The following is a 143,566-nucleotide window of genomic DNA, read 5'->3' on the forward strand; positions in this document are numbered from 1 at the left end:
TCTCTCTCTCTCTCTCTCTCTCTCTCTCTCTAATAAATAAATAAATAAATAGGGAGAAAAAAAAAAAACTAGCCAGGCATGGTGGCACATGCCTTTAATCCCAGCACTCATGAGGCAGAGGTAGGAGGATTGCTGTGAGTTCAAGGCCACCCTGAGACTACATAGTGAATTCCAGGTCAGCCTGGGCTAGAGTGAGATCCTAACTCAAAAAAAAAAAAACCCAAAAATAAACAAAAACCTAACCCTAGCAAGGCTTCCAAGAACTTGAAAATTATTGACAAAACAGTGAAACTGTTCTAAAGTCCTATTATCTGGTGAAGTCACGACTACCTCTTGCTTTACTCTCTCAGCTCCGGTGAGCACTCTTCCAAGGAGCTGCACACCCTAATGAATAAGCATACCCTTTTAAGAGGATAATGGTCTTTGGAGTCCGGATGTCCCAACTCTACCACTTAACTGCAGTGTAGAGGCTCTTAACAGATTTCTGGTAAACCGATTTCACTAACTTAACCAATGCCCCCAAACAGTCTAGTGGATGTCTATTGCATCCTTAGCACTCGGGAATGAAAAGTAAGTTATTGCTGGTGTTTCAAAGCACTTTACCTTCAGATACTTTTGCATACTGCAAGTCATGCCTTCTTAGACTGTCAAAAGGGCTCTTCAGGGAAGGCCATGGTGGCATCCACCTGCAGTCTCAGCTACTTGAAAGGCTGAGACAGGAGGATCACTTGAAAGCAGCTGAAGCAATATAGTGAGGGGAAAAACCAAAACCAAGGGCTGGAGAGATGCCTTAGCCATTAGACCCAGGTTCGATCACCCAGTACCCACGTAAGCCAGATACCAAGGTGGTGTATGCATCATCCTCTATTATCCGCAAGCCTCCCCCACATAAATAAATTAAATAAAATATTCTTTTAAAAATTGGTAGCCATACATACTGAATTTTGTTTTAAAATTTTTGTGAACATGTTTTTTAGCTTTGTAAGACTTTTAAAAACCATTCTGTGGTATGAGAAATTACAATTATTATTAGAGACAAAGGGAAGACAAAAAAAAAAAATTGGTAGCCACAGCTGGGCATGGTGGCACATGCATTTAATCCTAGCACTTGGGAGACAGAGGTAGGAGGATTGCTGCGAGTTTGAGGCCACCCTGAGACTACATAGTCAGCCTGGATCAGAGTAAGACCCTACCTTGAAAAAAAAACCAACAAACACACAAAAAATAGAAAAGTTGGTAGCCAGGTGTGGTGGTACATTCCTTGAATCCCAGCACTTGGGAGGTAGAGAGAGGATCGCAGTGAATTCGAGGTCACTCTGAGACTACATAGTGAGTTCCAGGTCAGCCTGAGCTAGAGTAACACCCTACCTTGGAAAGAACAAAAATAAATAAATAAATAAATAATAAATGCTCAGGATTTAAGGTACTTGTTGGTAAAGCCTAGCTACCCAGGTCCAATTCCCCAGTACCCACATAAAGCCAGATACACAAAGTGGCACATTCATCTGAAGTGTGTTTAAAGCAGTTAGAGGTCCTGGCATGCCATTCTTTCTCTCTTCTTCCTCCCCTCCTTGCAAATACATAAATAATTTAAAGGAAAAAAAAAAACACAGCCAGGAGTGGTGGCACACACCTTTAATCCCGATACTTGGGAGACTGACATAAAAGGATTACTGTGAATTTGAGTTCAGCCTGGGCTAGAGCAAGAGCCTGTTTTGAAATAATAAATCAATAAAGTGCATGTACATTCCTGAGTTTCAGTGTGTTCTGTGTTTCAACGATGTTTGACACATGACATAACCCTGAATTAGAATCACTGCTCTTGTTACTTTTTTCATTCTTTGCTACTCAATACTTCCTCTCTACTAACACACACACACACATCTCAAAACTATATAGAGTAACTACAATCTCTTAAAAATTCTCCTCAAAACACAGATGTAGGAAGATAGGAGGTAGCAGACAGCACTACTAACCACATATATCCTCAGGAAAGACTGAAAAATATGCTTGCTTATCTGCACAGGATGAAGGGATTCCCCAAGGGCAGGTTTAGGAGTGCACATTCTTCCCAAACAGAGGGACAGTAGCTTTGAAAAAGTCTCTTGGCGCTACCACCTAACCACCATGAGAATTACCGCTTTCAATTTTCCCAGGTGTAGTTCCAAATAGCAAATACATAATTGTGTGCTTCTTTGACAGCTGATATTTTTATGGCCTAAAGATAGATAGTTTCAAATATCACATGGATGAGCTGATGTTAGACCTTACAAAAGTCAAGACAGCTCTGCAGAGGGACACTTGAGGCTTGCTAACCTTCAGTCTCCATACGTCTCACCACATACCTTATGAGGGGAGTCCTGTCTCTGTGTGTAAAAGCGCCCACATCTGCCAAGGCTATCGATGGGGTGGGTGATGAGGTGTAGAAATCAAAATCAATACTTGGGCTGGAGAGATGGCTTAGTGATTAAGGCATTTGCCTGCGAAGCCTAAGGACTCAGGTTCAACTCCCAAGAACCCACATAAGCCAGACGCACAAGGTGACCCATTCATACAACGTTGCACATGCACACAAGGCGGCCCATGCTCTGAAGTCCCACTGCAGTGGCCAGAGGCCCTGGTGCTCTAACTCTCTCTCCCTCTTTCTTACTCTCACTCTCATTAAAAAAAAAAAATCGGGCTGGAGAGATGGCTTAGCGGTTAAGCGCTTGTCTGTGAAGCCTATGGACCCTGGTTCGAGGCTCGGTTCCCCAGGTCCCACGTTAGCCAGATGCACAAGGGGGCGCACGCGTCTGGAGTTCGTTTGCAGAGGCTGGAAGCCCTGGTGTGCCCACTCTCTCTCTCTTCCTCTATCTGTCTTTCTCTCTGTGTCTGTCGCTCTCAAATAAATAAATAAATAAAATTTAAAAAAAAATCAACTTTCATTTCCTCAGTGTAAGCAAAATTCTTTCACCCCCTCTGTGTAAAGAAATAATAATAGGGGTAGAGAGATGGCTTACAGTGAAGGCATTTGCCTGCAAAGCCAAAGGACCTAGGGTCAATTCCCCAGGACCCACATAAGCCAGATGCACAAGGTGGCATATGCATCTGGAGTTCATTTGCAGTGGCTGGAGGCCCTGGTGTGCCCATTTTCTCTTTCAAATAAATTAAGAAAAAAGGAAATAATAATAATGACAATAATAAACCTAATGATTGCATTTCTCTACGATCCAAATACACTGACAGGCAGTTTTTAAATCTCCCCTCCCGCCTCATGAGCCACATAGTTTGCTGTGTAGTGAACAACCACCCTTTGACAAGCCGTATTTCATTCCATTGCTACCATGTTAATTGTACTTTTCGTACGCAAGAGCCTACCCTGGCAAAAAATCACTACTTTCCCTGCCAACTTTAGAGTACCTAACAGCCACGATTCCCAACTTTAACAAAACAAAACAAAACAAAAACCTGTTACACAAACTGCTGAGTACTAATTTGTACAGTATGTTCATAGTTTACTTTGTTCCTGGAAGGCATGAGGATTTTTTTTTTTTTTTTTTTTTTTTACAAAGGGCGGTGGAGAAAGAAAAGAACCAAATCCAAACCCCCAAATTATTCTCTTCAGTGTCATTGCAAAAGCCAGATAAAAGCCATATGAAAAGTCTCAGGGGGGGGAGTGCATAAGTTCGCAGCTGGAAAAACACCCTCTGCTTCATTGTGGAGCTGGGAGGTCACAGCCAGGCATCACAATAGACTCTCCAAGCGGAATGCAGCCCGGTAAGTGTTCTGCTGTTTTTGTTTACCTCAAACTGACATAAATGCTGCCGACCAGAGGATTCCAGAATGATTTATTTACAAAACAGCCTTTGGACTAGCTCCCAGCTGGCCAAAAAAAAAAAAGAAAGAAAAAGAAAAAGGACTTTCTGATAGTTTACAAAATGCTCTGCCTGACGATTTGCATTTCTGGTCCTGTCAAGTGTTCATGATTGTCTGCCACTACCAATGCATGCTAAAAACTCCAAACAGATCACGTTGATTCTGGGGTGGGAGTGATAGTTAAAGAATGAGCAGTGATTTTCTCAGCTTTTACCTAGATAATAACTCATAAATTTGGATCTTAAGTAGCTGCAACCTCAAAAATGTCCACCCATTACTTGTGGAATGCTCCTTTGTAGAGAAAGTAGAAGTGGGACTCAGAGATTTAAAAAATTGTGTTTTTCACACCCCAAGGCAGGAAAAAACTTTTTGTAGTGACTTGTATTTTTCACACCCACAGTCCAACCCTAACAGTAATGAATAGCTTCTGCCTGGATTTTCTCTCCCATTTGTTCTTGGTGCATTTGGGAAAATTTGTTATCTATTGTCCTTCAGAATAATTGGCAGGGAGGAACTGAGATGGCTCAGCGATTAAAGGCACTTGCTTGCAAAGCCTTCCAGCCTGGGTTTGATTCCCCAGTACCCATGCAAGGTCAGATGCACAAAGTGGCACATACATCTAGAGTTTGTTTGCAGTGAGGGGAGTCTCTGGTACAACCATTCTCATTTTCTCTGCTTGCAAATAAATAAAAAATACATTTAGCCGGGCATGGTGGCACAGGCCTTTAATCCCAGCACTTGGGAGGCAGAGGTAGGAGGACTGCCATGAGTTTGAGGCCACCCTGAGGCTATATAGTGAATTCCAGGTCAGCCTGGACCACAGTGAGACCCTACCTTGAAAAACCAAAAAATAAAAATAAAAATAAAATACATTTAGTTTTGTTTGTTTGTTGTTTTCAAGGTAGGGTCTCTCTCTAGCCTGGCTGACCTGGAATTCACTATGTAGTCTCAGACTAACCTTAAACTCACATCTATCTATCCTCCTACCTTTGCCTCCTGAGTGCTGGGATTAAAGGTGCCTGCCACCGTGCCCAGCTAGTTTGCGTTTTTAAGGTAGCGTCCGTCTCACTGTAGTCTAAACTGAGCTGGACTCACTGTGTACCCCAGGCAAGCCTTGAACTCACAGAAATCCTCTTATCTTAGCTTCCTGAAGTGTTGAGATTAAAGGCATGTACCACCACGCCTGGCTAAAAATATTTAGAATAGTTGGTTCGGCCAGGCATAATGGCCCGCATACTTCTAAGGGCAGCCCTTGGGAGGTAGGGAGGCAGAGGTAGGAGGCTCGCTGTGAGTTGGAGGCCAGCCTGAGACCACGTAGTAAATTCCAGCTCAGCCTGGGCTACAGCGAGACCCCACTTCGAAAAACAAAAACAAACAACAAACAAAAGAAACTAGTCTCAAAACTCCAGGTGCTGATCTCATTCTCTGGGTCTCAATTCGGACTGCTGAGCTCCTGCTTGCGCTCTCTATGCCGCAGGGCCGTTGCCGCACTGGTCGCGGCACTGCGGCCACGTGCGCGGTTCTGCACGCAGCATGCCCGCGGGGATGTGCCTCGGCCCGCGGCAGGCCGTGTGCACGAGCACACCTGTGCACACCCCGTACCCCCAGGCTGTGCAGGCCTATACCTGCCCAGAGCAGCTCGGACAGACCCTTGGGAAACGAGCCAGTGCAGGGCTCAGTGACAGCCCCAGCATCAGCGGACGGTCATGTTCTGCGCATGCCCTGTCCAGTGCACCCTGTGCCATTCGTCCTGACCGTGTTCCAACCCCGGACCCTTCTGAACAAGCACAGTGACACAAACACGAAAATGGTTGCCGGGAGGCAGAACGCTTGATCGTACTTACTGTCCAAAACGCGGCAGGTGCAGTCCTGTGCCAGGCCACATCCGTAGGTGCCCACTGAGCCCGGTGGCCGGAGGGCGGGGGAACGCATCCATCTGGAGCCATCGCTTTCCGGAAGGAGGAACATAGGTCATCAGCAAGCCGGTCAAATTTAGGTTTGCTCCGTTCCTTTCTTTTTGCTTAAGTTTTTATTTGTTTATTTATGAGAGCAGAGAGAGAGAGGGGCAGAGATAGGAGAGAGAATAGGCGCGCCAGAGCCTCCAGCCACTGCCAACGATCTCCAGACGTGTGCGCCCCCTTGCGCATCTGCCTGACCTGTGCCCGCGGGAAACAAACTTGGGGACTTCGGCTTTGCCTGCAATCGCCTTAACTACCGAGCCAGCTCTCCGACCCCGCTCTGTTCCTTTTCTCTGACAAAATTTTTTTTAAAAGCTTGTAGTAAAAGCCCACAGTATTAAAGTGACCACATTTACTGGTTTTGAGTGGACAGTTGTATAGTGTGGGTCACATTCACAGTGTTGTGTACCTGATCCTCAGAACTTTTTTGGTTTTGGTTTTTGGAGGGAGAGGCTAACCCTAGCCCAGGCTGACTTCGAACTCGTGGCAATCCTCTTCCTCAGCCTTCAGAGTGCTGGTACTAAGGTTTTCTAGAGCTGTTTTCAACATGCACATAGGAACCTTCCTAACGAATAGTGATACTGACCCTCCTTTTCTGTTCTCCAGTCTTTATTTATTTATTTATTTTGGTTTTGCAAGGTAGGGTCTCACTCTAGCTCAGGCTGACCTGGACTTCACTATGTAGCCTCAGGGGGGCCTCGAACTCACTGGTGATCCTCCTCCCTCTGCCTCCCGAGTGCTGGGATTAAAGGCATGTGCCACCACGCCCGGCTCCTCCAGTCTACTTACCTCTTTGCTACTATGTCTGTGATGCTGACACGTGGAACCTTCCCCTCCTCAATTCAGCGGAGAGGGGACACCCAGGGTTTGTCCTGATGCGATGGGCCCTTTGTTTTGAGGGAGCTCTATGGGGTTTCCATGATGGCTGTTCTTACGCTCTCAGCACCAGCGCACATAGGTTCAACTTCTCCACTTCCTCACTCTCACACACTACTTTTTGTTCTTGTCTTGTACAGTTGATGTTTTATTGGTTATGCTTGTTTAAAAAAAAGGGGGGGCGGTGCTGGAGAGATGGCTTAGAGGTTAAGCGCTTGCCTGTGAAGCCTAAGGACCCCAGTTCGAGGCTCGATTCTCCAGGACCCATGTTAGCCAGATGCACAAGGGGGCGCATGCGTCTGGAGTTCATTTGCAGTGGCTGAAAGCCCTGGCGCGCCCATTCTCTCTCTCTCTATCTGCCTCTTTCTCTCTCTCTCTGTCCATCGCTTTCAAATAAATAAAAGTAAACAAACAAACAAAAAAGAAAAAAGCCCAGGGGACTGGAGAGATGGCTAAGTGGTTAAAGCTCTTGCCTATAAAGCCTGACTGACCAGGTTCAATTCCCCAGTGCCAGATGGACAAGGTGGCGCTGGATGCACAGGGTGGTGCAGGCACCTAGAGTTTGTTTGCAAAAGCAAGAGGTCCTGGTGAGCCAACTCTCTATCACTCTTCTCTCTCTGCTTGTAAATAATTATCTTTTCAAAAAAAAAAAAAAAGAATGAGCCGTGAGAGGAAAGGGCTGGAGACATGGCTTAGTGGTTAAGACACTTGCCTGCAAAGTCAAAGGACTCAGGTACAATTACCCAGGACCCACATAAGCCAGATGCACAAGGTGGCACATATGTCTGGAGTACATTTGCAGCAGCTGGAGGCCCTGCAATGCTCATTCTCTCTGTCTCTGTCTCTCTCTCAAATAAATAACTTGAAAAAGGAGAAGGAAAAAAGAGAGGCACCTCTCAATGCAGAGACAAGCTTTAATTGCAAAAGCCTGAGAAGGATTTTCACTGGCAGGTTAAGAGCAACTTTTCTTAGACTAAGGAGGTCTTTTCTGAAATATTTAATTTATTAAATTAATTTGAGAGAGTCAATGCTTATGAATATGAAAGGACCTCTTACCTACAAATGAATTCAAAACAGGCACTACCTGGCTTTACTTGGCTACTGGAGAATCGAACCTTGGCCAAGTAGGCTTTGTAAGCAAGCCCCTTATCCAGACTAGAGAGTTCTTAAAGGAGAGCTGGGTCACTGGCATGATTCTGTTGCAGGACATTCTACTTTGGACGCCTGGGCTACATCAGGGGCATGACAATTAGACAGGTGGTCTGGACCACTTCAGGGGAAAAGGCATTAGACAGGTGATTTGGGCCATTTCAAGGAAATGGCAGTTTATACATTGATTTGCAATTGAGAGAGGTGACCCGGGGCCACTTCGGGGAAACCGAAACTCATTCATTGTAAAATGGCATTCAGAGTTCAGAAATGGAGGCATTCTGGTTCTAGCGGACCCAGCTTGGTCATTTTGCAGAAATCCAGGGCAGGGGTCAAGGTGGACGTGTGGCTCTGTGGGAATGTAGCAGAAGTGGCCAAGGAAATTCCTGGACCACAATAATCTATTAACCATTATAATCTGATTTCTTTTTGTATGTGACATGACATTTATTAGAATTACATTGAAAGTTGTAACTAATATAGGCAGTACATAAGGAAATATGGAGTGCTGTCTCCAGAAGTAAGGAAGAAGGCATTCTTGAATAAGAAAAATTAATTGAAAGTTTTGTAAATGTGAAGACTTGGTTTAGGTAAGGTAGGGGGTATAAAAAACTAATATTATTTTCTTTGACAGCTTCATTATAATTAGGTTAGCCTTGCTTTATATATGAAGTAACATTTGAATATCTTGGACAAATTAAAATTATTTAAACATGAAAGTGTTTAAAAAATTAGCCAATTTAAAAACAATTTTTAAATTTTGTCGAGGTAGGGTCTTGCTCTAGCCCAGGCTGACCTAGAATTCACTATGTAGTCTCAGGCTGGCCTTGAACTCACGGTGATCCTCCTACCTCTGCCTCCCGAGTGCTGGGATTAAAGGCGTGATAATATTATTAACCATTTGAATTTTTTAGCTATTGGATTTAAAAGTTCCTCATAATAATTTTTAATACAAATGGCTCAAATTTTTTACCTACTGGATACAGAGATCAGGGATTTTAGATTTAAAAAAAAGAGATTTTAGATTAAAAAAAAGAGATTTTAGATTAAAAAAAAGAGATTTTAGAGTAAAAAAAAGAGATTTTAGAGTAAAAAAAAAATTTAGATTAAAAAATCTAATGAAAGTGTATCAGGGCTGGAAAGATAACTCAGCAGTTAAAGGCATTTTATGAGTGCACCAGGGCATCCTGCCATAGCAAAGGAACTCCAAGCACATGGCCACTTTGTGCATCTGGCTTTATATGGGTACTGGGGATTCCAACCCAGGCCATCAGATTTTCCTCCAACCTAGAATAAATTTTCTATTAGTCTGTCGTGGTGGTACAAGCCTTTAATCCCAGCACTAGGGAGGCAGAGGTAGGTGGATCACTGTGAGTTCAAGGCTACCCTGAGACTGCATAGTGAATTTCAGGTCAGCCCGGGTTAGAGGGCAAGATCCTACCTTGGAAAAAAAAAAAAAAATTCTTTTTCTATTAAATGAATAGAGGTTTTGCTCAATGTGAAAACATAAGAGCAGAGCAATATTTAAGCAACCTATTGTTCTAAACAGAGATTTGGGCATTTTGTAAACATTACTAAGTGTAGAACCATATTTAAGAATAACTTGAGGCTGGGCATGGTGGCGCATGTCTGTAATCCCAGCACTCAGGAGACAGAGGAAGGAGGATCACCATGAGTTCAAGGCCACCCTGAGACTACATAGTGAATTGCAGGTCACCCTGGGCCAAAGTGAGACCCTACCCCTACCCTAACCCCCCCAAAAAGAATAACTTGAAGCTGGACAGATACCCTGGTAGTTCAGGGGCTTGCCTGCTAAGCCTAAGGACTCAGGTTTGATTCCCCAGTATCTACATAACCAGATGCACAAGGTGGCGCATGTGTCTGGACTTTGTTTGCAGTGGCCAAAAGCCCTGGTGCACCCTTTCTCTCTTTCTCTCTCTCTGTCTCTTAAATAAATAAATAAATAAAATATTAAGAAAGAAAAAATAGCCAGGTGTGGTGGCACATGCCTTTAATCCCAGCACTCAGGCGGCAGAGGTAGGAGAGTTGCCGTAAATTTGAGGCCACCCTGAGACTCCATGGTGAATTCCAGGTCAGCCTGGGCTAGAGTGAGACCCTACCTCGAAAAACCAAAAAAAAGGCCAGGTGTGGTGGCGCACGCCTTTAATCCCAGCCCTGGGGAGGCAGAGGTAGGAGGATCGCCATGAGTTCAAGGCCACCCTGAGACTCCATAGTGAATTCCAGGTCAGCCTGAGCTAGAGTGAGAACCTACCTCGAAAAACCAAAAAAAAAAAAAAAGAAAAACCAAAAAATTTAAAAAGAAAACATAACAACTTGAATTTGGGGGCTGGGACATGGCTTAGCAGTTAAAAGTAGTTGCTTGCAAAGCCTCTTGGCTCAGGTCCAATTTCTTAGTACCCACATAAGTCCAAATAAACAAAGTGGCACATGATCTGGAGTTTGTCTGTAATGACAAGACTCTCAGGAGAACTCAAATTTATTCATTCTCTCTCTCCCTCTCTCTGCTTATAAATTAATAAATAAAAATATTTTTAAAAAGAATAATTTGGGGCTGAAGAGATGGCTTAGCAGTTAAGGCATTTGCCTACAAGGCCAAAGGACGCCAGTTTTATTCCCCAGGACCCAAGCCAGATGCACAAGGGGGCGTATGCATCTGGAGTTTGTTTGCAGTGGTTGGAGGCCCTGGCATGCCCATTCTCTCTCTCTCTGTGTCTCTCTCTTTCTCTCTTCTCTTCTGTCTCTCAAATAAATATTAATAAATGTTTTTTAAAAGAAGTATACATTGCTGGGCATGGTGGCATACACCTTTAACCTCAGCACTTGGGGGGCAGAGGTAGGAGGATCACCATGAGTTCGAGGACACCCTGAGACTACATAGTGAATTCCAGTTCAGCCTGGACTAGAGTGAGACCCTACCTCAAAAAGAAACCAAAAAAGAAAGTATACATAAGGCTGAGCATGGCAGTGCATGCTTTATGCCTTTAATCCCAGCATTGGGAAACAGAAATAGGAAGATCACTATGAGTTTGAGGCAAGATCACTATGAGTTTGAGGCCAGTCTGGGACTATAGAGTGAGGGTCATATTTGTAGATCTGAAAAGACTTTGAAAGGTTTAAAAAAAGTTCTGAATAGAAATAGAAGCTAGAAGGTTAAAGTATGGTATAAAAAAGTTATGAGGGCTGGAGAGATAGCTTAGCGGTTACGGCATTTGCCTGCGGTGCCAAAGGACCCAGGTTCAATTCACCAGGACCCATGTAAGCCAGATGCACAAGGTGGCTCATGTTTCTGGAGTTCACTTACAGTGGCTGAAGACCTTGGTGCACCCATTCTCTCCCTCTCCCTCTATCTGCCTCTTTGTACCTCTCTCTCAAATAAATAAAATAAAATAAAAACTTAAAAAAAAAGTTATGAGGTTTGATGTAAAAAGGTTATGTGACTTAAACTGAAAAAGGTATAAGGTGCCTGTGGTAAAAAGGGTTAACAGAGGCAGGTGTGGTGGCACATGTCTTTAATCCCAGTATTGAGGAGGCAGAGGAAGGAGAATTACCATGAGTTAGAGGCCACCCCGAGATAACGTAGTACATTCTAGATCAGCCTGGGCCCCATTCTCTGTATCTGTCCGTCCCTCCCTCTCCCTCCCTCCCTCTCTCTCTCTCTCTCTCTCTCTCTCTCTCTCTCTCTCTCTCTCTCTCTCTCTCTGTCTGTTTGCAAATAAATTAACAAAAGTTTTTAAAAACATGATTAAAATGTGGCATTTTCATTTACCCTTAAAAACATCTATTATTACAGTAAGCATGAACAAGTATTTTTCTTTTAAAGCCAAAGGTACAGATGTGACTATTTTAATATATTATTAACCTGTTTATAGCAATTCAGCATCACCTTAAAATACATCCATGTTCATGTGCACACTTAATGGCCACGCAATTTTGGGATACAAAACAAGGATGGAGGGCTGGAGAGATGGCTTAGCAGTTAAGCGTTTGCCTGTGAAGCCTAAGGACCCTGGTTCGAGGCTCAATTCCCCAGGACCCACATTAGCCAGATGCACAAGGGGGAGCACACACATCTGGAGTTCGTTTTCAGTGGCTGGAAGCCCTGGCATGCCCATTCTCTCTCTCTCCCTCTCCCTCTGCCTCTCCCTCTCTCTCCCTGTCTCTTTCTCTCTCTAAAAAAAAAAAAAAAGAAAAAAAAAGAAAGAAAGAAAAGAAAAAAAAACAAGGATGGAATACATGAAACACATGAATGCATCACAATGTCTGGTACTTGCCTGCAAAGCCTAACCAGCTGGGTTTGATTCCCCAGTGCTCATGTTAAGTCAGATGCACAAAGTGGCGCATTCATCTGGAGTTGGTTTACAGTGGCCAGAGGCCCTGGCATGCCCATTCTGTCTCTCTTTCAAATTAAAAAATTAATTAAGCCAGGCATGGTGGCACACGCCTTTAATCCCAGCACTCGGGAGGCAGAGGTAGGAGGATTGCCATGAGTTCAAGGCCACCCTGAGACTCCATAGTGAATTTCCAGGTCAGCCTGGGCTAGAGTGAGACCCTACCTCGAAAAACCAAAAAAAAAAAAAAAATTACAAAAAAAAGCAAGTAGGTCCTGGAGAGATGGCTCAGTGGCTAAAGCTGCTCACTTGCAAAGCTTGCTAACTTTGGTTTGATTCCCCAGAACCCACATAAGGCCAGATGACCACGTGTCACACACATCTGGAGTTCATTTGCAGCGGCAGAAGTCCTGGTGTACATATTCTTTATTCTTTCTCTCCCTTGATCTCTCTCTCTACCCTCAAGTACATAAACATCAAAAAGAAAAATGAAGTGCAATAAGATCTGGAGGGGAAAGCATGGGGTGGCTATGGTTACCACCTGGGGCTTGTGCAAAGTGGGTGGCTGATAATGGTGTGGCTGATATCTCAGAGTATAAGGTTAATTAGTGACTCATTCTGGGATGTGTGAAGTGAGTCAGGTGTGGGTGTCAATCTGACAAGGAAGGATGAATCAGAATGGTTGATTAGCCAGGAGAGATGGATGGTAGCCCCTAATTTGTGGAGAAAGTCCTATTCCAGTAGGGGAAGGGACAATTAGTAAGGACCAAAAAGGAGAGCTGGAGGGATGGCTTAGTGGTTAGGGCACTTGCCTGCAAAGCCAAAGGCCCCAGGTCCAATTCATGTTTTTGTTTTTCAAGGGCCGGGTTGGTGGCACACACCTTTAATCCCAGCACTTGGGAGGCAGCAGAAGAAGGATCACCATGAGTTCGTGGCCACCCTGAGACTACAAAATGAATTCCATGTCAGCCTGGGCTAGAGTGAGACCCTACCTTGAAAAAACAAAAACAAAAATTTGGAAATCAAATGTGCCCCTTTCAGGCCAATGGGAACCCTATTTATATTGTGGCCAGACCGTATTGCAATAAAAAATTGAGGCACTTGGTCTTTATGTCTCCTGTTAAGTCCAGGGTTGGCTAGGAGACAGCCCAGTGAGGAAGCTGGTGGAGTTTTGAAAAATTTGGGAACCCGTGAGGGGTGAGAAGGGTGGGGGTGTCCATGGTCTGAGTACAAATGCAAGGAGGGTTTCAGCACCAAGTGTTAGGAAAAAGCAGGGGAATGAGTAGAAAATGAAACAGGAGGAAAGACTCCTTTCAATAGCAGGGACAGCTTTATTCAGAAAGCCTGAGGAGGGCTGTGGCCCCACAGGTCAAGAGCAGCTTCTCTTACAGAATAGGGAGTTCTTTTAGGGGCAGCGGGGTCGCTAAAAATATTCTGTTGCAGGGCATTCTGCTTCGGGGGGCCCGGGGCCACTTCAGGGAATCTGCAATTAGATAGGTGGTCTGGTCCACTTCAGGGAAAAAGCAATTAGATAGGTTATTTGGGTCATTTCAGGGAAATAGCAATTCATACATTGTTTTGCAACTGAGATAGGTGGCCTGGACCACTTCTGGGAAACAGAAACACATGCGTTATAAAATGGCAAAGCAGAGTTCAAAACAAGGGGACATTCTGCTTACAACAGTGCAGAGGATTGGATCAGTACACACCCATTTCAATTTGTTTGCAATTTCTAACTCACTATACTGAAAATTTAAAGAACCATGAATTCGTGACTCTCTTCTAAATGATTACTATGGTAACTTTCAAGCCTAAAAGTTGGAGAGAGTTTCCTCAAGAGGATATCAAGTATCAGCATCTTAAAATGCCAGTAAGCTGTTAATTCACAATTTAATACCATATACAAGACATGCTTGAATTTTTACTTGTTCACAGCACATTACCATAAGCTTATTAGGAAAATTGGACGCCCACAACCAAAGATGTAGCAGAACATGAGGGATTATGACAGCGGGAGCCAAGAACAAGGAGCAGTTTTTCTTTTAGGAAAAAATTCTCCTAAGACAGTACGCAAGCACAGCTGATTTAAAGTGCTCAGGACATTTTCATTACAGGACTTTGGTTTCTAATTGCCATTTAAGTATGCTATGCCTTTGTAAATATAAGTTCTTTCAAATTTGGTTTTCTGGTCTTTTAACAGACAAGCCCCTCTGTCCCCTGCCCCAGTTTACATTCTGTTTTGTTTTAGGCTTTTATCTAAACACGGTCCTTAGAGTCCGTCTCTGGTCAGTAGGAGGAAATGGGAAATGGCAAGAGATCTGGCACCCAAAGCTGGTGGCTTCAGAGGCAGCTCCCATCTGCAAGATAATTGGCTGTCCCTTCCCCCGCCAACACCTTGTTTCGCTGTGTTAGGGATGAAACCCAAGACTTCCTGCATTTCTAGAGTATACACTGTCATTGAGACGCGGCCTCGGTCTCACACATTCTTTCTTGAAGTAAAATCTTCACAATGACTAGCATTTCCAGGTGGCTGACATTGTTCCTGGGCTGTCTGTGCTGTATTTCAGAACAGCTGACACGAAGTGGTCCCCGTTGTGAGCAGCGGCCTCCATTTTGAGTTCCTGATGTCTGTGTTTGCGGCCAGCTGCCTCCCTCTACCGGGTCCTCCTTACGCAGGGATCCAAGGAAGGCCCCAAACAGAGATCACACGGTTTAGCCCTGATCTCTCTAGATGATGACACTGATTTTTCAGTGAGAGATCATCAGGGTAGTCCTAGACAGGGATGGGGCTCAGTGGTAGAGTGCTTTCCTAGTGCACATGAGGCCCTTGGTTCGATCCCCCAGCACAGCAAAGAAAGCAGAGGGAATGGTCATTTATCCAAACAACCAGCCTGTAGTCCAGAAACACAGGAGGTGAGTTTGAGACCAGCCTGGGCTACCTAGGGAGACCTTTTCTCCAAACAAATAAAAGTATTCGTTCCAGTGGGACTCCCTGCTCAGTAGTTAGTCACAGTGGACAATATCACTTAGATCTCTTGCAATAAGAATTAATTTGGGGCTGCAGGGATGGCTTAGTGGTTAAGTCACTTGCCTATGAAGCCTAAGGTTCCAGGTTCAATTGCCCAGTACCCATGTAAACCAGCTGCACAAGGTGACACATGCATCTGGAGCTCTTTTTTTACAGGGATTAGTGGCCCTGGTACGCCCATTCTCCCTTCCCCCATCTGCCTCTCTCTCTCAATTAAATAAAATTTAAAAAAAAAAAAAAGAATTACCAGGCATGGTGGCACATGTCTTTAATCCCAACACTTGGGATATAGGAAGATTGCCATGAGTTCAAGGCTATCTTGAGACTACATAGTTAATTCCAGGGCTAGAGCATAACCCTACCTCAAAAACAAACAAATTAAAAAAAAAAAAAGAATATTCTGTATATTTCTTCATTTTTGGTGTAATAAGGATCTGGAACCCTAATCCAGGCCCAATGGTTTTCCTGGTGTGAGATGGAATGGCCTCTCTTTCCTTGACCAGTCTAGGGCCCCCACCTCCTTCCTGAGGTAGGTTCTCCCTCTAGCCCTGGAATTCACTCTGTAGTCTCAGGGTAGGCTTGAACTCAGAGTGATCCTCCTACCTCTGCCTCCCAAGGGCTGGGATTAAAGATGTGCACCATCACGCCTGGCTTAAGGCCCTGTTCTTGTTAGACCAGAGGTACAGGTCATTTTGCTCCCTTAGGAGGATGGCGACAGCAACATTTTGGGTTGCACAGGGCATGCAACAGGCAGCTGAGGTGCTTAGCTCTCAAAAGCGGAGCGTTGCTCCCTCGCCCTGCGGGGGAGCGTGTGGTCCATGGAGGGGCTGGTGGGGGAGGCCCACAGGGAGTCATGGCAGGATTTTGTGTTGCTCCTTGAAGTCACAACCACACACCATTTGCCGTGTTGGGACCCAGCTCCCGGGGAGGTGAACATGGGAGGTGAACATGGGAGGTGAGTGAGCTCTTTCCTCTGGCTGTTTCTGTGGCTAAATGTCCAACCTGTGACTAAAGTGTCCTTCGCTGAGAGAACTTGTTTTGATACAGGCGATCTTTGATTTCTGATGGGATTACACCTCAATAAACACATTGTACACTGAAAATATCTTAATTGAGAACAAATTGAATACACCTCACTGACTGAACACGGTTGCTTAGCAACAGGTTCTCTGCAGCATATGCTTTTTTTTTTTTTTTGCTTTTTTTTCTCCCGTTTTCTTCACCTCGTGATTGCTTGGCTGCGCGCCGCGGCTCCAAGCTCTGCCCAGCAACTCAAGTGTTTGCCACCGTGCGTCACCGGCCCCGACGAGAGAAGATTAAAAATTTGAAATATGAAATACTGTTACGCACATCGCCTCCTCCCCGACCTAAAGCCACCAATATAATTCTGAACTTGACCACCCACGTCTGGGTCTGTCCTGTCTGTACGGCCAGACACCCTGTGACCCTTGTCTGCGGGCCGGTTTATTTATCCCTAGTAAGACAGACAGTGTCTGCGAGCCCTGAGTGGGAGCAGAGTCGGGTTCAAGTGTGGGGTTCAGGTAGAACAAGCCCAACAACAAAAGCCCTGTAGGACTCACAGATCCCAGAGGAGAGGGGAGGGGTGCAGGTAGTGGGTGGGGGTGCCACTGAGAGAGGGGAGCCCGGACAGCCTGTAGATCGTGGGGTGTCCAGTGGGGTTGGGGAGGGGACAGTTCTTGTGGGTGACTTAGGGCAGGATGTGGAGATCCCCTTCACTGAGAGGTGGCCGCTGTGGGGTTCAGTGTTCCGTGGGTGACTCAAGAAGGCTGTGCCCCCCTGTCCCTTAGGGGGTTGGTCTTATACAACATGAAGCAGAAATACAGAAATCTCTGCTCATCACCTTAAGGGGACCTGGAAAACTAGCAAGTGTGTCCAAGGGCGGATGAATCCTGCTTTGGGTATGACAAGGCACAATTTAGACTGAAAATGGATGCTGAGGCAATATTAAAATTAATAATTCACAGGCCCCGGGGGAGATAGCTCAGTTGGTAAAAATGTTTATCTCATAAGCATAAGGTCCTGAGTTCGACCCCCCACCCAAGCCCACATAAATATGATGAGTATCGCCTGGCCACATGGCACCCATCTTTAATCCCAACACTAGGGAGGCAGAGGAAGGAGGGTCTCTGTGAGTTCAAGGCCACCCTGAAACTATATAGGAAATTCCAGGTCAGCCTGGAAACAAACAAAATCCAACAAATTGGGCTTGAGAGATGGCTTAGCAATTAAGGCACTTGCATGCAAGGCCTAACAACCCAGGTTCGATTCCCCAGTACCCACATAAAGCCAGATGAACAGCGGCATGTGGATCTGGAGTTTGTTTACAAAGGCTATAGGCCCTGCCCTGGTGTGTCCATTCTCTCACACTCCCTACCCCCACCGCTTGCAAATAAATAAATAAAAGTATAATTTTTTTTAAAAAATCCAGCAACTCAATATAACAGGGGTAGAAAATGTACCACCACGTCTATTTCCCAATGTACAGGCAGTGGTAAGTAAACAGACGTCCCCCCCCTCCAGCAAGGTACTAAAAAGCCTCCTATAATTCAATATCCTGCTATTTTCTGGTTATACTAAAAATAATAAGAAGAAACAGAAAGCAAAAAGCCCAAACCAAGAAATGATTATGCCTTTCCAAATAGGGTGAGGCCAGATTCCCTCTGTGTTAAATGTTTCCAGAGCTACTGGTTGTACATTTACACAATAGCAGATGCACATATGCCTTTGGTTGTATCAGAAGGGAGAGAAGGGAGACTGGAACCGCTGATAAGGAGGAGGACAGGGTGTGTGGTGTTAAAAAGACCTGGCCGCCTTCCTCCTGCTTCGTGAGAAATGGCCTCTCATTTTGAGTTTCTCCATTTGCTGTAAATAAGCCCTCATTTGCTCATTAGCTATTCAAGCCTGTTTTTCCCTTGCTTTCCTTTTCTCTCCTGCTTTCACGTTTTTGTTTGAAGATCTAGGCCCTTTTGCTGCCTTTTCTTTTCTTTTAGGTTTTGTAGGAGTACATTTAGCTAATATTCTTCCCGTCCCTTTAGCTAAACTGACCTTCCTCCAGAGCATGTTTGGCAAGGAAGGACTGTAAAGGACTTGAGTGTTCATAGTTTTTGATATCCACAGGGGCCTAGACTCAACCTCCCACAGATAAAGATGTGTTCTTACTTACCAAGGCGAAGCCATCCCCTATGTATCACTTATGCATTTATTTGTATGGTTTTTCCAGACGGCATAGTAAAGGGTCTTGTGCTGACACACACACACAAAAAAAAGGATGTTGTTTGTTTGTTTGTTTTAAAGAAAATTCTCAGGTGTGATGTATTTATTGGGCCAGCATATTGGCAATGGGAAATGTACCAGCCAGTGTGCATATGTTAGTGAATCTTAAGTAAAAACTCTAAATATATTCACTGTCACCACAGAAAATTGTAGGTTTATTTCTTTTTTATGTCATTTGTGTGTATATGAGTAGATCAGGCTCTCTTGTCACTGCAAACAAATGCTTGTCTGACTTTACATGGGTGCCTGGGGAATTAGAAGGCCAGCAAGCTTGGCAAGCAAGTGCCTTTAACTGCTGAGCCACTGTCTCAGCCCCGTTTGGATTTGTTTAGTTAGTTAGTTGAGAGAGAGAGAGAGAGAAAGAGGCAGATAGGGAGAGAGGCACTGCAGGGTACAGGGGAATTCAATGTGGGTCGTGAGGCACTGCAGCAAGCGTCTTAGTGGCTAAGCCATTCTCCAACCCACTTCTAGCTCCCTAGTGCTGGGCTTAGAGGTGGCCACTACCACATCAAGTTTCTGTGAGTCTGGGGGGCGAACCAAGAGCTGCCTGTGTGCTAGGTAAGCACTCTACCAACTAAGCCACATCCCACCCCAAAATTTAAAGTTTCAGAGAAAAAAAAGTATTCACAGGATTTTATGTTTTTCACTGTGCTTAGAAAAAAAAGAAAAAAAAAAAAAGCTGGGCATGCTGTGATGGCACAGACCTTCAATCCCAGCACTCCAGGGACAGAGGTAGGAGGATTGTGAGTTTGAGGCCGCCCTGAGACTATATTCCAACTCAGCCTGGGCTACAGCAAGACCCCACCTAGAAAAAACAAAAACAAAAACTAAAAAACAACAACAACAAATCTTTTAGAGGCTTCATGTAGCCCACATTGGCCTTGAACTTTCTATGTAGCGAAGGGAGAGCTAGAACTCCTGATCTTCCTGCCTCTACCTCCCAAGTGCCGGGATTACAAGAGTGCACCAACATGGCCGCCAGGCTATTCTTCACAACCCAGCTGAGTACTGCCCTCAAGGGAAGCCACATCTATGCAACTCTCCAGTACAGTGTCTTTCTTACATCCTTGAACCCTGTAATCTCAGCGTTGCTGCCTTCATGAGTACTTCAGAATTTAACTAAGCCAGGTAGTGGAACAGTGATGCACACCGAGCCAACGTAATAATACGAGCAGGCTGCTTTGAGTTTGAAAGTGAAGTCTGGAGTAGAGTCCGAAAGGATTCCAATCCCACCAATTGTGAGTGAGATAGGTATGCCTGGAACGCCCCAAACAAAAGGTAATTTCTAGGTGTCAAAGTTACAAGCCAGATGGAATGAAGAAAGCATCTATCTGGCAAAGTTGAACACAGGGGGACCTCAGTAAGGAGAGGCCACGGTGCTGCTGTGAAAACAAAGCATCTCCTGAGGGCTCACAGTGATGTCCAGGGTCACTCCCTGACCTGCTAATTTTCTGATTTTGTGTGTGTATGTGTGTGTGTGTTTGGTTTGTTTTTTTGTAAACACTGGGTTAAATATTTTATTTTATTTATTTGACAGAGAGAGAGAAGCCAAGCATGGTGGCACATGCCTTTAATCTCAGAATTTGGGAGGCAGAGGTAGGAGGATCGCCATGAATTCAAGGCCACCCTGAAACTAGGTAGTGAATTCCAGGTCAGCCTGGGGTACAATGAGACTCTAGCTCAAAAAAGAGAAATGAGAGAGAGAGAGGCAGAAAGGGGGGGGGGATGGGTGTGCCAAGGCCTCTAGCCAGTGCAAACAAACTCCAGATACATGTACCCCCTTATGCATCGGCCTTACACAGATCCTGGGAATCAAACCTGGGTCCTTTGGCTTTGCAGGCAAATATCTTAACCACTGAGCCATCCCTCCAGCCCCTCTTCATATACTTTTAAAATATTTTATTTAGTTATTTGTAAGCGGGGGCAGGGGGGGGGATAGAGAGAGAAGGAGAATGAGTGTGCCAGGGCCTTTTGCTGCTGCAAATTTCAGACACACGCACCACTTTTTGCATCTGGTTTTACATGGGTACTGACAAAGAAAACCTGGACCAGTAGGTTTTGCAAGCAATGCCTCTTTAACTGCTGAGCCATCTCTCCAACCCCCATGATATACTTCTTTTAAAATTTTTATTTACTTATTCGAAACAGAGAGAGCCGGGCATGGTAGTGTACGCCTTTAATCTTAGTACTTGGGAAGCAGAGGTAGGAGGATCACCATTGAGTTTGAGGCCACCCTGAGGCTACATAGTGAATTCTTGGGCTAGAGTGAGACCCTACCTCGAAAAAATCAAAAAATAAAAAACAGAGAGAAAAAAAATGGGTGCACAAAGACCTCTTGCCCCTCACTTTGTGCATCTGGCTTCACATGAGTACTGGGGAGTGGAACCCCGGATGGCAAGCTTTGCCGACAAGCACACACCTTTAACCACCAAGTCATCTCCCAGCCCCCCACGCTATATTTTTGATGTCCGAGAAAGTGTTTGCTGCTACATTTACTCAAAATTGACTGAGTGCCTATTAGTCTCCTGTTCAGTGCTGTAGCTCGGATGAGTAAAAGGAGTTCATTAGGCTTTCTCAGTCCAGTAATGGGGATAAACACCTTAACAGATGGTCGCTGCACGGAGCCTGTGTGGGTGAAAAAGACAGCTCTGAAATCACCGCCACCCAGACACTGAGCCAATTGCCCATCCTCACTTAGTCACACAGATAACAGAAACTCCTCCCAGCACTGCTGAGAGAATTAACTGAAAATGCACGTGAAGTTTTAGCACGGTATCATACTTAAGGACTCAGGATATTTGGACTATTACCAAATGTGTAGGCAGGAGAGCTAGGAGTTTGAGCCTACCTGGGCTACAGGAGCCTTATCTTAAAAAACACCCCCCCCCCCGCCAAAAAAAACCCCAAAACTGGTGTTTTTAGATTTCTCTATAAAATTATTATATCTCGGGCTGGAGAAATGGCTTAGCGGTTAAGCGCTTGCCTGTGAAGCCTAAGGACCCAGGTTCGAGGCTCCATTCTCCAGGACCCATGTTAGCCAGATGCACAAGGGGCCACATGCGTCTGGAGTTCGTTTGCAGTGGCTGGAGGCCCTGGCGCACCCAACTCTCCTCTCTCTTTCTCTCTCTCTCTGCCTCTTTCTGTCTCTGTCACTCTCAAATAAATAAAAATGAACAAAAATATTTAAAAAAAAATAAAATTATTATATCTCCCCAAAACAGGGAGAAAATAAAATGACTATATAGACTATCTAGCCATTTAACTTTTTTCTTAAAACGTTTACAAGAAGATTCACATTCATTTGTTTCATAATTAAGTAAAAGCTTGATCCCTGTATTTGGAATATGGCAGTAGCTTTTTCCCTTTTAACCCTCTTTAATCCTTATTCAATTCCGTGACTTAAGGTTTGAGAGCTAAACACTGGACTTCATGGCTAACAGACTGACAGTTTTGTTGTTACTAATTCTAATCGGCATTGTACATAGAAAGGGTATGGCTACCTTTTGTTAAGTCTGCACTTTCTAAATCTCAAAAAAGGGAAAAATGGAGTATAAATCAACTTTTGTATAATCTGTTTGAAACATGAGTTTTATTTGCTTAATATTAGGGCTTTGCCCCTCTTCTGTAAGTCTCTTGGGATCCTATGTAGAAGCTGTTCTCATTAAACACCAACAGTTAAGTCCATTCTCTGGTACTAGCTACAAATTCGGGTTCATATTCTACTTAACAATTTAAATAAACTGAACGATTTCTAAAAAAAAAAAAAAAGTAAAAGCTTGATTTTTGTTTTGTTTTGTTTTTGTTTTTGTTTTTTGAGGTAGGGTCTAGCTCTAGCCCAGGCTGACCTGGAATTCACTATGCAGTCTCAGGTTGAATTCAAACTCATGGTGAGCCTCCTATCTCTCTCTCCCGAGTGCTGGGATTAAAGGCGCACACCACTCCACCCTGCTAAAAACTTGATTTTAAAAAATTGTTTTGGGCCAGGCGTGGTGGCGCCTGCCTTTAATGCCAGCACTTGGGGAGGCAGAGGTAGGAGGATTGCAGTGAGTTCGAGGCCACCCGGAGACTCCATAGTGAATTCCAGGTCAGCCTGGGCTACAGTGAGACCCTTACCTCGAAAAAAAAAAAAAATTGTTTTGGGACTACAGATGGCTCAGCAGTAGAACTTGTTTGCAAAGCCTGCTGGCTTGGGTTCAATTCCCCAACACTCACATAAAGCTGGACCCAAAATGGCATATGTGGTCCTTTGCAGAAGGAAAAGACCCTGGTGTGCCTCCCCCCACACACACACACTAAATAATTTTAAAAGTAGAATGTGCTTTCTAGCTTTTTTGTTTGTTTTTAGTTTGTTTTTTAGTAAAATCTGCTCAGCTGGATTACGGTGGATCAGTGAAGCCATCAAAAGCTGCTAAGAGGGATAGAGAGATGGCTTAGCCGTTAAGGCACTTGCTGGCAAAGCCTAAGGACCTCAGTTCAATTCCCTAGGACCTCCGTAAGCTAGAATCACAAGGTGGCACACACATCTGCAGTTCGTTTGCAGTGGCTGGAGGCCCTGGCGCACCCATACTTTCTCTCTCTCTCTCTCTCTCTCTCTCTCTCTCAAATAAATAAATAAATAAAAACTATTATAAAAAGATGCTGTACTGATATGCATAACAAGAAATGAAGGCTGTAAAGATGGCTCATGGATTAAGGTGCTTACCCGCAAAGCCTTGGAATCCGGGTTTGATTCTTTAGTACCCTCGTAAAGCCAGAAACCGAATTCCTGTGATCCTGACTACCTGGAGATGGCCCAGATCCCACAGATTCAGGCCTCAGTCGCCCAAGACAGAGTGGTTACCCCTCGTGCGTGTGACCCCTTGTGGATCCGGGGTTCCCACGATAACCCCTCGGTTTCTAGAGGGCCGAAACGGGTAGTCAGCAGAAAAGTTTACTTACGGGATTCCGGGTCTCCGTACTAGGTGGGCTACATCGCGAGGTCGCGCTGCTGGAGAGGCCTTGGGAAGCAGTCGCCATTCTACGTCTGGACCTCCACGTGTCCCCAACCCGGAAGTTGGAGGATTGGTCTGGATGTGGACTAAGTCATTGGCCATCAGCCATTGGATCACTCCCTAGCCCGCCCCTCAGTTTTCGGGGTTAGCGATGAGTAGATCGTGGAGGGCAGCCCCGCGCGGTGGCGCGCACCTGCAGCCCCGGCTACTCCGAGGCTGAGGCAGGAGGATCGCGTGAGTCCACGAGTCCTGGATTTGTAGCGCGCTGTGCCCATCGGGTGACCTCACTAAGTTCAGCATCCATAGGGTGACCTCCAGTTGGCCTAAGGAGGGGTGAACCGGCCCAGGTAGGGGTGTGGAGACCCATGTCCTGACTGCAAAAAAGCAGAAACAGGTTGTGCCTAGATCTCCTGGAAGCCCCGGGCGTATAAATGTAATTCTAGTACTGGAGAAGTTATGACAGGAGGATGGCTGCCAGTTCGAGACTAGCCTGGACTACATAGAGACCTTGTCTCCGCTCCCCACGCTCCATCCCCCACCCCCCAAAAAAAGTTTAATTCAAAGGGTGAGTTGTGGAGGTGGCACTTGGCACAGTGGAACGTGGCGACCTAGCGCGCAGGTACCCTACTGGGTGCGGTGGGTGGGCTTGGGGCGGGGCCTTGGCAGCCGTGACCACGTGACCCGATGACAGGCTGAGACCAAGGTCTCGAGCCAAACGTGATTTTCTTTTTCTTTCTTTCTTTCTTTTTTTTTTTTTGGCGGTGGGTGAGGAGGGAGGTTTGAGGTAGGGTCTCTCTCTAGCTCAGGCTGACCTGGAATTGACTATGTAGTCTCAGGGTGACCTTGAACTCACAGTGATCCTGCTACCTCTGCCTCTGGAGCCAAACGTGATTTTCTTTCCTAATTGACTTCTGACTTGGGTGACCCAATGCCCTATCCCATACGGAAAAGCACCTCCATAAAATACTTCTGCCCAAACTCTCCCTTTCTTTTTATTTGTTTTTGTTTTTGTTTTTGTTTTTTTTCATTTATTTTTCTGAGGTAGGCTATCTCAGGCTGACCTGCAACTCACTCTATAGTCCCAGGCTGGTCTCGAACTCATGGTGATCCTCCTACCTCTGCCTTCCAAGAACTGGGGTTAAAGGTGTGGGCCACCACACCAAGCTTAATATTATTATTTATTTCCAAGGAGAGAGAGAGGGGGAAAGAAAGAGAATAGGCATCCCAGGGCCTTTTGCAGCTGCACTCCAGATGCACATGCCACTTTGTGCATCTGCCTTTATGTGGGTACTGAGGAACTCAACAGAAGCAATCAGGCTTTACAGACAAGCACCTTAATCACTGAGCCATCTCTCCAGCCCCTTCCTCCCTTCCATCCTTTCTTCTTTCCTTCCTTTTTTTTTAATGTTCTTATTTATTTATTTGCAAGCAGAAGGCTTGAGAGATGGCTTAGAGATTAAGACACTTGCTTACAAAGCCAAAGGACCCAGGTTTGATTTCCCTGGGCCCAGATAAGCCACATGCGCACAGGGTGGTGCATGCATCTGGAATTTGTTTGCAACAGCTGGACGCCCTGGCACACCCATTCTCTCTCCCTATCTGCCTCTTATCTTTCTTTCTTCCTTCCTCCCTCCCTCCCTCCCTCCCTCCCTCCCTTCCTTCCTTCCTTCCTTCCTTCCTTCCTTCCTTCCTTCCTTCCTTCCTTCCTCTCTCTCTCTCTCTCTCTCAAATAAATAAAAACAAACAAACAAAATAGTTGCTTAATCCCAGCACGGGGAGAGCAGAGATAGGTCGTAGTTCAAAGCCAGTGACATAGTGAATTCCAGGTCAGCCTGGACCAGAGTGAAAACCTATCTTGAAAAAAAAATATGTTCAGGGCTGGAGAGATGTCTTAGCGGTTAAGAATTTGCTTGTGAAGACTAAGGACCCGGGTTCAAGGCTCAATTCCCCAGGACCCACATAAACCAGATGCACAAGGTGGTACAGGCATCTGGAGTTCATTCGCAGTGGCTGGAAGCCCTGGTGCGCCCATTCTTTGTCACTCTCAAATAGAAATAAAAATTAAAAAACAAATTTTTTAAAAATACGTTCAAGCAGAGAGAGATAGAAAGAAAGAACAAAAAAAGAAAGAAAGAAAGAAAGAAGGGAAGGAAGGAAGGAAGGAAGGAAGGAAGGAAGGAAGGAAGGAAGGAAGGAAGGGCCCACCAGGGCCTCTGACCACTGCAAACGCACCACTTTATGCATCTGGCTTTATGTGGGTGCTGGGGAATCAAACAGGGGCTATTAGACTTTGCAGCCAAGTGTCTTATCCACTAAACCATTTCTCCAGCCCCTTTATTCCTTCCTTTTCTTTTTTTCTTTGACTTAATAAATTTTATTTTTCCAAATGTGCAGTCAGTTGAGTTGAACCTGTTCCTGCATCTTCACCAGCACTGGGGGCATCTCCACCTTTGCTATTTCTGGTATAAATCACTTGAGCTCTGTGCTTTGAAACCAACTTGAAAAGTCCTTTACTAAGGAGCTCCTGAAGGGCTGCCCTGGCCAGGGAAACACTGGTCTTCAATCTCTCAGAGACCACAGCAGGGGTAATAGGCTTATTGTTGGGAACTTCCTTACAGAATTTGTGGTAAGTAGCTTTGCCAAACAGGACGAGGTTGTTGAGCCTGTCCCAAACTTTGCCTCTGGACCACTTCTTCTTTTTGGCCTTGCCCCCAGACTCATTGACTGGGTCTTTGTCTTTCTTGGCCATCTTTCTTCTTCTTGTCATCCTTGGGAAGCATGGTGAAGCTTGGAAAGCCAGTGACAACCTCTGCAGCTTGGCTAAAACTTCCCCTTCCTTCCTTTTTTTTTTTTTTTAAATTTTTTATTTATTTATTTGAGAGCGACAGAGACAGAGAGAAAGACAGATAGAGGGAGAGAGAGAGAATGGGCGTGCCAGGGCTTCCAGCCTCTGCAAACGAACTCCAGACGCATGCGCCCCCTTGTGCATCTGGCTAACGTGGGACCTGGGGAACCAAGCCTCGAACGGGGGTCCTTAGGCTTCACAGGCAAGCGCTTAACCGCTAAGCCATCTCTCCAGCCCCCCTTCCTTCCTTTTTAACACACAGATTATTGGCTAGCAAAGAAGGTTTCCTTATGGTTTATTCAAAGTAACTTAATTTTATTTATTTATTTTTTTGCAAGCATAGAGAGACAGGAGAATGAGCCATACTCCAGATGCATGTGCCACTTTGTGTAGCTGGCTTTAAATGGGTAATGGGGAATTGAACCTGGATCGCTAGGCTTTGCAGGCAAGTGCCTTAATCTCTGAGCCATCTCTCCAGCCCAGCATCTTAAGTTTTGATTAACCCTCCTCTTTTCCATCCCTTTCCCTGATCCCACTTAGATCATTCCTCCCCCCACCCCCGCCACTATGCTGTAACTCTACCTATATATTAATTTTTTGTATTTTTTACTTTCACTTATTTGGTGCATGTTTGTATGTGTGTGTTCACTGTCCTTTTTACCTTGGGCACACTGGGATTGTAGAAGCGTTCCATAGCATGTGGCTGTGTGAGGGTCTGGGGATCTGAACCTAGGTGCTGGAGTTTGTACAACAAGCACTTTATCCACAGGGCCATCTCACTGGCCCTGTACAGGTCTTATAAGCACTATTTACTATAGATAAGTCATGAATTCTGAGCAATCAGAATTCATACCTAGTCTAAGGCATTATTGTGTTTATCTGCAATCATCAGGAAGTTGATAGGGATTTTCTTCCAGCAGCAACACTGAACATCACTTTTTAGTCAATATTGCTACCAATCTACTTATTTAAGAGAGCTTTGCTGGAGGAAGTTACCTCACACTAGTTTATTTAGGTACACTGTGTGACTCCTCACAGACTTTATGTATTTCTCATCAGCTCTTTGTGTGTGTGTGTGGGGGGGGGCGGTTTTTGGTTTTTCCAGGTAGGGTCTCACTCTAGTCCAGGCTGACCTGGAATTCTCTGTTGCTGTCTCAGGATGACCTCAGACTCACAGCGATCCTCCCACTTCTGCTGGGATTAAAGGCGCGGGGGGCCCCCACGCCCGGCCCCTGTAGGCTCCTTCACTCATCGCTTCATCTAGTTTGGAAGAGTTGGCTCAGTGTCATCTTGATCAGCCAGCCATCCTCAAGACAAGCATTTCAATGATTTCAGTTCCATCTCCTCAAACTTTGCATCTTCCCAAAGCACCAGCGTGACTTTGTCTTTTCAATTTTGTCCCAACTTCAGGCCTCCTAGAGTAAACATTATCTCCCAGAGCAGCGCGCTCAGGGTGCAGCATCCTGGTGGGGCGGGCCTTCCTGGCCAGCGAAGGCTCCAGGCCATGGCCAGTCCCTCGTTCTGGGGCAGTGTCCTCTGTGTGCGTCTGCAACACTTCAGGGTCTGGAATTGCTGACCAAGCACCTTATCAGCTAGGAAAACCTGTCTGAGAGGATGCTTTCCTTTTGTCCTGCAGCATGAAGTTCCACACTGGGGTTGCTCCATAAGAGAATTCTCAAAGGAAAATAAAACAGGAAGTTCCACAGAATCTTCTGGGCACTGCCTGTCTCCCCATTTTCCAGGTTAGTATGGTGGAGTTAGATTGCTTTTAAGGAAATGATTTTATGACCATTCTAATTTTCTATTCATAACTGTCTTGAATGCAAGCAAAACCAAAGTGTCTTCAACACAATGTGCCTGCAACTGCCATTATTAGGAGTACTCATCTGTGTTTTAAAAGATGATCTTTTCAGTTGCGGGGGTTTGCTTTGCTTGCTTTTCTAAGATAGCACGTGGGTTATTCAATCTGGTTTCAGAAAACCAGATGATTTTTCTGTCTTTCAATGCCTCTGAGAAAAATCTGTAATGGATAGAAATGTCTAGGAAAGTGTTCTAAAGTAGAATCTTTAAAAATAAATTGTGCTAATCCAGGCACGGTGGCTCACACCTTTAAACATAGCACTCAGAAGGCAGAGACAGGAAGTTCACTGTGAGTGTGTGGCCAGCCTGGGACTACAGAGTGAGTTCGAAGTCAGCCTGGGCTAGAGTGAGCCCCTACCTTGAAAAACAAAAATAAACTAAAAAGTAAATAAATTGAGCCAGGCGTGGTGATGCACACCTATTTAATCCCAGCACTTGGGAGGCAGAGGTAGGAGGATTACTATGAGTTCAAGGTCACCCTGCGACTACATAGTGAATTCCAGGTCAGCCCGGGCTACAGTGAGACCCAAAGTAAATGAATTGCACTGGGTGTAGGATTCAGTTTGTTGGTAAAGTACCAGTTTAGCATGTCTGCAGCCCAGAGTTCAATTCCCAGCACCACATAAAGCCAGGTGTTGTGGTTTATACAGCACTCTGAAGGTCAGGACAGGAGGATTAGATGTTCAAGATCATCCTCAGTTACATAGTGAGCTAGTCTACTTGAGACCCTCTCTTAAGAAATAACAACGCTGGGCCTGGTGGCGCACTTAATCCCAGCACTTGGGAGGTAGAGGTAGGAGGATCACCATGAGTTTGAGGTCACCCTGAAACTCCATAGTGAATTCCAGACCAGCCTGAGCTAGAATGAGACTTTACCTTGAAAAAGAAAAAAAAAAAAAAAATGCCAGCACTGGTGGTGCATGCCTTTAATCCCAGCACTGTGGAGGCTGAGGTAGGAGGATTGCTATAAATTTGAGGCCACCTTGAGACTAAAGAGTGAATTCCAACTCCTCCTGCGCTAGAGTGAGATCCTACCTCAAAAAATAAAGGGGCTGGAGAGATGGCTTAGTGGTTAAGGCACTTGCCTGCGAAGCTTAAGGACTCAGGTTGGGTTTTCCAGGTCCCACATAAGCTAGATACACATGGTGGCACATGCGTCTGGAGTTTGTTTGCAGTGGCTAGAGTCCCTGGTACGCCCATTCTCTCTCTCTATCTCTCTAATAAATAAATAAATAAAAATAAGTCAGAAAAAATTAAAAACTAAATTGTATTGGGTAATTTGATTCCTGAATTCCTGTGAAGTTTCTTGTCATGAAAGAAACTACTTGGGTTATGTTTCATTGAAGATTTGCTGTTTCTTGGGTAGATTCTAAGACATTTTCTTGAACTTGAGTAGTGGGTGATGCCCTTGCCTTTTCAGCTAACATTTGGTACTACAGGGGTTGTGTTGACTCCCATCGTTCTATGAAGCACCACACTTCATGATCTTTAGAAGATCCAGGTTCATTTTTCTCAAATCTAGAGCTTTTCTTTGGGGACAAGATGGCTGACATCTGCGGTAGTTTGAATGTCCGCCCCATAGACTCAGGCCGTTTATTAAAGCTGAGTTGGCAGCTTCAATGTTAGCACACTCCTGTGGTGTAGGGGTGTCGGTGGTGGTGGATCTGAATTCCAGCCTAAAGGTAGGCAGAGAGGTTTTGAATGGCTGTTTGGTGGTGCCACGCTGCTTGGATTTATGAATGGGAGCCAGCTTCTTCCACCATTCTTTTTATTTTTTAACTTGGTTTTTGGCATTTACTTTTTAATTTTTTTAACATTTTATTTTTTAATTATTATTATTATCATTATTTACAGAGAGAGAGAGAGAGAGAGAGAGGGAGGGAGGGAGAATATGGGTGCACCAGGGTCTCTAGCCACTGTACTGAACTCCAGACGTATACTCCACCATGTTCATCTGGCTTACATGGGTACTGGAGAACCGAACCTGGGTCCTTAGGCTTCTCAGGCAAGTACCTTAACCTCTAAGCCTATCTCTTCAGCTATTTCACTCTTTCTTAGTGTGCATGTGTATGAGTTTGTTCATTGTGTGAGGGTACATATGTGTGTGTCCGTGGGTGTGGGAGGGTGTAGGCAAGAGGACAACACTGTCCATTGAACCTGAAGTAGCCTAGACCAACTGCCCAGTGAGCCCCAGGGATCCACCTGTTGCAGCTTCCCCAGAGCTTTCTTCCACCATTCTTTTTTTTTTTTTTTTTTAATTTTTACTTATTTATTTGAGAGACAGACAGAGAGAAAGAAGCAGATACAGAGAGAGAATGGGCATGGCAGGGCCTCCAGCTACTGCAAATGAACTCCAGATGCATGTGCCCCTTGTGCATCTGGCTAACATGGGTCCTGGGGAATCAAGCCTTGAACCAGGGTCCTTAGGCTTCATAGGCAAGTGCTTAACCGCTAAGCCATCTCTCCAGCCCTCTTCTACCATTCTTTATAGAACCTTCCCTGAATCAGTAAGCTTGAAATAAATCCCTTGCCCCTCATAAACTGTGCTTTGTTTGTGTGTTCATTCCTCTAACGTGGAGCTGACTATAATGTCAAATCTGAAAGAAAGATATTAAATAAACAGATTTACTCTACTGTTACCACTATACGCCATTTGTGTACAAAATGAACTTTCCAAACCAATCTTTCAAGAGGATTCAGAGGTGGTTTCTGCTGTTTCAATTCTACCCCTGCTGAGATCATAAGTAAATGCAAGAGATGCCATAACAAAGACCTCTTAAGGGCTGGGGAGCTAGCTAGGTGGTTAAGGAGCTTGCCTGCAAAGCCAAAAGACCTGGGTTCAATTCCCCAGTATACATATAAAGCTAGACACACAAAGTGAAGGTGGCACATGCAATTGGAGTTGGTTTGCAGTAGCTGGAGGCCCTGGCACACCCAATTATCTTGCTTTCTCTCTCTCCCTTTCTCTCTGTCTCTCAAAAAAATTTTTTTTTCTTAGAAAAGCCTCCAAGCCAGGCATAGTGGCACAGGCCTTTAATCCCAGCACTCCATAGGCAGAGGTCAGAGGATCACCATGAGTTTGAGGCCACCCTGAGACTCCAGAGTGAATTCCAGGTCAGCCTGGGCTACAGTGAGACCCTACCACAAACAAACAAACAAAAAAAGATTCAAAGGCCTCTTAAAATATGTCATCTATTGTAGTATTGAACCAGGATCTTTTCTTCCGTCAGCCCTCTCATTGTCTCTTTTTTTCACTCCTTCCTTTTCTTTTTCTCAGTACTAAAAAGAAAAGAAAATGTGTGTGTGTTCTTTTTTGTTTGTTTATTTGTTTGTTCTAACTCTGCAACTGACATAGGAAGAACTGGCTGGAAGGTAGAGAGTCTGTTATTTTTAAAGTTCTGTAGCTGTTTGGGGCACTGCATGTTTATTACTCTTCACAGATGTTACATTTTATGAACTGTGACTCATCAGGGTGGTACGTGTATCTGCAGTTAGGAAGAAATCTCAGTGGGACTGATGATTACGTAAGTGAGCTTCACTCACGACCTGAAATATGTGAATAGAATACTTCTTGGAGGAAAAAAAAAAAGACCACAAGAATTTATCATACTTAAAGCAGAAAGACAAATGATTTCAGATTCTCTCCTGTGTAGGAATAAGGGAAGGGGGATATGTCCTTGTTTAGGGAGGATGGGTCTTATTTGAAAAATATTTCTTAATTTGTATAGGCCTCTTGTTTTGGATCTTGGTGGTTTTTTGATTTTTTTTTTCTTTTTTGGGGGGGGATTTTGTTGTTGTGATTGTGCAAAAAAAAAAAAAAAAAAAAAATCAATGCTACCCTGAGACTACATAATGAATTCTAGGTCAGTCTGGGCAAGAGCAAAATGCTACCTTAAAAAAAAAAAATTAAATTACAGTTAGAAACTTTTTTATATTTTATTTATTTACTTGAGAGAGAGAGACACAGAGAGAAAGATGCACATAGAGAGAGAATAGGTACACCAGGGCCTCTAGCCACTGCAAAGGAACTCCAGACACATCACTACCTTGTGTATCTGGTTTACATGGGTACTGGGGAATCAAACTTGGGTCCCTAGGCTTCCCAGTCATGCACCTTAAATGCTAAGCCATCTCTCTAGCCCCTGAAAACATTTTTTTTTAAAAAGGCTTTTCATGGGTTAGAGAGATTGCTCAGTGGTTAGGGCACTTAACAAAGTGCAAAGCCTAAGGACCCAGGTTCAATTCCCCAGTACCCATGTAACACCAGATGTACATAGACAGTGGCACATGCAACTGGAGTTTGTTTGCAGTGGCTACAGGCTCTGGTGCACCCAATCTCTCTCTTTTAATCTGCCCCTCTCTCTCGCAAATAAATAATATTTTTTAAAGAAAAGGTTTTCGTGTTTAATCCCAATATTTCAGTATAGAATACATAGTGATTGGTGACATGCCAACTATCTATGAGCCTTTTTGTTTTTTTTTTAAGACTTAATTAGATTTTACTAGATTTGGGAAGGAAAGAGGAGAAAGTACAGAGAGCTCCTGCCACGTGGCTGGCAGGAGGGGAGAGAGTCCAAGTGGGAATAGGGGTCCTTCTCCCCCTCCACAGGGGTCTCTCCAGAGTAGGGATCTAGAAGTTCAGGAAAGGTGACAAGCCAAAAGGGGGGCCAAGTTTGATACCCCCAGTACTGATGTAAAGCCAGGTGCACAAAGTAGCACATGCCTCTTGAGTTCATTGGCAGTGGCAGGAGGCTCTGGGATACCTAACCATTCTCTCTTTCTCCTTGCAAATAAATGATAATTTTTCAATGTACTTTTTAATTTTTATTTATTTATTTGAGAGTGACAGACAGAAAGAGAAAGAGGCAGAGAGAAACAGAGAATGGGCACACCAGGGCTTCCAGCCACTGCAAATGAACTCTAGACATGTGTGCCCCCTTGTGCATCTGGCTAATGTGGGTCCTGGTGTTGTGCCAAGACCTCTGACCAGGAGCCAAGACCTCCGGTCACCCCGGAGTCACCCAGAGAACCGCCACAGAAGCCAAGACACTCGAATGCAAAAGCAACAGGTTTTTTTTCTGCAAGCCTCGGCCTGGGCTCCGTCCCCACAGTCCCGCACAGCGGTAGTGAGGGAGAGAGCCCCTTTCTTTTGGGGGAAGGGGTTCATATAGGAATTCAAACAAAGAAGTAGGAGATAGATACATGATTGGTTGATTTAAACAGTTCTGATTGGCTTGGGGTTTCAGCGGGCAAAGTTGGGGGCAGGAGCTAGGGGCACTCCAGGCAGGTGAAGTCATCTCCATTGTCCTTGAAGTGGAGATTCCTCAGTTTCTTATCTAAGCAGGTGGTCGGAGGGCTCCCCCCACCCCCCCACTCCCCCAGTGGAGTGTTTCTGCAATGTCCTTGAAGTGAAGATTCCTCAGAAACTTTAGGGGGAAAGGCAGCAATTAAGCAAGCAAAGTTTACAGGAGCAAAAAAGGTCAGCACATTGGCCAGCTAGTCAGGCCTGGGCCTTTTAAAAAAAAAATGGTTATATTTGGTCTCACACTGGGGAATTGAGCCTCGAACCAGGGTCCTTGGGCTTCACAGGCAAACGCTTAACCGCTAAGCCATCTCTCCAGCCCTGATAAATATTTTTTAAATTTAAAAAAATAGTTTATTTATATATTTGAGAGAAGATGGAGAGAGAAGGAAGGAGGGAGAAAGGAAGAGGCAGATAGAGAAGATGGGTGCGCCAGGGCCTCCTGCCACTGCAAATAAACTCCAGACACATGCGCCACCTTGTGCATCTGTCTCACATGGGTCCTGGGTAATCAAACCTGGGTCCTTCAGCTTTGCAGGCAAGCACTTTAACCTCTAAGCCATCTCTCCAGCCCCTAAATTTTTTTTTTTTCTCAAGGTAGAGTCTTGCTCTAGCCCAGGCTGACCTGAAATTCACTATGTCGTCTCAGGGTGGCCTTGAACTCATGGTGATCCTCCTACCTCTGCCTCCCAAGTGCTGGGATTAAAAGCATGCACCACCATGCCTGGCTCTAAATTTTTTTTTTTTTTTTAAAGAAAAGATGGGGGAAAATAAAGAAAAGAAAAGATGGGCTGGAGAGATGGCTAAGCAGTTAAGGCACATGTCTGTGATGCCCAAGGGCCCAAGTTTGATTCCCCAGTATGAACCAGCTGCACAAGGTAGCACATGCATCTGGAGTTCATTTACCTTAGCTGGAGGCCCTGGCATGTCTATTCTTTCTCTCTCTCACTCGCTCGCCGTCTTTCCTTCTCTCTCTCTCTCTCAAAATAAGTATATAAATAAAATATTTTCTGTAAAAAAAGAAAAGCCAAAAAGAGCTATCATAGAGGTGTCTGTGTCCCTGTGTGTGTGTATGTGTGTGTGTGTGTGTGTGTGTGTGTGTGTGTGTGTGTGTGTTCGTTGTTTTGGTTTAGCTTGGGGTTTTATTTGGGTTGGGTGTGGTAGAGGTAAGGTCTCAATGTAGCCCAGGCTGACCTGGAATTCACTCAGGGTGGCTTTGAACTCAAAGCAATCCTCCTATCTCTGCTAGGATTAAAGATTTGTGCCACCACACCAAGCTTAGTTTCGTGTTTTAAGGTAGGGTCTCACTCTAGTGAAGGTTAACCTGGAATTCAATGTGTAGTCTCAGGCTGGTCTCAAACTCATAGTGATGCTCCTATCTTGGCCTTCTGAGTGCTGGGATTAAAGGTATGTGTCACCACACACGGCTATCATAGATTTTTATTAATACTAGGTACCAGTGTTTTCTGGCAAATATTGATTTACCCTCTAAACAAAATTATTATGTGAAAAAAAATTATCATAGGTAATACAATTTTAGGAGATACTATTAAATAATTTATGCAAATGATTAAAATGGTAATACTTAAAATTATGCATAATTACTTAACATGATAAAACTTTGTAACTTCTGCAAACTTTCCCCGTGTAAAATATTCTTCCAAAACTGCATAATAAAATTAAACTACAAATTTCAGTTTAAAAAATAATGAAAAAAACCAATGAGTTATTATTCAAATTTTGACATTAAGAATGTGTAATCTGTTAACAACACAGCAAGGAGTGGATTGAGACAGGTGGGAAAAAAGGAAGCTGACAAGTGACAGGTTCAATGTGTTGAAAATATTCAGTTATGCAAAGGGAAAATTCCAAGAGCAAGAATATATTGTAAATAAGAGTTTTTCTGGATGTGGGTGTGAAGGCTGAGGCAGGAAAATGGAGAGCACCTCTATCTGGGCTGGTCTGGGCTACACCATGAGACCCTACCTCCAAACTAGCAGACCAGAGTTCTTCCTGCAAGATAAACACATGAGTACTTCTTACATCATTTATACTTGTTTATAGAATCTTCTGTGAAACAGAACTAATGAGTCTCATGATTCATCTTTTACTAAAACAATATCATAGGAGTCCATGTACTTTTCTAAAAATTTACACTCTGTCATCCAGACATATAACTTTCAGGATGCATATAGACGTTGGTCAGTCCATCACCATGCTCCTGGGGCAAGGCATGATGCCACATGACTTTAATTCCAGGAGGATGATCCTGTGGAGGGATCCTGTGTCAAAAAGCTATAAGAAGGAAGGAAGGAGGGAAAAGAAGATAAAGGGAGAGAGAAAGAGGGAGAGAAAGAAAAATAGGAGGGTGTGGTGGTTTGAAAAGAATAGATGGCCCCCAATATATTCTGTTCTTTATTGTTTGTAGTTTGCATCTGCTGGCTACCTGGCTGGAGGCAATGTCACTGGGTGGATCTTAAGTTGTGGTGATGGGTTTCTGATTTCAATCGAAAGATATGCAAAGTGTGCCTAGCTGGAGTTCTTGAAGTGGGCTGTGGCTTTTGGCTTTTAGGCTTGTGCTTCTCTCTGTCTGCTTGGGCCTGTGAAGGCAGGCCAGCTTCTTCTGCCATTATGGAACTTTCCCTGGATCTGTAGGCTTCAATAAATCCCTTCCTCCATAACTGTGCCTCGTCTGAAAGTTCATCTCAGTGAACCTGAAGCTGTCTGCTACAGAGGGTAAAAGAGAAGGAAAAGAGGGGGAAGAGAAGGGAACAGAAGGAAGGGAGAGAGGGAGAGAAGGAGGAAAGAAAGGAAAGCCCTGTGTAGTGATTCACATCTGTAATCCCAGCACTAGAAAGGCAGACAGGAGACTCAACAAAAGTCCAAGGCCGACATAGTTTAGAGAGAGCTCCAGACTATCCAGGGCTGTGTAAGAAAGCCGAGGAGGTAGCTGGATGAGTCCAGTGCTTGCCTTGCAAGCATGGCATGAGCTCTAGTGCTCTGGTAAAAATTCCCAGCAGGGGTGTCTAAATCCCTGTCCTTCTAGCCCAGTGGTCATATTCCAGGCCAGTAAGAGACCCTGTTTGAGAAGAAGATACCGATGGTGTTCCTGAGCGCCTCTGGCGGCATGTTTGCCTCGGACAGCATGGGAAAGAGAATTGGCATTTAAGGCATATGAGGAAATGATTAACAAGCTTATATGTGAAAGTACATTAAAAAAATAACTTCTTTATTTGTGTCTTCTGTTAGTGTGCATTGGGGATTTAGTAAGAACTTCAACAAGAGCAAAAACAAGAACACATACAAAAGTGAGCATGCCAACGTGCACACATAGGAAAAGAAAGAAAGAATAAGGAAGGAACGAAGTTGAACGATTCCTTGTAAGTCTTTGTAGAATTTATTGGTATTGGTTTTTTAGTTGGCTGTGTATTCTTCTTCGACACAATTGTTTGCTAAATATATGATATTTTTTTAAAGCAAAGGAAACTTATTGAGGAAAAAGGTAAAAAAAAGTCCCAAAGAGTCAGAACAAGCATGTTTAGGATTTAGCTGGCATCTAAAGAAAACAAAAAATAGTACTTATACTTTATTTTTGTACTTATACTTGAGGGAAAATTCAGAAAAGCTGTGAGCCATAGCAGGGAGCAGGGACGTTCAGGTCTAAGTGCATTATCTTATTAAGGTGATAACTGTTATTCCTACCTCTTAATTTTTTTAAAAATTATTTGCAAGCAAAAAGAGAATATGGGCACGCCAGGGCCTCTAGCCACTGCAGCCGAACTCCAGGTGCCTGTGTCACTTTGTGCATCTGGCTTATGTGGGTCCTAGAGAATCGAACCCAGGACATCAAGCTTTGCAAATAAGTGTCTTTAACCTCTGAGCCATCTCTCCAACCCTACTCCTCCCTCTTTAGCATATCTGCAGGCAAGGGGTGGATTCTTTGTGAGGTGGATCTTGAATGAACTCTTAAGGGAGGGACCACAATCTTAAATTTGAGGTAGTTTAGAATGGCGTGTCCCCACCCAGGGGAAAAACTCAAACTAGCTTTCCCTGGTCAAAAGCTCTTGATGCCTCCATCCTCCTCCCTTTCATGTGGAATTTAAATCCTATGGAGGAGCAATTGTGATGTTTTCCTTTCAAATGTTGCCAGGGAATCGGGAGATTGGTTCTGTCCTTCAGTGACCTCCGAGCCTGATGTCTGCCTAACCACCTATCATTTCCTACCTTCAAGAATTGAGACCCTAAATTTACTTAGGAGATGGACATCAACTTGATCTGACTACCTCAGACTGTAGTAGAACATATAGAGGTTTGGAGGGGTTTTTATTTTTTTTTTTGGTTTTTGGTTTGGGTTTTTGTTGTTGTTGTTGTTTGTTTTTTGGTTTTGGTTTTTTGAGGTAGCATTTCACTATAGGCTAGGCTGACCTGGAATTCACTATGTAGTCTCAGGGTGGTCTGGAACTCACAGCAATCCTACCTCTGCCTCCCAAATACTGAGATTAAAGGCATGCACAACCATACCTGGCAACACAGAGGATTTTTTTAAGCGTCTCTGTTGTTATTGACCTTCAAACATTGAAGGATGATCAAAGAGGACCCACATAGATGGAGTTAAATTGTTGTAGGACCTTCTGAGGGTGGACTGATAAAAGGGGTGGTGTGTGACATGGCATGAATCTCACCTCATAATATCTTGGTGGGACCTCCAAAATGTTTAAGATTTTCATACTGTCAAATTCTTTGTCTCACAACCATGAAAAATTAGGCATGCGGATGACAAGACATGAGTAAGGCAAAGGAGATTTACTGAGAAAAAAAGGGGAGATGGGAACCCCCCCCCCAGATGTCAGGATATGCATGCTTGGGATTTTAGACAGCATCCAAAGAAGAAAAAGAAAGGGAAAAGGGGGCAGAAGAAATAGCTCAGCAGTTAAAGGCACTTGCTTGCAAAGCCTCAAATCCCAGGTTGGATTCTTCAGCACCCATGAAAAGCCATATGCACAAAGTGGCACATGTATCTGGAGCTCCTTTGAAGTGGCAAGAGGACTAGCCACACATACTCATTCTCTTTCTGTCTGTCTCTTTCTCTCTCTCAAAAAAAAAAAAAATCCCGGTGTAATGGTGCATACATTTAATCCCAGCCCTCAGGCGGCAGAAGTAGAAGGCCAGTCAGGAACTACATAGTGAATTCCAGGTCAGCTTGGGTTAGAGCAAAACCTTACCTTGGTAAAATAAGGAAACGATACTTTTCCTATTGAGTTTGAACTCAGAAAAGTCTAAGAACAGCTAACACATGAATCATTAATGCACCTTTAAATCTTTTCTAAAAATATTTTTATTTGAGAGAGAGAGACTGACAGACACACAGAGAGAAAGAGGCAGACAGAGATAGTGAGTATGGGTGCTTCAGGACCTCACACCACTGCAGACGAACTCCAAGTACATGCACCACTTTGTGCATCTGGCTTTACATGGGAACTGGGGAATCCAACCTGGACCATTAGGCTTTGCAAGCAACAACCTTTAACTGCTAGGTCATCTCTCCAGTCCCACCTTTAAAATTTTTGAGTTCTCCATTTTCATCAAAATCTGTGAAGTGGGACTGGAAAAATGAGTCAACAGTTGAAAGCACTTGCTTGCAAAGCCTGATAGCCCAGGTTTAGTTCCCCACTTCTCACATAAAGCCAGATACATAATGTGGCACATTTGTCTGGAGTTTGTTTACAATGGCAAGAGGCTCTGGTGTGCCCATTCTCTCCCTCCCCACCCTTTCTTTCTCTCTGTCTCAAAGAAATAAAAATACAATCTGGCCAGGTGAAGTGGTGCATGCTTTAATCTCAGTACTCGGGAGGCAGAGGTAGGAGGGATCACTGTGAGTTTGAGGCCACCCTGAGACTACATAGTGAATTCCAGGTCAGCCTGGGCTAGAGTGAAACCCCACCTCAAAAAACAAATGTTAATATGATGGAGAATGGAATTTCCATGGGATATTCTTTTATAATCATGGAAAATGCTAATTAAAAAATTTTAAAAAATGCTAAGTGAGGGCTAGAGAGATGGCTTAGTGGTTAAGACACTCACTTGTAAACCTTAAGGACCCAGATTCGATTCTCCAGATCCTACATAAACCAGATTCACATGGCAATGCATGCATTTGGAGTTCATTTGCAGTGGCTAGAGATCCTGGCATGCCCATTCTCTCTCTCTCTCTTTCTCTAACAAATAAATTAATAAAAGCAAAAAAAAAAATTAATGCTGGGTGTGGTGGCACACGCCTTTAATCCCAGCACTCAGGAGGCAGAGGTAGGAGGATCGCCATGAGTTCAGGCCACTCTGAGACTACATAGTAAATTCCAGATCAGCCTGGGCTAGAGCAAGACCCTACCTCAAAAAAGATTTTTTTGTGTGAAGGTTTCTTTTTTTTTGCTTTGTTGAGGTAGGGTCTCACTCTAGTTCAGGCTGACCTGGAATTCACTATGGGATCTCAGGGTGGCCTCTCCTACCTCTGCCTCCCAAATGCTGGGATTAAAGACATGTGCTACTGCGCATAGCTTTTTTTCTGTTTATTTGACACAGGGTCTCACAAGGTAGTCTAGGCTGACCACAAATTCATAGAATTCCTCCTTCTCAGCCTCCTAAATGAGCCTCCATGCTGGGCTTATCTGAATAAGTATCACTTTGATAGAAGACTTCCTCTAGTATATCCCCAATATCAGCCCAAAATGTCAATGCAGGAATTCTGTCCTTGGAGCTGACCACAGAAATTTTCACACCCTTCCTTGAGCATAGCATCAAATTTTGCCACAATTTATTTATTCCTTCCTACTTTCCTTTCTTTCTTTCTTTTTTTTTTTTAGTTTTTCGAGGTAAGGCTTCCCTGTAGCCCAGGTGGACCTGGAATTCACTATGTAGTTTCAGGGTGGCCTCAAACTCACATGAACCCTTCTACCAAGTACTGAGATTAAAGGCATATGCCACCACCGCCTGGCCCCAATTTCTTAAATTTACTTTTCAGTATAGACTGTTCAAGCAAAACCACATGATTTAACGCATCATTCTACCATGTTCTCATCTATAGTAAGCCCAGGGTCAACTGTAATAGCATGGTTTTATTTCTCTGCTACAACAAACCACTTTTCGCAAGATTGTCTATAACTTGCTTGCAGTTGTCAATGACATTATGACATGCTGGGCATCTTTTCCTTTTGCAGGAAAATCCAATCAAAGTTTATTAACTGGAATTGAGCAACTACTCCTTTGAAGAGACTGTAGGTAATTGTTTGTCCTCTCATTTGTTTGTTTGCTTGCTTGCCTGTTTTTACAAGATCTGGCAGAACTGGAGAGATTGCTGTGTGGTTAAGGGTGCTTGCCAGGTCTGACTGCCCAGGTTCCATTCCTGAGTATCCACATAAAGCCAGATACAAAGAGTGGTACATGCACCTGGAGTTCAGTTGCAGTGGAAGGAGGCCCTGGCATACCTCAAACACCCACCCCCAAGTAAGAATAAAATAAAAAGAAAAATATTTAAAGTTGGGCATGTTGGGCATCTTTTAATCACAGCACTTGGGAGGCAGAGGTAGAAGGATCACTGTGAGCTCAAGGCCACCATGAGTCTACATAGTTAATTCCAGGTCAGCCCAAGCTAGAGTGAAACCCTACCTCAAAAAAAAAACAAACAAACAAACAAACAAAACAAAACAAAAAGTCTTCAACTAGAGGCTGGAGATAGCTCAGCAGTTAAAGGCCCTTGTTTGCAAAGCCTAATGGCCTGGTTTCAATTCCCCAGTACCTGTGTAAAGCCAAACTGCTTATAAAATAAATTATTTTTTTAAAAATCTGTTTATTTGATGGGCTGGGGAGATGGCTTAGCAGTTAAGCGCTTGCCTGTGAAGACTAAGGACCTTGGTTTGAGGCTCGATTCCCCAGGACCCATGTTACCCAGATGCACAAGGGGGCGCATGCATCTGGAGTTTGTTTGCAGTGGCTGGAAGCCCTGGCATGCCCATTCTTTCTCTCTCTCTGCCTCTTTCTCTCTCTCTCTCTGTCACTCTCAAATAAAAATAAACAAAAAAAATTTAATAAAAAATTTTATTTATTTGAGAGAAAGAGAAAGAGAGAGAGAGAGAATGGGCCTCTTTAGTGTATGCATTAGTGCTTTCTACAGTGCTCCTGTCCAATAGCCCTTGAGCTTTTCTTTCTTTCCTTCTTTTTCCTTCCTTCCTTCCTTTCTTTTTGTGTGTGTGTGAGAGAGAAAGGGGGGCGGAGCAGGGTATCACTGTAGCTCATGCTGAACTCACAGCACTACTCCTACCTCTGCCTCCCAAATGCTGGGATTAAAGGTGTGTGCCACCACATCTGGCTTGCCCTTAGCTTTTGAACCTCCACAGTGCCTCCTCAATGAAGTTCCTTTGTGTAGTGGTTTGAATCAGATGTGCCCCACAAACTCATGTGTTCTGGATGTTTAGTTTCCAGCTGGTGGTAATTTGGGAGGTGAAGCCTTGCTGGAGGAGGTCTTGTTGGGGATGGGTGGTGGTAAGTTGAGAGGTGTTGTTAGGGGGTGGTCTTAGGGGTGTTAGAGCTAGTTCCAGCTTGCCAGACATTGGCTCACACTCCTGCTGCTGTTGTCCACCTGCTGTGGCAAAGAGGTGATGTCTAAGTAGAAAATGGAATGTGAAAGGAAGGGGATGATTCCTTCATGCAATGCAGATGTTTACTGTTACCTAAATAATGGATGATCCCTCTATGCAATGTACCATAACCTTTCTGTATCTGTTTCTAAATATCTCTGTGATTACATAGCATAGAATGTTTTTTGCCTCAGTTCCTGCCTATGTGACCTATGTAACCTTATGACTTCTTGTAATTAGTCCCCCCCCCATCTTTAATAGTATGCAATTTGGTAGTTTAACTCCTGATCCTGTTTTTACTATAAACATCATGTGGTTATTTCCAATAAAAACTGACACTCCCAATAGATCAGGGCTGCATCTTGATCCTGAACTTGGAGATGCAGACCTGGTGCACCAACTTTCTTATTTTCTTTTTACCCAATAAAACTTTGCCTCACATCCCGTGTGCCAGTGGTCTTACTTGTGTGACACTGGATCCCAGAGCATAACCTCCACTTATGTCATGCTGTCCTCTGCTGTCATGGAGCTTTCCCTTGAGACTGTAAGCCAACAACAGCAACAAAAAATTTTTGCTTCTCCCATCAGGTTTTGGTCAGATGCTTTGTCCCAGCAACTAGAAGGTAACTGCAACACTCATCTGTCTGGTTTGTTGGTTGGTAGGCCCATCATTCTTTTTTTTTTTTTTAAAGGTAGGGTCTCACTCTAGCCCAGGCTGACCTGGAATTCACTATGGAGGCTCAGAGTGGCCTCCAACTCACAGCATTCCTCCTACATCTGCCTCCCGAGTGCTGGGATTAAAGACGTGCGCCACCACGCCCGGCTCATCATTCTTAATATTCTTAGTTTTGAAGAGTCTCTCTGCCTTAGTCAGAATTTTCCTAGGATACCAACATTCTTTGCTGTAGTTTCAAGATCAGAGCTACTCAGGAAAAAAAAAAAAAAATCTTTGTTCATCTTCAAACTTCTAAAGACAGCTGTCAAACTCCTTTATCCATGGTTCCTTTAATCATTCCAACAATATCATGATTTCAACTTCCCTCCCTCACTTTCCTGAGACCTTCCTAGTGCATTACTACAGTTTTCCAGTGAGCTTTTCAGTCAGCTTTGTAAATTCAAAAAACTGCTCCTGATATAGATTGGTCATGATAGAATAGAACACTGCACCTGGGCATGGTGACACACACCTGTAATCTCAGCACTAGAGAAACAGAGGCAGGAGGGTTACTGCAAATTCAGAGACAATAGGCCAGTTAGGACTATATAACAAAACCCTGTCTTTAAAAAAATTCCTCAATGGCCTGGGTGTGGTGGAGCACGCCTTTAATCCCAGCATTTGGGAGGCAGAGATAGGAGGATTTCCATGAGTTCAAGGCCACCCTGAAGACTACCAAGTGAATTCAAGGTCAGCCTGGGCTAGAGGGAGGCCTTACCTTGAAAAATAAACAAACAAATAAACAAAACCCCTTAATGTCCAGGCATGGTGGTGCATGCCTTTAATCCCTGCACTCAGAAGGCAGAAGCAAGAGGATTGCTGTGAGTTTGAGGCCAGCAGGGATTACAGAGTGAATTTCAGGTCAGTCTGGGCTAGGATGAGACGAAAACAAATCCAAAAATGAAGCAAAAGGACACTATTAATATTCAAAATGCATCATGCTGAAAATCGATAAGCCACCACAGAATGAGTCTGGTATTCAAACTGCTTCGTTTCAAACAGTGTTCACGTTTTTTCAAGCTAGGCTTTCTCCCACACTCCCTCTCATTTCCTAGGAGGAAAAAGGCAAAAGTATGTCAAGTATAATCGTGCATGAATGAGAGGAAGCTTCGGAATTCCTCTCCTCTCTTCTTCCCTCATTGATGTGTTGCTGTGTGAAACAATTACTGTTGCTACCGACAAGTTTCCTCTCCACTCTTGTCATCGAGTTTCTTCCACCACTCTGGATTGCTCTGGAAAATGAGCAATATTATTCTGTAAAGTGACGTTGGCCTTAATATATTTTGCAGATTCCCTGACTATTGTTCCTTTTCCTTTAGGAGAATAACCTTGCCTTTCTTTAAGACAGGAAATGCCTTGATATAAATTAAAATAAGAATATAGGGCTGGCAATTCACTTTCCACCCTAAATCCAGTACTCCCCCTGGACTGGTTTAGATGTCACCAACAATGTGTGATTAAAAACCAAACATCTTTTGTGCCAAATGATGATGAAATTGAAAGCAGGGACATAGTGGCACACTCCCAGTGTGTGCCCCTGGCTTCTCAGAATCTAGCTTGTGATTTTTTTTTTCCAAAGAAAGCATCTTTCTTTTATTATTATTTTATTTATCATTTGAGAGAGAAAAACAAGCAGAGAGATATCCTGTCTTTGTGACAGTATCATGTCTCAATGTCACAAGGTTGAGCACACCTTTAATCAAAGAGGAATAAGAGAGTGGTTTTTGTTTTTTGTTTTTCTAATTAAAAATATTTATTTAAGAGAGAAAGAGAATGGGCACACCAAAGCCTCTTGCTACTGCAAATGAATTCCAGTGAGTCTGGCTTTACATCAAACAAGCACAGACAGTTTTCATGCAAGTATCTTTAGGAGCTGAGCCATTTCCCCAGTGATTTTAATGCATGTAATAGGAATGTCAGTGCACTTCATGTGCTTAGTGGCCATTTACAGATCTTTTTCTCTAAACTCTATTCACTTGAGGGCTGGAAAGATGGCTTAGCAGTTAAGGCATTTACCTGCAAAGCCAAAGGATCCCGATTCGATTCTAGGAGTGTTCTTTTTTAAAGAAAGAAGAGACCAGCTGGGGTGTGGTGGTATACGACCTTTAATTCCAGCATTCCAGAGGCAGAGGTAGAAGAGTCTCACCATGAGTTTGGAGCTCGCCTGGGGCAACAGAATAAGTCCCAGGTCATCCTGGGCTAGAATGAGAAAGAAAAGAGCCAGGAATGGTGGCGCATGCCTTTAATCCCAGCATTTGGGAGGCAGAGGTATGAGGATCACTGTGAGTTCAAGGCCACCCGGAGACAACATAGTGAATTCTAGGTCAGCCTGGGTCATGCCCTGGCCAGTGGGGAGTTGAACAAAGACCCAACGGGAAGTTAACCTGAATGGGAGGCAAACAGACACAAGAAGGAGACCATGCTAGGTGTTTGTCAAGGCTTCGAGATTTATTCAGGCAGACATGGCTTATATATAGAAGATAGAACCTTTTTTTTTTTGACAATGTTTACATGCCTAAAGTCAGTTTCACCAGGGCTAATCCAGGTTAATCCCTCTATCAGGTGCCCACTCCGCCTAGGTTGTAAACTAAACAATGCTTTGGGATTGTGATTAGGAGATTAGAGATCCCAAGGTCAAAGCACAGCTGCAAATCAGGAGATCTCCTTTGTATTAAGAGATAAGAGAACATCCTTAGCTCTCAAGGTCAAAGAGCAGCTTCGGTTCTGACATCTCCTCCTTTCTTTTATACAAAATGCTATTCAGTGGTAGGCTGCAATGCCTTTGTTTCTTCATCAGCTACTGGCTGCATGGGGAAGTATTCAGCCAAGGATACGATCCCTTGGTAGTTGAATATTAGGTGAGGAAGTAGAAACTTAACTTGCTATATGGCGGTTTCTGTCAACATGGCCAAGGTTAGGCTCATAGCTCCAAACAGGGCCAGAGTGAGACCCTACCTCGAAAAACTAAAAAAAAACAAAGAAAGATTATCCAGTGTTCAATTTTCTTACCACTCAGTGAAATGTGGGGAGAACTATGCAATCTGGATAGTAGACACCAATTTAGATGGCAGGAATATGACAATATGTATACTCCATACAGAATTGAGATTTAAATACATGAAACACACAAAACTTTTTTTTTTTTTTTTGAGGTAGGCTCTCACTCTAGCCCAGGCTGGAAGTCACTATGTAGTCTCAGGCTGCCCTTGAACTCATGGAGAACCCCTACCTCTGCCTCTCAAATGCTGGGATTAAAGGTTATGCCGAGCACAAAACATATTTTTAAATCTATACGTAGAATATTTTCATCTTTCTCTTGAAGTAATTCAAAGAAATCCAACTCAGTCTTTTCTTCTGCTTCTGCTGTGAGCACTATCCACTAAGTGTGGGTATTCACAGTCCTGAACATCTTTTTTTTTTTTTTTTTTTTTAAATTTTTATTAACATTTTCCATGATTATAAAATATATCCCATGGTAATTCCCTCCCTCCCCACCCCCACACTTTCCCGTTTGAAATTCCATTCTCAATCATATTACCTCCCCATTACAATCATTGTAATTACATATATACAATATCAACCATTTAAGTATCCTCTTCCCTTCCTTTCTCCACCCTTTATGTCTCCTTTTCAACTTACTGGCCTCTGCTACTAAGTATTTTCATTCTCACACAGAAGCCCAGTCATCTGTAGCTAGGATCCCCATATCTGAACATCTTTTTGTCAAGCATTGAGTGAACCATTTAAGACTCTCCACACAGTGACTTTGTGAATCCAGTTCTTTTCCTAGTTCCATTTTATGGAAACGAATCGGGTTTCAAAGCAGCAGTCAATCCGAGATCTCACAGCCAGGAAGAGCTAGAACTAGGATTTGAAATCAACAGGCAGTCTGATATTTAACATATGGCTGTAGCCCGGCGTGGAGGCGCAATCCTTTAATCCCAGCACTTGGGAGGCAGAGATGAGTTCCAGGTCAGCCTAGACTAGAATGAAACCCTACCTCGAAAAACAAACAAACAAACAAACAAAAAATCATAGCTGTATGTTCAATATCTTTAGGTTTTACAAAGCAACTAAACCTAAAAGTTTCCCCCTGACTTAATGAGGTCAACAAATCCTCAGGACTGTACAAGTCAGGACAGTGACTTCTGGGTGGAGCATTAAAACAACTGCTCCACAGGTAGGTGATGACACTCCTGAGTGACCTGGTTTCTTCCTCCCATACCCGCAAGGGAAGCTGAGAGCCAGGCACGCAGGTCACCCTGCTACTTCCTTTTATGAAGAGAAGTTGAAGCCAGGCGTGGTGGAGCTCGCCTTTGATCCCAGCACTCGGGAGGCAGAGGTAGGGGACTCCCCATGAGTTCAAGGGCAGCCTGAGACTACATAGGGAATTCCAAGTTAGCCTGGGCTAGAGTGAGATCCTGCCTTGAAAAAAAAAAAAAAAAAAAAAAGAACTTGATGCCAGTGGAGTGAAACTAGAGATCATTTCAGTTCTACTTGATTCATTTGTATTTTTTTAAATTTGTTTTTATTTATTTATTTATTAGAGACAGAGAGAGGGAGAGAGAGATTGTGAGAATGGGCACACCAGGGCCTCTAGCCACTGCAAACCTACTCCAGATGCATGTGCCACCTATGTGCATCTGGCTTACATGGGACCTGGAGAATTGAACCTGGGTCCTTAGGCTTCGCAGGCATAAGCCTTAACCGCTAAGCCATCTCTCCAGCCCTCATTTGTATTTTTTATTTTTAAAAAATTATTTAATTAAATTATTTATTTGAGAGAGAAAGAGGCAGATAGAGAGGAAGAGAATGGGCATGCCAGGACCTCCAGCTGCTGCCAATGAACTCCAGACACATGTGCTCCCTGTGCAACTGGAAATGGAACCTGGGTCCTTTGACCTTCCAGGCAAGCAAGCACCTTAACCACTAAGCCACCTCTCCAGCCCTGAATCAACATCTTTCAAACATGTCTCCCTCATCTTCATTCTAACTCTTAGCAAGTCCCTTCCATTTTTATATTTCAGTTGTGGTAATTAGCTTCTTACTGATCACCTCCTTCTATTCAATCCGATCTTTTCCCAGCCCGTCTCTCAGATGACGCCTACAAAAACAAAGATTCAGTCATGTCATACGAACATTTGTACTTTTCCCAACTGACAGCGAAATGAAATCCAAACCCTTAAGCATGGCATTCAAAGGCTTTCATCATCATCCACTCCCTTTTGTTTCGTCTCTTTTTCCAGCCAGATCAAAACAAGTCCATTCTTTATAATAGTTTCATTTGTTGTAATGCATGACATTAATCAATAAATGACTTAGAAACTACAAAGAAAACAAGATTCTTCTCTAATAAAGTATAAGCTGGCTGGGAGAAGTGGTATACGCCTTTAATCCCGGCACTGAGGAGGCAGAGAAGAAAGGATCACTGAGTTTGAGGCCAGCCTGGAGTGGAACAGTACCTCAACCTTCCCCTGCTTAAAAAAAAAAAAAAAAAAAAAAAGAAGAAGAAGAATTGGGAAAATACTATATACCCATTTCTGTTCTACTACCTTCCAATTGATGTGTGGGTTCAGAGTATCTTTGACATCAATAGGAACCTTTCTTATCTGTTGGTTGGGATATTAACTTAGGAGTTAGGTTGTCAGATATACATGGTCACACAAAATTTCCACTCAAGAGTGGCCTCCACATTCTTATCTTGTGAACTCAGAGAATAAAACTTGGGCTGGAGAGATGGCTTAGCAGGCAAGGCACTTGCCTGTGAAACCTAGGATTCAGGTTTGACTCTCCAGGTCCCACATAAGCTAGATGCACAAGGTGACACATGCATTGTTTGCAGTGGCTGGATGCTCTGGCTCACCCGTTCTCACTCTCTCTCCCTCTTTCTGTCTCTAATAAATACATAAAAATAAAAACTTCCTTTAAAAAGAAGAATAAACTCTACAGACCATGGAGGGTGAGATTTAGAAAGATTTTTATTATAGAATTTAAGAGACTACCTGAGTGGGTAATCAGCATGGTAACTCATATTTTTTACTAGTTATAAGATGTTACTGGGTGGTCAGGAGCTGATATAGTTCCTAGGCCAGGTACCTTGGAGCCTTGTATTCATAGCTCTGGGGAAGAAGAGATAAAGGAAGGCCAGACCTTTCTGACATTTCTGCCCTCCAGCAAGGTTAAGGCTGGGAGGACTCTTTTAGTGAAAAAGACCAATTTCCCTTTACAGGGTCAAGGATATTTCCTACTTTTGCCATTTTTAGTTCACTTTGGGGGCCATGCTAACTAAATTGCCTTATAATCAACAGAGGCTATCAGTTACACTATATACCACCTAGCCTTCAGTTTCTTTTTCTCTCTCCCTCTGTTCCTTGATAATTTCTTCCTCCTCCTTCTTCTTCTGCTTCCCACCCCTCCTCCTCCTCCTCTTCTTCCTCCTCTCCTCTTTCCTTTCCTTTTCTTTCCTCCTCCTCCTCTTTTTTTATTCCTTTTGTAGCAGGTTATCACTCTAAACCAGGCTGACATGGAATTCACTCTGTAGCCCAGAAATTCAGTTTTGTTTTATTATTTTGGTTTTTTTCAAGGTAGGGTCTCACTGTAGTCCAGGCAGACCTCGAATTCGCTATGTAGTCTCAGGGTGGCCTTGAACTTAAAGGCGATCCTCCTACCTCAGCCTCCCCTTGAGTGCTGGGATTAAAGGTGTGCACCACCATGCCAGCTTTTTTAAAATAATAATAATAATAATAATAATAATAATAATAATAATAATAATAATAAAAACCAGAAGCACACACCTTTAATCCCAGCACTTGGGAGGCCAAGGTAGGAGGATCGCCATGAATTCAAGGCCACCCTGAGACTCCACAGTGAATTCCAGGTCAGCCTGGGCTAGAGTAAAACACTACCTGGAAAAAAACGAACAAACAAACAAAAAGACCTGCCTCTGAAGTGCTGGGATTAGGGCGTTTGTGCAACCACACGCTCTTCAACATTCAGTTTCAATTTGTTGCCTAGTATTCAGGAGGTGCTAGATTCTGTCCTAAACACTGGTAAAAACAATAACCAACCCCTCATTTTCTCCCTTGGGTAGATAAACAGGGTATTTTATAAAACATTGCTATGCCTTGACACCTTCCAAAAGATTGTTCATCCAAGGGCAGCAGAATACTTGACTGGTGCCAAACATCTTGAGTACATTCTGGGGTGTGGTATACAATTCATGCCTGATAATTAGTGGAGAACACTGAGCAGTGACCTAAACTGGACCCCACCCCCGCATGCATATGCACGTGTAGGCACGTGTGCACACACATTCACTCACTTTTCCAAAATTCTGTGAAAAACAATTTGCTAGCCAAACATGGTGGCTTAGGAAGCAGGTGGATCAGGAGTTCCAGGCCAGTCTCAACTACATAGCAAGTTCAAGGCCAGCCTAGACTACAGGTGACCTTGTTTCAACCAAAAAAAGAAAACAAAAGGCTGGGGGACTGAAGAGATGGCTTAGTGGTTAAGGCACTTGTCTGCAAAGCCAAAGGACCCAGGTTTAATTCCCCAGGACCCATATACCAGATGCACAAGGTGGTGCATGAATCTGGAGTTCATTTGCAGGAGATGGAGGCCCTGGTACACTAATTCTTTCTCTCTCTCAAATAAATAAATAAATAAATAAATTTATTTATTTATTTAAGCTGGGCGTGGTGGCGCACACCTTTATTCCCAGCACTCAGGAGGCAGAGGTAGGAGGATTGCCATGAGTTCAAGGCCACCCTGAGATGACAGAGTTAATTCCAGGTCAGCCTGGACCAGAGTGAGACCCTACCTCAAAAAAACAAAAACAAACAAACAAAAAGATATATTTAAAAAGCAGCCAGAGCTGGTCGTAGTGGTGCGTGCCATAATCCCAGCACTGGGGAGGCAGAGGTAGTAGGATTGCTGAGAGTTCGAGGCCACATTGAGAATACAGAGTGAATTCCAGGTCAGCCTGGACTACTGTGAGACAACCTAAAAAAAAAAAAAAACAAGCCAGGCATGGTGCACATGCCTTTAATCCCAGCACTCGGGATGCAGAAGTAGGAGGATCACTGTGAGTTCGAGGCTACCCTGAGAATAGAGTGAATTCCAGATCAGCCTGGGCTACAGCAAGACCCTACTTCAAAAAACCAAAAGAAGTACACATACTCCTGTTGCTGTTGTCCATCTGATGTTGCCCAGGAGGTACTGTCCACCCTCTGATCATGCCATCATTTCCCCCTGCCATCACGGAGCTTTCCCTCTAGTCTGTAAGCCAAAATAAACCTTTTTTTTTTTTTTTTCCCACAAGTTGCTCTTGGTTGGGTGTTTTCTGCCAGCAACGAGAAGTTGACTGCAATAGTAAAGTTGGTACCGAGAAGTGGGATTATTATTGCTAGACCCCTGACTGTGTGGCTTTGGCCTTTTGGAACTGGTTTTTTGAGAGGAATGTGGAAGGATTTGATATTAAAAGAAAAAAAAAAAGAAGGCTGAAGAGAAGACTAGTGGTTACGGTGCTTACCTGCAAAGCCTAAGGACGGAGGTTCAATTCCCCAGGACCCACCTGAGACAGCTGCACATGGTGGCACATGTGTCTGGAGTTCTTTTCATTTGCAGTGGCTAGAGGTCCTAGTGTACCCATTCTCTCTCTCTCTCCCTCCCTCCTTCCCTCCCTCCCTCTCTCTCTCTCAGAAGTAAATAAAAATAAAAATTAAAAAGAGAAAAGAACAAGTAATCTCCAACCATTTGTCTTGGTGCTCACTGGTAGGAATTGCTGAAGCTGCAGATGCAGTAGGCTAAGGAATTTGAGGGCAGCAAAATAATAATAATAATAATAATAATAATAATAATAATAAAAAGTTCCTGACCACATATGGTTGCTGGGTAATGGATTTGTGGTTTCCACTGTAGTTTCTCTCATAATTAATAGGTTATTTCTACATGACCCTCCAAAGGCCCATGGCTTTACCAGGAGAAGTACAGGGCTCTCGAGTTTCTGTACCCAGGGTGCCTGCTTTGCACAGGCTGTCTGCGTGGACAAAGGTCACACAGCATCCAGCCTTCCTGTGTCAAAGCAGGTTAAAAGGCAAGTGCCCTCGCGATTCTGTGTAAGTACATCTTTGCGATGGCTCATGAAAACCCATGTAACTCAACATTATGAAATAAACTAAACTTCTCTGCAGCATTCACCGAATGTTCTGCCAGAGGAATCTTTGTGTTTTGTTAAGGTAGAGAACCAAATGTTTCCCTCCATCGCCAAGCCTCGTCTAAAGCCACATTTAAAAGTTTAACAATGAATATTTCTACCAGATGTCCTGCCCCCCCCCAAATCATCTGGATTTTATATAGACTGTCCCTCCACTTTCTTCTACCAGACGTCTTGCAATCAGAAAAAGAGTTGCAGCTTTTGCCATCTATAAAACCTCAGTGGATCAGGAACCGGTTTGTTTAATTCAGTAAATTCCTTTGTGCTTCAGAGGTGGATGGTTTGAATAAATGTAACCCAGGAATGTGATAGCTTGGGCCCTCATGGCAACAAATCCTTGAAGTAAATATGCCCCTTCGCACTGTCAGGAAACCAGACCACCAGCGCTACAGAAAGTTCTTTGGACCTGGCTGAGGGCCAAGCATTTTCCACACATTTCCAGTAGATTTGGGTGGAACGGCAGATAACCATGTCAACAGGGCAGCTTGGCAGTTATTTAAGTGACTACTCAAGGACTTTATGATTATGAATATCTTTATTAGTCTTCATTTCAATCAAAATTATTTATTGGCCTTTCAGCAGCACACATGGTTTAAGATGGAGACAGTAGCTATTTCCCATTTTTCAGTCAGGTCTACAAACCTCATCCTGGCATTGTTATTCTATCCTTCCAGAATACCAATATCTCAGTAGAAAGTCACTGCCGGCCAAGACCACTCAATCCTGCCTGTTTAATAGGTGACATGATTTCCTTAAAGCCTGAACCCAAAGACCCAATGTCTGTTTATCCATCTTTCTTTCTGACTACTGCCCAACAGTTTACTTCTGAGATTTCATTCACATCTCCCACCACCTCTCAAACATATGGATACACATACGTGTGCATATGTATTTATATCTCTACACCTTTCTGTTTTGATATATCTTCCCTCTGAGAAATTGAGGAAAATGATTCCATTTCCTTTCTGCATGGTTTTTGCCCTTTTTCTGTTATCCCACTAGAAACAATTTGATGCGTCTAATGCAATGTGATTGATTATACTGTCAACATAATGAGATTATTTTGTTTTGTTTCTGTGGACATGGGGTTTCACTGGATGGTCTGGGCTGGCCTTAATCTTGTGCACTGAAATGATCTTCCTCTTTTGGTCTTCTGAGTTCTGGGATTAGAGGTACACACCGTACATGCTGTCATGCCTGACTGCGCCCAATGCCAATTTAAAACCTTTTTTTTTTTTTGAGGTAGGGTCTCACTCTAGCCCAGGCTGACCTGGAATTCCCTATGTAGTCTCAGGGTGGCCTGGAACTCATCTTGATCCTCCTTCTTCTGCCATCTGAGCGCTGGGATTAAAGGTGTGTGCCACCACACCAGGCTTCTAAAAGCATTTTTGTTTTTTTGAAAACTCATCTTGTGTTTCTTTTTTATAAATTAATTAATTTATTTCAGAGCAACAGACAGAGAGAAAGAGGCAGAGAGAGAGAGAATGGGCACACCAGGGCCTCTAGCCACTGCAAACAAACTCCAGATGCATGCACCACCTTGTGCATCTGGCTTATGTGTGTCCTGGGGAACAGAGCCTCAAACCAGGGTCCTTAAGCTTCACAGGCAAATGCTTAATCACTAAGCCATCTCTCCAGCCCTCTAAAAGCATTTTTTTTTTTTTTTTGGTTTTTCGAGGTAGAGTCTCACTCTAGCCCAGGCTGACCTGGAATTCACTATGAAGTCTCAAGGTGGCCTTGAACTCATGGCAGTCCTCCTACCTCTGCCTCCCTGAGTGCTGGGATTAAAGGCGTGTGCCACCACGCTCATTAAACATTTTGGAACACCTTTTTAGTGAAACTAAACTAAAAGAACATTTTGCAACCTACAGAAAGCACAGTTGCGTATAGTTGAATGAATTAGACCAGGGTGTATTGGGACTCCAAGATGACTTGACTTCTGAGCCATCTCTCTAGCATATTTTTTTGTTGTTGTTTGTTTTTTGAGGTAGGGTCTTACTCTAGCCCAGGATGACCTGGAATTTACTATGTAAGTCTCAGGGTGACCTCAAACTCATGGTGATCCTCCTACCTCTGCCTCCTGAGTGCTGGGATTAAAGGTGTGCGCCACCACACCCTGCTTTTTTTTTTTTTCTTCTTCTTTTTTTGAGGTAGGATCTCGCTCTAGGCTGACCTGGAATTCACGATGTAGTCTAACGCTGGCCTCAAGCTCCCAGTTAGGAGAGCACCACCACTTTTTTTTTTCTTTTCCAGCTAAAAGTAGGAATTTCTCTTAAGCTTCAAAGGATTTGATTTTTCCTTATCTCTTTTCCCCTATGGGAGTGCTTCCCTACAAATCTGACCAGAAGATGTGAAATAACATTACTTTTTCAGGGCCTGGAGAGATGGCTTAGCAGTTAAGGCACTTCCCTGTAAAACCTAAGGACCCAAGTTCTATTCCCCAGTACCCATGTACCACATACCACCCACAAGGAGGCGCATACTAGAGGCCCTGGCATTTCCATTCTCTCTCTGCCTTTCTCTCTGAAATAAAAATAATTAAATATAAAAAAATAAAAAGGATCACTTCTTTAGAAACTGACATAAAGACATGAATAAGATTACAAAAAAAAAAAGCCAGGTGTGGTGGCAGACATAGGAGGATCGCTGTGAGTTTGATTCTACCCTGATACTATATAGTGAATTCCAGGTGAGCCTGGGCTACAGTGAGACCCTACCTCAAAAAAAAAGACAACATCAATGGCAAACAACCACCACCACAACAAGGTTATAAGCCCCCCCCCACACACACACATAGAATGGGATCTGGTTTCTCCTTCTTGCCTCTTCCCTAAAGGAGTCCCCTAGAAACCTGACAGGAAGATGAGAATTAGACTGCAAGGTGCCTAAGCACCTGGCATGGGAACTGGGTTGACCAGCTCAGCCAATCAGTTACCAAGTGTTTTCCCATTCGGGGACCCCCCTCCTGCTTTAGAGGAGCACTGCCTTCTTCCCTTAAATTCTTTCTAAATCTCATCCTCTGTGGTCCTTTGAGTTGACAGCAAAAGAGTATAATTTTGAAGATGAGGTCTACTGAGATTTGACAGCTTTCATCTAATCAGAAGTCCTACCCCCCCCAAAAAATATATATATGTATATATCAATAAATAAATAAATAGCCAGGCGTGGTAGCTCACGCCTTTAATCCCAGCACTCTGGAGGCAGAGGTAGGAGGACTGCCATGAGTTCAAGGCCACCCTGAGATGACAGAGTTAATTCCAGGTCAGCCTGGACCAGAGTGAGACCCTACCTTGAAAAACCAATAAAAAATAAAAAAAAATATTTAAAAACAAAAGATAAGCTGGGCATGGTAATGTGAGCCTTTAATCCCAGCACTCGGGAGGCAGAGGTAGGAGTATTGCTATGAGTTCGAGACCACCCTCAGACTACATAGTGAATTCCAGGTCAGCCTGGGCTAGAGCAAAACCTTACCTTGAAAATACAAACAAACAAACAAAAAAATACTATGGGCTAAAGAGATGGCTTAGCAGTTATGGTGCATGCCTGTGAAACCTAAGGATCCAGGTTCGAATCCCCAGGTCCCAGGTAAGTCAGATGCACATAGTGGCGCATGTGTCTGGAGTTTGTTTGCAGTGGCTACAGGCCCTGGCACACTCATTCTCTCTCTCTCCCTTCTCTCTGTCTCTAATAAATAAATAAAAATAAAAATCATTTAAAAATACTATGTCTGGTTCCTAAGATTTTTTTTTTCATATTTGTGTTTCTTAGTCACTGAACTTTTAATTCTCTTTAACTGATTTTTCTTTATAAATTTTCTTTCATAGACTTCCTCATTCTCCACCTACAAGGTCATGGAAGAACTAGAGGACACGTTATTTGAAGAATTTGACAACTATTCCTATAGCATGGAGTATTATTCCCCAGAGTCTGATCTGGAGGAGAGAGTCCAGTTGGGAATTGTTCACTGGGTGTCCCTGGTGTTATGTGGCATAGCATTTGCTCTGGGAATTCCAGGAAATGCCATTGTCATTTGGCTCACAGGATTCAAGTGGAAGAAGACAGTCACTACTCTCTGGTTCCTCAATCTGGCTATTGCAGATTTCATTTTTGTTCTCTTCCTGCCCTTGTACATCTCCTATGTAGCCATGAATTTTCACTGGCCCTTTGGTATCTGGCTGTGCAAGGCCAATTCCTTCATTGCCCAGTTGAACATGTTTTCTAGTGTTTTCTTCCTGACGGTGATCAGCCTGGACCGCTACATCCACTTGATCCATCCAGTCTTGTCTCGACATCGAACCGTAAAGAGCTCCCTGGTTGTTATTATATTTGTCTGGCTCTTGGCTTCTCTCATTGGTGGTCCTGCCCTGTACTTCCGGGACACTGTGGAGATCAACAACCACACTCTTTGCTATAACAATTTCCATGAGCATGATCCTGACGTTACCTTGATGAGGCACCATGCTCTGACCTGGGTCAAGTTCATTGTGGGCTACCTTGTCCCTTTGCTGACAATGAGTATCTGCTACTTGTGTCTCATCTTCAAGGTGAAGAAGCGAAGTATCCTGATCTCCAGTAAGCATTTTTGGACAGTCCTATCGGTGGTCATGGCCTTTGTGATTTGCTGGACTCCTTATCACCTGTTCAGCATTTGGGAGCTCACCATTCACCACGATGGCTCTTTCCACCAGGTGCTGCAGGCTGGAATCCCGCTCTCCACTGGTCTAGCATTTCTCAATAGTTGCTTGAACCCTATCCTTTATGTCCTAGTTAGCAAGAAGTTCCAAGCTCGCTTCCGGGCCTCCATTGCTGAGATACTAAAGCACACGCTGTGGGAAGTCAGCTGCTCTGGCACAGTCAGCGAACAGCTCAGGAACTCTGAAACCAAGAGCCTGTCTCTCCTGGAAACAGCCCAGTGAAGCAAGGCTGTTCCAATACTCCAGTGTAAGGTTTCCACGTGGGTCCCCTTCCAGATTAAATCTGGTTGTGGTTAACAACTGACCATCCTGTTGTAGCTTTGGGTCCACTTGTTGGCTCTTGGCCTCATATTTTTGTGTGGATAAAAACTGGAAGGATCTGGGGTTTCTTTTCTGCAGTTTAAGGATCTGTCACTGTGGTTGCCCTCTGCTGGCTCTTTTGATACCTGCAATCTAAGACTTCGACTGTTTTAGGCTGGCTTTGCTGTAGATACTGCATCTCATTCATCGATATGTGCGTCTGATAAATGAATCTTCATAAAGCTCACCACAATACATTAATCACCACTACTGAAGCAGTAGCATGTTTTGGTCACTGTCTTTTCAGTTTTTTATTTTATTTTATTATTATTATTATTTTTTTTTTTTTTTGAGGCAGGGTCTCAGAATTCACTCTAGTCCTGGCTGACTTTGAACTCAAGTGCTGGGATTACAGGCACAAGCCACACCTGATTTTTTTTTTTTTTTTTTTTTGAGATTCAATCTTGCCATGCAGCCCAGAATTGGCTTGAAGTAGTGATCCTCCTGCCTCAGACTCCTGACATTACAGCTGTGCGCCACCATACCCAGTCTTTTTTTTTTTTTTCCTTCCTTAGAGGTAAGGTCTCATTTTAGCCCAGGTTGACCTGGAACTCTCTGTAGTTCTAGGCTGGACTTGAAACTTACAGGGCTTGTGTGCCATTACACCCTAAAGCCATTCTTTTTTATTTTTTAAATCTTTTTTTCATGAAGCAAAGTTGAAGTTTATTCACAGACTTTTAAGTATAGAATTTTAGCCAGGCAGGTTAAGAGAGGGAAAGGGGAGATTGAAAAGTGGTATTGCTCACCTGTAATCCCAGCACTTTTGAAAGCCAAGGTAGGAGAACAGCTTTGAGTTTGAGGACAGTCTGGACTACAGAGTGAGTTCCAGGTCAGCCAGGGCTAGTGTGAGACCCTGCCTATTAAAAACAGAAAGACTTGGGCTGGAGGGATGGCTTAGCAGTTAAGGCAATTGCCTGCAAAGCCAAAAGACCCAGGTTCAATTCCCCAGGACCAACGTTAGCCAGATGCACAAGGAGGCGCACGTGTCTGGAATTTGTTTGCAGTTGCTGGAGGCCCTGGTGTGCCCATTCTCATTCTCTCCCTCTTTCTCTGTCAAATAAATAAATTAATTAATTAAAAAATTAAAACTCTAGCTGGCCATGGTGGCACACACCTTTAATCCCAATACTAAGAAAGCAGAGATAGGAGGATAATCATGAGTTCAAGGCCACACTGAGACTACAGAGTGAATTCCAGGTCAGCCTGGGCCAGAGTGACACCCTACCTCAAAAATCCAAGAAAAATCGACAGTGGACACTGCAAGCCTTATAATTGGCCAGCCAGGCCAAATGAGCCAACGGGTACAATAGTGGCACGTCTGTCATGGTGGAAACCAACTGCCCTCCAATTGGACTGGAGGCCCATTCCATGGGAGGGAATACATCCCTGACACTGAAAACTTAAAACAGGGGTAGTCATGAGCCCTAGGGGTGTAACATCTGCTGATGTCTGGAAAAAATGTATATACTATGCTTATCAAACTGCCCAGTAAGCACTTCTCTTAATATTTATACCTTTATATTTACGCTACTCTCACTTTGGGTAGAGAACCTTCTCTTTTCAGATGGCAGTGACCTTGGGACGACTCAGAAGGCATAGTGCTGGAAAGAAGTGACTGGAGTACTGACTAACATCTCGATTACACTTTCCAAGGCTCAGGGTCTAATGCGGAAGAGGTGGCAGAAAGAATGTAAGAGCCAAAGAAAGGGTAGAACTCCTTACAACGTGCTCCCTTCAGTCATAAAATGGCCTGGATATCCATGACCTCATAGTGCCTGCCACTACCTACACAAGACCATCATAAGAGGAGGAAAAGATCATGACATCAAAATAAAAGAGAGACTGATTGAGATGGGGAGGGGATATGATGAAGAATGGGATTTCAAAGGGGAAAGTGGGGGGGGGGAGGGTATTACCATGAGATATTTTTTATAATCATGGAAAATGTTAATAAAAATTGAGAATAAATAAATAAACAAGAAAAAAAGCCTTAAAGCTTAATGTTAAATATACTACTAATTTCAAAGGTATTGGAATACTTGTCCTGGGCTAAGATGTCTCAGGAGTTAAAGAAGCTTGCTTGCAAAGCCTCACGCCTGGGTTCCATTCCCCAGTATTCACATAAAGCCAGTGGTGCATGTATCTGGAGTTAATTTGCAGTGACAAGATTCCCTCAGTATCACCATTCGCTTTGTTTGCAAATGAATTTAAGATATGCTATCCAGGTTGGCAGTGCACAGCTTTAATCCCAGCATTTGTGAGCAGAAGTAGGAAGAACACTCTAAATTTAAGTCCAACCTAAACTACACAGTTCCAGGTTATCTTGGGGTACGATGAGAACTTACCTAGGAAAAACCATGCCTGGAGCTACAGAGTTCCAGGTTAGCCTGGGGTATGGTGAGAACTTACATAGAAAAGCCACCCCTGAAACTACAGAGCTCCATGATAGCCTGGGGTACAGTGAGACTTTACATAGAAAAACCACCCCTGAAACTACAGAGCTCTAGGTTAGCCTGGGGTACACTGAGACCTTAAATAGAAAAACCACCCCTGGAACTACAGAGCCCAAGTAAGCCTGGGGTACAGTGAGAACTTACATAGAAAAACCACCCCTGGAACTACAGAGCTCCTGGTTAACCTGGGGTAGGGAGAACCTACATAGAAAAACCACCCCTGAAACTACAGAGCTCCTGGTTAGCCTGGGGTACAGTGAGAACCTACATAGAAAAACCACCCCTGAAACTACAGAGCTCCAGGTTAGCCTGGGGCACAGTGAGAACCTACATAGAAAAACCACCCCTGAAACTACAGAGCTCCAGGTTAGCCTGGGGTACAGTGAGAACTTACACAAAAACAGCCACCCCGACCCCTGCCAAAAGACCCCCGTAGCAAAGTATATGTTTGTCTAAGTTTTAATTTTGTACAATGTATTTGATCCTTAAAATATTGGCACATTAAATATCTTCAGTCAATGTGTAACTTATGATTTAAATAGCTATATTGGTTCAAAATTTTTAGTCCAACTGGTTTAACAGACTGTCTCCGGATCTAGTTGCTTACTACAATTTGTTATAACACTTCACAGTTCTGCTGCTTAATGTTGGCAGTCTCAGATGGACTGTGATGGTACAACCAATGCCCTTAGGTTGTCCTAACTGGGGCTGGCTCAACCACCATGGCTGCTTTTTTTCCCTTCCTCACTTCCCCATATATTCCACCACGACCCTGTTCAGAGTGGTCAATGCTTCAAGACACCAAGGTGAACATTGTTTTTCCTGTGCTGGTGGTGGAACCCATGACCTCCTTGCATTGGCTGGACAATGATTCCTCAAAGTACATTCCAGTCCTCTAAAAAAAAGGTTACCAATGTCCCTCACCAAGTATGATTTCCACCAGACTCAATTGGTCTAAGCAGGGCTAGGCTAACTTCCATCCAAGGAGAGGGTTCACAGTTCCCACTTCTTGATATCAAGTGTCCCAAGTTTTTTTTTTTTTTTTTTTTGAGATAGGGTCTCATCCTAGCACAGGCTGACCTGGAATTACTCTGTTTTCTTAGGGTGGCCTCCAACTCACGGTGATCTCCTACCTCTGCCCGGGTTAATTTCCTATTTTTGACATAAATTCTGCATATGTAATACAAACACGGACTTCCAGATGGTACAGGCTGGTCCAATGTCACAAATGAAATGTTTACGCCTGTGGTCTCCAGCTTTCATTTCCACCAAGTGCTGTGGTTCCCCACAGATGATAAAGTGCTGCCCTCTGCTGACTCCTCCTGATCCTCAACCTGAAAATCTTTTCTACTTCAGGCTGTAACCTTGGTTAGAAGTTTTATGCATTTGATTAATCCCAACATAAAATCAGACTTTTAAAAAAAATTTAATTTTTATTTGCATTTTCCATGATTATAAAAAAATCCCATGGTAATTCCCTTCCTCCCCACCCCCACACTTTCTCCTTTGAAATTCCATTCTCCATCATATTACCTCCCCATCACAATCATTGTACTTACATATATACAATATCAACCTATTAAGTATCCTCCTCCCTTCCTTTCTCTTCCCTGTATGTCTCCTTTTTAACTTACTGGCCTCTGCTACTAAATATTTTCATTCTCACGCAGAAGCCCAGTCATCTGTAGCTAGGATCCATATATGAGAGAGAACATGTAGCGCTTGGCTTTCTGGGCCTGGGTTACTTCACTTAGTATAATCCTTTCCAGGTCCATCCATTTTTCTACAAATTTCACAACTTCATTTTTCTTTACTGCTGAGTAGAACTCCATTGTATAAATGTGCCACATCTTCATTCTCTACTCATCAGTTGAGGGACATCTAGGCTGGTTCCATTTCCCAGCTATTATAAATTGAGCAGCAATAAACATGGATAAGCACGTATTTCTAAGGAAATGAGATGAGTCCTTTGGATATATGCCTAGGAGTGCTATAGCTGGATCATATGGTAGATCAATCTTTAGTTGTTTTAGGAACCTCCACACTGATTTCCACAATGGCTGGACCAGATTGCATTCCTACCAGCAGTGTAGAAGGGTCCTCTTTTTCCACATCCCCGCCAACATTTATGATCATTTGTTTTCATGATGGTGGCCAGATCCATCCATTTTATAACTTCATTTTTTTTTAAACCACTGAGTAGAACTCCATTGTATAAGTGTGCCACATCTTTATTATCCACTCATCAGTTGAGGGACATCTAGGCTGGTTCCATTTCCCAGCTATTATAAATTAAGCAGCAATAAACATGGTAGGGCACGTACTTCTAAGGAAATGAGTCCTTAAGATATATGCCTAGGAGTGCTATAGCTGGGTCATATGGAAGATCAATCTTTAGCTGTTTTAGGAACCTCCACACTGATTTCCACAATGGCTGGACCAGATTGCATTCCCACCAGCAGTGTAGAAGGGTTCCTCTTTTTCCACATCCCCACCAGCATTTATGATCATTTGTTTTCATGATGGTGGCCAATCTGACAGGAGTGAGATGGAATCTCAATGTAGTTTTAATCTGCATTTCCCTGATGACTAGTGACATAGAACATCTTTTTAGATGCTTATATGCCATTCGTATTTCTTCCTTTGACAATGCTCTATTTACCTCCATAGCCCATCTTTTGATTGGCTTGTTTGATTCCTTAACTTTTTGAGTTCTTTGTATATCCTAGATATTAATCCTCTATCAGATATATAGCTGGCGAATATTTTTTCCCATTCTGAAGGTTGCCCCTTTGCTTTTTTCACTGTGTCCTTTGCAGTGCAAAATCTTTGTAATTTCATGAGGTCCCAGTGATTAATCTGTGGTTTTATTGCCTGAGCAATTGGGGTTGTATTCAGAAAGTCTTTGCCAAGACCAACATGTTGAAGGGTTTCCCCTACTTTTTCCTCTAGCAGTTTCAGAGTTTCAGGTCTGATATTAAGGTCTTTAATCCATTTGGACTTAATTCTTGTGCATGGAGAATCTATTTTCATCCTTCTACAGATATATATCCAGTTTTCCCAACACCATTTGCTGAAGAGGCTGTCTTTTCTCCAATGAGTATTTTTGGCATTTTTATTGAATAATCAGGTGACTACAGCTACTTGGGCTTACATCTGGATCCTCTATTCTGTTCCACTGTAAAGTCAGACTTTTTAAAAGCAATGCCTAGTTGAAATGACTTCATTTTCTTGTAATTCCTATCCACAAAATATTTTAAGATATAATACCCAAAGCCAGGCGTGGTGGCACACGCCTTTAATCCCAGCACTTGGGAGGCAGAGGTAGGAGGATTGCCATGAATTCGAGGCCACTCTGAGACTCCATAGTGAATTTCAGGTCAGCCTGGGCTGGAGTAAGACCCTACCTCGACCCCCCCCCCCAAAAAAAAACAACCCAATCTGTAAGCAAAAAATCAGTTTGGGCTGGAGAGATGGCTCAGTGGTTAAGGTGCTTGCCTGCAAAGCCTAAGGACCAGGTTCAACTACTCAGAACCTGAGCACAGATCCACAAAATGGTACATGCAACTGTCTGGTGTTCCTTTTCTAGTGGCTGGAGGCCCTGCCCATTCTTTTTCTCCTTCCCCACTTTCAAATTAACTATTTCTTCAAAAAATTATTTTTCAAACCCATTGTGGTGGTGCATGCCTCTGTGGGAGGCAGAGGTAGGAGGACTGCAGTGAGTTCAAGGACACCTAAGACTACATAGTGAATTCCAGGTCAGCCTGGGCTAAAGTGAGACCCTACCTCGAATAAAAAAAAAGGGTTTTCAAGCCATGTGTCATTACAGGAGCCTTTAATCCCAGCAGTTGAGAGGCAGAGGTAGGATTGATGAGTTCAAGATTACTGTAAGACTGCATTAAGGAAGTCCAGGTCAGCCTAAGCTAGAGCAAGACCCTACCTCAACAAAGAAATTACTGTGCTTATAGCACACTCGGATCTCCAAATTCAAGTGAAACATCCCACACCAACCTTAACCATCACAAACAAGTGAAGTTTGGTGGTGCATGCTGTAATCCCAGTACCCAGGAGGCTGAGGTAAGAGGACTGCTGTGAGTTTGTGGACAGCCTGAGCTTGAGTGAGACCCTGACTCACAAAGCAAAGCTTGGTAACCAGTACTTATATATGAATGCATATCCACTGAATCCGTTCCCTCAAAATGAAAAAGTATACACCCACCACCCCTCCCAACAGAATCCAGAGTCAAAGGTTATCTTTTAAGGTTTTATTTAAGTAATCCAGGATGGGTCTTTAGATCTTGTTAAAAGCAGCCACGTCCATGGACTGCACGTAGTCCTCAAAAGCAGTGATTTGTTCCTCCAGCATATCTGTCCCCACTTTATCATCTTCAACTACACACTGTATCTGAAGCTTTTTAATTCCATATCCCACTGGAACCAATTTAGCTAAAAAACAAAACAAAAGAACATTAAAAAATAATACTAGGAAAGTCTTACTTTAATGAGCGTGGAAGGATATATGCAATTCCAGATACCATTTTGTAAATGCAAACAATAAACTTACAAGAGCCCCAGACCAAGCCATCTGCTTGAATGCTTCTAACACATTCTTCTAATTTGGCCATGTCTGTTTCATCATCCCAAGGTTTTACATCTAGTAAGATGGAAGATTTGGCAACAACTGCAGGCTCTAAAAAGAAAACAGTTTAACCAAAATAAACTAAAATCCCAATAAAAACAACTGTGTATGTGCATGTGTTTGTGTGCTATGGTGCCCCATACAGAGGTCAGAAGACACCTTTCAGGTTGCTCCTGCCTGCCTACCTCCTGAGGCAGGATTCTTGTTCTGAATTTTTTCTGCTGTTCTCTGCATGGGCTTCCCATCTTGCCACCAGTGTCAGCATGCTAGGATGACACTTCCCCACTCCCTGTTTTACAGTGAACCATCTCCTTAAGTCAAACAAAACTACAAAATCTCTCTTGTGTCTGTCACACATATGCCTACTTTCTGCTTGGCCTAAGAAAGAGGCATTGAATGTGTCACATTTTCTTTCCCACAGAGGAATGCCACAGCTGCCACCGTAAGAACAGCTGCAGACCAGTAGCTGTGGTAAGTCAATGAAGGACCTTCTTCCCCGGAAGGATTTTAAACACTGATCCACTCAATAAATATGGGGGGGGGGGGGGGGGTGCGGCAGAAGCCAAGCTTCAAATAAGATCACTCATACCATGACACAATGAAAAACAATTATAAATGACCTACTCTTGGCTTTCTTTGATTCATATTGTGCAAGGCGTTCTTCCCGTAGTCTCTTTGCTTCTTCGCTTTCCTAAATAGAAAAAAAAAATAGCTATCTCAAAAAGATGGTTATTCCTCTGCTTAGATTCAGTATAGTATGTCCATTAAAAAAAAACCAAAAACCGACCAGATTATCAGAAAAAAGCAAATCCATCAGGAGCTCAGCCGAAAGATGGTGATTTGATTTTATTCATCATGTAACCAGTCAAAAAAAAAAAAAAAATTTTTTTTTTTCACCCTAGCTGGGACACACTTGGCACTCACTCTATAGTCCCAGAACATCTGGCCCAGTCAGAATGTTTTTTAAGGCAGGTCATAGAGTAGAGCCGGGATTCAAGCCCAGCAATTTTGCTATAGCATCTGCGCCAATGCAAAGATACTGTGCCATACCTCCTCATCATCAGATCCAAAGAGATCAATGTCGTCATCATCTTTAGCATCTGGAGCCCCATTTCCTGTGCTGTCTTCCACATTGGCAGGACCATACTTGCCCAAAGATTTTTTCACTCCTGGAAGGCTTTAGTAAACAAAAACAAATTAAGTCCAAACACTATTAGGTTGGTTAAACAACCTTTTCTGGACAACATGAAAATGTTGTTTTACTACCACTTAATCCCTTTTACACTAATGATTTACCCTTTAGCACAATCCCGGGTTAAAAAAATATGTATATCCAGCTACCTCACCCAACAAATAATTAGTACCATTGGAGATCTTATATTCAATACTCACTATGATTTACTCTTTCAGAATGAACATCTCTGTTTGAGATTTCACTAAGTATACTCATTCTTAGTGCACTGGAGTCCACTTCCCCAAACTTCCACCCTTGTTGGCAGTTTCAGAAGAATGGCCAGGGAATGAATGAATGAGCCACCCCATCACCCCAGCGGTGGGCCCCCCAGGTCAGGGTCGAAGCACATTTGGCAAGGCAGTGTGGGGAAAAGTTGAATTGCTGCTGTCCATGTTCTGCGAAAAAATGGAGGACTTCAGTGTCTTGGCCTTTAAAGGTCACAAAGAAATTTAGCTCACAATATTCCCTCTGAACTACAGCAAACTGGGTTCTATTCTGCCATGTAAAAATCCTGGTTCAGATTGAAAAGCACTCTTACTCTTCAGGGAGATACAAAGGTAATTTTACCTGGATTTGTCCTTTTCATAAGACTTGATGTGATTATACCAACGGAGGGCATGACATAAGTCAGCAGGTGGTGGGCCAGAGACTGCTTCAAATACTGCCACGTCTGCTTGTGATGGCACATACCTGCCAGCGACACAAACAAAATTGCACACACCCTTAAAAGAGACACAAACACCAGCAAGTAAACGACAAACCCTATATCCGTCAACGTAATTAGTGAGAAGTCGCTACCTAAGCCGCTTTAATTGTTTCTAATGATAAGTTTCTTAACTTCAGAGAGCCATCTGCTTGGGTCGCCATGCTCTGTGGAAGAACGCAGGCCACTTAGTAGACCTCAAAGGTTGCCTTCTTCCATGCAGCTTTAAAAAAAAAAACTTTTGATTTTTCGAGGTAGGGTCTCACTCTAGCCCAGGCTGACCTGGAATTCACTATGGAGTCTCTGGGTGGCCTCGATCTCACGGCGATCCGCCTACCTCTGCCTCCCGAGTGCTGGGATTAAAGGCGTGTACCACACAGGTTAACATTTACTAAGCAGACAAAAGGCCCTGAAAGACCCCATCGGACCCAGTAAGAGGGAACGTAGCTTATTTAAACACTTCTCCCCTCCACCCTTCCTTTTCCCCGCGCCAGTCCCGGCGGCGCCACGTGGCCGCGGTCCCCACGCCGCCCCGGCTCCTTGGCTCACCCCTCGATGTAGCTCTTGTCGGCCAGGTAATCATTGAGCACCTGGAGGCCGGCGGGGCTCTTCAGGTCTCCGAAACCCATGGCCTAGGCCTGTCTCCGGGCGCTGGGCAGCAGCAGAAGAAGCAAGCGCGGGAGATCCTCACCCGAGCTAAGGAAGGTTAAAAAAAAGAGCGCAGGAAGCCGGAAAATTCCTTTTATAGCGACGGGGGGCGTTTCCCTGCGCTGCACGGGCCAGAGGTTAAAGGTTAAGGTACGTTACTGGTTTCTTTCCTCCACGGAAAACTCGAGAGCACTGAATTAAATGTTCCCCCCGCCCCAAGACACTGCTGTGGGCCTTTACGTGTTTGAAAATTAACAATAGGAACGTTTTAAAAATTCCTACCTCCACGGATTCCAAGATTAAGGGAGCCGCCCCCTTCAAGACCCGGAGAAGACCGAAGACACTGCGTCTCGAGGCCTCGGCTACTTCCGGCGGAAATGCAGGTCCAAGACGTGTTCCCTCGTCTGTTCCCCCCACCCCCGCCTCTGTTAGGCTGACGGAAATAGCCAAACTTGTATCTAAGCGGGAAATTGTCGAATGTAGGTGTATAGTCCCTCCCGGCTTCCCGTCCTCCAAGTCAGCCGGACGGAATTAGCCGAAGCCGCCATATTGGGACAGTGACCGGGTCTCTGAAGGGGGTCAGTGACATCCCGACAAGCCCGTTGAGCACCCCGGGCGGCTCGGGAAAGAAGGTGAGGATTGGTTTAGGTGGAGAAACTGATGTGCTTCGACCAGGGTTTTGTTTTCTTTGTTACTCTTGTCTCCTTTGGCCCAGGCGACTCTTTCTCCTCTTGTCCTTGACCGGGCACCGCCTCCGGCCCCGCCGCCTGGCGACCCGGGGCGAGAAGGCGGGCGGGTGAGGGTGAGGCGCTGGGTTCTGGGTTGGAGGAGCAGAGCGAGGGCGGTGGGAGGCCTGTATTCCCAGCTCTCAGGAAGCTGGGGCAGGAGAATTACTTCAAGTTCGAGACCAGCCAGGGTTCCCTACAAGAACAAAGCAAAAAAAAAAAAAAAAAAAAGCCTATTGGTAAGAGATGAAGGTAGAATGGGTAGGCTTTATTAATGATAAGCATAGTTATTCCTGAAGTTTATTTTACTCTTTTTTTTTTTTTTTTTTTTTTTGAGATAAGGTTTGCTGTAGCCCAGGCTGACCTGGCATTCACTATGTTGTCTCAGAGTGGCCTTCAACTCAAGGTGATCCTCCTACCTTTGCCTCCCAAATGCTGGGATTAAAGGCATTCACCACCATGCCAGTCTATGATACTATTTTTACTGTATTCACCTCTCTTTCTTTTTTTCCCTTCTTCAGACGAGTTATTATGTATTCCAGGCTGGCCTGAAACTAGATGTGTAATTGATGATATCATGAACTTCTGATTTTCCTGTCTTTGTCTCTTGAGTGCTGGGATTAAGGTGCATGCTATCATGCCCAGTTTATTCAGTGCTGAAAATTGAGCCCAAAGCTTTATGCATATTAGGCAAGCACCCTTCCAACTAAGGTAACTCCCCAACCCTCATCATTTATTTATGGTTGTAAAACAGCAAACTAGGCAGGCATGGTAACATACTCCTTTAGGCCAAGCACTTGGGAGAATGAGGTAGGAGGATTGTCATGGGTTCAAGGCAAGGCTGTTTATAGAGTTCCAGGTCAGCCTGGGCTAGAGTGAGACCCTTTTTCTAAAAGACAAAATAATAATAATAACAACAACAACAACAACTAAATTTCAAAGGGGAAAGTACGGGGGGTGAGGGAGGAAGGGTATTACCATGGGATATTTTTTATAGTCATGGAAAATGATAATAAAAATTGTGAAAAGAAATAAGTAATAATAACTGTCCTTTATATTTCATTGCAAAGACCAAATTTATATACTAATTGTCTCTTACCTACTTGGCATTGCTCAATTTATGTCTCTGGGATTGAATAATTGTTGAATTTGAGGGAAAACATCAAGACTTATAAGTGCTTAAGAATATAATGTATATGATATTCTTTGAAGCCATAAAACAGTACCAAAAAGTTTTTAATTGGGTGGTTCCTCCCTTCCATAATATAACTTGTCTGTCTTTTGTTTTTAGCAATAATGTTAAGGATACCTGTTAAAAGGGCCTTAATAGGCCTTTCCAAGTCTCCCAAAGGATATGGTAAGCTTCTTTTATTTTATTATATTTATTTTTATCTTTTGGCTTTTTGAGGTAGTGTCTGCCTGGAGCCCAAGATGGCCTGGAGTTCACTATGTAGTCTCAGGCTGACCTTGAATTCACAGAGGTCCTCCTACCTTTGCCTCCAGAGTGCTGGGATTAAAGGCGTACGTCTCTACACCTGGGTGACTTCTTTTATTTTTATATTCATGGTTATCTTTGTCAGTTTCTAAATTTTATGGAAAATTTCTTCAAAAACTCTGACCTCATAATTTGTTTTAAATAGTAAAAGAAAAATGATCTCAGTTGACAGAATAATTTTCAAAATAAAACTTTACTTTCTATAGTTTATAGAAATGATCACATGATAGAAAATACTAGTGCCAAAAATACAGTGCCAAAAAAAAAAAGGCATGGTCATTTTGGGTTTGAAAAGTGGCATGAGAAGACTCACTTTAATTAAAACTACTACTTAAAGTAGGCAACCAGGGCTGGAGAAATCATTCAGTGGTTAAAGGTACTTGCTTACAAAGCCTGATGGCCCAAGTTTGATCCCCCAGTACCCACATAAAGCTAGATGCACAATGTAGCACATGTATCTGGAGTTTGTTTGCAGTGGAAGGAGGTCCTGGTGTGTCTACTATACATTTATTCTCTCTCAGAAAAAAAAAGGGGGGGCTGGAGAGATGGCTTAGCGGTTAAGCGCTTGCCTGTGAAGCCTAAGGACCCCGGTTCGAGGCTCAGTTTCCCAGGACCCACGTTAGCCAGATGCACAAGGGGGCGCACGTGTCTGGAGTTCGTTTGCAGAGGCTGGAGGCCCTGGCGTGCCCATTCTCTCTCACTCTCTTTCTCTGCCTCTTTCTCTGTCACTTTCAAATAAATAAATAAACATAAAACAAAAAAATTAAAAAAAAAAAAAGAAAGCAACCATATGTTTGATATTCAGGTTTGGAAAAGTTTTTTTCCAGCCTAGTATTTTAAAAAGTTTGCATTTATGGTCAGGCATAGCACATCATACCTTTAATCCCAGTATTGGAAGGCAGAGTTAGGAAGACTGCTATGAGTTCCAGGGCAGCCTGGCGCTAAAGTGGAACCTTATCAGGTGGGGGTGGGAGAGCGCTGGCATTTAGAGAAAGAGCAATACTATAAAATAAAATTTAACATGCAGCTAATTAATCCATGAACCTCTGCTATAATAAATTCAGCTCTGATAATTTATTTTTCACCTTAATGTTGTAACTGTCAGCTCGAACAACTGCCACAGCAGCAAGCAATTTGATTGAAGTATTTGTTGATGGCCAGGCTGTCATGGTAGAACCAGGAACCACTGTCCTGCAAGTAGGTATATGTTCTAATGATTTTTGTGAGTGTATGTTTTCTGATTCTTTTTAAAGATACTGCTTTATTTCCTTTCTACTGTTAATCTATTTCTGAAAAAAGAAGTACAGATAGGAAAATTTTATGAAAATAGTTTGTTTTTCAGTCAACATTTTAAAGTGTGTTACCATTTATATGTTCTTGGCATTCTTAGAGAGCTATGGTAATTATTTTTTTGCTTTGTTTCTGTCTTTCAAATGATATTCCTGCTGGGCGTGGTGGTGCACATCTTTAATCCCTTCACTTGGGAGGCAGAGGTAGGAGGATTGCCGTGAGTTCAAGGCCACCCTGAGACTCCATAGTGAATTCCAGGTCAGCCTGAGCTAGAGTGAGACCCTACCTCGAAAAAAAAAAAAAAAAAAGAGAGATACCCATTAAACTGTTTGAAGTTGAAGTTGCCATAACTAAATTGTTAAGTCACTGTAGTTAAATGTGTAAAAAGGTATCCTCAGTTTATTTTAGTCCTGCTTACTGCTTTTCATTTTATAATCCCCCCCCCCCCCCGTAGGGTCTCACTCTAGCCCAGGCTGACCTGGAATTTGCTATGTAATCATAGGGTGGCTCTGCCTCCTAAGTGCTGAGATCAAAGGGTGTGCTACCACACCTGGAGCTATTTTTAAGATTTCTAGGAATGTGTCCTTCAAAGCAGATGAATGAAGAGTGGTATGTTTGTTTTGTTTTGTTTTTTGAGGTAGGGTTTGGCTCTAGCCCAGGCTGACCTGAAATTCACTATGTAATCTCAGGGTGGCCTCGAACTCACAGCAGTCCTCCTACCTCTGCCTCCTGAGTGCTGGTATTAAAGGTGTGTGTCACCACGCCTGGCAGAGTGGCATGTTTTTAAGTTCATGCCTAAAATTTCAATTTCTCCAGAAATAAAATCATGGAGAAGTGATGTTTCACTCCATACTGCAGGTTATTACAGAGCTAAATGTTATTTGTTTCAGCACCCATTTCTCCACTGTGCCAGGCATAGACATATAATCACGTAAGTATTTAACAATATCGTGTTCAGGGTAGAATGGGAAGGTGTTTGGCATGGGTAGGAGGTACTAGAAGGAGATGCCAGAGGCATTTCAGTTGGGTGAGTCTTGATGCGATTGTAACAGATGGATAGCTGTGTTTATATATGAACATGTATTTTCTATGGAAAAATAACTGGCTAAGTCAGATAGCTGTGTGTTTAGGAAGCTTTCAAACAGTTAGATTTCAATAGGTATAAGTAGATAGTGAGATGACCAAAAAAAAAGTAAAAACAAAAAAAAGAAAGAATGAAAGAAAAAAGTAATAAGGCAAAGTAGCTGCCTAGCAAAAGAGCTTGATGTTTGATCCAGTAGATGTTTTGGTGGCTAGTAAGCTGTGTTATTGACTTTAGCAGATGGTAATTGGGAAAATAGAAAAAGTAGAGATACGGAAAGAATATCTTACTATGGAGCAGGGGGAAAGGGCTAAAATAATAGCAAAGGGAAGAAGGGTATATTCAAGGATTAATGACATTAGACAATTGCCTTTGGGAATGATGGAGAATAGGAGATTTTGAAATATTCTGTTCTTCATTTTGAATATTTATATACATAGGAGGGGGATAGGTTGAATTTAAGCTGTACATGGAACATACATATATAGGCATGTGCCTGTCTCAAGCTTGTAGTGTGGACTATGAGACCTGCAGATGGTTTAAATGCAGTGATCATGTAGAATGTGCGCTTATATGAAGGCAGTCTTTACTTTTCTGCTTGCTGTATCAAGTACATTTTTTCACTGATAAGTAGCTAAAACATTGGATTTGAAATCCTAAGATTATGAGAGAATGAAAGCTAAGGATTAAAAAATTAGTTGTACAGTGTGTTTAAACATACTTATGGGCTAAAAGGAAGAAGTTAGAGGTTAGCAGGATGACTTATCTTTCATGGCAAACAGGTAATGGGAAGATACTCCACCAGTGTGAGACTCTGTACTGAGTAGGGTATATAGCAGCAATGCAGCCTGGGTAGGAAGCTGCTGGGGCAGAGTTTGATGGTTCAAAGCAGATTGGGGAAAAGTCTTCACTGCATACTGAGACTTGGGGGTATTGTAATGGGGGTATCCAATTTCTTTCACATAAAATATGTCCTTCACAGTCAACCTGTTTGGGAGCATGAGCAGAGGAGGAGCTAAATCCTTCTTCAGGGACTGAAGTAAGAGTGGGCGAAGATAGAGATATTTATATAGGCCATAGTAATAAAAGATAGCCTTGCTCCCCCTGCTTCAGCAAGAGCAGGAGTGAAGTTGGGTTATTATAATGCACAATCTTTACTTTGTCTTTTAGGCTTGTGAGAAAGTTGGCATGCAGATCCCTCGATTCTGTTATCATGAAAGATTGTCTATTGCTGGAAATTGCAGGATGTGCCTGGTTGAAATTGAGAAAGCTCCTAAGGTACTTGATACCTAAAATTCCACACCATGCTGTAGAAGGTAGAAGACTTTAAATCTTGCAATAAACTTTATTTGAAATCAATACTTTTATAGAGAGGAACATGTAAATCCAATAGTTGATTCATTTCAAAAGTGGAAATGCATTATGAAAGTGCTTTATGAACATAAGTGCTGTTTGTATAGCAAGTATAGGAGATTTCTTAAACTGTCAGCATCTCCAAATGCCATAAGACACACAACCAGGATGTGAAGTTCCAAAGCAACATATAGAGGTGCATTTTCTCTTGCCAAAAGGGCTGGTTTGGAAAGGCTTACCTTCATAATTCAATTACATTTGTTGTATGCAACGTTAAATCATTAATGCCTGCAAATGAAAACATGAGACTTTTTTGTCGTTTAATTTTGATTTTGGTATTTTGACACCAAATTTCACTGCATAGTCTAGGCTGACCTTGAACATCATGCTGGTGTTGAATTCTTGATCCTTCTATCTTAGCCTCCTTAGAGTGTCGGGATTACAGGTATTTGCCGCCACTATTTACTTGTCAGTTCTCCTACCCCCACCCAAGGCAGGGTCTCACTGTAGTTCATACTGACCTGGAACTCACTTTATAGCTCCAACTCAAGCTGGCTTAAAACTCATGGTGTTCCTTATACTTCAGCCTCCTGAGTGCTGGGATTAAAAGCATGTGCTACTACACCTAGCACCATGCCTAGCTTTTTTTTTTTTTTAATATTTTTAATTGGGCTGGAGAGGTGGCTCAGTGGTTAAAGATACTTGCTTGCAAAGCTTGATGGCTTGGGTTCTGTTCTTCAGTACCCATGTCGTAGTCATCTTTATGTTGCTGGGATGAACATTCAAACCATGTACAGTTTAGGGGAGGAAGAGATTTATTTCAAGCTTATAGATCCAGGGAAGTTCCATCAAATGACTAAAGAAACTGCTGCCATACATCTAAACAGAAATAGTCACCAGCCAGCAAACACCAAAATTGACAAGCACAAAACTGGCAGCAGTCAGCAGGGACACAGGAAGAGATCAGACTGCTCTGCACACCTTTAGGCTGGAAATCAGATCCACCCCCAAACATACCCAGGGCTAGACCTCAGGATCCACTCACAGTGACATTTCCTCCAGCCAGGAAGTTAGAAATCCAAATTATAAGCTTTAATAAAATGCCTGAAGTCGGGCATGATGGTGCATCCCTGCACTCAGGAGGCAGAAGTAGGAGGATTGCCATGAGTTTGAGACTACCCTGAGACTCCATAGTGAGTTCCAGGTCAGCCTGGGCTAGAGCAAGAGCCTACCTCGAAAAACAACAAAAACCCACCTGAGTCTATTGGAGTGTATGTATATATGTATGTATGTATGTATATGTACGTATATATTGAAACTGCCACACCAAGCAAAGCCAGATTTACAAAGTGGTGCACGTGTCTGGCATTTGTTTGCAGCAGCAGGAGGCCCTGGCACACCTACACATATACTCTCTCTCTCTGCCTCTCAAATAAATAGAAAAAAAAATATTTAAATTCAAAACAAATGTTTTTAGATTTTATTTTCTTTTTTTCTCCTGAGGTAACGCAAGGTCTTGCTTTGGCCCAGGCTGACCCGACATTCACTATGTAGTCTCAGGGTGGCTGTGAATTCGCAATGATATACCTACCTCTACCTCCCAAGTGCTGGGATTTAAGGTGTGTACCACCATGCCCAGCAGAAAGTATATATTATTTATTTATTTATTTGAGAATGAGTGTATCAGGGCCTCTAGCCACTGCAAATGAACTCCATACTCATGAGCCACTTTATGCATCTGGCTCATGTGGATACTGGGGAATTGAACCTGGGTCCTTAGGCTTATTTAGCAGGCAGGTGCTGTAACCACGAAGCCATTTCTCCACCCCTAATATTTCTTTTCATTTATTTTCTTTTTCTTTTCATTTTTCAAGGTAGGGTCTTGCTACTGAGCTGGAATTTGCCATGAAGTTTCAGGGTGGCCTTGAATTCACAATGATCCTCCTATCTCTGCCTCCTGAGTGCTGGGAGTACAGGTGTGTGCCACCATGTCCAGTTTTAAAGTTTTATTTATTTGTAAGAAGAGAGAGAATGAATGAGAATGGGTGTGCCATCCCTCTAGCTGCTGCAAATGAAATCCAGATAAATGCCCACTTTGTGTATTTGGCTTTATATGGGTACTGGGCAATCAGTCTTGGCTCACTAGGCTTTGCAGGCAAGCACCTTAACATCTGAGCCATCTCTTCAGCACTAGCTTAAGTGTTTGAAAGCACAAAAATTATGTTCTGTTTCAGAGAAGAATAAAGAATTTCATTGACTGTTAGAATATACTTAAGGAATAGAATATCTTTGTTTCTTATGTGTTTCTGTAACAAAATACTAGAGACTGAGTACGTAAGGAAGTAAGGAAGTTATTTAGCTCATAGTTTTGGAAACTGAAAGTCCAAGATTCAGCAGCCACATTTGGTTAGCATGATGTTAAGGACCTTTGGTTCCTTCATAATACAGCAGGAGAGGTTGGGGCCAGCCTCATTCCTTTCCACTAACCACAGGAGTGGGAACAATTCCATTCCACTTCTGCAAGACCTAGTCACTCTGAGAGACCAGCATTAATCTCTCATATTCCCATTACCTCACTGTAGCCCCCCCTTTAAGGTCTAGCCTTGTTTAGTATCATTAGATTGGGGAACCAGCTTCCAGCACATCATTCTCTGAGGAGCAAACCACAGCAATGTCTTATTTGTTCTAAGAGGAGCATGAAGGGTCAGAGTACGTGATTCTAAAAACTTGAAAAAAAAGTGTGTGTGTGTGTACACATGAGATGTAGACCAGGCTGCTCTCAAACTTGCAACAGTCCTCCTGCTTCCTGGGATTGCAGGCATGTACTACCATACCCAGGTGAAAATTTGAAAAATAATGTTCTGGGCTAGAGCAATGGTTCAGTCAGTAAAGTGCTTGTTGTGCAAGCTTTAGGGTCTGAGTTTGGATCTCTGGCATCCAGGTCAAAACCAGACATGGTGATGCACGCCTGTAATCCTAGTGCTGGAGAGGTGAAGACAGCAGGATAGTAGGGCTTGCTGGCCAGCCAGTGGAATCAGTGAGCTCCAGGTTCACTTACAGACCCTGTCTCAAAAAGTAAGACGGAATATAGGTGGATGTGGTGGCAATCACCTTTACTCCCAGCACTTGGGAGACAGAGGTAGGAGGATTGCTGTGAGTTCGAGGCCACCTTGAGACTACATAGTAAATTCCAAGTCTGCCTGAGCAAGAGTGAGACCCTACCTTGAAGGAAAAAAAAGAGATGGAGATATTGAGGAAGATAGATATCCAATCTCTGCCTCTGAACACATGCACACATACACACAAGTAAAAAAAGTGATCTCTGCTTGTGTTTAAATATATAATTTCATGCTTTTATTTAAAAATTTTCTATCTTGAGTTGCTTATATTTAGAAATAAGTACAAATATGGATTTTTCCATTGAAATTACAGGTTGTAGCTGCTTGCGCTATGCCAGTAATGAAGGGCTGGAATATCCTGACAAACTCAGAAAAATCTAAGAAAGCCAGGTACTTTGTTGTTACTAATATAGATTTCTGTATGTGGCATTCAGACATTCCCATAGGTTAGGAATTCAGTATCTAACTGAAGAAATTGGAGTGCTTTACTTCGAGAGGCAGCAGAAATGAGTGCACAGTAGGTAGGTCAAGTCAGAGCTTTGTGACACTCAGCCAAGAATGGGGTCAGCATGCAGAACCATTGTTTAGTACTTTGCTCAACTTGTGAGTGTGCTCAGCTGAGTATTTTCAGCAAGGTATTGCTAAGTGCCCTGGCATTGGGGGCTGGGTGTGTTTGTGTGTGTGTGTTTTGTAGTGCTTGGGAATCAAACATATGAATTGTGAATGAGATAAGCAGACAGTCACTGAGTTATATTCCAGTCTTGTTCTCATTTTGAATTAATGTGATTATTTTCTAAGGAATTTCTTTTTTTAAAGCAGGATTTCACTCTAGGCAGGTAGACCTGGAATAAACTCTGTAGCCCCAGGCTGGCCTCGAACACACTGAGATCTTTCCATGGCTTGTACTACCTTGCCCGGCTTCCTAAGGATCTTTAGCAACTCCCCCCCCCTCAAAAAAAATGTATTTATTTATTCTTTGTGAGAGAGAATGAGAATGAATGGGTGTGCCAGGGCCTCTTGCAACTATATATGAGCTCCAGATGCACACAGCACTTTTTATATCTGCCTTTATGTGGGTACTGGGGAGTTAAATCTAGGCTGTTAGTCTATACAAGCAAGTACCTTTAACCTCTGAACCATTTTTCTAGCCCAACCTTTATTTTGAGGTAAGTTCTCACTCAAGACCAAGCTAACTTAGAATTTACTACATAGTCTCATGCTGACCTTGAACTCACAGCAATCCTCCTGCCTCTGCCTCCCAAGTGATGGGATTAAAGGCGTGCACCACCACACCTGGCTTTTTGTTTTGTTGTTTTGTTTTTGAAACTGGCTCTCATGTATCTCAAGCTGGCCTCAAACTCACTATGGAGCTGAGGATCACCTTGAACTACTTCTTATCCTCTTTTTTTTTTTTTTTGATTTTCGAGATAGGGTCTCACTCTAGCTCAGGCTCAGGCTGACCTGGAATTCTCTATGGAGTCTCAGAGTGGCCTCGAACTCACAGCAATCCTCCTACCTCTGCCTCCCAAGTGCTGAGATTAAAGGTGTGCGCCACCACACTCGGCAACTTCTTCTCCTCTTGATCCAGGGCAAATAATGTGCTTTAATGCTATCAAAAACAGAAATAGTATGTTGTCTATGATAATAAAAGTAAAGTTAATACTATCTGTATAAGAACATGAGTTATTCAGATAGCCTATAAATAAACCATTTTGAATGGTAGCTGTTTATGTCACTTACCTTACTATTTTTTCATACAGAGAAGGTGTGATGGAGTTCTTATTAGCAAATCACCCATTGGACTGTCCTATATGTGACCAGGGAGGTGAATGTGATCTGCAGGTATCTAGTATAATTTTATAAATCTTTTTGTTATTGTTGTTTGTTTTTTTTAAGGTTGGGTCTCATTCTAGCCCTAGCTGACATGGAAATCACTATGTAGTCTCAGGGTGGTCTCAAACTCATGGTGATCCTCCTAACTCTGCCTCCTGAGTGTTGAGATTAAAAGCATGTGCCATCACACCCAGCTGTAAATCTTTTTTTTTTTTTTTTTTTTAATTTTTAAAAAATTTATTTGGGCACATCAGGAGGGCCTCCTGCTACTGCAAATAAGTTCCAGATGCATGTGCCACCTTCTGCATCCAGCTTTACATGGGTATTGGTGACTCAAACCCAGGTCTTTAGGTTTTGTAGGCAAGTCCCTTAACTGCTGAGCTATCTCTCCAGCCCTACTTTTGTAAATCTTGATTGCCTCATTTTAATTTTATTAGAAGCATTAAATTGACTCTTGTAATCTTCTTAAGGACCAATCCATGATGTTTGGAAATGATAGGAGCCGGTTTTTAGAGGGGAAACGTGCTGTGGAGGACAAAAACATTGGACCATTGGTAAAGACCATCATGACCAGATGTATACAGTGTACCCGATGCATCAGGTAACTCTATTCTCTCTTCTGGCTTATCAGTGAATATTTACTTGGTACTTGCAAAATTTGATAAGAAGCCTTGAAAAGAATAGCTACTCTAGTGGGAGAAGTTTATTGTAACTTCTCAGGGTAGCCTTAAACTCAAAGCAGTCCTCCTACCTTGGCCTCCTGAGTGCTAGGATTAAAGGAGTGCACGATTATGCCTGGCAGAAGTTTTTATTTTTAATATTTTCACATATTCTGATAAAATGAATAAGCTATTTTCAGTTACTATAGTTTCAGTTAGATTTAAAAATTAAAATTACAAGCATTGATTATGTGATATCTAAACTGTTGATATGATTTATATGATTTTTTTGTGAATTACATTTAAAAAACAAACATTCAGCTATTATTCAAGGATTGTGCTCATCATTGAGTATACAAATATCTTTGTATTTTTTAATTTTTCAGATCATTGTGATTCTAAGTAGGAAAATATATGATTTTGCTCAATTCAACCACTTGTCAACAAACTCTTATTTTCTAGGTTTGCAAGTGAGATTGCAGGAGTAGATGATTTGGGAACAACAGGCCGAGGAAATGACATGCAAGTTGGCACATACGTTGAAAAAATGTTCATGTCTGAATTGTCTGGAAATGTGATTGATATCTGCCCTGTAGGTGCCCTGACCTCTAAACCCTATGCCTTTACTGCCCGGCCTTGGGAAACAAGGTACTCATGTTTGCATTTCTAGTGACTTTTTTATCTTCAAATTTTAATTCACTACTTTTTAAAAAAATATTTTATTTTTCTTTATTTGAGAGAGAAAGAGAAATAGGCAGCTGGAGAGAAAGAGAGAGAGAGAGAGGGTGGTCGAACTAGGGCCTCTAGCCCCTACAAACGAACTCCAGATGCATTTATCCTCTTGTGCATCTGGTTTATTGAGGTCCTGGGGAATCAAACCTGGGTCCTTTGATTTTGCAGGCAAGTGCCTTAACCACTAAGCCATCTCTCCAGCCCTTTTTTGGTTTTTCAAGGTAGGGTCTCACTCTAGTCCAGGCTAACCTGGAATTCACTATGTAATCTCAGGGTGGCCACAAACTCACCTACTACTTCTGCCTCCCCAGTGCTGGGATTAAAGGTGTGCCACCATGCTCGGCTTGATAATCACTTAAAAAAAAATACATATTCATTTGTGATGAGAAGAGACAGAGATAAAGTATAGGCTTGCCAGGGTCTTTTGCAACTGCAAACATACTCCAGATGCATAGACACTTTGTACATCTGGTTTTATGTGGGTATTGGGAAGTTGAACCAGGTCACCAGGCTTTATAGGCTAGTGTCCTTTAACCATCTCCCCAGCCCATGAGATAATCAGTTTTAAAATATTTATCTATCTTTATTTGCCTGTGTATATGTGGGTCTGTGTGTGAGCATGCTGATACCAGATGATGTGCCCTTTTTCCTCTGGCTTAAATGGGTGGCTTGGGGATGGAACCCAGGTGGACAGATTTTGCAAGCAAGTACCTTAAATTTCTAAGGCATATTCCCAGCCCCAAGATAATCAATTTCAGAAGAGAAGGGTTTTATTTTTGCTCACAGCTTTGTAGGTTTCACTTCATGGTCAGTTCAGGGCCACATTGCTTCTGAGCCTGTGATGAGGGCTTACACCATGAAAGGAGTCGGTGGCAAAGGAAGTTGCTTACCTTATAGCCAGAACAGGAAAAGAGAGCAAGAGACCAGAGTCCCATAATCCTTTTGGAGAGTACGCCTCACCAATGACCTAGCTGGGTCCACCTCATATGTGTGTGTGTGTGTTGCTTGTGAATGCATGTATTTGTGTATATGTGGGTACGTGTATGTGTAGGTGCATGTGTGGATTTGGAGGCTAGAGGCTAATGTCAGACATCTTCTTTAATCACTGTTTACCTTATTATTATTATTATTTTCAAGGTAGGGTCTCACTCTAGCTTAGACTGACCTGGAATTCACTATGTAGTCTCAGGGTGGACTTGAACTCACAGTGATCCTCCTACCTCTGCCTCCTGACTGCTGGGATTAAAGGTGTGCGCCACCATGCCTGGCTTCCACCTTAGTCTTTGAGACAGGGTCTTGCTGAACCTAGAGCTCAAGGATTCAGTTAGACGAGCTATCCAGTGAACCCAAGGGTTTTACTGTCTCAGTCTCCCCAGCACTGAGATTACTAGGCAGTTGACACTACACTGGGCATTTTTTTATGTGGGTTCTAGAGATCCAAACTCATGTTTATACTTGAGTGGTAAACACTTTACCCACTGAGCCATTTGCCCAGCGCCATGGGCTCCACCTTTTAAAAGTTCTACCACCTCCAGTAGCACCATAGATTAGGAACCGGTCCTTTAACAAATGAGTCTTTGGAGGTATTAAAAATCCAAACTAAAGCAATAGCTTTTGCTTTCTCGCACCTTTTGAGTCTTGGTGTTGTCCAGACACATGGGAATAACTTGGACTTTTCCCTGTTCTCCACTGTGCATATGTACAGCCATAGCTTGGAATGCTTGCTCCAACTATGACTATGTCAAACTAGTAGATGTTTGGTTGTTGGGAGTTACAGTGACTGCCAAGGTACCATAACTCTGGCAAGTTTGTCCATTGTTCCAAATTGTGTGAGTTATTACCATCCTTAACCAGTGTCTCCCATTTACACTTTGCCCCATCTGGGAAGACCATCCGCTTTGACATGATAAGTGGGGGGATAGGAGCAGTGTCAAGCCAAACCAGTGTGGATTTCATTTCATTTTATTTTATTTTATTTTATTTTCACTGTAGATGTTATAGTGTGTACTCAAAGCAAAGCATTAAAGCTTCTCACATTTAGTGTTCCTTTGGTATACTTAAAAGTGCTAAAATAGTATTTGTTTTTTAATTTGGTCAGTTTTGTCCAGGTTTTTTGTTTGTTTGTTTTGTTTTATAAAGAGGGTGATTTGTTGATTGCTTTAACCATGCAAGGCACAGATTTACTTGGAGCACCTTCAAGTTAGTGTGTCTGGCAGAGGTAAATAATAGGTTTTTTTTTAATATTAGATTTTTATTCATTTTAGAGAGAGAGATATACAGAAATAGGCAGGGAGAGAGAGAGAATGGACATGCCAGGGCTTCCAGCCTCTGCAAAGGAACTCCAGATGCCTGCGACCCCTTGTGCATTTGGCTTATGTGGGTCCTGGGGAGTCAAACCTGGGGCTTTTGGCTTTGCAGGCAAGTGCCTTAACCTCTAAGCCATCTCTCTTCAGCCCCAAGTTTTAAAGGCTTCATGATCACATTCAGAGTTTATATGATGTGTTCAAAATATGAGGGTATGGGCTGGAAGATAGCCACCAGTTAAGGCACTTGCCTGCAAAGCCTAAGGACTCAGGTTCAGTTTCTCAGTACCCACATAAAACCAGATACACAAGGTGGCGCATGCATCTGCAGTGACTACAGGCCTTCATGTGCCCATTCTTTTTCTTTTATCTGCCTATCTCCTCTCAAATAAATAAATAAAAATTTAAAAAATATATGGAGTTATTGATTTTTTTTTTTTTTTTTGAGGTAGGGTCTCTAGCCCAGGATGACCTGCAACTCACTATGTGTAGTCTTAGGCTGTCCTCAAACTCACACTGATGCTCCTACTTCAGCCTCCCAAGTGCTGGGATTAAAGTTGCCTCTACATCTAGTTAATTTCTATTCTTCTGGACTTGACTATTATTAGAAATTCAGAAAGGGCATGAGCATGTATTCCTGTAACCAGCAAAAGTTCAAGGTCATCCTCAGCTACATAGTAACTTTAAGACCAGTCAGTCTAGGCTGCATGAGACCCAGTCTTAAAACACACACACACACACACACACTCTCTCTCTCTCTCTCTCTCTCTCTCTCTCTCTCTCTCTCTCTCTCTCTGTGTGTGTGTGTGTGTGTGTGTGTGTGTGTGTGTAGGTTTTTTGAGGAAGGGTCTCACACTAGCCCAGGCTCACCTGGAATTCACTAATAAACTGAAAGTACAAACTGACAGTGATCCTCCTACCTTTTTGCCTCCCAATTGCTAGGGTTAAAGACGTGTACCACCATGCCCAGCTTTAAAAGATGTATTTTTTAATGTGAATTTTTGGGCTTGAGAGATGGCTTAGTGGTTAAGGTGTTTGCCTGCAAAGCCAAAGGACCTTGGTTTAATTCCCCGGGACCCATGTAAGCCAGATACACAAGGTGGCACATATGTCTGGAGTTAGTTTGCAGTGGCTGGAGGCCCTGGTGTGCCCGTTCTCTCTTTCTCTCTGTCTGCCTCTCTCTCTCAAATAAATAAATAAAAATATTTAAAAACGTTTTTTGGAAAGCAGGTAAATAGAAACTGTTCTTATTCTCAGAATCTGCATAGCAAAATATATGTATTTATTTTCTCAGAAAAACAGAATCCATTGATGTAATGGATGCAGTTGGAAGTAATATTGTGGTTAGCACAAGAACTGGAGAAGTAATGAGGATTTTGCCACGAATGCATGAAGATATCAATGAAGAGTGGATCTCTGATAAAACCAGGTATTGTCTTTTTTACCTTTTATGGTTGATTTAAAAGAATTTTTTGTCAGTTTTTTTTTTTTTTTGTCAAAATATTTGTGTTGTCCTGGGGATGGCTTAGAAGTTAAAGGTGCTTGCTTATGGAGTCTATGTGGCTTTGATTCCCTAGTACCTGCATAAAGCCAGACTCTCAAAGTGGCACATGCATTTGGAGTTCATTTTCAGCAGCAAGAGGTCCTGGTGAGCACATACTCTTAAGTAAATAAATATTTGCAAATTAATGACTAAACTATTGAAAGCTAAGCTATTATGTAGAGAATGGGAAGAATCTGACCTTAATAGTCATAGGTACTGGGCAGATAGGCACAACTGTAAAATCCTAGTTATTTAGACACTGAGGCTGGTGGATGCGAAGTTCAAGGCTGACCAGGACAACTTAGTAAGACCCTGTCTCAAAATAAAAATCAAGGGCTCAAAGGATGGCTTAGTGGTTAAGATGTTTGCCTGCAAAGCCAAAGGACCCAGGTTTGATTCCCCAGGACCCATGTTAGCCAAATGCACAAGGGGCTGCATGCATCTGGAGTTGGTTTGCAGTGGCTGGAGGCCCTGGAATTGCCCATTCTCTGCTCTCTCTCTCCCTCTTTCTTTGTCATATAAATAAACAACAACAAAAAATATTAAAAAAAAAAATAAAAAAAGCTGAGGATGAGCCAGGCATGGTGGCACATGCCTTTAATCCCGGTACTTGGGAGGCAGAGGTAGGAGGATCACCATGAACTCAAGGCCACTACAAAATGAATCCATGTCAGCCTGTGCTAGAGCATGACCCTACCTCAAAAAAAGAAAAAAAAAAGGGGGGGGGTTGGAGAGATGGCTTAGTGGTTAAGGAGCTTGCCTGTGAAGCCTGAGGACTCATGTTCAGTTCTCTAGGTCCCACATAAGCCAGACATGCAGTGCCAATTGTCTCTTTCTGTAAAAGAATGAAAAAGAGGGCTGGGGAGATTGCTTTGTGGTTAAGAGGCTTGCCTATGAAGCTAAAGGACCCAGGTTTGATTCCCTAGTACCCATGTAAGCCACAAGGTGGCACATGCATTCTGGAATTTTGTAGTGGCTAGAGGCCCTGGCACACCTATTCTCTCTCTCTCAAATAAATAAAAAAATATTTTTTTAAAGGAGCTGAGAGCCAGGTGTGGTGGCACATGCCTTTAATCCTAGCAGTCGGGATGCAGAGGTAGGAGGATTGCCTAGAGTTCGAGGCCACCATGAGACTCCATAGTGAATTCCAGGTCAGCCTGGGCTAGAGTGAGACCCTACCTGGAAAAACCAGTTATAAAAAGAAAAGGAGCTGAGGATGTATTTTAATGGTAGAACATTTACCTAGCACATTCAAGGCCTTGCTTCCAGTGCAGTGGTAGAAGATAAATAAATAGATCTATTGCTGGCTTTTAGGCTGGGGTTATCGGTAGAGCATTTACCTGGCTTGTAAGGTGCCCTAGACTTCATCTATACTACCTGAAAGCTAAAGAGAAATGAGAAAAGGAAGGAAAAAAGGAAAGTAAAAGAGAGAGGAGAAAAAGGAAAGAGAAAGGAAGATAGTGGCTTACACCTTTAATCCTAGCATTCCGGATTGGGCTGACATCAGAGAATTGCTGTGAGTTCAAGGCCAGACTTGGCTACAGAGTGAGTTCCAGTGTGCTTGGGGTAGAGTGAGACACCCTTCCTGCCTAACAAAAAGTAAATAATGAAAAATACTTTTTTAGATAGTATTTTAGTTTTGTTTGATATGTGTGTGTACATGTGCGCAGGTACGTGAGGGTGTGCAGATGTCAGAGAGCAAACTTGGTGTAGTGGTCCTCACTTTCCACCTAGTTTGATACAGGGGCTTTCTTTCTTTTTTTTTTTTTTTAAATTATTTATTTATTTATTTGAGAGCGACAGACACAGAGAGAAAGACAGATAGAGGGAGAGAGAGAGAGAATGGGCGCACCAGGGCTTCCAGCCTCTGCAAACGAACTCCAGACGCATGCGCCCCCTTGTGCATCTGGCTAACGTGGGACCTGGGGAACCGAGCCTCGAACCGGGGTCCTTAGGCTTCACAGGCAAGTGCTTAACCGCTAAGCCATCTCTCCAGCCCCTTTCTTTCTCTTTGTTTCAGTGTTGGCCTACACTTCCAAGGCTTTGCCTCCCATTAAGGCCAGAGGTGTGCCACAAAGATGACAGACAAGTGCATGACCACTTCCAGCTAATTATAGGTTCTTGGAATCTCAACTCCACTTATCAATATAACATAACATAGTGAGCTCTTGTAACCCCTGTTTGCTCTCCCCATACCACGATTTTAGGGGCTTTGTTGTGCTTTTTTTTTTTTTTAATAAATTTTTGAGATAGGGTCTCTAGCCCAGGCTGACCTGGAATTCACTCTGTAGTCCCATGCTGGTATTGAACTCATGGCAATCCTCCTACCTCTGCTGCTTGAGTACTGGAATTAAAAGTATGCAGCACCTCTCCTTGCTTGGTATTTTAAGTTTAAGTGATAGCTGTGAAATAATCTATTAGTAGTATGTTATTTATTTACCTACTTAACTTATTTTTGAGTTTTCTTTCTTTGGTTTTTCGAGACAGGGTCTCACTCTAGCCTAGGCTGACCTGGTACTCACTCTGTAGTCCCAGGCTAGCCTTGAATTCATGGTGATCCTCCTACCTCTGAAGCCAAAGAACCCAGGTTCGACTCCCTAGGACCCATATAAGCCAGATGCACAAAGTGGCACATACATTTGGAGTTTTGTAGTGGCTAGAGGCCCTGTCATGCCCGATCTCTCTCTCTCAAGTAAATAAAGTTTTTTTAAAAAGGAGTGAGGATGTCATGAAGTTGCTCAGGCTGACCTTGAACTTTCTGCCTCAGATTCCTGAATAACTGGGATTTTAGGTCTGTGCCATTAAGACCAGCTTAGGCAGTTTTTATTCTGCTTGATACTTTAGCTAATGTTATATTTAAATAAAATTACAGGTTTAAACTTGAATGTTGTAGTTGCTGTTTAGATTCTAATGATATTACTTCTTTTGTCTAGATTTGCCTATGATGGGTTAAAACGTCAAAGACTTACTGAACCGATGGTCAGAAATGAGAAAGGGCTTTTAACATACACATCCTGGGAAGATGCACTCTCTCGTGTAGCTGGAATGGTAAAATACTGATTTCCAAGAAATAACTTTGCCACCTCTTTCAGTTTTTTGAAAGTGTATATACTTTATTATTTTTCAAGGTAGGGTCTTGCTCTAGCCCAGGCTGACCTTGAATTTGCTATGTAGTCTCAGGGTGGCCTTGAACTCAGCAGTCCTCCTACCCCTGCCTCTTCAGTGCTGCATCTTTCTTGTTATTAAGATTGTTATTAGTGGACTGGAGAGATGGCTTAGCAGTTAAGTGCTTGCCTGTGAAGCCTAAGGACCCTGGTTTGAGGCTCGATTCCTTAGGACCCACGTTAGCCAGATGCAAAGGGGGGCGCACGCATCTGGAGTTCCTTTGCAGTGGCTGGAAGCCCTGGCACACCCATTCTCTCTCTGTGTCTGTTGCTATCAAATAAAGAAATTAAAAAAAAAGATTGTTATTAGCAAGCCAGGCATGGTGGCACATGCCTTTAATCCCAGGTCACCCAGGGCTAGAGTGAGACCCTACCTCAAAACACCAAGAAAAAAAAAAAAAGATTGTTATTAGCGGGCTGGAGAGATGGCTTGCAGTTAAGGAGTTTGCCTGTGAAGTCAAAAGACCCAGGTTTGATCTCCCATTACCCATATAAGCCAGATGCACAAGGCTGCACATCCATCTGGAATTTGCAGTGGCTAGGGGCTCTGGCATGCCCATTCTCTCTGTCTCTATCTCTCTCTGCTTGCAAATAAATAAAATAAAATCGTTAAAAAAAAAAAAAAAGATTGTCTTTAGCCAGACGTGGTGGCACACGCTTTTAATCCCAGCACTTGGGAGGCAGAGGTAGGAGGGTTGCCTGAGTTCAAGGTCACCCAGAGACTACTGAATGAATTCCAGGTTGGCCTGGGCTAAAGCGAGACCCTGCCTTGAGAAACAACAACAGCAGCAACAACAAAATGATTGTCATTAATCTCTTTCCACTGGACAGGATTTTATTTTAGTTTTGACCATTTCATACACAGATGTAATGTGTTTTGATCAGATTCTCCCCTACCTTCTCTTACCCACCTCCACTCCTGTTGAATTCTTTCTTCCTAACTCGTCCCATTCTATTTTCATGTCTTTTTAAAAATTTTTATTTTACTTGTATTTATTAGAGAGAGAGAGGGAGAGGCAGGGTGAGAGAGAGAGAGAGAGAGAGAGAGAGAATGGGTACGCCAGGGCTTCCAGCCACTGAAAATGATCTCTGGATGAATGCACCACCTTGTGCATCTGGCTTATGTGGGTACTGGAGAATTGAACTGAAGTCCTTAGACTTTGCAGGCAAGTACTTTAACTGCTAAGCCATCTCTCTAGCCCTTTTTAATTTTTTTTCACTGAAGTTAATTAGTGTTCTTGTCATTCTAGTTATTGGTAGGACATAATTTACTGGAGCATGGGCCATGTATCAGTTGCTTCCTTTGTCCCTCCATTTGACAGTTTTTTGTTTTTTTTTTCCCCTAGGTAGGATCTCACTGTGGCTGAGGCTGACGTGGAATTCACTATGTAGTCTTAGGCTGGCCTCAAACTCATAGCAATCCTCCTACCTCTGCTTCCTAAGTGCTGGGATTAAAAATGTGTACCACAATGCCCAGCTTGACAGTTTTTGAGAGCCACATGCCAGAAATAATTCTAGTTATGGGATTATAACTCATAAGTCTCTAACACATGATCCCTACCTCCCATCATGCTATAGACAAGAAATATGTGATATGCTACTATGATATTACTACCAGCACTTATATCAGAGAGGGAGGTCTAACCAGCCTTCCTAGAGAAGATGTCTCTTAGAGCAGAGTCTAAAGAGGAATGTGAGCTTGCCCCAGCAAAAGTGGAAAGGCCGAAGTCTATCACCCTTGTATTTGGTGTGCTTAGCATGTGCAAAGCCCTGGATTTAATTCTCAGCATTAAAGAAAAGGGGGAGGGGGTAATAGTTTTCTGATCAGAGAAAGGCAATATGTCAAAGGTGTGCAGGGCATGACAAGTAACTTCAGAAGAGGTTGCAATTGAAGGAATTATAACTACAATATTTATTCTCCACATCTCATCTGGAGCTGCTTTGTTCCGAATTATCAAACAAATGGCTTCCTTTCAAGCTGTTTATCATTAGCATGGGCCACATCCACCACTGCTGATTCTCACTTTTATTTTATTTATTTATTTTTTTTCTGGCTTATTTCTTTTTTTAAATTTATTTTCCCTTTGAAAATAAACTTTCCCCTTTGAAATTCCATTCTCCATCATATCTCCTCCCCATCTCAGTCAGTCTCTCTTTTATTTTGATGTCATGATCTTTTCCTTCTCTTGTGATGGTCTTGTGTAGGTAGTGTCAGGCACTATGAGGTCATGAATATCCAGGCCATTTTATGTCTGGAGGGAGCATGTTGTAAGGAGTCCTACCCTTCTTTGGCTCTTACATTCTTTCTGCCACCTCTTCCGCATTAGATCCTGAGCCTTGGAAGGTGTTGATTGAGATGTTACTCAGTACTCCAGTCACTTCTTTCCAGCACTATGATACCTTCTGAGTCATCCCAAGGTCACTACCATCTGAAAAGAGAAGATTCTCTACCCAAAGTGAGAGTAGCATAAATATAAGGGTATAAATATTAAGAGAAGTGCTTACTGGGCAGTTTGATAAACATAGTATATACATTTTTCCAGACATCAGCAGATGTGACACCCCTAGGGCTCATGACTACCCCTGTTTTAAGTTTTCAGTGTCAGGGATGTATTCCTTCCCATGGAGTGGGCCTCCAGTCTATTTGGAGGGCAGTTGGTTTCCCCCATGACAGACCTGCCACTGTTGCACCCATTGGCTCATTTGGCCTGGCTGGCCAATTAAGACTTGCAGTGTCCACTTTTGAATATTTTTACTGGTGGTATCTCTTTCTCCCATTGAACTACATGTAGAATGGCTTCTTCCAGCTTTCTGTCAGCTGGTCTACATGGAGGAGGTTATCAGCTCAGTTCCAGCAGGATTTCTCAGTGGTCTTGCCGCCCAAGTATGTGGAGTCTTCAGCAATAGGGTCTTACCATCTATTCCTGGTGGGAAACCATGATTCTCACTTGTAGATAATAATCATTGGAAAGCTTCTTGGTCAGATGTGTATTACTCCCTTGGTAATTAGAAATGATTTTATTTTTGAAGTAACTCACTGCGGTCTTTGCTGCCTACAGATTTCTTAGTGATAACCTTTTCATCCGTTTCTAGTTGCAGAGTTTTCAAGGCAAGGATGTAGGAGCCATTGCAGGTGGTTTGGTGGATGCGGAAGCCCTGGTAGCTCTGAAGGACTTGCTTAATAGAGTGGATTCCGATACCGTATGCACGGAAGAGGTCTTCCCCACTGCAGGAGCTGGGTGAGAAATACTAAGCTGTGATCCAGAATTTTGCATTTGTTTTTTTTTAGATATTGTCTCAAATAGCCCAGGCTGGGCTTAAGCTTTCTGTATAGCTAATGTTGACCTTGAGTACCTGATCCTTTTTCCTCCACCTCTGACATTATTTTCTCTTTTAGTTTCATAAAACAAGCACATCCGATATAAGGGACTCAATTTGTGATTTAACTTGATTCTGTAACATACTCATCAAATGTACTTTTGCATATAAGTCAAAATCAAGGGTTGGAGAGATGGCTCAGTGGTTAAGGTGCTTGCCTGCAATGCTTGATGACCTGGAATTGGATTCCCCAGTACCCACATAAAACCGGATGCACAAAGTGACATATGCATCTGGAATTTGTTTGTAATAGCTAGAGGCTCTTATGCTCCCATTCTTTCTCTCTTTCTCCCTATCTTTCTCTCTGTATTTGCAAATAAATGTATATATTTTAAAAAGAATCAAGCCTGTCGTGGTACACTTAGGCAGAGATAGGAGGATCACTGTGAGTTCCAGGCCACCCTGAGATTATATAGTGAATTCCAGGTCAGCCTGGGCTAAAGCAAGACCCTACCTTAATAATAATAATAATAATGAAAAGAATCAAACCTAGAGCTCAAGATTGTAGGAGAATCAGTTATTAGAGTTTTAAGTATGATTTAATTTAAGCAGACTTGCTCATACCTATAATCCAGTATTTGGCAGGCTGAAGCAGGAAGATTGCTTGCTGGGAATTCAAAGCTGGCTTGGGCTATAGGGTGAGACTCAAAAGCAAAACAAAATTTAGTATACTTAATGAACATTTTTGTGTGAGCATGATATGGTTTTGATGATAGCAAATATTAGGTTCTCAGCATGTATTGTGCGTTTATTTTTCTTTTTAAATTTTTATCTCATATTCTGTTTCTAGTACAGATTTACGCTCCAATTATCTTCTCAACACTACAATTGCTGGAGTGGAAGAGGCAGATGTTCTCCTTCTGGTTGGTACAAATCCACGTTTTGAGGCACCACTATTTAATGCTAGAATTCGAAAGAGGTTGGTATTATTATGTACTTATGGCTAAAAATACATGTTTTTTGTCTTTTATATATGGAAAATTATATATATACATACATACATACATAGTGTATATAGGTGTATGTATGGTATTATGTGTGTTCGTGTGTCCCATGTTGATGTGGGCACAGTCTGCATGCATGTGGATACTAGAGATTGACATCAATGTCAGATGTCTTCATCACTTTTCACTTTTTTTTTTGTTTTGGTTTTTTGAGGTAGGGTTTCACTTTAGTCCAGGCTGACCTGGAATTCCCTCTGTAGTCTCAGGGTGTCCTCAAACTCACAGTGATCCTCCTGCCTCTTCCTCCCAAGTGCTGGGATCAAAGGTGTGTGCCACCACACTTGGCGGCTATTCACCTTATTTATTGAGACAGGGTTATCTCACTTTTAGGTTGTCTAAATAACCAGCTTGCCTTCGGGCTACCCTGTTTTAGCCTCCTGAGCCCTGGGATTAAAGGTAGGCCACCACACCCTTGGCATTTACATGGGAATTTAGTGCCTCACTTACCCACTGGGCCATGTCCACAGCCCCAGAAAATTATATTTTAGCTGATTCTTAGTGTTAATTGTAGTGACCCTCTAAAAATAATAGGAGAAAATTTTTTCATAGGTTTATTCTATCCCATCCTGAGCTGGAGAGATGGCTTAGCAGTTAAGGTGCTTGCCTATTCTAGCCCACCTTATATTTTGTTAGCTTTGTGTGTGTGTGTGTGTGTGTGTGTGTGTACGCGTGCCTAGCATATGCATGCGTGCACCTGTGTGCAGGTACACATTCATGTATTGGTTTATGGATGTGGAGGCTAAAGGTCAACATTTAGTATATTTCTTAGTTACTCTGTACCTTATTTATTGAGACAAATTTTCACTTGAAATTAGGAATAGTCTACCTAACCAGTTTGCCCCATGAATCCCACATTCACCTTCCAAGCACTAGGATTACAGGCAGGTCACCATGCCCATCTGGTATTTACATGGGTGCTGGGATTCTGAACTCAAGCCCTCACACAGGGCACAAGGAGTTTACCAACTGAACTATTACTCTGTGATTTTTTTCCTCCATTTTTTAAAAGAAAAAATTATGCATTTGCATGTGTATGTGTGCATGCATGTGTGCGTGCACACCAGAGCCTTTCACTAAATACACAAGATGCTTGCATGCCTCCCCCCCCCCCAATTTATTATTTGAGATTGGGAGTATTGCCACACTAAGGCATTTTGCACTGCAAATGACCTCCAGATACATTATGCATCTGGCTTTATGTGGGTACTGGAAATTAAACCCAGAAAGTCAGGCTTTGCAAGCAAGGGCCTTTTCACTGCTAAGCCATCTCCCCAGCCCCCTTTTCTCAACTTATTATTTTATTTTTGGAGGTACTCAGGTTGCCTTGCACTGTAATCCTTCTGCTTTAGGCTCCTAGTGCTGGACTGTATTACCAGACTCATCTTTGTTAGCACTTTAGTTTGAAAATTTCAAGATATTAAAATGTTCTTAGTATTCCCTATTTTTTATATATATTTTTTTTACTTAGATAACTGAAGTTAACATTTTTTTATGTTCGTTCTATAGAACGCTCATACATTTCCTTGTTTATTTATTTATTTTTCTCAGTTTTTATTAACATTTTCCATGATTATAAAAAATATCCCATGGTAATACCCCCCCCCACTTTCCCCTTTGAAATTACATTCTCCATTATATCTCCTCCCCATCTCAATCATTGTACTTACATATATACAATACCAACCTATTAAGTACCCTCCTCCCTTCCTTTCTCTTCCCTTTATATCTCTTTTTTAACTTACTGGCCTCTGCTACTGAGTTTTTTCCTTCACATACAGAAGCCCAATCATCTGTAGCAAGAAGTGTATTTTCTTTTTGAGGTAGGGTCTCACTGTAGCCCAGGCTGACCTGGAATTCACCATGTAGTCTCAGAAAGATCCTCCTACTTTTGCCTCTGAGGGCTGTGATGAAAGATTTGTACCACCACACCTGGCTTTACAAACTGAAAAAAAATTTTGGGGTGGTGGTTTTTATAGGCAGGATCTCAAGTAGCCTAGGCTGGCCTCAGACTCACTGTGTACCCAAGGTGACCTTAAACTCCTGATCCTTACATCACCACCTTCTATGTCCAGCATCCATTCAGGAGTCACATATTGTAATTGATATCATGATATTTGGGTCCCCTTTTACTTACTTCTGAAGAGCATAGACTAGTTATTTTATGAAGATCCCACCCCCAGCTTCTTATGTTTTAGAGACTTGTAAATAGGGCTACCTATAATTTATTGTTTAAATTGGGAAATTTGAGAATCCCAAAAGGAATTATTTATTACATCAGGTTAATAGTCTCAGATAAACCAGAATATAGGGAACCACATTTAACAAGTAGTAATGAAGGAGGAGGCCTGATGAAGAGAATAAGTAAATGGCATGGCTTACTTTCATGAGCTATGTTTAAATGTCCTTAATGAATAATTGCAAGGCAGTTTGCTATAAGGAATGACTGACATAGTTTCTTTTCATCAACTATGTTTAAATGCCCTTAAGAGATAAATGGGAGAGTAATGACCTGCCATGAAAGTATTGCAGAATGAAAACTACAGATCAATTATTAAAAATTAAAATTTTTATTCGTTTGATATGTAGTTAGCATTTCTGCATAGCAAATTAGTTCACTGAATGGCCTTGGCATGTATTTTTGCAACACTCCATTTTGAAAGGTACACATGAGGGCTAGAGAAATGGCGTAGTAGTTAGGATACCTGCCTACAAAGCCTAAGGACCCAAGTTTGATTCCCCAGTACCCACATTAAAGATGGTGCATGCATCTGAGTTTGTTTGCAGTGGCTAGTGGCCCTGGTGCATCCATTTTCTTTCTATCTGCCTCTTTCTCTCTCTCAAATAATTAAATTAAATATATTTTAAAAATGCAAAATGAAAGGTATAGATGATATGTGAGTTATTTTGTTCTTTTGGCATTTAGTAATTTACATAGAGATTAAACTTAGTATGGATGAGACCATGTAAAGACTATGCTTAACTTAATTGTCTCTATTTTTTTTTTTTTTCAGCTGGCTTCATAATGACTTGAAAGTGGCCCTCATAGGTGGTCAAGTGGACCTCACTTACAGATACGACCATTTGGGAGATAACCCTAAAATTCTGCAAGATATTGCTTCAGGGAGCCATCCATTTAGTCAGGTGCTCTCAAGTTCTATATATCTTCTGTTGGGTTATAATTATAACTTTTAAAATTTATCCTTTTATACTTGTATGTGAGCTCTGTATTCTTCAGTTTGATTTGTCAACCTTTCACCATGTGCATAGTTTCCTCCCTCATCCGGCACTGTGCTTTGGACTGAACTTGCTAGACGAATGTTCTATCACTGCAGTAATCCCCATCCGAGTTTCCTAAATTCTTAGATTCTCTCCCTTTCAACTTTTGGCTTTCTAAGAGTTACTGGGAGTAAAGTAAGGTCTTTAATGCTTTGGGTGATTGACATTGCTTTCCTGCCTCTACTGTATGGGCTGTGATAGGAGGCAGTTGATAATGGCACTTCAACATGATTTTCCTTTTTTTCTTCCATTCTTCTCTCCCCTCCCCTCCCCTTCCTCCCTCCCTCTATTTCTCTGCACCCTTTCTCTCTCTTTCTGTGTGTGTGTTGGGGGGGGGGGAGCATGCCAGGATCTCTTGCTGCTGCAAGCAAATGCACATACCCCTGTCCTGCTTTATATAGATGGCTAGTGAATTGAATGCAGGCCACCAGACTTTGCAAACAAACACCTTTAACCACTTAGCCATCTCTTTAGACCTTTTCCTTTTCCTTTTCCTTTTCCTTTTTTTTTTTTTTTTTTTTTTTTTGAGGTAGGTAGGGTCTCACTCTCATCCAGGCTGACCTGGAATTCATTATGTAGTCTTAGGGTGGCCTCAAATTCATGATGATCCTCCTACCGTGGCCTCGTAAGTGCTGGGATTAAAGGCGTGTGCCACAATGCCCGGCTTCTCCCGTTCTTTTTTATTTAAAAGTTTTTAAATTTACTTATTTATTTGAGAGAGCAAGAGGCAGAAAGAGAGGAGAGAGAAAATGGGTGCACAAGGGTTTCCAGATACTGCAAATGAACTCCAGGCTCATGTGCCCCCTTGTGCATCTGGTTTACATGGGTTCTGTACAATCGAACCGGGGTCCTTTGGCTTTGCAGGCAAATGCCTTAACTGCCAAGCCATTTCTCCAGCCCCTCCCATTCCTTAGTGTCTTTTTTGTTGTTGTTATTGTTACCTGAAGTTTTCTTGTATTTAGACAAGGTTCCATGTATCCCTGGCTTGCTCTAAACTCTTCAAGGATGTTGTTGATCATTCTATCTCTGCCTCCAGAATGCTGGGATTACAGTTATGCATCACCACGTCTGGTTTGTTTTGAATCAGGTTCTTGCTATGTAGATCTGGATGACCTGGTATGTAGACCAGGTTGACCTCAAACTTGCGTTTTTCCTGTCTCTGCCTCCTGCGAGTTAGGGACTTAGGCCTGTGCTACCACTCCAAGCTTTTAGTATAATTTAAAAAATTATTATTACATGGTTTGCAGAGATGGCTTAGCTGTTAAAGGCACTTGCTTGAAAAGCTTACCTGTTTAGGTTCAATTCCCCCGTACCCATGTAAAGCCAAATGCACAAACTGGCATATGTATCTGGGGTTTGTGTGTAGTGTCAAGAGGCCCTAGCTATACTCACTTCTTTTTCTCTCTCCCTCCTTCCCTCTCAAATAAATGAAATATATTTTAAAATTATTATTACAAAGGCAATTATTAAAATGATATACACAGTATGGGGTAGGTTAGTTCAACAGTGGTTATGTGTAGGCTGGATAGTCTGAGAATCTAGTAGCTGCTCTGTCCATGGCTGCATGCCTCAGTAGTTCCAATCTGCCACTGAAGGCGTGAGGAATTCCTGGAGAGCTGCTGGCCTCAATGACAATGAAAGCAAAAAAGCTTGATTCTAATGTCAGCAACAGGATAGATGCATTCACCAGCGGGGAACAATGTGGGCAGTCAAAAGCCAGCAGTTTGTATAGGAATGGTCCTTGGGTCGTATGGGATCTGCCCGTATTTATTCCAGCCAAAAGATAACTTGGCTAGAGTTTTCATTCCCTATGTGTATATAAGACCTGTTTTATATGATAATTTTTTCACAGTAGCATTGGCAAAGTGCTTTTGATTATATTAACTCTGATTATATATATGTTCGTATGTTGGTGAGTATATCAAAGACTCATGTTAGGCTTAAAACTTGAGAAAATATATTGTAGATGCAAATATGGTTAGGCGTTTCGCTTGAGAAAAAATTGAGTGTGTGTGTGTGTGTGTGTGTGTGTGTGCATGCACGCACATGCATGCATGTGTATTTTTATTTATTTAATTTTTTTGAGGTAAAGTTTCACTGTAGCCCAGGCTGACCTGCAGTTTACTCTCTACCCTCAGGCTGGCCTCAAACTCACAGCAGTCCTCCTGCCTCTACCTCCCAAGTCCCAGATTAAAGACTTGTATTATTTTTTAACTCAAAGTTCTTTCTTTTCTTTCTCTCTCTTTTTAAAATAGGTATTAAGGGAAGCTAAAAAGCCAATGGTGGTTTTAGGCAGTTCTGCACTCCAGAGAAATGATGGGGCAGCAATTCTTGCAGCTGTGTCTAGTATTGCACAAACAGTTCGAGTTACTAGTGGTGCTACTGGAGATTGGAAAGTTATGAATATCCTTCACAGGTTTGTTGACTGTTTTATATGCTATAAATTCAAATAATTTAGTGTGTACATATTCCTGGAAGTCACATGTATATATGGAAACAAAAACATTATTTCCATTGTACATATGAAATACAGAGCATTTTCTGTATAAGTAGAATGCAAAGTAATTAACGATAAAATTTTGCCAGGTGTAGTGGTGCATGGCTTTAATCCCAGCACTTGGGAGGCAGAGGTAAGAGGATTGCTGTGAGTTCAAGACCACCCTGAGACTACATAGTGAATTTCAGGTCAGCTTTGGTAGAACAAGACCCTACCTCAAAAGCAGGCATGCAAGCAAACAAAAAACCCAGGGCTGGAGAGATGGCTTAGTGTTCAAGGCGTTTGTCTGCGAAGCCTAAGGACCCAGGTTCAATACCCTGGTACCCAAGTAACCAAGATGCATAAGGTGGTTCATGTGTCTGGAGTTTGTTTGCAATGGCTAGAGGCATTGGTGCACTCATATTCTCTCTTTCCACCTCTCTCTGCCCAATAAATAAATATTTTTTGAAGCTGGGCGAGGTGGTGCACGCCTTTAATCCCGGCACTTGGAAGGCAGAGGTAGGAGGATCACTGTGAGTTTGAGGCCAGCCTGAGACTACATAGTGAATTCCAGGTCAGCCTGGGCTAGAGTGAGACCCTACCTTGGGAAAAGAAAAAATATTTTTTGAAAAAAAAAAAAAAAAAAAACAGACAATAAAAGGCTGGAGGAATGGCTTAGCAGTTAAGACGCTTGCCTGTGAAGACTAAAGACCCAGGTTCGATTCTCCAGGTCCTACGAAAGCTAGGTGCACATGGTGGCACATGCATTTGGGATTTGTTTGCAGTGGCCAGAGGCCCTGGCGTGCCCATTCTCTCTTTCTAATAAGTAAATAAATAAAAATAAAATCTTTAAAAAAAAAATGAAAAAATCTGAAATGCAAGGCAGGGAGGTCAGTGGGGTAATAGATTTTAAAAAAATCTGAGTGCTGGTCATGTAGCTCAATTGGTAGTGTTAACCTTGTGTGCACTAAGCCTCAGATTCAGTACCCAGAACCAAATAAAACCAGACCAGGTTACATATATCTGTAATCACATCACTCAGAATGTGGAGGCAGATGGATCAAAAGTTCAAAATTATCCTTGGCTATATAGTGAGGTTCAGATCAGCCTGGATTATGTGAGACTAAGACTTCCTCTGAAAAAAATCCGAAAAAAGCAATGAATATTGAGAAAAAGCTGAATACACAGTTGTAATTTTTTTTTAAGAAGTTGGGCATGATGGCCCACACCTTTACTTATTTATTTATTAGAGACAGAGAAAGGGGGAGAGAGAGGGGGAAAATGAGCACGCCAGGCTCTCTAGCCACTGCAAACGGACTCCAGATGCATGCACTACCATGTGCATCTGTCTTACGTGGGACCTGGAGAATCGAACCTGCGTGCTTTGGCTTTGCAGGCAAGCGCCTTAACTGCTAAGCCATCTCTCAAGCCCCAAAGTTGTATTTTTTTTGTAGTTAGTTCAAAAATTGTAGCAAGTCCTTAGACTTTGATTAAAATGATAAAAAATAGAAGCTGCATGAAAATTAAGCTAAAAAGTTACTTTTTTTTTTTTTACAAGTTAGGCAAATTTACTTTAGGAAAGTGGGAAAGAAAACAAAATGTGAAAATGGAAGTCCTGCTTATTTCATGACCTGTAGAGGGCTGGAGAGAGAGCTCAGTGGTTAAGGTGCTTACTTTCAAAGCCTAATGACCCAAGTTCAATTGCCCAGTAAAGGCAGGTGTACAAATTGGCACATACATCTGAAGTTTGTTTACAGTGGCTAGAGGCCCTGATTTGCTCACACACTGTCCTTGCAAATATATATACATATATATGCATTTTTTATTTTATTTTATTTTTGTTTTTTCAAGGTAGGGTCTCACTCTAGCCCAGGGTGACCTGGAATTCACTATGTAGTCTCAGGGTGCCCTCAAACTCATGGTGATCCTCCTACCTTTGCCTTCCAAGTGTTAGGATTAAAGGCATTGTTGCAGTCCGGTTCGCATTGCTGGTAGAAATCACCCAACCAAGAGTAGCTTCTGGGAAAAAGAGATTTATTTTGGCTTACAGGCTTGAGGGGAAGCTCCACGATGGCAAGGGAAAACGATGGCATGAGCAGAGGGTGGACATCACCCCCTGGCCAACATAAGATGGACCACAGCAACAGGAGGGTGTGCCAAACACTGGCATGGGAAACTGGCTATAAAGCCCATAAGCCCGCCCCCAACAATACACTCCCTCCAGGAGGCATTAATTCCCAAATCTCCATCAGCTGGGAACCTGGCATTCAGAATACCTAAGTTTATTGGGGACACCTGAATCAAACCACCACATTCCGCCCCTGGCCCCCATAAACTGATATCCATACATGATATAAAATATAATGCTTTCAGTCTGACTTTAAAAATTCCCATAGTTTTTATCAATTCCAATGATATTCATATATCCCCATAGTTCAAGATCTTTTAACTGAGCCATAATACCAAAATATAACCTCAAAAAACCCGTAATGGCACAGAATAAATATTCACACTGCAAAAGATAGCATTGGGCATAGCAAAGAAACATTCAACCAATGCAAGATTTAAAACAACCAGGGCAAACATCAAACTCTGTAGCTTCAAGTCCAGCAACTCTAGCCAGTGACAAATCTTCAAGTCCGATAATTCTAACCAGCAACAAGTCTCTGGCATTCCAATTCCGCCCCTCCAGCTAGGCTACTCACAGTCCTGGAAAACTTCATCGGGGCCGGCAGCTCCTCGGCAGCCATCTCATGGTCCCGGCATCTCCACTGGGTCTCCACTGCAAGCCACGGTTCATCCTCAAGGCCCCATGGGGTCTCTATGCAGGCAACCAGCAAACCTGCTTCACACTGCCCATGGCCATTTCCAAAACACAAAACCGTGTTGCAAACTCAATGACCCTCTTTCCAGCATTTCTTATACTCCACAATACCAGGTAGGGTGCCAATTTGTTAATCCAGGGGGGAATAAAGCAGACTTTGAAGAACAGGACACTCCTTGATCATTCAGGCCCCTTCTAAAGAGTCGACATTCTTCTTGTTGCCCCAGCGCAGGTCAGCTAGCCCAGTCTCAAAGGTGTAATCTCTCAGTTGCAGCTGAACGGGCAGCAGTTCACCCAAAGATTTTTCTTTCTGTGCCATATTTCTCTGCACACACCAGTTCATTTCTACGCAAAGCAACCCTGCACAACTTCTCAGGATATGGGCACAAGAGCAAGCTTCTCACACAAACTGCTAGCCCAGTCCAGGCAAAGCTTTTTCTCACCCTCATAAGCCAAACCTCACAGTCCATAGTTCTTACTGCATTCAGGTCTTGCAGCTCAGACCAGAACAGTCCATCAAGCTGTACTTACAGCACTGCAAGGCATCCCTTAGGCCAAGGTTTCAAATCCTTCCACATTCCTCTTGAAAACCAGCTTCAAAACGCCGAAGCCACATAGTCAGGTGTCTAGCAGCAACCCCACTCCTGGTACCACTTTACTGTTGCAGTCCGGTTCGCATTGCTGGTAGAAATCACCCAACCAAGAGTAGCTTCTGGGAAAAAGAGATTTATTTTGGCTTACAGGCTTGAGGGGAAGCTCCACGATGGCAGGGGAAAACGATGGCATGAGCAGAGGGTGGACATCACCCCCTGGCCACCATAAGATGGACCACAGCAACAGGAGGGTGTGCCAAACACTGGCATGGGAAACTGGCTATAAAGCCCATAAGCCCGCCCCCAACAATACACTCCCTCCAGGAGGCATTAATTCCCAAATCTCCATCAGCTGGGAACCTAGCATTCAGTATACCTAAGTTTATGGGGGACACCTGAATCAAACCACCACAGGTATGTGCCACCATACCCGCCATTAGGTTACCTTTTGATATTAAAAAAAAATTAGGGCTAAGGAGATGACTCATTGGGTAGGAGCACTTGCTGTGCAAACATAAGGACCTGGACCTGAGTTTGATCTCTAGCACCCCTGTAAAAAATTTGGTTGTGGTGCCAGGCTGGCCTTACACTCACAGAGCTCCTGCTACCTCAGCCTGAGACTAAAGACATGTACCAATATGCCCAGCTCTACCTATACCTTATTTTTTGGAAAGGGTTTCATGGTGAACCTGGAATTAACCTGATTCTACTAGAACCTACCCAACAAACCCTAGGGATCCTTATGGATCCTTCAATCTCTACTTCCCTTGCTCTGGGATTTCAGGCATGCACTACCATTCCTGACTTTGTTTTGTTTTCTTTTACTTTTTTGTTTATTCAAGGTAGGGTGTCACTCTATCCCAGGTTGACCTGGAATTCACTGTGTAGTCTCAGGGTGGCCTTGAACTCACAGTGATTCTCCTACCTCTGCCTCCCAAGTGCTGGGATTAAAGGAGTGTCTCACCACACCCAACTCCTGCTTGTTTTTTAAGTGGTTTTAAAATTTCTCCCTTTAATTTTTATTTATTTATTTGGCAGAGAGAGAGAGAGAGAGAGAGAATGGGCGCACCAGGGCTTCCAGCCACTGCAAATGAACTCCAGACTCTTGCGCTCCCTTGTGCATCGGACTAACGTGGGTCATGGGGAATTGAACCTGGGTCCTTTGGCTTTGCAGGCAAATTCATTAACCACTGAGCCCTCCCTTCATTCCACTCCCCATTTTTTAAACTTGCTTGCTTGTTTGTTTAGGAGATGGGGTCTCACTGTGTAGCTCAGACTAGCCGGAAACTGAAAGTCTTCCTGATCCTCCTGCCTTTGCCTGCTGAGTGTTGGGATTGTAGTAATGTGGCACCATACCTAGCTTCCTTTTCTTTTCTTTTGATTTGTTTTTTGTTTTGTTGAGGTAGGGTCTTGATCTAGCCAAAGCTGACCAGGAATTCACTCAGTAGTCTCAGAGTGGCCTCAACCTCATGGTGATCCTCTTACCTCTGCCTCCCGAGTCCTGGGATTAAAGACATGCGCCAACATGCCCGGCTTTTCTTAGTTTCGTTGTTTATTATTTATTTATTTATTTATTTATGGTCCTCTTTTGGTTTTGACATGGTGATTTTTTTTCTCTTATAAATATGTTTGACTTAATATGTTTTATGTCTGACTGTATTGATGAGATATTGATTGAGCTTAAGGCATTTACAGTTGGCATACAGTTACTAGAATCATTCCATTACAAATCATGAAAAGACACTGTTGAGATGGGGATACGTAGTAGCTCAGTGGTAGAACACTTGCATAGCAAGAGTCTGGGGTCAACCAAAGTACAAAAATGAAGGGTATGCCAGGTGTGGTGATACACGCCTTTAATCCCACCTCTTGGGAGGCAGAGGTAGGAAGATTGCTGTGAGTTTGAGCCTGAGCTAGAGTGAAATCCTAACTCAAAAAAGGATGGGGGGAAGAGGGGGAAGGAACTTTGACATCATTGCATGTATTGAATGTAAAAGAAACTCACATTTAATTTTAATTAAGTTTAGAATTAGTTGGTTGTACTGCCAACACTGTCAAGTAATCTAAAATTCTGTACATGCTTTATAGGATTGCAAGCCAAGTAGCTGCTTTGGACCTTGGCTATAAGCCTGGGGTAGAAGCAATTAGGAAGAGTCCTCCCAAAGTGCTATTTCTTTTGGGAGCTGATGGAGGTTGTATCACACGACAGGATTTGCCAAAAGATTGTTTCATTATTTATCAAGGTAAGTAGCGCCTGTGGCTCCAGAAACAAAAGAGAATCATACATGGTATATACTGATACCCAGAGTGATGGCATATGCCTGTCGTCCCAGCACCAAGGAGACTTGTGACAGGAGGATGGAGAGGTCAAGACAAGACCCTGTTACAAATGCTATTTCACAATATATTGGGTGGGCTGATTATTTCCATTTGAGAAATTTTTCTTCCATATTCAATTTTTTAACCAAATCATAGGTGTTATCATCTTAGTTGATGATATTGCTACTGAGAATTGATACCTGATGTTATGTAATAACCAAGGATTAGAAGCAGCCTAAATGCTCAATAGCAGGAAAGATTAATTATATCTTTCTCATAAAATGTTAGAGTTATATGGTGGTGCATGCTTAGCATTTAAGATTTTTTGAAAAAAAATTTTTTATAGTGTCAATCAGACGTAAAATCTTGAATTTATTGTCAAGTGAAAAACTGAAGTCCCTTCAGCCCATTCAATAATGAAGACAATCTATAAACAAACAATAGCATGGAGACATAACATGCCTATTTTTCAGCAATGCTGGAGATCAAACACAGAACACAGAACCATGTACATGCTGTGCAAGAACCCTTACCTTTCTGACACAGGGTTTCCCAATATAACCCAGGCTGACTTTCAACCAGTGTTCTTCCTGCTTCAGTACTAAATTACAAGTATGCCCACAATACCTGGATGCTTAGTTAATTTAAGCTTTTAAAAATGCAACTTCAGCATTTAAGAATCTAGACTTTATCAATTTGGGAATCTTTCTTTTTTATTTTGCCACTTGTGAGACAATAATTTAGAATATAGATTATATAAAACTGTTTATGAAAATATTCACTTACACTACAACTCCTGCATCCTGCTTTCATGCTCTCAGAACTCAAATAACAGCTGGTTGGCAACAGAATGAGCCTAAAAAATTTCCCACTATTAGCCTGATTACCAAAGAAAAAAAGAGAGAGAGAAACATTTGTCTAGATAAAACTGACTACAAGTGGATATAATTTACTAGATAAGCCTTTAGTTCTTCAAAAGTATAATGTCATTTAGGGTCACTGCAACCGAATTCCAGGATTCAAACTCACTCTGAACCTGACAGATGCTACAGTTACTTAAATCTTTATGCTCCTGTTTCATTTGTAAAATGTGACAGCACCAATATATCAAAGGATTGTGCAGGCTACTATGCATTGACTGGAACATTGCCTGATATTAATAGTATTATTTAAGTCCTTCTGTAGAATTGGTAAGTATTAAATCCTTAAAACAAAATTTCACTCTTATAATGAACTATTAACTCTCCATTATAGATTATTTCAATTTCCTATTAAGAAAATACATCTATTTGTACTATCTTGTTGGGCAGGGACAGTAAGAGTAAGATAGTAAAGTTATGCAAGTCACTATGATACTTCAGGAGCAATTAGATAATTCAGAGTAATTTATTTTCCTACCTGCCACTGGGGAAAAGATATAAAATTTATAATCAAATGTTATAACTATCTTTTAACTTTAAAACTGTATATATTTAATGTATTATACTTTTTCCAGCCCTATAAGCTGACATTTTTTACAATTAAACTACATCTTACAATTAAAGGAATATGAGAATTCACTTCTAATACAGATAGCTACTCCAATCCCATTCATAGGCAATACATTACCATCACCACCACATTTCAGGAAGTCCTTGAAATACTCATAATTATACATTTTATCAACAAAAATCAGCTAAATGAAACATCCAAGCTTAAACAGTGAACAGTAGTTGCAGAATGTTATTACAATCAAGATTGGGTATTTCTAGAATATTTGACAAGAGGTGACTGGGACTAAGCAATCATCATATAGTAATTTGTGGTACTCTAAAAATTTGAATTCTAAAAATGAAAGCAAGGCTATTAACTTCATGTTTATTTTATAAGGATTTTTGTTAAGTTTGACTCTCAACTAATGATTTCCATTCTGCTACCTACAGTTTGCCCTTTGGTCTACAATAGCCATACTTCATTTCACAGGATCTGAACTATACAATTACAGACAAAATTATTATAAAGTTTGCTTTCAAATGATATTAGCAAAGAGTAGATCAAGTTTTCAAGTTTACAGAACACTATGACAATTGACCAGTATAAATACATTTTAATATTTTAATACTTGTTTACTGTTTCATCTATAGATAGCAACACTAAATAAAATTCTTAACACATATGCCCCCACTACCTGTTTTATCTCTATATTATTTTGAACCTTATGTAAAAACATCTTAGCAACGTTTACAACCACTGTTCCTATCAAATGGTGATGCACCAAAATACCAATTCTCATGAATTTCAACATATTGAAAATAATTACTTAACCTAAGACTGAAGAACTGTGCCTTAACTTTATTAAAAAAGATAGCCACATCAGTTTTAATTACATATATATATACTACCTATTCAATTTATTAAAAATTGTAATAAACATAATAATAAGCAAACTAGTGCTCCAAACTTAGGTTGTGCCTATGGAAGACACTACAAGAAGACACAAGAGACTGCCTTGCAATAAGTACAGGTTCCTTCTACAGAGATGGAGAAATAAAAGGACAAATCTAGTTGTCTAAAAGACAATTCACTGTACACATTTTATTTACAGTTTTGTACACTGTCTTAATATGAATGGGACCGCTTTTCTACTTGAGCCATTTTAACCAAAGCAAAACAACCTAAGTAATACAAAGTGTTAAAATACAGCATAAAGATACAAAACAGACATACTAATTCTAGTTAATGTAATTATGGTGTTACATTTTTTATAATCCACAATTATGTTTAGGAAATCACACAAACATAGATCACCGATTTGAATGAAATGCATAAATTTGTAGCAAAGCTTTGTAGTTACAAAAAAACCAAAAAATTAGAATGCACAAAATTAATGTTTATTCCACCTTCTGTCATATTCCTGGATCCTTCACCAATGTTCCATGAGAAAAAACAAAAGCAGAACAAATGAAAAACTGCAATCAGAATCACTCATGTTATCAAGTAGGGAAACAAATAAATTAAAAACTAGCAGCCATCAGCAAGAGTACAGCAAACATATGCTGTAGAAAGAGAAATTGCTAGAAAACTACTCATCATACTCAAACCAGCAATATGCTCCTGCATAAAGTGGAACATAAAGTATTTTTCCTGCTAAGGTATAAAAATGCAAGTTCTTTTTTGAATATGGTGGAAAGGTAAAATGTGTTTATAATTGTAATGGTAATTCAGCTAAGCTATTACAGAGTAGTCCAGGAACACATTTATGGATTCTGGGCATGGTGTATACGGTAATTCTTTGATTGGGAGAGTGGACACTCTAGCAAAAAATTAAAAAAAAAAAAAAAAAGAACGCAGAAGTACAAGACAAAGGAGAATGACACTTCTCTTATATCTTAGCAACATTTAGATGGAATAAAATTCAAATGCAGTCCACTCTGCTGTGATGAGGCTTTGGTTCAGCTCCCAAATCTTGATTGCTTGACGCAGTCTCCTAGGAGAATACTCAGAAGGTGTCTTCTTAAACAACAAACCTATTTTTAGTGGGGGAGCCGCTCTTAGTCGCTGTGTCTGCATGGGACTGATAACCAATCACTATCTTTGGAGAAAGTCCTAATCTTTCTTTGTATACCCTCCCTATATGTGTAACAGCTTCTCTGTGTTCACATTCAGTCGTCCATATTGCTATCTTATCACCTTTAGCTCTAACATTAACAACGGCTCCACATACATCATCACTGTAGTCATCAAAAGATTCTCCAATAAGGCACAGCAGTGTCTCTAGCCAAAAGCGATCGAGGTCACTTCGTCTCTGCTGCTTATTCAATGTAATTAGCCATCGTCCTCCCCGTTTATTTTTCTCATCTTCCCACATAGGTTCAATACCATCCTTAAAAAGTGAGTAGTCGCATCCAGGCATTAAATTACTAGATAACTGGATATGGTTGTATAGAGCCCAAAAGTCTTCAACAGTATCAAACTTAGAGATCAGTCGAAGGTTTGCTTGCCAAGTTTTGCTTTTATCATTTTTAAAAAACCAGAGTGCCCACCTGTTCTGTAAAGGATGTTTAATATAGTGTTCTGGGTTAGCAACCTCCTGATTCGATTCTGTTTTTTCCTCTTCTGTAGGTGGGGGATTAGGAGTAGGGGTGGTTTCCGGTTCCACAGTCGCCATCTTAGATCGATCTCGAAAAATTTTTATTTATTTATTTGAGAGAGACAAAGAGGCAGAGTAAGAGAGAGATAATGGGCATTCCAGGGCTTTTAGCCACTGCAAACAATCTAGATGTATGTGCCCCCTTGTGCATCTGTCTTTTGTAGGTCCTGGGGAATCAAACTGAGGTCCTTTAGCTTTGCAGGTAAGTGCCTTAACCATTAAAGTCATCACTCCAGTCTTAAGAATTTTATATATTTATTTAAAAAATTTATTTAAGGGGTGGAGAGAGTGAGAATGGGCGCACCAGGGCCTCTAGCCACTGCAAACGAACTCCAGATGCATGTGCCACCATGTGTATCTGGCTTATGTGGGACCTGGAGAATCAAACTGGGGTCTTTAGGTTTTGCAGGCATGCACCTTAACTACTAAGCTTTCTCTCCAGTCCCATTTATTTATTTATTTATTTATTTATTTATTTATTTATTTTATTTTTCAAGGTAAGGTCTCACTCTAGCCCAGGCTGATCTGGAATTCACTCTGTAGTCTCAGGGTGGCCTTGAACTCACAACAATCCTCCTACCTCTGCCACCCTAGTGCTGGGATTAAAGACATGAACCACCAAGCCTGGCAACTTTTTTTTTAAAGATTGAATTCAACATGCAGTTTAGAGTGATCTTGAACTTTTGATCCTCCTGCCTCTCTTCAGGAGTGCTGGGAATACAGGTATATACCAGTATGTCTCGCTTATTAACCTGTTTTCACAAAGTGTGGTTTGTTGTCTTCCTCCTCACAGGGCATCATGGTGATGTTGGTGCTCCCATAGCTGATGTTATTCTCCCAGGAGCTGCTTACACTGAAAAGTCAGCGACGTATGTCAATACTGAGGGCAGAGCTCAACAGACGAAGGTAGCAGTGACACCTCCTGGTTTGGCGAGAGAAGACTGGAAAATCTTAAGAGCGCTCTCTGAGGTATTTATTTGTGGTGCTAGGGATCATATCCAGGTTCTCATATATGCTAGGCAAGCGTTATACCACTGCACTTCGTGATGCTGCTTAAAGGATATTTAACATGTTGACCTGCTGAATGATTTTCTAAGTCAAGGAAGATGTCGTTCTGAAATGCAGAGATTTGTATACTCTGTGTAGTTCATGAATAAAGTGAGTATCGAAAACAGGTATTTAAAATTGGTGTTTTAACTGTTAATTTATGTTTTGCCTAAAAACACTTCTTATAGCTTTTTCTTGCTATAAGTGTCATGATTAAAATAATATACTGTTGTCAGAATGTGTTTTATTCTTTTCCAATTTTTTTTTTTATTAACAACTTCCATGTTTTTAAAAGGTATTCCATGATAATACACTCCCTTCCCACACTTTCCCCTTTGAAACTCCATTCTCCATCATATCCCCTCCCCATCTCAGTCAGTCTCTCTTTCATTTTGATGTCATGATCTTTTCTTTCTATTATGATGGTCTTCTGTAGGTAGTGTCAGGCACTGTGTGGTCATGGATATCCAGGCCATTTTGTGTCTGGGGGGAGCATGTTGTAAGGAGTCCTACCCTTTTTGTTTGTTTGCTTGTTTGAGGTAGGGTTTCACTCTAGCCCAGGCTGACCTGGAATGCATAGCGATCCTCCTACCTCAGCCTCCCAAATGCTGGGATTAAAGGTATGCACCACCACACCTGGCTCCAGAAAGGGTCCCCCCCCCCTGGTTTTTCAAGGTAGGATCATGCTGTAACCCAGGTTGAATTGAAATTCACTGTGTAGTCACAGGGTGACCTCAAACTCACAGCGATCCTCCTACCTCTGCCTCCCGAGTGTGCTGGGATTAAAGGTGTGTGCCACCATACCCAGCTAAGAAAGTTTTTTGTACATAAGTAATAAGTAAAAAGAATTCATGTGTAGCATAGCGTTGTCTCTAATAATTTATTTCATAGAATCTTTTTTCCCCTGTTTTTTGTTTTTTTTTTGTGTGTGTGTGTTTAGATTGAACTCAGAACCTTGAGTATACTCAGTGTACTACCTATCACAGAGCTATACATTTGGCCTCAAGTGGTCCATTTTTGAAGATAAATTATTAATATGCTAATTGCTCTTTATGAATTAGGTTTTTTTGTTTGTTTTTGTTTTTTCAAGGTAGGGTCTTGCTCTAGCCCAGACTGACCTGGAATTTACTGTGTAGTCTTAGGGTGACCTCAGACTTACAGCAAACCTCTTACCTCTGCTTCCTAAGTACTGGGTTAAAGGCATGTGCCACCATGCCCGGCTGAATTAGAGTTTTTGACATTTGTGTTCTACACTTGATGCTTTCTTAAGAAATGTCCACTAAAAGATACCAATTGAGTTTAGATTTTTCATTAATACTGCATTATTTTACCATAATTGCAATTGCCCATATATGGTCTTCATATTTTTCCCCCTGTGCTGGGGATTGAGCCCAGTGAACATACATCCTAAAAATGTTCTGTACCACTGAGCAACAGCACCAGTTCTGAATTTTTTTTTTTTTTTTTTCTGAGGTAGGGTCTCACTCTAGTCCAGGCTGACCTGGAACTCACTATGTAGTCTTAGGACGGCCTCCAACTCATGGGGATCCACCCACCTCTGCCTCCTGAGTGGTGGGATTAAAGGCATGCACTACCATGCCTGGCAAGTTCTGAAATTTCTAAGTAAAGGTTTGTATGTCATCTTAGAGCTTTATGGTATGTTCTAGATTGCAGGCATTACTCTTCCATATGATACTCTGGACCAAGTGAGGAATCGACTGGAAGAAGTGTCTCCTAATCTAGTTCGCTATGATGATATTGAAGGAGCCAATTACTTTCAGCAAGCAAATGAGCTCGCTAAGGTACAAGCTTGTTTAGGCACTGTTTTCCTAGTGGTATATTTACTAATGTAGTAGCACTAACTCTGATTACTATTATTGGTCACTTTCTGCAGCTAGTGAACCAGCAACTTCTTGCTGACCCACTTGTTCCACCTCAGCTAACTATAAAAGATTTCTACATGACAGGTATGTAATACCAACTTGATTACAACATACTGAAAGAGAGAGGAAGTGAGAGCACCATAGCTTTACAATTATTTGTGGTTTGTGGTTTTTGCTAATTTTAATCTGAAGATTTTCAACATTGGAACTAATGTGATTTATTTTTTTCAGGGCTGGGGTTCAAACTTTGGTTTTATATATTTTAGGCACAGGCTGTACACACCCATCCCTCTAGTCTTATATATTCCAAAATATAAACAAAGTTTGAAAATCCAAACAGGGTTAACAGATTTTAAATATGCAATTTTAGTATAATAAGAAAAATTGCAGCTGCGCATGGTGGTGCACACCTTTAACCCCATTACTTGGGAGCCAGAGGTAGGAAGACCACTTTGAGTTTGAGGCCAGCCTGAGACTACACAGTGAATTTCAGGTCAGCCAAGGGCTAAAGCAAAACCCTACCTCGAGAAAAAAACTAAAAAGTCACTATTTGTAAAGCAGTTTAGGGAGATCTTTGTAAATAGTAAATAGCTATGAAGGTTTTTCTGAGAATTAATGAGAGAAAACTCAGATAATTTAAATATGAAGTATGTTAAACATTTGTGATGTGAATGGTTAGGAGTGTTTTTAAGGAATGCAGACCAACTGAAACTTGTTTCCTGCAGATATGTCAACAGATGATAAAACATCTTAATGATAGATAAACATATCTGTAGTCTCAGCACTTGGTGGGTTAAGGCTGGAGGATGAGGAGTTCAGAGTCATCCTCATCTACATATTGAAATGGAAGCCAACCTGGACTACATATGAAGACCTAGTCTCAAAAAAGGGGGGCGGGGTGGGGGCTTGAGAAAATTTTTTTTAACATGAGGTAGGGTCTTACTCTAGCTCAGGCTGACCTGGAATGTAGTCTCAGGGTGGCCTTCAACTCAGCAGCCCTCCTACCTCTGCCTCCCGAGTGCTGGGATTAAAGGTGTGTGCCATACACCCAGCTGGAAAGATGGCTTAGTGGTTAAGAAACTTGCCTGTAAAACCCAAGGACCCAGGTTCAATTCCCCAGTACCCATATAAGCTAGATGCACAAGTGACATATGCATTTGGAGTTGGTATACAGTGGCAGGAAGCACTGGTGCGTCCATTTCTCTCTATATATATCTGCTTCTTTCTATCTAGAATAAATAAATAAGCACACTATTTTAAAGAAAACAAAAATAAGGCATGGTGGCTCATGATTTTAATCCTAGTACTCTGGAAACTGAGGTAGGGGGACTGCTGTGAGTTTAAGGCCATCCTGGGTGAGTTTCAAGATGAAGAGGTAGCTCAGTGGTTAAAGGTACTTGTTTGTAAAACCTGCCAGCCTGGGTTCAATTCCCTAGGACCCATGTAAAGTCAGATTCACAAAGTTGAGTTCCAGGTGAGCATAGGCTAGAGTGAGACCCTGCCTCAAAAAATACATATATGGGCTGGAGAGATGGCTTAGTGGTTAAGCGGTTGCCTGTGAAGCCTAAGGACCCCGGTTCAAGGCTCGGTTCCCCAGGTCCCATGTTAGCCAGATGCACAAGGGGGCGCACGTGTCTGGAGTTCGTTTGCAGAGGCTGGAAGCCCTGGCGCGCCCATTCTCTCTCTCTCCCTCTATCTGTCTTTCTCTCTGTGTCTGTCGCTCTCAAATAAATAAATAATAAAAAAATTAAAAAAAATACATATATATGTATATTACTGTGATCCGAAATTCTACAAAATAAGTACAGTTAAACTTTAATGTTTTGGTTTATCATCTGTCATGAATATGTTTAAACAAACAACAAGATGATCCAGTTTAGGTTGAAGAGCTTCTTAAAAGTTTCATTGAGCCGGGCGTGGTGGCGCACGCCTTTAATCCCAGCACTCGGGAGGCAGAGGTAGAAGGATCACCATGAGTTCGAGGCCACCCTGAGACTCCATAGTGAATTCCAGGTCAGCCTGGGCTAGAGTGAGACCCTACCTTGAAAAATCAAAAAAAAAAAAGTTTTATTGAGGGCTGGAGGGAGGGATGGCTTAGCCATTAAGGCACTTGTCTGCAAAGCCGAAGGACCAAGTTTGATTCCTCAAGACCCACGTAAGCCAGATGCACAGGTGGCACATGCATTTAGAGTTTGTTTTCAGTGGTTGGAGGCCCTGGTGTGCTCATTTTCTCTTTCTGAAATAAATAATTTTAAAAAGTTTTTTGTAATATAATTCACATGCTATCAAAATCACTCATAAAATGTGCAAAACTTGTTTTTTTGTTTTTAAAGGTAGGGTCTTGCTCTGCCCAGACTGACTTGGAACTCACTATATAGTCTCAGGGTGGCCTTGAACTCACGGAAATAATCCTACCTCTGCCTCTTGAGTGCTGGGATTAAAGACGTGCACTACCATGCCCAGCTCTAGGTTTAGTTTTTGTGGATCTGGTTCAGATTATGTAGAACATGCTGACCTTCAACTCATAGCTATCCTCCTGCCTTAACCTCTGGAGTATTCAGATTGTGGGCATTAGCCATCACGACCAGTTTATACTGTTTAATAAGCTTTTTCTTTCTTTTAAGATTTTTTTTAACAGTTACATGTTGGTGTGTTAGATAGCGGTTAATAGGGTTATTTCATTATTGTTAAAAATAGCTATTAAAGTCCTGTATCCAGCAGGACATGGTGGCCCTTGGTGGTAGGCAGAGGCAGAAGTTCAAAGTCATTCTTGGCTACATAGCAAGGTTTTGTTTTGAGGCAGGGTCTCACTCATACCCAGGCTGGCCTTGAGCTCACTATGTAGCCCAGGTTGGTTTTGAACTCCTACTGTAGCCTCCCTAGTGCTAGGACTAAAGATACGCACTACCATGCCCAGTACTACGTAGCAAGTTTGAAGCCAGTCTGGAATACATGACACCGTGTCTCCAAAAACCCCCCAAATGTTTGGAAGATGGCTTAGCATAAACCACACATGCTTGCAAAGCAAGTTCCCTAGTATCCTTGTAAGCGGGATACACAAAGTGGCACATGAATCTGGAGTTATTTTGAAGTGGCAAGAAACCCTGGTTGCCCATTTTTTTCTCTCCCTCCCTGATTCCCTCATTTCCTCTGTTCTTTCTCACACACAAACAAATAAAAATATTGTGTGTTGGCGTACACATTTAATCCCAGCACTCGGGAAGCAGAGGTAGGAGGATTGCCATGAGTTTGAGGCCAACCTGAGACTACTTAGTGAATTCCAGGTCAGCCTGGTCTAAAGCAAGACTCTACCTCGAAATAACAAAAAATGTAAAAGACCTGCTGATCTCTAAAAGACTAATAAGAAGTCTAGTTTCTTTAAAAGATACTGTTAGGGCTGGAGAGATGGCTTAGCGGTTAAGCGCTTGCCTGTGAAGCCTAAGGACCCTGGTTCAAGGCTTGATTACCCAGGACCCACGTTAGCCAGATGCACAAGGGGGCACACACGTCGAGTTCGTTTGCAGTGGCTGGAGGCCCTGGCGTGCCCATTCTCCCTCCCTTTCTCTCTCAGTCTGGCTCTTTCTCTCTCTGTCACTCTCAAATAAATAAATAAAAATAAACAAAAAAAAATTAACAACAAAAAAAGATACTGTCAGAAACCTGGTGTGATGGCTCACAGTTACAATTGTAACACTTAGAAGGCTAGATAGAGGATTACTCACTAGTTCAAAGCCAGCCTGGAAACTGAGACCCTGCCTCAAAATGATAATAACAAAAATAAATTGTATTAACAAAATGTGCATTTTAAAAATTATCTTTCAGATTCAATTAGCAGAGCCTCTCAGACAATGGCCAAGTGTGTCAAAGCTGTTACAGAGGGTGCCCAGGCTGTGGAAGAACCATCCATATGCTGAATCATCTACTAGAACCCAGTGTCGCTACAACTAGTAAATGGACATTGCAGTAATCCTGTACAAGAGTATGTTTTCCAAAAAAGAAAAACACAACAAGATATCTGAATGATGTTATGCTTAAAGCTATACTGTGCTTGTTTGAAAATGGTATTGCACTTATCACAAATCTTGGCAGTTGCAAATTTATGTGTTCTGTGCAAACATTAAATAGTTTAATAAAACTATTCATTTGCTGTTAAATGTTATAAACATTGATAGTCTTTGTGACAGAAAGAAAATCCTTACACTGTAATTTTTTTAAAGAAAATTTATGGGTAGAGAGATGGATTAGCGGCTAAGGTGTTTGCTTGCAAAGACAAAGGATCCCAGTTCGACTGTCTAGGAGCCACATAAGCCAGATGCACAAGGGGGTGCATGTGTCTGGAGTTTGTTTGCAGTGGCTGGAGGCCCTGGCACACCCATTCTCTCTCTCCCTCTCTCTCAATCTCTCAAATAAATAAAATAAAGTTAAAAAAAATTTTTAAATTTATGTATTTATTTTCATGTGCACATGCATGCTTGTGCTTGTAGAGCCTCTTGCTGCTGGAAACAAATGCCTATCTTGCTTTATGTGGGTCCTGGGGAATTGAACTTGGGTCCTTTGGCTTTGCAGGCAAAATGCCTTAACCACTAAGCCATCTCTCCAGTTTGAAAAAAAAATTTTTTTTTCCTTATAGAAGTCTTTTTTATTTTCTTATTTATTTAATTTTTATTAATATTTTCCATGGTTATAAAAAAAATCCCATGGTAATACCCTCCCTCTCCCCCAACAACTTCCCCTTTGAAATTCCATTCTCCATCATATTACCTTCCCATCTCAATCAAAAAAAAGTTTTGATCATGCATCGTATACATATTTTTGGAAACTATAATGTTATATGCTGAATATTCTGATCTTGTTTATTTGCAAAGAGGAAGAGGAGAGATGGAAAGAGAGAATGGACATGCCAGGGCCTCTTGCCTCAGCAAACAAATTCTAGACACTTGTGCTACTTTGTGCATCTGGCTTTATGTGGGTAAAATACTGGGGAATTCAACCCAGGCCATCAGACTTTGCAAGTAAGTGTCTTAACTATAGAGCCATCTGTCCAGCTCTGCTTTTTTTTTTTTTTTCTCTTTCGTTTGAACCTGCTTTATATTCTTCGTACCTTGTACATGCTCTTGTCTGCTTTTTTCTTTTCTTGTTTTTTAATTATTTATTTATTTATTTGAGAACGACAGACGCAGAGAGAAAGACAGGTAGAGGGAGAGAGAGAGACTGGGCGCGCCAGGGCTTCCAGCCTCTGCAAACGAACTCCAGACGCGTGCGCCCCCTTGTGCATCTGGCTAACGTGGGACCTGGGGAACCGAGCCTCGAACCGGGGTCCTTAGGCTTCACAGGCAAGCGCTTAACCGCTAAGCCATCTCTCCAGCCCTGCTTTTTTCTTTTTTAAACACAAATAATTTGTTTATTTTGCATTCACTGTTGCACAGCATCAGAAGCTGCTCCAAGCTGCAGTTCATTATTAATATCAGTTCTTCTCTGTTCTCCTGGCAATCTTGTCTGCTTTTTTTTAATTAAATTAAAATTTTTTATTTTTTGATTTTTATTGGTAGGGTTTTACTCTAGCCCAGGCTGATCTGGAACTCACTTTATAGACTCAGGGTGGCCTTGAACTCATGGTGATCCTCCTACCTCTGCCACCCAAGTGCTGGGATTAAAGGCGTGAGCCACTATGCCCAGCTAAATTTTTCTTTTTAGAGAGAGAGAGAGAGAGAGAGATGGCTAGCCAGGGTTTCAGTGGCTGAAATTGAACTCCAGACACTTGAGCCACCTAGTGGCCTTGTGAGACCTTGTGCTTGCCTCGCCTTTGTGCATCTGGCATATGTGGGATCTGGAGAGTGGAGCATGGGTCCTTAGGATTTGCAGGCAAGTGCCTTAACTGCTGAGTCACCACTCCAGCCCTGCTTTTGTTTTTTTTAAAGATTTTTATTTATTTATTTGAGAGTGACAGACAGGAGACAGAGAGAGAGAGAGAATGGGCATGCCAGGGCTTCCAGCCACTGCAAACGAACTCCAGATGCGAGCGCCCCCTTCTGCATCTGGCTAACGTGGGTCCTGGGGAATCGATCCTCGAACAGGGGTCCTGCTTCACAGGCAAGCGCTTAACCACTCCGCCATCTCTGCAGCCCTGCTTTTGTTTTTTTGAGACAAATTCTTACCTTTTAGTCCAGGCTGGCTTCAGTCTTCTTGCCTTGACCTCCCAGGTGCTGGAATTACAGGCATGTACTATTATTTGTGGCTCAATTTAATATTTCTCTGTGTGTTTAAATATTGTACATGTATTTGTACCTGTGTGTGCAAATGAATGCCAGATGGATATGCCATTTTTTTGTATCTGGCTTTTTGTGGGTACTGAGGAATTGAACCTGAGGTGACTTTGTAAGCAAATGCCTTTTACTGCTGAACCAACTCACCAGCTCTGGATTAATGTTTTTTATGGGAGGAAATGATTCTCTGTTTGATTGTATAGTGTGGGTTAATATAGGAAAGCATATGTTCCAAATGGAGTAATTAAGAAAATACTTAGTATTACTTTGTTTTCAAGAAACTCCAGACCCCAAACTATATGGTCTCTTCTGGTACATTTCTACTTTATTGGGTTTGGAATGTTATAACATTGTTAGTATAAGTTACTTTCCCAATAATAAAAAGAAAGTGGCAATTCAGGGTAAACTAAGACAGGAACTGAGTCTGTTGAGATCTCTGAAACCTTCTGAGACTGTGGATTCCTCTTATGTACTTAACTGGTAAGGTAAACTTGTCCCATTATTCTCGAACATAAGCATCAACTTTGCTACTAGAAAGTTCTGGGATAGTGCTGAAATCTAAAAAGGCCATTTAAGCATGACTTAATTTCATTAATCTCTTTGCCTTGCTAAAAGTCTTCCCCCTCCAAAGAAAACTTTGAGGCTGAGTGTGGCAGTGCATACTCACGGTTCTAGCACTCAGGATGTTGAATTCAGAATATCAGAAGTTCCAGGCTGGGGCTGGAGAGATGGCTCAGCAGTTAAGTCTCTTGCCTGCAAAGCCTAACAACCCAGGTTTGATTTCCATTACCCACATAAAACCAGATGCACAAAGTGGCACGTGTGTGTGTGTGTGTGTGTGTGTGTGTGTGTGTATACATTTTTTTATTTGTCTTGGTTTTTCAAGGTAGTCTCACTCTAGCCCAGGCTGATCTGGAATTCATTCTGTAGTCTTGGGATGACCTTGAACTTGCAGTGATCCTCCTACCTCTGACTCCCCAGTGCTGGCATTGAAGGTATGCACCACCACGCCCAGCAGTAAAATATTTTTTTTTAATTCATTTAAAACAAAAGTTCCAGGGGCTGGAGGGATGGCTTAGTGGTTAACATGCTTGCTTATACAGCCAAAGGACCCAAGTTCGATTCTCCAGGACCCAGATGCATAGGGTGGCGCATGTGTCTAGAGTTCATTTGCAGCAGCTGGAGGCCTTGTCCCTTTCTCACTCTCTCCTTGTCAAATAAATTTAAAAAAATAAATAAAATATTTTTATTTTAAAAGTACCAGGCTCTACTGGGTTATATAATGACAGCCTGTCTCAAAAGGGGAAGGAGAGCCTTTCTTTTTTTTTCTTTCACTATTGAGAGAAACATTGTGTTTATTTGAGGAGTATCATGACATGGATAAAGCTAAATAAAATAGAAGCACCTTCCTGTAGTTCCCCAAACTACAATTCCCATAAAGCATAAAGTGGCAATAACTTGTTGATGTTGCAAGAACTCTGTAGCCACACTTCTTCCTTGGATGAGCTTGTTTTGCAATGCAAACCTGGAGGGAATGGACAAGACAGGTATCACTGAGCAGCCAGTCCCTTGGGAACAGGGGTTATTTCTCAGTAACTCCTTATGTGTTATCTGTAGCAACCTGTGCCCTCTCCTTGTTTATCCTTCAACAGCCAGGAATACCCGCCCATGTCTTTTCAAACCTTTGTTCCGTAAGAGATGGATGGGTTGTTACTGCTCTCACCACTTAGTCTCTAGTGGTTACCTCATGGATTTCCTCTTATATTATTCCCACATGATAGGTTTATGTCTGTCATTATCATCTCATGTATCATGAAAGGGATTAAAACTGGGTGTGGTGGCTATGCCTTAAATCCCAGCACTTGGAAGGCTGAGGTTGGACAACTGCTGTGAGTTTGAGGCCAACCTGCCCCAGCATCTCATGTTGAATTTCTCAAGCTCCTCTCATGTCTATGGGACCAGTCAACTGTCGTATTGTGATGAGCAGGGCTGCAGTGTCCTTGGCAGGTATCCTGAGAACTTGACCTTGAGGGGACCCTCTAGTGACCTGTTAGCTGTCTTCTTGACTCTGGTGTGATGAGTTTATCTCTGTAGGCTGGTGGGTATGGGCTCAGTTCCCCAAGTGTATGTGGCCCCTTGTATTACAAATTTTAAGGGAGCCAGGCGTGGTGGCGCACGCCTTTAATCCCAGCACTCGGGAGGCAGAGGTAGGAGGATCGCCGTGAGTTCAAGGCCACCCTGAGACTACAGAGTTAATTCCAGGTCAGCCTGGACCAGAGTGAGACCCTACCTCGAAAAACCAAAAAAAAAAAAAAAAATTTTAAGGGAGCATCATCAGTGCTATGAGAATTGGCTTACCTCCATAAATCCAAGCAAAGAGACCCCATCAAACAACCAGCACTACCAACATTAGCAAGTACAAACAGCCAGGACTCTAAATTGTTTTTACATCTTAGGGCTGGGCTCTGAGGTCTGTCATTAGTTATATTCCTCCTTCTAATGAGACATATCAAGGAGAGATTGGGCTAATATGAATCAATAACTATCAAGTACAGATAATCATTGAGGACAATTTTTGGATCTTTGATTTAAAAGCAAATGGGCTAATTAGGGCCAGACAGAGGCAGAAGGCATGAGTTAGAGCTTAGTACGGTAAGCCAACGGCAAGAAAGAGTCTTTTAGTCTGAATCTTTGCTTCTGTTGTAATATCTTACAACTATATTCTCTTACTGGATGTTTAAGATCATGTAGACAGTCAAAATTAACTATGTATTATATTTGCAGAGATCATTTATGGCTTTGTAGGAGAGACTTTTAGGGGCTTGTGTGGAATTGTGTGGCTCTTAGCATTGTTATCTGCTAAGATAAATCAAGGCTGTGCTGATTAAGTAGCCCTCCCTCTTTTGGGAAGCCTGATTTTCCTCTGATGTGACTCTACGGTTGCAGATATGCTGACTTAGAGTCCATCTCTGGGTCACTGTGTCCTCTGATCAAGAAGACAGGTAAAGCTGGTATGGTGACACACACCTTTAATCCCAGCACTTGGGAGGCAGAAGTAGGAGGATTGCCATGAGTTTGAGGCCACTTTGAGAATACAGAGTGAATTGAATTCCAGGTCAGCCCGGGATACAGTGAGACTCTACCAACAATAACAACAACAAAAGACAGGTAACTTATCAGAGGCTAGAAGTTAGTAAGAGTCACATCATCTCCTGTGGCCTTCTAACTTGGGAGCAGGAACTAAAATGTTGGATATCCTTTCTAACTCTGATGTTTCTAATTGACTTTGGCATGTATATATGGTTATTAATCACTCAGAGAGACTGTACCCATTTGATTAGCAAAACAGCTAGTTAAAGAAGTACAGAACATATCTTCTAGCAAAGCATATCTGATCAGAGAATGAAACAGAAGTTCCAAGTCATTCTGTTAGCATTTAAATTTAGTTATCAGTTTACAGTGTAAGCTATATCTGGAACATAGAAAGCATACATGTTTTATCTTTCAAGTATCTGTCAGTTATAAGTACAGGAAGAACAACTTAGCAGCCCTGGAAACAATATTTTACCAACAACTTTAAATCATTTGATTTGATCTAGAAAGTGTAGGTCAGGAAAAGACAAGACAGTATAAAAACTTGTGTTTGAAAACAACTTTGGCTAGTCTGTATACCTATGTAAATACCAATTATCCCCAAACTGGAAGCAGAACAACAGAGTTTAAGGTCATTTTTGTCAGTGAAGATCATTTGAATAGGAGCTTGTGTCCTAGAGCAGGGAACATGTCTTAGGTATCCATATATCTATAAGCAATGAACTTAAGATACCAGGAATTATTTCAGCAAACCCTTGACTAAGACTGTTTGATTACGTATAGAAAAATCAAGTCATTGTTGAACTAAACAAGCTTGATTTTAAACATGCATTAGTGACATTTTGACAGACACAAAGTAATTTCTTAAGTAAGTACCTTTAACTGTTGAACCATTTTATAGGTTAACATACAACAATGTTTATGACTGTTAGAATATATGAAGCTCAGACAGGCTATATTAACAATGTATACAGCAGGTTTCCCTAGGACAAGAGGAGCTTCGTCAGTTTTCTAAGACTTAGATTATAACCTCAGTAATAACCATCCAGCCAAACCAGCATGAGCAAGACAGGAACCATCTTAAAATTGGCAAATGGAGGAACATAGCTAACTTGGTTGAGCTCTTTAAAGCCAGCCTTTTACTTTATAACCATTATCATAACCAGATTACCTAAGTTAAAGTGTTAAGTTTACAACCTGAATATCATAATATCCTACAACCAGCCAGGGCCATCCTTTGTTAGTCTGATATAAGCCTCAGGCTAATAGTCATATATCTCAAGGAGTCTGTAATCTGATCAAGTACTTTAAGACATAATCAACTTTTTCTTTAAGCCTTCTGTTTACATTTATTCATACCTTTTTCCACATACTTTTCTCTTACATTCTATGTAAGTACTCTATAACAGTCAAAGTTTCCTCTCAGTTTATCCTTTTATCTGGTTTATCTCATTATAACTACCAGCAAAGCTTTATTGTTTTTGTCATAAGTCCTTTTAATATGACCATTTAAGTTTTTCTATTATCTTTAAAAGGCTCTTTGAAATAACCTTTTATAAAAGAGTAAGCCAGACTTGATTTACTTTATTTACTCAGAATATACATATAGATTTTATCATTTGTTGATTTTGGAACCTGTTGATTTATAAATTTCCTGAAAAACTCAATATTGAGTACTTTTGAATCTAAACATAAATCTTGAGGCTGTTGTCACCAGTTCCATAGAAGCGTAGAGAGAGAAAGTAAATTTAAAAAGTTACAAATTTCTGGCTGGAGAGATGGCTTAGCAGTTAAATTGTTTGCCTGCGAAGCCAAAGGATCCCAGTTCAACTCTCCAGGACTCATGTAAGCCAAGGGGGTGCATGCATCTGGAGTTCATTTGCAGTGGCTTAGAGGTCCTGGTGTGCCCAATCTCTCTCTCTCCCACTCTCTGCCTCTTTCTGTCTCTCAAATAAGTAAATAAAAATAAAGTTTAAAAGAAAAATACAGGGCTGGAGAAATGGCTTAGTGGTTAAGGCATTTGCCTATAAAGCAAAGGACCCAGGTTCAATTCCCCAGGTCCTACATAAACCAGATGTACAAGGTGACGCATGCGTCTGGAGTCCGTTTGCAGTGGCTGGAGGCCCTGGTGAGCCCCCCTCCCCAATCTTCATCTTTCTCTCTCTCTTGCTCTGAAATAAATAATTAAATAAAATATATTTTTTAAAAATTACAAATTTCTTTTCTTATTGTTTTTTCAAGGTAGGGTTTCACTCCAGGCTGACCTGGAATCTACTATGTAGTATCAGGGTGGCCTTGAACTCATGGCAATCCTATCTCTGCCTCCCGAGTGCTGGGATTAAAGTTGTGCCCACCATGTCTGAGTACAAACTTCTTTTTTTTTTCTTTCTTTTGTTTTCTTGAGGTGGGGTCTTATTTTAGCCCAGGCTGGCCTGGAATTCACTCTGTAATCTCAGTGTGGCCCCAAATTCACAACGACCCTCCTACCTCTGCCTCCCAAGTGCTGGGATTAAAGGCGTGCACCACCACGCCCAGCTTCTTCTTTTTTACTATTTATTTGAGGGCTGGAGAGATGGGTTAGAGGTGAACGCGCTTGTCTGTGAAGCCTAAGGTCCTTGTCGTACTCTTCAGTTCCCACGTAAGCCACACGCACAAAGATGCGGCAAGTACAAGGTCTTCCATGCCCACTAGGTGGCACAAGCGTCTGGAGTTCAGTCACTGCTGAGCCCCTGGTGTGCCAATTTTCTCTCTCTAACCAAATAAAATAAAAACAATAAAAAGTAAAAATGAATATTTATTTGAGATAGAAAGAAGCAGACAGAGAGAAAGAATGATCAGGCATTCCAAGGCCTCTACCCACTGCAAATGATCTTCAGACACATGAGCCACCTTGTACACCTGGTTTATGTGGGTACTGGGCATTCAAATTGAACCTGGGTCCTTAGGCTTCACAGGCAAGTGCCTTAACCACAAAGTGATCTCTCCAGCCCAACAAATTTCTTTTTTTTTTTTGGTTTTTCAAGGTAGGGTCTCACCGTAGACAAGGCTGACCTAGAACTCACAGTGTAGTCTCAGGGTGGCCTCAAACTCATAGTGATCCTTCTATCTCTGTCTCCTGAGTACTGGAATTAAAGGTGTGTGCCATCATGCTCAGCCCAACAGATTTCTTATAAGAAGTTCCCATCTGTCCACAGCAACTGGGGACTCACCTATCATGGAGGGACCAGGATCCTGTGATTCTCTGTCTGCAGATCTCGGGCTTTGCAAGGCAGAGGAGCTGGTAGGCAGAACCATCAGGGATTCTCTTGGGGGCAGCATAAACCCAGACAGGTCTGTGTCTTATATCCCTATTCAACAATGAAACTTGTATGTCAGGTTCCTTCTCTTGTCCCAGGGCTTCCTGGTAATCATGCAGGTCAGGCCCTGCAAGGGAAGCAGTAAGTGACACATTGCAATTGCAGGTGCATGCTCATGTGTAGTCCTCCATTTTTGTCCTTGTCCTGGAGAGCCACCCCAGCTGCAGCATGGGTGAGCAAGACAGGCAAACGAGCTCCCCCAGGTTTTTAGCATTTGCCTGGGACTGGCCCCAGAATTTAGTTATTCCTGTTTGACCTCTTCCCTCTGGGGAAACCAGCAAGATAGGGACCTCCTCTCCTCCAGTAGGTATGTGGTTGGGTTTAGGGTGTGAGTGGGATTTTTACATTGCTTTCAGACCTAAAACCCATGGGAAAACCAAGGCTGGAACACCTGGTATTAGTTTAGAGCCAGAAGCAGTTTTAGCATAAGAACCCCTTCAGATTTGGTCTGAGCATCTCATCCACATTAACCTTAGAGGTCTTTGCAAAAAATTTGCAGAGACTTTTACCTTCGTTTACCTCCTATCATCATTACATGTCTTTCTGTGTCAGGCCCTGGAGTGATGGAATTCCCCAGTAGCCCAGACAGCACTGTCTCTCTTCACCCCTTTTCTTGTGGCCTTGGCTTTAGCCATTTTCAAGCCTTGCCAGTCCCCCTAAGGAGGCTTAAGGAAGTCTTACCATAGGGCCACATGTATAAACCCCATGGTCAGAGCATTCTATTATGGAGGGATGAGTGTCCGTTAAGGTGGAACAACTTCCAGCAGAACCGCAGGTTGGAGCCCAGTCTGATTCCGTAGTCACAGGGCTGTGGGACCATTCCAGTCACACATTCATTTATTCATAAGCTATGCATTACCATTTTAACTTCCTATTCTATTTACAACTTCAGAGACCAAAACCAAACCTACAGTTGCTTCGGGTATAATTCCAGACCTCAAAGGAGGCTGGTGTAACTCCTGTAACATGTTGGAGCTTCAGATACAATCACCTATGGGTGATCAGTCCACGCTGGCTCTTCCAGACTTGAAACCACTTCAAGTATAATTCCAAACCTGACTAGTCTCAATTCCAAATTCAGAGCACAGTTACCTGGTCCAGGTAGCTGGCTCTGGCTAATCTCTTTCCACTCAGGAGCGCTGTCCCTGGGACTCACAGTCTCCTTGGGCCACTTGGGAGGGTACCCCACAATCAGTCATGTTGGGGACACACGCTTCTCGGTTCCGGGGACCTTTGGCAGGCTGAGAGGCCCAGGAGCAGTAGCCTTCCTGACCAATGGGGATTATGCCAAGGAAAATCTTGCTGGGACCTCCAGAGAAATTGCATAAATTCTCTGGAAAGATCACTTCAACACTAGGATGAGTGAAAGTGTAGTTTATTTACCTGGAGGCTGAAGAGCTGGGATAGCTTCCAAAAGAAGCTCCAGCCCTGGGCTGAGATTTTACTTTCATTTCATAGTTTTTATAGCCTAGGTAAGGGGTAAGCAAATAAGATGTGGCAATTTGCATATCAGTCAGTCATGTAACCAGGCTACCCTAACCATGAACACCACTTTACTTTTTTTTAAGCCTAAAATGATCTTTCTTCTTATAGCTCCTCTGAACCCTTTCTGGACAATTCTGATTTGGGATTTTTACATTTGCTGACAAAGATAAATTTAACTCCTTAGCAATTAACTCTTAACAATAATTCAGTGAATCAGTTCAACTTTTAGCTTCTTTTCAACTACAGTGGCATGCATGTTTAATCCCAGCACTAGGGAAGCAAAGATAGGAGTATCAAGTTTGAGGGCAATCTGAGAGTACATAGTGAATTCCAGGTTAGCCTGGGCTAGAGAGAGAGCCTACCTCAAAAACAAAACAAACAAAAACCATGGAGATGGTTTAGTGGATAATGTGCTTGTGCCAGTATAACTACCCGAGATCAGATCCCCAGAACCTATGTAAAATGCTTGGTGTGGTGACACATGCCTATGACCCTAGTTCTGGGGAGATGGACACAGGAGGATTCCTAGTGCTTGCCTAGCTAGTATAATTCAATCAGTGTGAGACTCTGTCTCAGAGAATTAAGTCAAGAGCAACTGAGTAAGATTGAAAGATTCCCCTGCATATGCACACAGACCACACCCACAAATCTTTTTATTAATTTGAGAGAAAGAGAGTGCCAGAGTGAGTGGGCATGGCAGCACCTCTTGCCATTGCAACTCCAGATGAATGCAGCACTTCGTGCATCCAACTTCATGTGAGTACTGGGGAATCAAACCTGAGCCTTTAACCACTGAGCCATTGCAACAGCGCTGAATATGTTTTAAATTGTGTAATTTTTTTTTTTTTTTTTTTTTTTTGAGGTAAGGGCTCACTCTAGCCTAGGCTGACCTGGTATTTACTATGTAGTCTCAGGGTGGCCTTGAACTCATGGTGATCCTTCTACCTCTGCCTCCTGAGTGCTGGGATTAAAGGCATGAGCCACTGTGCCCTGCTAAATTGTGTAAATTTTATGTGACTATCTGTGGTGGCTTGACTATAAATGTCCCCATAGACTCAGATGTTTGTATTTGAGGTTTCTGTTTAGTCCCCACCTAGTGGAGCGTTTGGGAGGTGGAGCCCTGCGGGAGGATTGTTTGGTGTTTGGTGTGGTTTGGTGTTTGGGGTGGTTTCCAGCCCTAAAGTGTGTTCTGAGCCAGCTTGAACGCTGGCTGCTCTCTCTCTGCTGTGGATGTATGATGAAGTAAGCCAGCTTCCTCACCTTGATATGCTTCCCTCGAAACCATAAGCCTGAAATAAACCCTTTTCCTCCCATACCTGCTCCTGGTCGGGTGCTCTGTCCTAGCAAGGAGAAGGCAAGTGCAACGCTTACCTGAAGCACTTTCTTACATTTCATCTATTTCATTCCAAAACCTTCATTTATATTTAACAATATTCTTCTTGTTTGACTCGGTTCAAATTTCAAAGATTTCTACAAATGTGAATTATAACTGAACTAATTTTTCCTTTCTAAATCATCTAGATTTATGTAGTTCATTTGCTTAGGTTTCATTTGTTTGTTTGAGGCAGGGATTATATAGCTAGGAGTGGCTTCCCACTTGATATGTTGTCAAAGAAGACCTTGAACTCCTGATTCTCCAGTATCCGCCTCTGCCTCCCAAATTCTGAGATTACAAGCATGTATTACCATACTTGACTTAAAAGAATTTTTTTTGTTTTAGCCAGCTATAGTAGTGCACTTCTTTTTTCCTAGCACGTGGTAGGCAGAGGCAGGAGGACAGGTGGATCACTGTGAGTTCAAAGCCACCCTAAGACTAACAGAGGAATGACTTCCAGGTCAGCCTGGGTTACGGCGAGACTCTACCTCAAACAACAACAAAAAGTATTTAATTTTTTTTTCTTTTTTCTTTTTTAAATTTTTATTAACATTTTCCATGATTATAAAATTTTTTCTTTTTTTAAGTGATCAGGAACTCACTATGTAACTCAGGCTGGCCTCTGTCTTGAAGCAGTTCTCCTGCCTCAGCCTCCCAACTGCTAGGATTACAGGTGTGAGCTTATATAGCTTTTTAAAAATGCAGTGTTGACAGGCTGGAGAGGTGGCTTGGCAGTGAAAGCTTTTGCCTATGAAGCCTAAGGACCCAGGTTCTACTCCCCAGAACCCACATATATCAGATGCACATGATGGTACATGTATCTGGAGTTTGTTTGCAGTGGCTGGAGGCCCTGGCATCCCCATTCTCCCTCTCTCAATAAGTAAAAATAAAATTGAAAAAAAAAAAAAAACATTTAAAAGCTGGGTATGGTGGTGCATGTCTTTAATCCCAACACTTGGGAGGCAGAGGTAGGAGGATGGCCATGGGTTTGAGGCCACCCTGAGACTACACAGTGAATTCCAGGTCAGCCTGGACTAGAGTGAGACTCTACCTTAAAAAAAAAAAAAAAAAAACAAGAAAGAAAGAAAGGAAAATTTAAAGATAGTGAAAATATTCTATATATACAAATAGAAACATAAATACATGTTTCTATGAAGTGTTAAACCTTTCACATGTACACATGAAGGAAACTTAAAGACCATTCTTGGGGTAGTAGTCTCATGTATCCCAGCCTATCCTCAAGCTCACTATATAGCCCAAGATGACCTAAGCTTCTGATCCTTCTGCCTCTGTCTTGAGTGAAACCATGCCCAGTTTATGAGGTGCTGGGGATCAAACTCATGACTTCATGCATGTTAGGAAGGGACTATAACAACTGTGCTATATCCCCAACTCCTACAAACATAATTTTTAGAAAGTACTAGGCATGGTGGCTCACACTTGTATTCTTGTGTGTGTGTATGTATCTTTTGTTTTGTTTTTCAGGGTAGGGTTTCATTCTAGCTCAGGCTGACCAACTTTTTTTTTTTTAATATTTATTTGCAAGCAGATATAGGGAGGGAATGGGCATACCAAGGCCTCTTGCAACTACAAATGAACTCCAGATGCATGCAGCACTTTGTTTCTGCTTTATGTGGGTAACTGGGGAAATGAACCCAGTCAGGCTTTGCAAGCAAGCACCTTTAACTGCTAGGCCATCACCTCTCCAGCCCCAGCATGTTATTGTTTTTTAGTCTATTTATTTAAGACAGAGAAAGAATGAGGCAGAAAGAGAGAGTGTGTGTGTGTGTTTGTATGGGCACACCAGGACTGCCTACCTCTGCAAACGAACTCTAGATGCATGTACCACTTTGTGCATCTAGCTTTATGTGGGTACTGGGGAAGTGAACCCTTCTTCAAGCCATCAGGCAATGCAAGCAAGTGCCTTTAACCACTGAGCATCTTTCCGGCCTGGCAGTATTGTTTTTTTCTTTTTGAGATGAGTTCTCACTCTAGTTCAGGTTGGCATCAAATTCCTGGCAATCTATATAATACACATATAATCATATAATTATACATACATACACACATATACACACATCTCCCTAGTTTCTAGCACAAAGCTCCTAAAACCATTGCAATTTCCTGAATAATAGGGTGATAAGAGTGTCTCTTATTCTGATATTTGGTCTTGGTTCCCAGTTTCTAACATAGAGTACCCACACCTCTTGGAATGTTCTGGGTGTAGGAGCTGAGCATCTTTTCTTCTAATGACTTGAATCTTAACAGGCCCCCTAGACAGCTGGTGACCAGAAAGACCAAACCTTGATTCAAAATCTGAAACCTTTAGCCTCAGCCTCCACTCATCCAGCTTTCAGTGAGGGCAGAGGAGAGGGGCTGGTGGTTGAGTTAATAATCACTCGTGTCTACGTGAGTAACCATACATAAAGCTCCTCACATGACTGAATTTGGAGAGCTACCAAAGTGGAGAACTAGGTGCTTGGAGGCTGGTTTCCACAGAGGACATGGAAATGCTCTACCTCTCCCTCCCCCTCCACACACACCATCCCTCTGCAATGCCTTGCTCTGCCTCTCTCCTGTTTGCCAGTTCCCGAGAGACATTCTTTGTAATAAGCTAGTAAAAGTAAGTCATGGTACTCCTGAGTTCTGTAGACTGTGCTCAAATACCTAACACCAAACTGGAGGTTATGAGAACCTCCTTACTTTGAAGTTAAGTCAGACAGGAATAAGGGTGCCTGTGAACTGACCATTACAAGTGGCATCTGAAGTGAGCGCAGCCTGTGAACATACAGCATGTAATGCTGGCTTTTTGTTCTTAGTATCAGAATGGGACTGAAGTGTAGGACACCCAGATGGGAGACTGGGTTGGTGTGAATTAAAAGCCCACACAGAATGTCGTTTATTTATTTATTTATTTTGGTTTTTCCTGGCAGGGTTTTGCTGTAGCCCAGGCTGACCTGGAATTCACTATGTAGTTTCAGGCTGGCCTTGAACTCATGGCGATCCTCCTATCTCTGCCTCTCAAGTGCTGGGATTAGCAGTATGCACTACCACATCCAGCAAGATTTTCTTTATGCCACTGCAGACAAGCTCTAGATGCATGCACCACCTGTGCATCGGGCTTACGTGGGATCTGGAGAATCAAACCTGGATCCTTAGGCTTCCCAGGCAAGCGCCTTAACCACTAAGCCATCTCTCCACCCCCATGTTTGTTTGTTTGTTTTAAGGTAGGGTCTTACTCTAGTCCAGGCTGACCTGGAATTTACTATGTAGCCTCAGGGTGGCCTCCAACTCACTCTGATCCTCCTATCTGCCTCTCAAGTGCTGGGATTAAAGGTGTGTGCCACCATGCCAGGCAAGAATGTTTTTTTGAATAATAGGTTTTGTCTCCTTTTTTTGTGAGATCCTGTCGTGCTACATTGTCTAGGCTGACCCCAGAACTCCTGTGCTCCAGTGACTTTGCCTGTCTCCAGAAACTATGACTCCAGACATACGTGTTGCTGTGTTAGCTGAGTCACAGATGTTATATGGAAACTGATCAGCATCCAAAACTACAGATATACCAAATCCTTCCATACTGATTAAAGGACTTTTTGTTTTTGTTTTTTTGAGGAGGGTCTTTCTCTAGCCTGGGCTGACCTGGAATTAATAAAAGAGAACAGTAACATTATTCCATGTGCTCCTTGTTGGAATATGTGTGTGTATGTATGTGTGTGTATGTATGTGTGTGTGTGTGTATAGATATATCTATACACACACACACACATACATATACATATATATATGCATTATATCTAGCTATCTTATCTATCATCATCTATCAGTCTTTCCACACCCATATATTTGATTCAGAGAAAATAGGGTTTTCTGTTTAGTAAAGGAAAAAAAATGACAAGGGTCTTTATATTTACATGGCTTTCTTTCTCTTCCTTTTTTTTTGGGGGGGGGGGGATGTAAGTTTTCACTGTAGCCCAGGCCGACTTATGGCATAATGAATTTGTATTTCCCTGCAATTCTGTTTACTTACTTTCTTTTCAAGGTAGGTCTCCTTCTAGCCCAGGCTGTCCTGAAACTCTGGCCTTGAACTCATAGTGATCCTGGTTACTTTTACTTTTTGTTTGTTTGTTTGTTTTTTTGAGGTAGGGTCTCACTCTAGCCCAGGCTCAACTAGAATTCACTTTGTAGTCTCAGGGTGGCATCGAACTCACGGCGATCCACCTACCTCTGCCTCCCTGGTTACTAATTTTTTTTTTTTAATTTTTATTTATTTATTTGAGAGCGACAGACACAGAGAGAAAGACAGATAGATGCACGCCAGGGCTTCCAGCCTCTGCAAACGAACTCCAGATGCGTGCGCCCCCTTGTGCATCTGGCTAACGTGGGACCTGGGGAACCGAGCCTCAAACCGGGGTCCTTAGGCTTCACAGGCAAGCGCTTAACCGCTTAAGCCATCTCTCCAGCCCCCTGGTTACTAATTTTGAGATAGTATATCACTATGTTTCCCAGACTGGACTTGAACTGCTAGGTTCAACTTATTGGCCTGCTTCAGCCTCCATGTGTGTACTACCTCTGGCTCTGCGATTGTTTTCTTAGCTTTTATCAAAGATGCAACATGCTGTAAGAATTCAGTGATAACTTATCCTACTGCTGTTTGAAGTACTCAGACTTACTGTTCACAAGTGTTAGGTAACATTTGGGTATGCTGGGGCATACTTGCAATCCTTGCACTGGGTAGGCTGAGGTACAAGAATTGTTGTGAATTCAAGGCTAACCTAGGCTACATAGTGAAACCCTGTCTCAAAAATAATGGACTGGAGAGATGGCTTAATAGTTAAGTCATATTCCTGCGAAGCCTAAGGATCCAGGATCAATTCTCCAGGTCCCACATAAACCAGATGCACAAGGTGGTGTCTGCATCTGGAGTTTATTTGCAGTGGCTGGAAGCCCTGACACATCCCTTCACACACACACACTCTTTCTCTCTCTCTCTCTAGTAAATAAATTAGTAAATAGATTAAGTTTAGGTAGCATAGTTCTTTTCTCAATAGAGGGACATAATGGTTACCACTTAGCTTACAGATGGCCTAACGGCCTCCTCTGAGGTTAATGTTTACATAATTTTGGCTAGAGCAAGAGGAAGCATCTGTGTATCCTACCACAAACGGAGGAGATCCATTCTTTCCCTATTTGAAGGATAAATTCTGTTATTACTTAATTGTCCTTTATACATTTATTTAGACACATAGTAATAACTACTGGGAAAACATGACATCATTTGACTATGGGAATATATAGTGCTTTTTTTCTAGTTGGTAAGTATTGATTTTTTTTTATTTCAATGATTTAAAGGAAATGAGTTACGAAAGCTATTCTTACAAATCTTTTGTTATGTTCTAAAATCATCTATGGTCACAGCAAGTCAGGGAACAATGTTTGTCAACTAACAGCTACCAATTTGCAGGGAGGAAGAGATGGTATAACTGATGATATCCTACAACAGGGAAAGGGAATATACAAATGTATTTGCTTAAATGAGTCTCCACATAAATGCTATAGTAGCAACTATGTTTTTCCTTGTATGTGTGTGTGGTGGTAGGTGATTTTTTTTTTTCCCCCGAGGTACAGTCTCACTCTAGCCCAGGCTGACCTGGAATTCACTATGGAGTCTCAGGGTGGCCTTGAACTCAGGGCGATCCTCCTACCTCTGCCTCCCAAGTGCTGGGATTAAAGGCGTGTGCCACCACGTCTGGCTAATGGGTGATATTTTTCTTTTTTATTTTTTAACATTCCAATTTTTGTATTTTGAGCTATAAAGCTAGTCATTATAGAAATAAACTTAAGGCTATGGAGTATAAGCTCAAGGATAAGATCCTGCCTCAGGAAAACAAAACAAAAACAACAAAACCAACCAGATTGCACTGGGAAAGAAAGAAAAATACGATACTTAAAACCATTTTTTTTACTTTATTTTTATTTATTTATTTGATAGAGACTGAGGCAAAGAGAGGGAGAGAGAGAATGGGCATGCCAGGGCTTCCAGCTACTGCAAACACACTCCAGATGCATGCACCCCCTTGTGCATCTGGCTTACATGGGTCCTGGGGAATTGAACTGAAGTCCTTTAGCTTTACAGGCAAATGCCTTAATTGCTAAGCTATCTCTCCAGCCCCCATTTTTAAAAATAAATATTTATTAGAGAAAGAGGGAAGGGAGAGAGAGAGAGAGAGGGAGGAAGGAAGGAAGGAAGGAAGGGAGAATGGGGACCCCAGGGCCTTCTTTCACTGCAAACAAACACCAGATGCATGCACCACCAAGAGTATTTGGCTTATGTGGGTTATGGAGAGTTAACCTGGGTCCCTAGGCTTCACAGGCAAGTGCTTTAACAGCTAAGCCATCTCTCTAGCACCCCCCCATCCCCGCTTTTGAGGTAGGGTTTCACACTAACCCAGGCTGACCTGGAATCCACTATGTAGTCTCAAGCTAGCTTGGAACCCACAGTGATCCTCCTACCTCTGCCTCCTGAGTGCTGGGATTAAAGGTGTATACCACCACATTCTGTCAAGCCATTGTTTTTATTGAAGGCAGTCTCAGGTATCCCAAGGTGGCTTCCAATTCAGTATGTACACCATATAGCCATTCAACCAAGGATGAGGGATTCTTTTCTGTCATGCCAGACTTATACCACACAAGTGCAGGGACTATATTCCCCAGTACTTTTCCCACTTATGCCTAGCACAGTGCAGCTCACTCATAGGTATTCCATGAATATTTAAATAGTAGAAACTTCTGCTTTTAAAAAAAATTTTTATTAGCATTTTCCATGGAAACTTCTGCTTTTTAAAAAGATTTTACAAGGCATGGTGGTGCACACCTTTAATTTCAGCACTCGGGAGGCAGAGGTAGGAGGGTTGCTGTGTAAGGCCAGCCTGAGACTACATAGTGAATTCCAGGTCAGCCTGAGCGAGAGTGAGACCCTACCTTGAAGAAAAAAAGTGTAACAAAATTTTTAAAAATTATTTATTTGAGTTAGATCAAGATGGAGAAAGTATGGACAGGCCAGAGCATCCTGTCACTGCGAATGAACGCCAGACACATGTGCCACTTTGTGTGTCTGGATTTATATGGGTACTGGGAAACCAAACCTGGACCATCAGGTTTTATAGCGAGTACCTTTAACCATTGAGCCATCCCTCCAGCCCCTCTCCCACCTGAAGTAGGGTCTCACTGTAGCCCAGGCTGACCTCTGTAGCCCCAGGCTAGCTTTGAACTCATGATGATCCTCCTGCCTCATCCTCCTGAGTGCTGGGAGTAAAGGCATGAACCACCATGCCTGGCAGGTTTCTATGAGTGTGCACACACGTGTGGAGACCCTAGGACAGTTTTATAGTTTTGGGTATTGGCCCTTGCCTTGTTTAAAGCAGGTTCTCTTTGTTGTCCACTACTGTGTTTACTAGGCTAGTTGGCCCTCAAGTTTCCAGAATTCTCCAGTTTCTCCTTCCCTTCTCCCCATAGGAGAGTTGGGATTAGATGCTGGGTTCTCCATGTGGCTTTTATGTAAATTCTGGGGATCTGAACTCAGGTCCTCATGTTTTACCCTCTGAGCCAACTCCCGCATCCCAGAAACATTCCTTACTGATTGTTATATGTGGTGCTGCTTTGCTGCTTGACTTTTTTTTTTTCTTTCTTTTTTTCAGGTAGAGTCTCTCTCTAGGACAGACTGGCCTGGAAGTCACTGTGTGGCCCAGGCTGTCCTTGAACTCAGTCCTCCTCATACCTCAGTCTCCTAAGTGCTGGATATATAGGAATTAGCCACCATGCATGTCTTTTTTATTTGTTTGTTTTTGCTTTTTTTTTTTTTTTTAATCTGTTGGGGGAAAAAAGATGTTGAGACAGGGTCTCACTTTGCAGCTTTGATTAGCCTAGAGCCTATGATGAATATCGCTCAGGCTGGCCTTAAGTATGTGGCAATCCTTCTGCCTCAGCCTCCCGAGTGCCATGAACTCAGCTTCTGCTGGCTTTCAAAGTTCCCTAAACTGTTTCTTTATACTTTTCTATCTCCCAGCCCACACCTCCTGTTAGACTGTGGAGATCTGCTCACTTCTGCTTTGGCCCATGGAATTTCATTGTCTTACATCAACAACTCTCCATTTAGACCCACAAAATGCTGATTTATCTTCTATGCACCAGACTGTACTAGGTGTTCAGGTATCTGGGTTATTTATTTTTGTACAGTGGTGGGGTCTAAACTTAGTCTGATGCATGCTAGCTAGGCAAGAGCTCTACCACTGTGCTTCTGGGCTACATCCCGACCCCACTGTGTGGCTTAAACTACACAAACACTCTAGGTGCTTTTCTGGAGTAAAGTTGTGAGTTCTAAGCAGTTCACCTTCACTCAGCTTCTGGGTTGGTCTTGAGGCCCAGTTTAGGTTAGCCTCCTCCAGCAGTCCGAGGATCCCTTTTCTTTTCACTCTGCCTCCACAACTGATTTCCATGACCCTTTGATTTTTCCAAGAGCTTTCTGGGTGCCATCTGTGAAGCTGGGTTACAGTCTTCCTGTTTCAGTCACCTTCTTGTTGCTGGGACAAAGTACTCATCCTCAAAACAGCTGATGGGAGGCAAAGTTTATACTTTGGGTTAATAGTCTCAAAGAGAAGTTCCATGATGGCAGAGGAACGGATGGCATGAGCAGACACTGGACATCACTTCCAGACGGCAGGTGGAAAACAGCAGCACGAAAGTGAGCCAAGCTCCAGCAAAGGCGAGCTGACTGTAGCTCCCCTAAACCTGCCCCAACACCACACCTCCTCTGGCAAAGCTCCATATCTCAAACTAGCATCAGCTAAGAACCAAGCATTTAAAACACGAGTTGGGATGGAGAGATGGCTTAGCAGTTAAGGTGCTTGCCTGCGAAGCCTAAAGACCCAGGTTCGATTTTCCAGGTCCCATGGAAGCCAAATGCACATGGTGGCACATGCATCTGGAGTTCGTTTGCAGTGGCTAGAGGCCCTGGTGTGCCCATTCTCTCCCCCCCATCTCTAATATATAAATAAAAATTAAAAGAATCTTTCAAAAAATACAACACATGGGCTAGAGACATGGCTTAGCCATTAAGGCATTTGCTTTCAAAGCCAAAGGATCCTGGTTCAATTCCCCAGGACCCATGTAAGCCAGATGCACAAGAGGGAGCATGCATCTGGAGTTCATTTGCCATGGTTAGAGGGCCTGGCACTCCCATTCTCTCTCTTTATCCCTCTCAAATAAATAAATTAATATTTTAAAAATTGAGTTTATGGGGGACATCTGATTGAAACCACCGCACTGTGTGAGCGTTAAGTGTGCATGAAGTTTCTTCTTTCTGTTTTCGTTGTGTGTGTGTGTGGCACATGTGTGCAGTCATGTTCATATGTGCAGGTGCATGGGGAGACTAGGTGTCTACCTTTATCACTCTATGTTATAGTTGAGGCATGTATTCTCACTGAGCCAGAACTCACCAATTCAGTTAGCCAGCTTGCCCCAAAGCTTCTCCTATCTCTGTAGATTGATTGGGTGGGACTACAGGTGGGCCCCACCACACTTGGCATTTATATTGGTGCTGGGGATCTGAACTCAGATCCTCTTGCTATCTGCCCCATTTTTAAATTACATTTATATTTATTTGTGCCACTTTTCTGTGTCTGACTTACATGGGTGGTTTGGGAATTGGATCCAAGTCAGCAGGCTTGCACACAAGTGCTTTTAACAGCCCAGCCATCTTCTCAGTAACCACCCCCCACCATACACTTTTTTTTCCGGGTGGGGGGGGTTGAGGTAGGGTGGTGCTCTAGCACAGGCTGAGCTGGAATTAGCTATGTATTATCAGAGTGGCCTTGAACTCACAGGAATCCTCCTACCTCTGCTTTCCGAGTGCTGGGATTAAAGGCATGAGCCACCACACCTGGCTTTCAATCTCCCCCTTTTTGGGGGGCTTTTGATGGGGGGGGGTCTCTTCTAGCCTAGGCTGGCCTCAAAACTTACTTTGTACCAAAGGGTGACTTAGAACTCCTGAATTGCCCGCCTCTACCTCTCAAGTGTTGGGATTACAGGTATGTGCCACTATGCATGGTTGGTGTATTATATTTTCTGCCTTCCTTTTTATTTTTGTTATTTTTAAGATAGGATAGCCTAGGCTGACCTCAAATTCACTTTGTAGTCTCAGGCTGGTTTCTAACTCAAAGTGATCCTCCTGCCTCGGCCTCCTAAGGGCTGGGATTAATGGTATGAAACACATGCCTGGTTTATATTTTCTTTTACTTGTCCACAGAGCCTAATGCAGCACTGTGTCCAGTAAGCACCCAATTAATACTTCACTAACAGAACAAAGGCTAAATAGTTTAGCTTGAGTGTTTTACTTTGTTAAAGTTAGCCTTTGGCTGGGCGTGGTGGTACATGCTTTTAATCCCAGCCCTTGGGAGGCAGAGGTAGGAGGATCACCATGAGTTCAAGGCCACCCTGAGACTACATAGTATACTACAAGTCAGACTGGACTAGACTGAGACCCTCCCAAAGTTAACCTCCCCCCCCCACAAGTTAACCTTTTTATGGGGTGAAGAGATGGTTTAGTATTTAAGGCACTTGCCTGTGAAGCCTAAAGACCCAGGTTTGATTCTCCAGTACCCATGAAGGCCAGAGACCCTGGTGTGCCCATTCTTTCTCTCTCTCTAGCTGCTTCTTTCTCTCTCTCAAATAAACAAATAAATAAAAGTTAGTCTTTAATCAAATTCTATCTGTGCCAATCTTTTTTTTTTTGGCTTTCCGAGGTAGGGTCTTGCTCTAGCCCAGACTGACCTGGAAATCACTATGTAGTCTCAGGGTGGCCTTGAACTCACAGCAATCCTCCTACCTCTGCCTCCTGAGTGTTGGGATTAAAGGTGCACACCACCACACCCAGCTTCTGTGCCAATTTTTAAAATAAGCTCTATATGATCAGAAAATGCTGTGTGAAAAATTCTTTTTATTTCTCTCTTCCTTATAAACAATTTAATGTTCAGAGGATTTATTTTGTTTCATTTGACTTTGTTTTTAATTTTTTTGTTGTTGTTGTTTTGTTTTTCAAGGTAGGATCTCACTCTAGCCCAGGCTGACCTGGAATTCACTATGGTGTCTCAGGGTGGCCTCGAACTCACGGCGATCCTCCTACCTCTGCCTCCCAGGTGCTGGTATTAAAGATGTGTTCCACCATACCTGGCCTAGTTTTACTTATTTCTTGGTTTTTGAGGTAGGGTCTTGCTCTAGTCCAGGCTAACTTGGAATTCACTAAGTAGTTTCAGGGTGGCCTCAAATTCACTACGACCCTCCTGTCTCTGCCTTCAAAGAGCTAGGATTAAAAGTGTGGGGCTGGAGAGTTAAGCGCTTGCCTGTGAAGCCTAGGGACCCCGGTTCAAGGCTTGATTCCCCAGGACCCACGTTAGCCAGATACACAAGTGGGTGCACTCATCTGGAGTTCATTTGCAGTGGCTGGAAGCCCTGGTATGTCCATATTCTCTCTCTTTCTCTCTCCCCCTCTTTCTCTCTCTCTCAATCTCAGATAAATAAATAAAAATTTTAAGAAAAAAGTGTGTGCCACCATGCCTGGTTTAATTTTTTACAATTTTTCTTTTTTTTTTTTTAAAAAAAAAGATTCACTATTTTTATTTATTTATTCGAGACAGAGAAAGGGGGAGAGAGAGCGAGAGAGAATGGGCACGCCTCTAGCCCAGGCAGACCTGGAACTCACTTCCAGGCTAGCCTCTGACTCACACAAATCTACTTCTGTCGCCCACATGCTGGGATCAAAGTCATGCACCACCATGCCTGGCTTATTTATTTGAGAGAGAAAAAGAGGGTGTGTATGGGTACACCAGAGCCTCTTGCCATTGTAAATGAACTCCAGATGCATAAGCCACTTTGTGTATCTGGCTTTACGTGGATAATGGGAATCAAACATTTGTAAGCTTTGCAAGCAAGCACCTTTATCCACTGAGCCATTTCTCTAGCTTGCTTATTGATTTCAGTCACACCCCTGTTGTGTTAAAAGACTTTCACTGCTGTGTCAAATGCCTGAAAGAAACAACTAAAGGGATATTTATTTTTCCCGTCCTTTCAGATTTTTGTAAGATAGAGAAAACATCATGGTGGAAGAATATGCAGGAATAAAGTGCTCACATCATGGTGGTCAGGAAGCCAGAGCACCACCAGGAGGCAGGGGAAAGCTTCATCTTTTAAAGGCATACCCCTCAGGGACCTACTTCCTCCACCCAGACCCCCCCTCCCAGTGGCGTCAATGGATTCATCTACCCATGAAGCTGTCAAGGGATTCGTCTACTCATGAAGTCAGAGTTCATCAGCTGGCAAGTTAGTTTTGTATACATAAGCCTGGGGGGTGACATTTCACACTCAGACAGTAATGTCCATTTTAGTTTCTTTATCCACAAGAAAAGGGCTAGTATTCTGAGGCTTTCTTTCATTTTCTTGCACACAGTTCATTCTGTGCATCTTGTCTGGTTCCTTTGTGTCTGGGATGCGGGATGACTTAACTTGCACAGACATACTACATTATCATGAGATGCTGTAGCCAGGGTCACACATTCTTATTAGTCAACAACTTTTCAATGGACATGTTTAGCTTGGTCAGCAGTTTAGGGAAAAAAAGAATATATTTAAAACCAGTAGTCTCAAGTTTTTCTCAGACTTCACTATGCCTGCAGATTTAAGTAAGCAAGTTCTGCAGATCCTCAAGTCTAGAACGGGGACAGTCTATCTTGTTCACTATTTTTACCACTGCAGGACACTACAAATTCCATCCCTATAAATACAACGGCAGTGTTTTAACTCTTTGTACCAACTCAGAACAAAAACAAGTCTACATGTTATATGAGATGAACGTAGGACCTTGGGTATGCCAGGTAAGTAGGTGCTCTTATCACTTAGCTACACCTTCAGACCCATTTTTATTTATTTGACACAGAGAGAGAGAGAGAGAGAGAGAGAGAGAGAGAGAGAGAGGGAGAGAGAGAGAGAGAGAATGGGCACACCAGGGCCTCCAGCCACTGCAAACAAACTCCAGATGCATGCACCCCCTTGTGCATCTGGCTAACAAAGATCCTGAAAAATTGAACCTGGGTCCTTTGGCTTTGCAGGCAAACGCCTTAACCGCTAAGCCATCCGTCCAACCTCCCTCCCACTTTTTCTTTTGAGGTAGGGTCTCACTCTAGCCCAGGCAGATCTGGAACTCACTCTGTAATTCCAGGCTGGCCCTGAACTCAAAGTTATCCTCCTACCTCTACTTTTCAAGTGCTGGGATTAAAGGTGTGCACAACTAAATATTTTAAAAATTATATGTATTTAAAATTATATATACATATATTAAACATATAAATATTTTAAGTTATATATTTTAAAATTTATATATATATATATATTTTTTTTTGGTTTTTTAAATACATCTTATTTATTTGAGAGAGAGCAAGAGAAAGAGAAAGAGGCAGGTAGAAAGAGAGAATGGGCACACCCAGGCCTCTAGCCACTGCAAACAAACTTCAGATGCATGTGCCCCCTTGTTCATCTGGCTTACACGGGTCCTGGGGAATCATACTGGGGTCCTTAGGCTTTGCAGGCAAATGCCTTAACCACTCAGCAATTTCCCCAGCCCTTTTTGTTTGTTTGTTTGTTTGTTTGAGGTAGGGTCTTGCTCTAGCCCAGGGTGACCTGGAATTCACTATGTAGTTTCAGGGTGGCCTCAAACTCATGGCAGTCCTACCTTTGCCTCCCAAGTGCTAGGATTAAAGGCATGCGCCACCACACCTGGCTCCTAAAAGTATTTTTATTGGGCTGCAGAGATGGCTCAGAAGTTAAGGCGCTTGTCTGCAAAGCATAATGACCAGGGTTCAATTCCCCAGTATAGCCAGATGCACAATGTGGCACATGCACATTGAGTTCATTTGCAGCAGCGGGAAACCCTGCTGTGCCCATTCTCTTCCCCTCTCCCTGCTTGCAAACAAATAAAAATTTAAAAATATTTTATTTGCAAGCAGAGAGAGACAGAGAGAGGAGGGGGGAAGGGCATGCCAGGGCCTCTTGGCACTGTAAACAAATTCCAGATACATGCCACTTTGTGTATCTAGCTTTACATAGATACTGGAGAAAATCCCAGGCTATCAGGATTTGCAATCAAGTACCTTTAACCACTGAGCCATCTCTCCAGTCCCTATTTCCAATTATTTTACAGGATGGGCACTATTTTCAAATATACATAACAGTGTTAGTTAGTAGACACAGTTTTGGCTTTAGATCTGAAAAATGTGAATCTCAAAAGGAATGTTTAATTAATTAGCTATGCCAACGAGGGCAAGCATGCTAGCTTTTCAAACCTTTGTGCCCTCATTCTTAGCACATATTCCCTGGAGAAAAGGTGACTTACAGGATCATATGCATTGTAGTAGTTAAGACACAACCCATAAATGTATTCCTATTTTCAGTTAACTCACAGAAACTAGGGAGAAAGGTTGTGTGTGTGTGTGTGTGTGTGTGTGTTTGATTTTGGTTTTTCGAGGTAGGGTCTCACTCTAGCCCAGGCTGACCTGGAATTCACTATGGAGTCTCAGGGTGGCCTCAAACTCATGATGATCCTCCTACCTCTGCCTCCTGAGTGCTGGGAGGCATGTGCCACCACGCCCGGCTACTAAAGAGATTTTTTTTTTGGTTTTCCGATGTAGGGTCTCACTGTATCCCAGGCTGACCTGGAATTCACTCTGTAGTCTCAGGGTGGCCTTGAACTCACAGCAATCCTCCTACCTCTGCCTCCCGAGTGCTGGGATTAAAGGCGTGCGCCACCACGCCCGGCTTACTAAGGAGATTTTTAAAAAAATTATTGTTGGAAATGCAACCCAACTCCACCACTGAGCTCCAGCCCATCAAGTAGAATTTTAAGTATCTTGTCACAAGTTGCCATTGTTGGGCTTGAATTCTGGATGTAGCAGAGGTTCTCTGAACTCCTGATACTTTTGCCTCTACTTCCCAGTGATAGGGTTACAGACATGGGTCACCATGCCTGGTCCCATTTTAAATGTTAACTTTTTTTTTTCTTTCTGAGGTAGAGTCTTGCTGTGTAGCCCAGAGTGACCTGGTAGTCTCAGTGATCCTCCGGCCTCTGCCTTCCGAGTGGGAATAAAGGCGTGTACCACCACCTGGCTAAGATTTTTTTCTTAAGGGAAAGGGGAATGGCAGTCTAGTTACATTGCTCAGGCTGCATAACCCCCCATCCTCCTGCCTCAGTTTCCTGAGTGATGGGATTACAGGCATCAGCTACCACACCCTGTTATATTTTAAGATCTTGACTGAGTCTGGAAAGCATCAATATTCTTGGAGAGCTGGGCAGCGTCCCCCCCCCCCAAAAAAAAAACCTGCCTGGTTTAGTTCTAGCACTTGGGTAGAAGGATCACTGTGAGTTCAAGGCCAGCCTGGCACTACAGAGTGGGTTCCAGGTCAGCCTTGGCTAGAGTGCGACTCTGCCTCTAAATATTATAAATAAATAATAAAGACCATTTTTGTTTTAATGCAGGTTATTTGCTAGAGCAGAACCATAGTCTTTCCTCCTCAGTTTCCTTTGTGTTGAATTCAACTTGTGACTACTGCTGCTGTGTTGGGTGACGGTTAAAAACAACATAGCAAAACTAAACAGAAGTGTGGTGACAACTAGCAAGAACAGCTGGCGCAACTGGCCTTTACTTAGTGCCACGTGTGGAGCGAACCCGCTATTCTCATCCTTGGAACACTGCAGGCACTATTATTAGCTCCATTTTTACAAATCACGAAACTGAAGGAGCTTCCCAGAATCAGAGTAGGAAGTAGGGAAACAAAGTGCCTAAGCTAGGATGCTCTAGACTCCAGAGTCCGTTTAGCCACTCATAGCCTTTCTGGGTGCTGGTGGTGAGGGAGTAGTCACAACACAAAACCTGAATCAGGGATGAGATTTTGAGCCAGGCGTTCTTTAAAAATTCATTTATTTGGTGTGTATGTGCCTGTGTGAGTGCGAGCGTGTGTGTGGAGGCCAGAGGACTACTTTCGGGTTGTTCCTCTCATTCTGTCTTGATCGAGACAGGGCCTTTTGTTGCTCTTCACTGCTGGGTTCCCAAGCTTCTGGGAAACTCTTGTTTCTGCCTGTCCTTGCCACAGGTGTATTGGGAAGCCCTCCACAGCTCCCAGTGCAGTTTGGGAATCCAACTCAAGTGTTCAGCGGTGGTTGGGTGGCAAGCCCTATCCACTGAGTCATCTCCCAGTCCAAGGGAGGTTTTTTTGTTTTTGTTTTTTCAAGGTATTGTCTCGCGCTAGTCCAGGCTGACCTGGAATTCACTATGTAGTCTTAGGGTTGCCTCCTGAGAGTTGGGATTAAAGGCGTGTACTATCCTGCCTGGCCTTTTTTTTTTTTTTTAAGGTAGTATCATGTAGCCCAGGCTGGTCTTGAACTCCTGATCCTCCTCCCCAGCACTGGGATCTACACCCAGTCAGTGGGATTGACCTGGGAGACCTGAGGACGAAGGGCATGAAGACATGGATGGAAGCATAAGAAAAAGATTGCCTGTGCCTTCTGTGTAGGGCAGAGAGCACCTGCCAAACAGGCAGATGACTTCTGGAGGAACTGTATCTGCTCTTGTTACATCTCTTGCTCTCTCTCTCTGGTTTTATTTATTATTTAGTTAGTGGCCCAGGCTGGCCTAGAACTCATGGCGACCCTCCTACTAAAGCCTCTGGAATTCTGGGATTATAGGTCACTAAGCCCCACTATTTCTAGGCTTGTGCTACCATATCTGGTTTTATCTGGTGCTGGAGAATGAACCCGGGGCTTTATGCATGCTCGGCAAACACCTTACCAACTGAGCTACATCCCCAGCCATCTTTCTGGTTTTAAGAATAAAAATAAGGGGAAAATGTTAATAAAAATTAAAAAAACAAAACAAAACAAAAAAGAATAAAAATAAGGGAGCTGGAGTGATAGCTTAGCAGTTAAGGTGTATGCTTGTGAAGCCTAAGGAACCAGGTTTGATCCTCTAGGTCCCATGTAAGCCAGATGCACATGGTGGCGTACATGTGTCTGGAGTTCATGTGCAGTGGCTAGAGGCCCTGGTGCCCCATTCTCTATCTCTCCTCTGTCTCAAATAAATAAATAAGAATAAATCTTTAAAAAATAAAGAATAAACATAATGGCTGGAGAGACAGCTTAGTGTTTAAGGCACCTGCCTGCACAACTAAAGGACTCAGGATAAATTCCCCAGGACTCACATAAGCCAGATTCACAAAGTGGTGGCATGCGTCTGGAGTTTGTTTGCAATGGCTGACGGCCCGGGTGTGTCCATTCTCTCAATCTGCTTCTCTCTCTCTCTCTCTTAAATAATAAAACAATTAAAAAAGAATAAAAATAAAATACTACTAAACTGGACATGTTGGCTCATGCCTATAACCCTAGCACTTGGCAAGCTGAGGCAGGACTTGGTCTACACAAGGAGTTCTAGGCCCATCTGGGCTACAAAGTGAGATCCTGTCTACAAAAACCAGAATAAAACAAAATCTACATACAATGTTAAAGCACCTCAATGGGCATAAGCCAAGAACCCCAGTACACATGAAGGAAAGGTAAACAGTAAAAAGTAAAGGCAAATAGTTTTCAGTCACTGCAGTTTTTATCTTAATTTCTCTATACTACAACCATTCTATCTTTGATGATCTTCCCTTTGGGGTTAACAGTTACTCGTTTTAATGACAAGATTTCCCCCTTTATTTTCCTACTCTTGGTACAGAATTCTGGCTGTCTATAATAATGGCGTGATAAAGACCTTGTAGCACAGGAAGTACAAACTTATTAGTGGGTTGTGTTCCATACCATCACGGTAAATTAGTTGTCTGAAACCTGGAATTTATTTTCCCATGGAAATAGTGGTTACGTTCCCAGTGGGTCTACAAAAGCTTGTTTAACCAGGAATGTCACAGAAATGAACACTGCCACCTTTGTGCTAACCTCTGCTTATTATCCTGAGGTCTCTATGGATTTCTTTCCTTACTACAGTGTTTTAGCTAAGCACCACTTTGGGGACACTTTTTTTCATTTTAAATTGCAGAAAAGGCTGACAATCATTGGTAATTCTATATAAATTCAATCTTTAATCCTGCTTTGAGGCATTTCTTTTTAGTACTCATTACTTAAAACACGGCTTGCATTTGAGAGTTATTTTTCTAACATCAGAAGTCAATATGTCTCTAAACTGTCTACAGCCAAGGCGACAATGTCATAGTCTCTGTTTATAGCCTAATAAGACGCTGGTACAGGGCTGGAGGGATGGCTTAGCAGTTAATGCGTTTGCCTACAAAGCCAAAAGACCCAGGTTCGATTTCCCCAGGACTCACGTTAGCCAGATGCACAGGGGGTGCACGCTTGGAGTTCGTTTGCAGTGGCTGGAGGCCCTGGTGTGCCCATTCTCTCACTCTCTCCTTCTCTGTCAAATAAATAAAAATAAAATGTTAAAAAAAAAAAAGACAGTGGTACAGCTGGGTGTGGTGGTGCCTGCCTTTAATCCCAGCAGAGGTAGGAGGATCACCATGAGTTCAAGGCCACCCTGAGACTACACAGGGAATTACAGGTAAGCCTGAGCTACAGTGAGACCCTACCTTGAAAAACAAAACAAAAAAAAACAAAAAACAAAAACAAAAACAAAAACATGACAAAAAAAAGGGAAGGTAATACAAAGGAACTTAAAGCATACAAACAACCCCTCCAGCTCTTTTTTAAATTTAGAGAATACTTTATTAGTTTCTATAATCCTTTTTGTTTTTTCATACACAATCAGTGGCTCCCAGATCTCAGTGGCCCTGTGGTAGTTGTCGGCATTTAGAAAAACCAGTTAATGCTCATGTGTATTTTGACTGTACGTCAGTCTTTTTTTTTTTTTTTTTTTTTTCCTTTTTCTGTT

General features: G+C 42.5%; 4 protein-coding genes, 2 non-coding genes and 1 pseudogene across 6 annotated transcripts; 2 read left to right on the top strand and 5 right to left on the bottom strand.

The window, feature by feature from the left end:
- Window positions 1-25,874: 25,874 nt before the first annotated feature.
- On the bottom strand, window positions 25,875-26,280 carry LOC101610403 (annotated as a pseudogene).
- A 14,446-nt stretch (window positions 26,281-40,726) lies between these two features.
- Cmklr2 (chemerin chemokine-like receptor 2) lies at window positions 40,727-57,327 on the top strand. The gene is made up of 2 exons (XM_004653550.2): window positions 40,727-40,779; window positions 55,888-57,327. The coding sequence occupies exon 2, from the start codon at window positions 55,915-55,917 to the stop codon at window positions 56,977-56,979; it is 1,065 nt and encodes a 354-aa protein (XP_004653607.1). The 5' UTR covers window positions 40,727-40,779; window positions 55,888-55,914; the 3' UTR covers window positions 56,980-57,327.
- A 6,493-nt stretch (window positions 57,328-63,820) lies between these two features.
- Eef1b2 (eukaryotic translation elongation factor 1 beta 2) lies at window positions 63,821-66,863 on the bottom strand. The gene is made up of 6 exons (XM_004653551.3): window positions 66,696-66,863; window positions 66,011-66,133; window positions 65,260-65,386; window positions 64,834-64,900; window positions 64,135-64,260; window positions 63,821-64,016 (listed from the first exon to the last, which is right to left on the bottom strand). Exons 1-6 carry the CDS (start codon window positions 66,773-66,775, stop codon window positions 63,862-63,864), a joined length of 678 nt encoding a protein of 225 aa, XP_004653608.1. The 5' UTR covers window positions 66,776-66,863; the 3' UTR covers window positions 63,821-63,861.
- Window positions 64,551-64,683, bottom strand: LOC123460512. The gene has a single exon (XR_006637060.1). It is a non-coding gene; the product is annotated as a small nucleolar RNA SNORA41 (small nucleolar RNA).
- LOC123460504 lies at window positions 64,997-65,074 on the bottom strand. The gene has a single exon (XR_006637053.1). It is a non-coding gene; the product is annotated as a small nucleolar RNA SNORD51 (small nucleolar RNA).
- A 350-nt stretch (window positions 66,864-67,213) lies between the features above and the next one.
- Window positions 67,214-113,174, top strand: Ndufs1 (NADH:ubiquinone oxidoreductase core subunit S1). Its single transcript, XM_045146834.1, has 19 exons — window positions 67,214-67,426; window positions 68,811-68,876; window positions 70,120-70,211; window positions 72,556-72,663; window positions 76,171-76,247; window positions 77,618-77,699; window positions 78,161-78,291; window positions 78,812-78,997; window positions 82,679-82,813; window positions 85,861-85,975; window positions 89,185-89,330; window positions 90,260-90,388; window positions 93,485-93,614; window positions 96,005-96,165; window positions 101,731-101,885; window positions 106,884-107,059; window positions 108,805-108,939; window positions 109,032-109,104; window positions 112,843-113,174. The coding sequence occupies exons 2-19, from the start codon at window positions 68,816-68,818 to the stop codon at window positions 112,932-112,934; spliced, it is 2,184 nt and encodes a 727-aa protein (XP_045002769.1). The 5' UTR covers window positions 67,214-67,426; window positions 68,811-68,815; the 3' UTR covers window positions 112,935-113,174.
- LOC123460040 (eukaryotic translation initiation factor 4E-like) lies at window positions 104,511-106,115 on the bottom strand. The gene has a single exon (XM_045146835.1). The coding sequence runs from the start codon at window positions 106,106-106,108 to the stop codon at window positions 105,455-105,457; it is 654 nt and encodes a 217-aa protein (XP_045002770.1). The 5' UTR covers window positions 106,109-106,115; the 3' UTR covers window positions 104,511-105,454.
- Window positions 113,175-143,566: the final 30,392 nt, after the last annotated feature.

This window comes from Jaculus jaculus, chromosome 4 (assembly GCF_020740685.1).
Source record: "Jaculus jaculus isolate mJacJac1 chromosome 4, mJacJac1.mat.Y.cur, whole genome shotgun sequence".
NCBI lineage: Eukaryota > Metazoa > Chordata > Mammalia > Rodentia > Dipodidae > Jaculus > Jaculus jaculus.

Coding starts and splice junctions, on each gene's coding strand:
- Cmklr2 (XM_004653550.2), top strand. CDS start 55,915: ATGGAAGAACTAGAGGACACGTTATTTGAAGAATTTGACAACTATTCC.
- Eef1b2 (XM_004653551.3), bottom strand. CDS start 66,775: ATGGGTTTCGGAGACCTGAAGAGCCCCGCCGGCCTCCAGGTGCTCAAT. Junction 65,387..66,010: donor TATGAAAAGGACAAATCCAG/GTAAAATTACCT, acceptor TGTTTACTAAAG/CCTTCCAGGAGTGAAAAAAT. Junction 64,261..64,833: donor TGAATCAAAGAAAGCCAAGA/GTAGGTCATTTA, acceptor TTTTCTTTTTAG/AGCCTGCAGTTGTTGCCAAA.
- Ndufs1 (XM_045146834.1), top strand. CDS start 68,816: ATGTTAAGGATACCTGTTAAAAGGGCCTTAATAGGCCTTTCCAAGTCT. Junction 78,998..82,678: donor GCCCGGCCTTGGGAAACAAG/GTACTCATGTTT, acceptor TTATTTTCTCAG/AAAAACAGAATCCATTGATG. Junction 82,814..85,860: donor TGGATCTCTGATAAAACCAG/GTATTGTCTTTT, acceptor TCTTTTGTCTAG/ATTTGCCTATGATGGGTTAA.
- LOC123460040 (XM_045146835.1), bottom strand. CDS start 106,108: ATGGCGACTGTGGAACCGGAAACCACCCCTACTCCTAATCCCCCACCT.